The sequence below is a fragment of the Salvelinus namaycush genome, chromosome 17, assembly GCF_016432855.1.
Source record: "Salvelinus namaycush isolate Seneca chromosome 17, SaNama_1.0, whole genome shotgun sequence".
NCBI lineage: Eukaryota > Metazoa > Chordata > Actinopteri > Salmoniformes > Salmonidae > Salvelinus > Salvelinus namaycush.
Window position 1 is genome coordinate 10,371,546 of NC_052323.1, and position 143,549 is coordinate 10,515,094.

General features: G+C 42.7%; 8 protein-coding genes across 8 annotated transcripts; 2 read left to right on the forward strand and 6 right to left on the reverse strand.

Moving 5' to 3' along the window:
* Positions 1 to 1,343: 1,343 nt before the first annotated feature.
* LOC120062280 lies at positions 1,344 to 7,534 on the reverse strand. The gene is made up of 11 exons (XM_039012117.1): positions 7,266 to 7,534; positions 6,706 to 6,938; positions 6,372 to 6,475; positions 6,150 to 6,270; positions 5,918 to 5,989; positions 5,596 to 5,775; positions 5,107 to 5,297; positions 4,548 to 4,743; positions 2,216 to 2,287; positions 1,856 to 1,982; positions 1,344 to 1,586 (listed from the first exon to the last, which is right to left on the reverse strand). Exons 2-10 carry the CDS (start codon positions 6,886 to 6,888, stop codon positions 1,875 to 1,877), a joined length of 1,227 nt encoding a protein of 408 aa, XP_038868045.1. The 5' UTR covers positions 6,889 to 6,938; positions 7,266 to 7,534; the 3' UTR covers positions 1,344 to 1,586; positions 1,856 to 1,874.
* Positions 7,535 to 7,602: 68 nt separating this feature from the next.
* On the reverse strand, positions 7,603 to 30,634 carry LOC120062281 (beta-1,4-galactosyltransferase 1-like). Its single transcript, XM_039012118.1, has 6 exons — positions 29,778 to 30,634; positions 25,220 to 25,455; positions 19,374 to 19,561; positions 16,182 to 16,304; positions 13,901 to 14,005; positions 7,603 to 10,453 (listed from the first exon to the last, which is right to left on the reverse strand). Exons 1-6 carry the CDS (start codon positions 30,034 to 30,036, stop codon positions 10,306 to 10,308), a joined length of 1,059 nt encoding a protein of 352 aa, XP_038868046.1. The 5' UTR covers positions 30,037 to 30,634; the 3' UTR covers positions 7,603 to 10,305.
* A 16,887-nt stretch (positions 30,635 to 47,521) lies between these two features.
* Positions 47,522 to 55,956, forward strand: LOC120062282 (RE1-silencing transcription factor-like). The gene is made up of 4 exons (XM_039012120.1): positions 47,522 to 47,631; positions 49,173 to 50,080; positions 50,181 to 50,264; positions 50,618 to 55,956. The coding sequence occupies exons 2-4, from the start codon at positions 49,189 to 49,191 to the stop codon at positions 52,756 to 52,758; spliced, it is 3,117 nt and encodes a 1,038-aa protein (XP_038868048.1). The 5' UTR covers positions 47,522 to 47,631; positions 49,173 to 49,188; the 3' UTR covers positions 52,759 to 55,956.
* noa1 (nitric oxide associated 1) lies at positions 54,680 to 61,077 on the reverse strand. The gene is made up of 7 exons (XM_039012121.1): positions 59,708 to 61,077; positions 58,378 to 58,542; positions 57,968 to 58,182; positions 57,217 to 57,348; positions 56,884 to 57,000; positions 56,651 to 56,768; positions 54,680 to 56,531 (listed from the first exon to the last, which is right to left on the reverse strand). Exons 1-7 carry the CDS (start codon positions 61,008 to 61,010, stop codon positions 56,299 to 56,301), a joined length of 2,283 nt encoding a protein of 760 aa, XP_038868049.1. The 5' UTR covers positions 61,011 to 61,077; the 3' UTR covers positions 54,680 to 56,298.
* A 252-nt stretch (positions 61,078 to 61,329) lies between these two features.
* On the forward strand, positions 61,330 to 77,124 carry LOC120062284 (DNA-directed RNA polymerase II subunit RPB2). The gene is made up of 24 exons (XM_039012122.1): positions 61,330 to 61,448; positions 61,906 to 61,978; positions 62,090 to 62,240; positions 62,347 to 62,459; positions 62,571 to 62,790; positions 65,320 to 65,478; positions 65,577 to 65,741; positions 65,856 to 66,052; positions 71,193 to 71,312; positions 71,466 to 71,652; positions 71,779 to 71,922; positions 72,107 to 72,246; positions 72,394 to 72,505; positions 72,647 to 73,000; positions 73,181 to 73,349; positions 73,468 to 73,564; positions 73,647 to 73,741; positions 73,909 to 74,159; positions 74,849 to 74,938; positions 75,270 to 75,377; positions 75,644 to 75,757; positions 75,866 to 76,026; positions 76,265 to 76,460; positions 76,762 to 77,124. Exons 1-24 carry the CDS (start codon positions 61,430 to 61,432, stop codon positions 76,849 to 76,851), a joined length of 3,525 nt encoding a protein of 1,174 aa, XP_038868050.1. The 5' UTR covers positions 61,330 to 61,429; the 3' UTR covers positions 76,852 to 77,124.
* Positions 77,125 to 77,257: 133 nt separating this feature from the next.
* igfbp7 (insulin-like growth factor binding protein 7) lies at positions 77,258 to 91,885 on the reverse strand. Its single transcript, XM_039012123.1, has 5 exons — positions 91,422 to 91,885; positions 87,673 to 87,782; positions 85,003 to 85,110; positions 80,158 to 80,284; positions 77,258 to 79,418 (listed from the first exon to the last, which is right to left on the reverse strand). The coding sequence occupies exons 1-5, from the start codon at positions 91,837 to 91,839 to the stop codon at positions 79,396 to 79,398; spliced, it is 786 nt and encodes a 261-aa protein (XP_038868051.1). The 5' UTR covers positions 91,840 to 91,885; the 3' UTR covers positions 77,258 to 79,395.
* A 130-nt stretch (positions 91,886 to 92,015) lies between these two features.
* Positions 92,016 to 102,128, reverse strand: LOC120061999 (cytochrome c oxidase assembly protein COX18, mitochondrial-like). The gene is made up of 7 exons (XM_039011789.1): positions 102,025 to 102,128; positions 96,760 to 97,185; positions 95,536 to 95,636; positions 95,004 to 95,170; positions 94,759 to 94,874; positions 93,785 to 93,892; positions 92,016 to 92,821 (listed from the first exon to the last, which is right to left on the reverse strand). Exons 2-7 carry the CDS (start codon positions 97,171 to 97,173, stop codon positions 92,654 to 92,656), a joined length of 1,074 nt encoding a protein of 357 aa, XP_038867717.1. The 5' UTR covers positions 97,174 to 97,185; positions 102,025 to 102,128; the 3' UTR covers positions 92,016 to 92,653.
* A 2,985-nt stretch (positions 102,129 to 105,113) lies between these two features.
* Positions 105,114 to 117,234, reverse strand: LOC120062286 (probable carboxypeptidase X1). Its single transcript, XM_039012124.1, has 13 exons — positions 116,786 to 117,234; positions 113,904 to 114,013; positions 113,594 to 113,733; positions 113,380 to 113,464; positions 112,461 to 112,614; positions 112,246 to 112,337; positions 111,186 to 111,309; positions 107,831 to 108,027; positions 107,491 to 107,679; positions 106,776 to 107,070; positions 106,491 to 106,630; positions 106,305 to 106,407; positions 105,114 to 106,122 (listed from the first exon to the last, which is right to left on the reverse strand). Exons 1-13 carry the CDS (start codon positions 117,219 to 117,221, stop codon positions 105,818 to 105,820), a joined length of 2,370 nt encoding a protein of 789 aa, XP_038868052.1. The 5' UTR covers positions 117,222 to 117,234; the 3' UTR covers positions 105,114 to 105,817.
* Between the last annotated feature and the right edge of the window lie 26,315 nt (positions 117,235 to 143,549).

Consider the following 143,549-nt stretch of genomic DNA (forward strand, 5'->3'; position numbering starts at 1 on the left):
AATTTATTTTTAATGGCCAGAATTAACAGTTAATGCCTGCTCCATTATGTACTAACCTATGTTACACGGTTCTACTCAAGTTGTAGATTCACTGCTTATTTTCTCTCCCAGTATGTTCCAGCGAAGGGGGAAAGAGTGTGTTTGGCATCGTAACTGCCAAGTCAGGCGACATCGTCAAGGTGGATTTAGGGGGGAGTGAGCTAGCGTCACTCTCCTACCTGCCCTTCGAGGGGCCTACCAAGAGGAATAGACCTAATGTGCAGGTCAGTATTGTCACAAACGCCTCTTTATACTTCCAGGTGGCATGACCTTTTACCTTGAACAACAGGTCATTCAATTTAAAAGTTTGAGGTCACTAGTCTTCCTCAATTTTGTAATGTTGCTCCGCTCAACACGACCCCTGGTTCTAAATAGTAATGGTCCTCTCTCCATTCAGGCTGCTGGCGCCCCAGAGTGAGATAGCCAAGGACCTGGGGGGAAAAAATGTCCCCTTTGAGATGGTGATGGGGATGAACTGGCGCGTGTCGGTCAAGTCCTTTGATCTTAGCAGTTGAAGGAGATTTTGTCCCCAGTGTGAACAATCACAGCAGTCAACACCTACGCTGATAATTTTTGACATATTTTGTACCCATGAGTAAGGACAACGTCCTTGGTTGATAATATCTACTCTATTCTTATTGTATGTGAAATAAATAAGTAATCTAACTGTATTGATTAAGAAGTCGCATTGATTAATAAAAAAATAGTAACTGGTCCACAAAAGGGCACACCGCCATCATTTACATTTGCTAGCTGTCATGTACTGGCAAGTCAGACTCGGAGATGAATGTATGCAGAAAATCACCTCCTGTACTGTGGGGGAGGGGTATCAAACCACACACTATGCAATGACCATTAGGTCTAACATTGAGCAAGACCCATTCAAGGAAGTGACTAATTCCTCCACACACCCAGCCACAGTAAATATTTGTTCGCTGTTTAGACAAAATGTGCATGCAGGCCAACTGTAAATTGTGTAATCTTTGGAATATGTTTTGACAGGTTAGCCTATACAATGGAGCCTGAAAAATACCTGCCTTTTCCCAACTAAGCTTGTGTACATGCATAACACAAGTAAAAGATATGAGGGAGTGAGATCCTTGAGGTGTATTTTTCTGTCCAACTGGTATACCCATAAAGGCCTAGGGATAGCGGAGTTGTATTTGAGCCAGTCCAATATTTATTTTAAACTGACAAACCAAATGCTGTACACAGTCCACAATGCGGGTGATGTCAGGTAAACATTAAAGGAGTTCTTGAGTACGTACTTGAGCTCCCAATTTAATACGCAGGGCCTCAGCGGATCGCTTCCTGCCGTCTTGATTCAGACATCCTTTATTGCATATGCAAACAGACGTGTTTTTGTAAAAGAAAGCGTCGATGATTGTGGAGAATATGGAAATGTGGGCCTACATAGTCAAGGATCAATGTGAATGTGGTGGGTTACTTCTTGCCAATGATCCTGGAGGTACCACCCGAAGATCTCCACAGTCTCTCTTCAGGAAAGCCAGCCCCTCCCTATCCTTCTCCATCTCTCCCACACAGTACTATACAGAGAAGAGAAAAAAAAGACTTTCAAACAAAATAATGCGTCTTGGCAATATCACTGGAACCACTGGTATAGTAGCATATTGGCCATGCCAACTGTAGAAGCATAAACAATGGTATTACCACACAGAAATCTGTCCGTTCTTTTAATTCATTCAATACATAATTGATTCAATTGAGTTATTAGAAAAATAGCTTAACCGCTTGTTGAGAGAATACGCCTTTTGGAGACTGAGTCAAATCAGGAGTGTTGGGTTGGCAGTCCTACCTTGAGCAGAGCAGCTCTTTTACAGCCACTCTCTGGCCCTCTGGTCCTTGGGGGAGACCAGTAGTGTTGATGAGGTCTCTTCACAGGCCGTTCTCAGCTGCTGCAGCTCTATGACCAGCGCCGTCATCTGCAGAAAGGAACAAGTTAATCTACTCGTAACCCCTCGTTCAGCTGTTATACAATGAAAATAGGGTCTCACTACATCAAAGTGCACAGTTACCAGTAATAACATGCAATTATATTCACTGACAGAATTAAGTCAGTTTTGTGTCAATACCTTTCCAAGTAACTACATGATATAATGGCTACTTGGTGTGAGGTGATGCCAAGAATTGGATTATGACGATGCCATGAACTCACTTGATTGGCTTCTATTGGCTCGTGCTGCCATGGATTCCAGCGATCGACCAATCCCAGCCCCTTCTCTCCATCCTGTGACGACCAGTGGACACATCATTGACAGCAAAAGAATAAGACTCGCAGACGGGTAAGGAAGGTAATAAAGTAAAGCTTCATGACAAACACTGGTCCTAAGGCCACCAAGTATGACATCTGTGGCTACCTCACTGCCAGGATGTTCTCTGCCAGCGAAACTGAAGTACATTATTATTCAGTAGCCGATGAAATGTCCTCTGCATTCCATTCTATGTGGAACAGAAAGGTGTCTCTTCAACCACCACGCGTAAACTTTTGTTATGTGCTTCAGTGCCCACTAACTACTTCTTTAGCACTACTCATTGCTGCAGAATGGGTCTGACTTATCAATCTCACCTGCTGGTGTAACTCTTGGGTTATCAAAATGAGGATTGGTACTATGGCTCCTGCAGGTTCTGTACGTGGAATGGTTGAGTTGCATTAACATGGTATAGTATGAACTGTAGTTATTTTGGATTACAGTCAACTCCTGATGAATGCAACTTTAACACACTAAAACGGAGTTTGCACTTATCTGAAGTGTACTAATCAGAAGTCGATTGCGGGCCAATGTTAACATGAGACATAGACAGTCTGACTATGTGAGGACTTGCTAAAGTCTGCAGTTTGTATCTTTGTTGAATTCAGCAGACACGGGGCCTGTAAAACGCAACACGAACAAGCAGACACAGAACACAGGGAAATCTGGGACTCTGATGACAGCAACGGAAAACCTCATGACAGGGTCATTATCTCATTTCCTCATAATTTGAGTGAGAGTGTAACAGAGAGAGAGAAAGAAGGAGTGAGAGTCTGAGTAAGTGAGCAGGAAGTTTCCAGCTCCGCTCAATCAAGAAGGATTGTCTATGGGGTCTGTGCCAGTGTGGAGTCACGCAAGGTGGCATCAGCCAGACTCGGGCAGAAGTACATGGTTTTGGGAATATACCGCTCAGTTGCAACCAAAAAAATGAGGGCACGCACAGCCAAACTGGAGGGGGAAATGAGTCCAGGATGCTCCAAGAATAAGCATTTGAAGGGCTGGTATAGCTCGGTATGAATGTAATAACATTATGTAACACCTATTCCTGAGTAAGCATTGTGTACTTGGAAGTGAAACGGTCAATGCAAACTTAGTTTGCTATTGTAACCCTTCTCTTCAACTGGTCCTTTATAACGACATTGTCAAAACCCTGCTCTCTGATTGGTCCCTTCATAATAACATCATTATAACCCTGCTGTCTATATTTCCCCCTTCATAAGGACATTATCCTGCTCTATGATTGGTCCCTTCATAAAGATATCATCACCCCGTTTTCTTGATTGGTCCCTTCACAATGACATTGTCATATCAGTGAGAGAAAGTGTCTAAACCTGCAGTATTCCAACAATGTCTTCCCAGTCTGCATATCCCATGAAACCATGTTTATGCGTCCGCAGGGACCAGGGCAGTAAAAGGCAGTGCACCGTGGGCCACAAGCTCAGGGTCAGAGAAAAATAGTCTGGGATAGGGATTAGTGTAAGCCAGAAGTCAAAACTCCTCACCGGCTTCAACAATAAAACAAGAACATGTCAGAGTCCTCAGACGACAACAATGAGTGTTACATGAACAAATGGAAGTTGTTCATGGGCTCTGTGGCTGTAACAAGTTCGCTGTTGCGAAAGGTTATTACAGTGTATACATTGTCAGATTTGAGCACAGCTGCTAGAGAAGAGGCTCTCCAGATTCCCCTGTCTCCCCTCACAGACCAGAAGCAGAGACTGTCCAGCATTATCCTTTATCTGTAGTATCCTAAGACAGTGAGTCCTCAGAAATCCACGGTCTATATAAAACTCATTGGCATGTCTATAGCTTGTCTATACAGCATGTGTTAGTGTGATACTGTATAGTGACGCATGTAGCACAGTAAACTGTAAAAAATGATTAGCATCCTAGCTTAAAAAAGGTTCTCGGATTGCATGAAGGGGAAATTTGTACTTTTTCAGCTTTAATAAAGTGATATTTTAACATAAAGTACTTTAATAAGCCAATGTGCTGGGAGTATAATAAAAGCCATGGCTTAATAATTTCCAAGGTAAAAAAAAAACGACGCTAGTTCAATTATATAGCATTTTTATATGTTCTAATGAATTCAACGGAGTATGTTGGGAAATAGAAAAGTTTGGGAACTGTTGAAGTGGGATTTGGAAGAGAGCTATGTTTGAAAGAACATCACTACCATATGTTAGGTTGTCTCCATGTGATATGGTTCTGTAGGAAAGGACTCAAATAGGCAGTTACCTGGTTCTCTTCCTTTATCTGTAGGCCAGGCTTAGAGAGCGGCACCTCATGGATCTTAAGTCTTAAGTCCACAGACACATCCTTCCCTTGTACCATCTCATCTTCCTCATCCACTTCCCGCATCTCATATGCGGCACTCTCCTCCCTCAACCCCTCCGACTTTTCGGAATCTTCCACATCCGTTTCCCAAGCGCTCCTAAAACACAAACAGATGTGTTTCGCAAAAATTGGACGGACAAACCCCTGCTTCTTGTTAGTCTGTTATAAGGCTGACTGTTTCTCTGTTCTGGAGCTCTCAGCACTCTGACGCTGCCAAGAGTGAAAACACTGAGACGGGAAACTTCCCCTTGAGCTCAAGATAAAAAAGTCAAGATACTAATTCAATCCCAAATCCACCCCTACCCCCTTTACCCTTATGAAGACCATAAGGGTTGTATAAGTGCAAGGCAGCAATATGGAGAAAATTACACCTAGGCTATCACAGAGCAAAGTGGAACCATATCTTTTATATCCATCTGATCCTTTCAGAGCTACAAGTGAGGCTGGGGGGGTTCCTTACCCAAAGGCTGAGGGGCGTCGTCTCCCTGTGGCAAGGTCTCCTTGTTGAAGTAGCTCCTCCCGCTCAGTCTCCAGTGCTGCTATGCGAGCCCTGAGCAGGCGTCCGTCACTCTCCATCAGGGAGGCCCGCTCCTCCGCAGCCCCGGGCCTCCGTCTGAGAGACGCCACCTCCTGTAGCAGGGACTCATTTATCTGCAGAGCATCAGCCAACCGAGTGGTGTTATGGAAAATATTGAATAGCCTTATTGTGGCATTCTTATGATAGAGGAAACTGTTACTATATGATTGGTAAAACAGGGACTATTATCTACTGGTTCACAAAACCCTTCAGTTTTCAATTAGTCATGTGTTATCAGATAATGCCTGTGTTAGATACTATTGAGATACACGTCCGGCTCTGCAAGATTACATGTACAAAGGAACAGCCTGCATCCATTTTGGGTCTAAATCCCTGTACCAGTTTAGTTGGTCTGGTCTTCCATGACTCTACCTGCTTGCTGCCATGTAGCTCTGCCTGTGTGGCCAGTGTCTCTCTGTGGGTCTCCTGGAGGCTGGAGCGTGCCAGGTACAGCTGGGAGTGAAGGGCTGCTATCTGGGCCTCCCTCTTCTGCTCTATCAGCTGCTGCTGGGCCCTGGACTCCTCCAGCAGACACTCAAGGTTGTCTCGCTCCTGAAAACACCAGTTTCTTGGGTGATGGCCAAGCACAGCCGAGTCAGCCTTCCAGAACTTTTTTCCTCAACTCAAGGCGTTTACAATGCGTGTCAGTTTTGTCATGTTATTAGTTAAAAGGATTAAATACGGAGTGCTTTACTTTCAGAAGTTGTCCTTTGTCCACTGCTTGAGCAATAAGCTGAGATGTCATACTATGGTCCTCCCTCTGACACTGTGGGTGAACGGTACAGAATCATTTCTCCTGATTGACAGACAGAGGTCAAACTGATAGATTGAAAGACAACTCATTTCAGTGGACATGTGTCTTTCATACTGGGCAACTTTCATTTTGCCACTGGGGGACTAGTTTCCTATGATTATCAAGGGCTTACAGGAGTCAAGCTGTCCTGTTGGGGTGAGGGTACAGTCCTGTAGAGACACTTTCCCCCAGAACAGAGAACCTGGTCCAGTTGGGCGCTAATGATCTCTGAGTCAATCTCTAGCCTGCCCACTCTGAGGACACGAGACAGAAAAGTCTTGAGCAAAACACAAAAAGAAACAACCAAAACATTATCCACTGCATTGACCAACAAGAACCATAGTTCTTAAATTACCTTGTGTAAAGGTCACCATATGGTGGGATGAAGATGTTCTCTGATAACAGACTGGGATGGAGGTTTACTGGTCGATTGATCTGCCCAAGATTCAAAACAAGTATCTGTGGGGGAGGCAATTAACAAATATGGGTCAAACCATGGCACAGGTTAGCACAGTGACCTTGTGAGAAAGGAAAGCCACTCAGCTAGGTCTTTACTTAGATGTCATTAGCCTAAATTCCCTTCCTTTAGAATCCCTTTGAAAAAAAATGATAGAAAGTGGCATCAGTCGTCTTGAGGGACAGAGGCTACATTAACTACAGCACAGGTGGCAGTAGCAGCTGTCTATTACCTGGGGTAGTTTATGTCGGCGCCCTGGGCCCATTCTCTGGAGCATTCTGACCCTCTGTTCCTGCAGGGCATTTTGGACCTGAGCCAGACTGACATCCAGATCTCTCCTCCGCTGCTCAGAGTCCAGGAAGGCCTGAAGGTCAACCATCCCAGGTTGGGGGAGTCGATGCCAGCCAGGTATCATATCGTCCACGGGGTCCGTTAGTGGAAAAGACTTCTGCCACTGTTGCCAACCTGCGTCAAAACCGCCATTTCACTGCCAGTGACTCAATTATACAAATACATTGTAAAATAGGGCTTTCATTCACACCCATACCTAACCACAAACCATTAGCTCACAATGGAGCACTGAAAGTGCCAACAAGAATTAGTAGCACAGTAACGGATAGTATTTGTACATGGCCTCATTGTTTGAACAGTAACAGGAACAATGTTTACAAGCCCCATGAAATGGCTGACATGTTCGTGACAACATACAGTTAATAGCTTCAAGTTGGTTGTCACAACTCATAACTGTATGAGTGAAACTATTGCAAAGATTAAGTAGTAGTAACCTCTCACCTGGACAGAGGTGGTTTCTTTCTTCATTAAGTAAATGTAGACCAGCAGTTGGCTTGTCTTTCCTTTAAAAAGGTCTAGAGGGTTACTCTGCTTGCTCCTGCACCCTTGTCCCGTCCGGTAACCCATGGATACGCTCCACCCATTGCACTGTGCAGATGAGACTACTGGCCACTGGCCAGTGGCCACACTGAACATTAACCGAGAGGACACTTAAGAGTTTAGCTGGCTGACCTAATGCTTGTACAAAAAGAATACTCTTAAATCCAGGAATAGGTTTAATCTGTGTCCGGGAAACCACTGCTTAGTGTTCTGACCCAAGTTAATGAATGAGAAGACATTTACATAAATCAAAGATTTTAATGACCTAAACATGAGTTGTTTCATCTTCACCAACATTCCCACAAACCAGGAAATGTATTTTTGAATGAAATTGTTAAACCAGAAAAAGACATACAAAGACACATGCATTTGTAGAAATCACAAGCATACATGCACACATTGAATCATAATGGAAAACATGAAAAGTAAAAAGATAGAAGCCTTACAGATTAGCCAGCTAACTATTGTAAAACAAACTGAATTCACACTTGGCATACATAATGCTGGCTTTCTCAACAAAGGCCATTGTCTTTGGGAGAAACAAACCTGGCTTCAGCCAACCTATAAAAGACACTGGTTTTCAACCTTGAAAATTAATCTTTAGGTGGATTGAGAGAAGTATATAATGCTATGCATTGCACATAATGCAGCCCTGCATGCCAGGCTTAAATAGCAAGACTGCACATCATGGGACTACTCCCATGTCTTCGAGTGTCTGTACGTAGCTACCAGACAGAGTGAAGAGGTATGTGGTGACCAGGCCTTTCCTTAGGCTTATTCAATGTGGCAAACACTCCCCATTTTGAGTATAGAACTGTGTTGCATAGAGCTGACACAAACCTCTATTTGCTATGTACATTGTGCTCATTCTATATGAAGGATTTCGATTTGCAACGTTTCACCATAGTTGAATAAGCCTGTGATGTGGCTTTCTTGACCGGGCCCAAAGACCCTATAGTTCAGCATCTTGGGAAACGGCTAACTATAGTTCAGCATCTTGGGAAACGGCTAACTATAGTACAGCATCTTGGGAAACGGCTAACTATAGTTCAGCATCTTGGGAAACGGCTAACTATAGTTCAGCATCTTGGGAAACGGCTAACTATAGTTCAGCATCTTGGGAAACGGCTAACTATAGTACAGCATCTTGGGAAACGGCTAACTATAGTTCAGCATCTTGGGAAACACTTTTGGGGAACAGCTAGGGAATTACTGACTTAGCTTTAGCGGTTAATGTACACCCATATCTCCTAATGTTTCAAAGTTGACCAATTAATTTATATTTTCAAGTTTATTTGGTTAAGGCAAAAAAGACTGTCATTTTACAGATTCTTCAAGGGCTGATTGCTTCTTAATTCTGTCAGAAGAGGAATGGCAAACATGGAAGCCTAAGTATGGACAGACAATCACACTTATATCTATTCTCCAGTCAGAAATCGCAATGGCTATTTTCCTCAATAAGATTGGAGTTACTAACTGTACGTGTGCAACGCCATGCCTCATAGCGCACAATCTTGTGTAGTTTTCAATGTATATGAGGAACGATAAGGACCCGTGGTGGCATGTGGTGCGGAGGGGAGTACGGCTCATAATAATAACCATAACGGAACAAAGGGAATGGCATCAAACACATGGAATGGCATCAAACATATGGAATGGCATCAAACACATGGAAATCAAGTGTTTGATACCATTCCCCCCCCCATTCCGCTCCAGCAATTACAACGAGCCTGTCCTCCCTCATTAAGGTGCCACCAACCTCCTGTGGTTTGGTTACTACATCGAGGCCCCCAAAAAATAAAGTTTTCTAACCCTCACACTTCCTTAAAGACATACAATGAATACAAGAGGATTATTTTTAGCCCCCCCCCCAACCCCCATCTCAGACTAAAAAAAAAACATCACAACACCAGACTCTCGTGATAGACAACAGCGCAGTATCATTTTACCTCAGGGCACACAATCACAACACCACCAGGCAATACATTCAGGTGCCTCTTTTTCCAACTAGGGAGAGGCCTCCTTACAGGCGACCTTGAATGGTGGTCTTCACAGGGAAGGGAGCTTCAGCAGAGACACTTTCAAGAGAGCTTTTCACATAGTTCAAAATACTCCTAAAAACTATATGATGCAAAATGCATCATACTGGCTGTATTTCGAAAGTTATACATCTTGAAAACTTGATTGCTGACATGCAAAACATTTTAGGACTATATCAACAATAGACTAACGAAACAAATACCCAAATATTTTCCTTTAAGGACCCTTAGCAGTGAGAATTAGAATGCCTAACGTAAATATCATGGGATTTGGCCTTTTCAACTATTTGTTTTTGGAATTCTAGGCCCTTTGGGGTAAGTTCAAAATCTTGATGGAACATCAAAGTACAAAAATCCTTTAAGATTGATTGTCTTAACAAAACCTAAGTGATTTCGTTTGTTATTGACCTCCGAATTGCAGAGTTCCATCTTTGGCCCGACAACATCCACAGTATTGCAAAGAGATGCATATGACAAAACGCATTATTTGAGAGTCCCCGATGCATAGGACAATCAATTAGACATTTCACAACCTCCCCCTCAAGACAAAATGGCTCACAAAGGACTTGGTCTCAGCAGCCGTCTCCAGGTAGAGAGTGGGGGCCATATCAGCCTGATAGGACCCCGACAGTGTGTCAATGTACGGAATGTCAACTCTCATTCCTGGTGTCAACGATTTAAGGATCCTATGATGGAAACGCTGGAATCCCAGTTCAATTCACCATCGGATGTGCAAAGGCCGAAAATAAAGGGAATATTGGGGAACATGTTTGTTTGCTGATTAGATCAGTCATTCTCTATGGTCCAAAGAGTCCAAGGCATATGATTATTTATAGTGTCAAGGCACATTTGGTTACAGCATCCACCACAGTGGCAAATTGGTTGTCAAGGCTGTTCAGGTTTTAATTGGTTTGCCGAGTCATTTTTTCCCCCACGTCCACAGTGATTTTGGTGTATAATTGATCCTTCTCCACTTTCACCACTTTGTACGACAGGGTTTTGATGCCGTCTTTGTTCATGGTCTCCTTGGTGTGGGCGATGCGGTCGAACCTGGAACGAAAAAACACAGCTCAACCACAATTCAATGACGTGGTTGAAGAACCATGTCTTTTTTTTATTTGGTTAAGGTGCAGCCAATGGCAAACATCTCCTCTGGATTTCACAAAAATCGTTGCTTGTTATACACTACTTGATTAAACGCTACTCAAGAAATCTAACCACGACAATCAAACAAATCAAAGTGCTACTGAAAAGTAATCCGCTATACAGTCTAGCTAACTGCCGCCGCTGATCAATAGATAATCAATAGCCCTGATGGAGCACTGAGGCCCAGTGTGGCCCATAATGACCACATTTGTTATGGATGTTGAGGCTTCTACTGCACGTCAATGTTTGCCAAGGCTTCTACTGCACGTCAATGTTTGCCAAGGCTTCTATTGCACGTCAATGTTTGCCAAGGCTTCTATTGCACGTCAATGCCTTCTGAGGTTTTTATTGCAGTGTTAAGTTTGCTTCTGTACAGAGAAGAATGGCCGAGCTGACCAAGTCATCCAGTGTTCGTGAGAAATGACGTCAAGGGAAACAGTAGTGAGTGACTGGATCCTTGTGTGACGAGGGCAAGGAGAGCCTGGGGAGTGTTCAACTGTGCACACCTTTTGTTCCCTCTCTTCTGCTCTCCTTTACAGATCTGATAGAGCTGGATAAGTGAAACCAATATAGCTGAAACTAGGTGGACCTAGAGATGTGCAACTTTCTCTTTCAAGGCGATTCGATGTGATACAGGAACGATATGTTTTAGTTTGAAACGATTCGATTAGAGAATTATTCGATGCACTCATTTGTCGCATAAACACATTCCTTTTCCATTCTAAATTAAAATCTGCTGCTAATGGAGCTCATGAGCTGGGCCTCTCTGAGTGGACTTCTGTGTGTGTGTGTGTGTGTGTGTGTGTGTGTGTGTAAATGAAATATGTCTATGGTGTACGTACTATGTAGGCACCTGAGCTGAGCCATGAGGGAGACTAGTAGGGATTAAAAAGTTTAAGATCGAAGTGATCCCCAACCCGATCCAAATGTAGGCTACTGATATTGCCTGGGGTTGTCCGGCATGCAAAATGACTTGTCGACCTCTAGTTGACAGTCATTGATCTACCGATTAATTAGGGCCGATTTCAAGTTTTCATAACAATCGGTAATCTGCATTTTTGGATGCCGATTATATTGCATTCCTCGAGGAATCTGCGTGGCAGGCTGACCACCTGTTACGCGAGTGCAACAAGGAGCCAAGGTAAGTTGCTAGCTAGCATTAAACGTATCTTATAAAAAACTATCAATCTTCACATAATCAATAGTTAACTACACATGGTTGATGATATTACTAGGTCAACTAGCTTGTCCTGCGTTGCATATAATCAATGTGGTGCCTGTTAATTTATCATCGAATCACAGCCTACTTCGCCAAACGGGTGATGATTTAACAAAAGCTCATTCACAAAAAAAAGCACAATCGTTGCACGAATGTACCCAACCATAAACATCAATGCCTTTCTTAAAATCAATACACAGAAGTATATATTTTTTAAAGCTGCATATTTAGTTAAAAGAAATTCATGTTAGCAGGCAATATTAACTAGGGAAATTATGTCACTTCTCTTGCGTTCATTGCACGCAGAGTCAGGGTATATGCAACAGTTTGGGCCGCCTGGCTCGTTGCGAACTAATTTGCCAGAATTTTACATAATTATGACATACCATTGAAGGTTGTGCAATGTAAACAGCAATATTTAGACTTAGGGTTGCCACCCTTTCGATAAAATACAGAACGGTTCTGTATTTCACTGAAAGAATAAACGTTTTGTTTTCAAAATGATAGTTTCCGGATTTTACCATATTAATGACCTAAGGCTCGTATTTCTGTGTTTATTATATTATAATTAAGTTTATGATTTGATATTTGATAGAGCAGTCTGACTGAGCGGTGGTAGGCAGCAGCAGGCTCGTAAGCATTCATTCAAACTTTACTGCGTTTGCCAGCAGCTATTAGCAATGGTTGATTCACAGCACTGTTTATGACTTCAAGCCTATAAACTGGCAATACTAAAATGCCTATTAGAACATCCAATAGTCAAAGGTATATGAAATACAAAAATGGTAGAGAGAGAAATAGTCGACGCGTCATAATTCCTATAATAACTACAACCTAAAACTTCTTAATTGTAAATATTGAAGAACTGGGAATATTGAACCACCAGCTTTCATATGTTCTGAGCAAGGAACTTAAACGTTAGCTTTTTTACATGGCACATACTGCACTTTTACTTTCTTCTCCAACACTGTGTTTCTGCATTATTTAAACCAAATTGAACATGTTTCATTATTTATTTGAGACTAAATTGATTTTATGTATTATATTAAGCTAAAAAAAATATAAAAAAATAAAAAAAAAAAGTGTTAATTGTTGATTCAGTATTGTTGTGATTCTCATTATTACAAATATATATATAAAAAAAGAATAATAAAATCGGCCGATTAATTGGTTTCGGCTTTTTTTGGTCCTCCAATAAACCGGTATCGGTGTTGAAAAATCATAGTTGGTCGACCTCTACTGTCAAAACAGTAACATGCAGTTCGACACTGAAGGAGAGGACGTATCAGTTGTCCCAAAAGAAGGTGATTTTGGAAGAGAGACAGAATGTAGGCCTAACATGAACTAAACATTTTAGTGACCCGTAAACGCTTGAATCTTTTATTTTATTTATTATTATTTATTTATTTTATTTTTTATAAATTTTATCCCATTTTCTCCCCAATTGCTATTAATTACTATCTTGTCTCATCGCTACAACTCCCGTACGGGCTCGGGAGAGACGAAGGTCGAAAGCCATGCGTCCTCCGAAGCACAACCCAACCAAGCCGCACTGCTTCTTTAACACAGCGCGCCTCCAACCCGGAAGCCAGCCGCACCAATGTGTCGGAGGAAACACCGTGTACCTGGCCCCCTTGGTTAGCGCGCACTGCGCCCGGCCCGCCACAGGAGTCGCTGGAGCGCGATGAGACAAGGATATCCCTACCGGCCAAACCCTCCCTAACCCGGACGACGCTATGCCAATTGTGCGTCGCCCCACGGACCTCCCGGTCGCGGCCGGCTGCGACAGAGCCTGGGCGCGAACCCAGAGACTCTGGTGGCGCAGCTAGCACTGCGATGCAGTGCCCTAGACCACTGCGCCACCCGGGAGGCCCTTGAATCTATTTTTTTGACCGATGCATGCTACATTTGGATCAGTTTGGAGTCCACGGACCGATGCACTTGTACCTTAAACGTTTGAAAAATCAGGGACCGGTGCGTATCGTTGAATCATTACATCCCCTGGTGGACCTATTGCTTACTCCTATTAAATCCAATTTGGCTAGATTCATGCGAAAGGGAGTGAACAAACCCAGAGAGGGTACCATTATACATGGAAATAGAGCCCCTGAGAGCAGGAGTCGGAACCTCACCTCTGTGGGTTGTCTTCGTTCCCACCGTCCCGGTTGTGGCGGATCATCCTGCATTTCCCCACGGCTCCGCTGGGCCGTGAGATGGTCATCCCCTTGGAGTTCAGCCTGTTAAAACACAGCAGCAGCATGAGTCAGACCACCAGTCTAACTAAAACACTGTGGGACGCAGTTACAACAGCTTTTACACCTGGGAGAAAATCTGCACGTTTTTCTTACACTAGTGAAATAAACCTAAAAAAGTCAAAGAAAACGTAGGATAGATATGAAAGGAAGTAAAACAGGTTATTTGGTTTTCATTCAGTAGCCTCTGTGCAAGAGATGCAAATAGTGCACTATTGCCTAACTCAATAGGTGTAACCAGAGAGGAAGAGGCAAAACGAGAGGGTTTACTCTGCCCAAAATCTGTCCACGTTAAGCAGATCATTCATTATTAAGCAAGTGAGGAGTTTTTGTATTGGGGGTGCAATGAGTGTCAAATTATATTAAAAGATAAAACTGAATTGCTATTTTGATACATAAGGCTTATTTCATCTAATAGAAGTTTTGTAATGCTTAGGTTGATATGAGTGCACTTCTATAAATGTGATGCACGCGACATCCCGGCAACTTTGAGGGGAAAAAAACATAGGCTTCTCATCATTATATCCAGAATCTCTGGTGTAACGACACTGGAAATTGCTTGTTTGTGTAGCATGGTTCAGGGTCACAGCTGATAAAAGCTTCCAGACCACAGTGAATAACTGAGTATGTCTGGACACATCCTGTCTGCCATTGTTTACTGTATCCCTATCAAAATGGATACGGTGACTTATCAAGCAAACACGCCAAAGAGCTCAAAAAGCAGCAGAGACAAAAAAACAACAACATCTTAACACCTTGTGCTGTTGGGCATTCAGCAGTATGTGTGGAGTTCATCTATAATTCAGTTCTGGAGACAGTGTTCAGTTTGGCTGGTCTATAGTGAAGCTATTGGGTTACCCATGTCTCAAATGCAGAAGTTAACGAGGCACAGTATATGTTATGTAGAGAGAACTTAATCCCAAACCCGTCCCTTTAATATTTTAAACACATACATACATATATTTAAATAAATATATAAATAAAAACATGCTTAAGTGCCAAAATTCAGCATCATTTGACATGTTCCTCATTTTCAGTCCCTAGTTAGTGTTGCTTTGACATTATTTTAAGGCCTGTTATAAACGGAACTCGTTTTAATATTGTGAAACAAATTTTTAAAAACATTTTATTCTAAAGAAACATTGAACATCTAATAGTCAAATTATAGTATGGAGGAAAAAAAAAAGTTTGCTCTACCGTTTACTGGACCCCACTTCCTCCTCCATAGTCAGAAAACAAAGCAGCAAATAGTCCAACGCTCACAGCTTTGCTACCTAAGGCTAAACTGAAAAGCATTTAAGCCATTCTGACAGCCGACCTTTGAAGCCAGTGCTGCTCATGTCAGCACGTTGATAGTCTAGAGGCAGGCTATTCGAAACACATGACTCAAGACAAATAAGGTACACAAGTTACATTCAAATGACATGTCAAACTCCTTCCAATCTTCACAACACTGCTTTCTGCATTAGCGATTTAAAATGCTTGTTTGTCTAACTGATAGAGATAAGGAGAAACAAGCCTTTGTGCATTTAATAAGAAGAAACTAAATAATACAGCATTCATTTGGCAAGTGACACTTTACATATAACCTCCTCTTTTTTGCCTGATTCTTGACTACTCCTTTATAGAGCCTGGTTTTGATCAGTCACGTGAAAAATAAGGGAAAAAAGCCTCAGTAACAACTGTGTGCTGTTGGCATCATTCAGAAACTGGAGAAACAGAGATAGCTGGAGGGGGGTGTGTTCCGGGAGTGTCTCAGAGACAGGACACATACTCCTCCTCACAAATGAGAAGTTTGTTTGGGTGTCCCATCTGCTTGTGACAGCGCCTCAGCTGAAATGGATGCTACTCACTGATACATCATTTCCTTCAAGAGCAAATGGTAGTAGTGGCATACAATGGCACCCTTGGGGGCAAGTTGGAACAATGCAAAAAGTAGGGCTAAAAACACAACGCCGCACACTGACGAATGACAAGAACTAGGTCCGTGTAACAGGGTTTCAACATGTGATAGAGTTTCAACATTGCTCACTCAAGAAAATATGTTAATGTGAAACCTTGGCTATCACTTTACCCAATAAATATGAATGATCTGCTTTTTACATGAAGTCCTCCTATGAGCCACAGACATTTGTCTGAGAGTGGCTGTGCGGACTCTGACCTGTTGAAAATGTCGTCGTCCTCCCCTCCCCAGCCCCAGTAGTTGTTGGGGAAGCCGTTGATCTTGAGGAATTGCTCCTTGCTCATTGACGACACGCCTCCAAAGTACTGGTTGTACGGCAATCTGAGAGCAAGAGATACAGAGCGAGAGAGAGAGAGCAGAAAGAGAAAAATTAAATGTAGAAGCTTGAATTTGTTTATTAGAGTTTAAACAAGACTTGGGCAGTATACCGTATACTGGGATATTTGAAAATAGCCACAGGATGGTTTTTCAGTGAAAGTCATTGTTTTTTGATTCAATAGTGATCAGGGACGTGCAACTATAATTTTTCCATTCACAGAAAAATACATTAGAGCAACACATTCGGCAGATAATGGCTTCATTTTTATCAGATGACAACAGAAGTGCAACTCTATTTGGTTGGCAGCCACACCAGTAAATGAAAAAGCAAGGTCTTTTTGTTGTTGTTGATGCACAGCCATCATATTTCTAATGTTTAAGCCTATCATAAAAAGAATGCAGCCAGCTACATTTCCTAATGTTTTGCTTAAAGTTAATCTTGCATTTTACCAGAAAAAAAAATAGGCTGGCTACACCAAGAAAAGTACCGGGGAGAAAAAGAAGCGCTGTCTGCTGATAGAATGCCGTTTGTGAATTCTCATTTGAGTTTAGAAGTGCAACTGAAGCACAAACTTTGTCTGATGGGGAGCAGAAATTACAATAAGTATTTTAGATCTGCGTTTATAAAACCCCTTGGTTAGCGCGCACTGCGCCCGGCCCGCCACAGGAGTCGCTGGAGCGCGATGAGACAAGGATATCCCTACCGGCCAAACCCACCCTAACCCGGACGACGCTAGCCCAATTGTGCGTCGCCCCACGGACCTCCCGGTCGCGGCCGGCTGCGACAGAGCCTGGGCGCGAACCCAGAGACTCTGGTGGCGCAGTTAGCACTGCGATGCAGTGCCCTAGACCACTGCGCCACCCGGGAGGCCCCAGCAAGAAATTATTTTATGCGTTTAATCTTTTTTTCCTGCGTGAAAAAAAAAAAGAGGGGTAAATGACTAACAGAAACCGCAGACAGTGGCTTACGTTCAAGGTTAGAGGAAGTATCTGCCTAGCAGATGAGGTGCTGCAGAAAAACCCTCTTCCTCGGTTTGCATCACTGCCTTCTGCAAGTTACATGCTGGCTCTCTGTACTCTAGGGAAACATGGAGCCAAGAGACTGAAGCACCCTTGTTTAGCCTTGCCTCACTTTCCTGTTTATTTTGGACACCGAATTAGCCTGGGCTATAATGACATTCTTTGAATCCTATGGCTAACATTAGAAAGGTCAGCACAATTAAGAAAATCAACAAAAATAAAATAAAATGCATTAATCCATTGTGGGACTTAATCACCGAACAAATTACCCAACAAGGGGAGCTTGGCGTCTTTCCTGGAGCCGGATTTCCCTGCCAAAATCCTGTTGGATATTGAATCCAGATGCTTGGTGAGCTGCATGCCCTTCAAGGAACATGACACACAGTATACAAGCTGTTGTGTGTGCAACAAAGGGAAGGGTTTGGTGAGAGGATGCCCATAAAAACCCAGTTACAAGCTGAGAGACCTGTACTATGACCTGTACACAGGCGGAACTCAGCACTATGAAGTCACATCTGGGGTCAGCTTACCTTACCAATCTAAATCTTACATCAGAAGCAGGCAACAGAGCCAAACTGACTGTAGATCAGCGCCTAGCCAAACATAAGGTCTACAGCTGTGTCGGCCCAGAGCTGTGTATCACAACAGAGGAGAAGCTCCCAAATCCTTTATCAAAGATAAAGATACAGTCTCTAGCATCAGAGAGCTCCTCCCTGTCTGACATGTAACGGTGTTACACATGTAGAGCAACAGTTAAACCAACTGGAGTTTGCTCTACTGGTCACTGGACCCCACTTCCTCCTCCACAGTCAGAAAACAGAGCAGCAAACGGAACACTATGTGACACAAGGCTAAACTGATTAGTATTTAAGCCTTTCTGACGGCAGACCTCTGAAGCCAGTGAGCACATTGTAAGTGATGAAGCAGGCTATTCAAAACACATGACTCAAGGCAAATAAAGTCCCAATGAGGGACAGTTTACTACTAAATAAAATTATATGCTAAGCGCTTTCCAATCTTTCCAACACCGCCTTAGCTCATTGCATTCTGCCAGACACCTGGTTCAAACAGCTCTTATTCGCTCCCCCTTCACAGTAGAAGCCTGAAACAAGGTTCTAAAGACTGTTGACATCTAGTGGAAGCCTTAGGAATTGCAATCGGACCAAATTTACACTATCTTGGATAGGCAAAGACTTGAAAACCTACAAACCTCAGATTTCCCACTTCCTGGTTGGATTTTTTCTGAGGTTTTTGCCTGCCATATGAGTTCTGTTATACTCACAGACATCATTCAAACAGTTTTAGAAACTTCAGAGTGTTTTCTATCTAAATCTACTAATAATATGCATCTCTTAGCTTCTGTGCCTGAGTAGCAGGCAGTTTACTCTGGGCACGCTTTTCATCCGAACATGAAAATAGCGCCCCCAGCCAATAAGAAGTTAATAAGAATACATTAAATAAAACAGCATTCCTTTGGCAAGTGACACTTTATATGTGGCCTGCTGTTTTACAGAACCTGGTTTTGATCAGTCACGTGAACAATAAGGAAGAAGGAAATCCTTAGTAACAACTGTCACCTGTGCTGCTGGCATCATTCAACATTTCACCCCCCCGTGGCAGTACTGACTCCATCACTATAGCCCAGTGAATGGCTTGGTTTGCACTGCTTACTGCAAAAGTCTCTACACAGCTACGGAGGTAAAGACAGCCAGAACCAGAAACTCAACAACAAAAGATGACAAAGTCCATTTTCGATAAGCAGCATCAAGCAAAGTCAACAGTTAGCTCTACAAGTGCAGTGGTAATTCAGCAGTTAATGGGTTCAAGTGAGTGACACGGACAGAGCGTCATAAAAGCTTAAAGAGCACCTGTGGGTTCTATGTGGACACTCCCGTGTGTGTGTGTGTGTGTGTGTGTGTGTGTGTGTGTGTGTGTGTGTGTGTGTGTGTGTGTGTGTGTGTGTGTGTGAACGCTCATTCGTGTCGGTACTATGTCTGGGCAGTGAACTAGAGACAGACAATTCCAGGGCTATCCGTGGGAGCGTTGGCTTACCTGAAGCCAAACTTGTCCATGGAAACAGACAGGTGCCTGGGCTGGCTGAAGCACCTGTAGGTGTTGCGGTCATCCATGGGGATGAGGTCCACGTCACTGAACACAAAGCAGCCGTACTCGTACTCCTTCAGGGCCTCCGAGAAGCCAACGTTGAGGAGCTTGGCACGGTTAAAGACCTCATCACCGTCCTAGAGTGTGTGAATGGAGGAAATATGGGGTTAGAATTGGAAGGTGAATCATGTAGAAAGAAAATACTTATTTTTGAGTGTCTAGACAAAGGTAGGAAACTCTGGTCCTCATTAGTTGGTTGGCCACCCATGTCTCATGGGACTAAAGCGCAAACCAGAACTAAGGCTAAACTGAAGCATCCAGGCGGCTATCTATTATAATGCGATTGACAATGCAAACGTGTCAGAAACAGTAGCAGACTTGTTTAAATGGAAGGTTTGGACAACTGGAAAACATTGGCGATTACAATACAGGAGATTCGTTTGTCTTTGACGTTGTGTAGGCATCTTGTTGTTTGCTGGAAAACATGCATTTACCTTGAAATCAGCAGTGTGTGTACTTACAAACTTTCATTGAAATTCATGTTCTGTGTTGCTGATGCAGTGTCATCAAAACTTTGCACGCCCAGCTATTTAATGTGACTCGATGTAGCTGTAAGAGGATTGCTCAAGAACATGGATAGGTTGCCCACATGAACAAAGACTATAGTACACTATGGTATAAATACTACAGTGAATACGGTAGTATTTACAGTTAACTACTGTATAAATATTGTAGTACATTTTTTTGTATATACACACCTCAATAAATAATGTAGTGTTTTTGCAGATAGTAGTATACTGTAGTATTTACTGTAGTGTTTTTGCAGACATTACTGTAATATTTAGTGTTTTGGTTTTAGTATCTTTGATATTGAAGTGGATGCTTTCTCCTTAAGGAAAGAGCTTCTGCTCTTTTCTATAACCTACTGGGAACACAAATGGTCTATACTTGGTGGCACAAATTGCGATATGGAGCGTGCAATAAGCAGGGTATATGCAAATTAAAAACTGTAGTATTACTATAGTTTTAAAAGTATTTTTTGCGGACTGTGGTGTTTTTGCAGGCATTACTGAAGTATTTACTACAGTACTTATCTGTAGTATTTACTATTGTATTCTACAACATTCTATAGTAAGTATTACCGGTACACATGATAGAGGGATACTACAGTGTATACTAGAGTTTACTATACAATTCAATAGTAAGTACCATAGTATTTGTTCATGCTGGTGGGATTGTCTTTTTTTCTCTTTTTGTCTTCTCAGGCTGAAAAAAAGGGCAGGGTTACCAGGGCTGATGTAGTTCTACTGGGATGATTCTCTGTGCGGCGTCCTTTGGCAAAAGAACGGGAGCATCGTGTTGTGTGTCAGTGTGCCTTCAATGTGGGCGAAGTGCCTCTCAATGGACACGTCTCATATGTCAATGGCTTGATCTGATGGTCCTCCAGAAAAGGTCTGCTTGAATACCCATAGAACCAAAACTGTCTAAAATATATATTTTTTTTTTAAATGGGGCAGATGAAACCTAATAACATGACCTCAGTCCTTGTTTCGATTGCATCAAATAAAAGCGTGGCTAGTGTTCTTCTTCTTCTTAAAAAAAAACAGACAATTCACATAAACAGAGCAGGAAAACCAGAACGAGGGTGTGTGATGCCAAGAAGCAGCACAGTTAATGTAATCTGTACAGGAGTCCCGACAATTGAATGAATGTTCAGTAAGTAGTGTTCTCCGCTGAAGCACTTTGTTGTCAGTCACATGTCATGTTACACATTGTGGCGATAAAAGAGACCGTCATATGATTCCTGATTTAAAATAAACTTTGAGACATCTGCTACGGTCTGAAATAAACATCCGCTAAGGAGGTCTATGAGTGTGTTTGTTCTTGGGAGTGTGTTGTTTCCCCTCCACCAAGTGATGCATCCCCCTCTCCTATAGTGCATGACAGCATCATCTGCATACAGGGTATGGATCATTTGCAGAGACAGAAAGAAGCAAGTGTAGAAGATTTCAGAAGTGCATGTGACCAAAATAGATTTATCTCAGTCAATAATGAGAAAGAGAAAAAGAAGCACACATTACCAGTAGAACCCCTCAGCCCATGGGGTCACGCAATTGGCCAGAGCAAGCAGGGGACAATTTTCTCCTCTTCCAGCGACCACAGCCATTGGCCAGATACGCCTGACATGCAAAAGGGGAGGCGTTTTGAGCAAGGGGGCAGGGAAACGAGGAAGACATTTTTTTTTTAAAGAGAGGAAAGGATAGGAAAGGAGAAACAGAAGAGAGAAACAGAAAGATTGAGTAGAATTCCAACAAAGACCCAATAATTGTGTTTAACAGCATTGAAGGGCCCTTTAGCAATAGCTAGGTGACTCGACTACGGGAAAAGTCAGATTGACTCATTAGTATAATAGCAGGCATTAAAGCTACTTTTCTTTGCAGTGGACACCACCATGTCAAGCCTGACATCTTGAACCAATTTGCTACTTGTGTTGGAGACCAGAGTAGAGTATACTCTAAAAAATATATATAAGTATTATATATTCAAATAGAACCATGTATTTGCTGCGTATGACGTTCTAGGTGGGGCGTTCAGTCTACACTACAACATGTTGGTGGGTGGGAGGCAACAAGTCCTGGCATGAGATGTGAACAAAGAGTCAATTAGGCCTTTAAGCTGAAAAACAGTACCGGCCTCCCAAGAGCCAAGAATACCTACATCTACAAAGAACCATGTCATTAAATGGATCATTAAACTACACCTAACTGATACGTTTTTTTAACAAATAGGAACAGATTTAATCTACAATATGGTCCTGTATGACCGTATTAATTTAGGCTTGTCAAGAAATGTTCAAAAGTGATTTCGGTTTATCCCAGACGGTGTTGATGACTTGAAGGATATTGAGAAGGATAGACATCGTTATCCTACGTTCAGGTCAGCCTTTGTGTGAATTGAGATTAGATAACCCAATAACTAATACATTTTCAACTCTGGGCTGTGCAGTGGTATTCATATTCCAGTTTGTCCTTTTGCCAGATTGATTTCCAAATACCCTTGAGGCCAACTCCAGTATTCACGTAGTAAATCCCCATACCTGTGAGAATATAGTCTTAACACTTTCAATGAGAACACACACTCCCACACTGAAATAGTGAAAAAACACGTTTCTGCCCATCTGTGGCCTCATGTTTCTACTGAGGCATAGCCTTCGGAAGTAGGGGTGCTGCAGCACCCCCTGATAAATCTAAACAATATATCTCAACAACCAAAAAAGTACTCCTGTATGAGCGGAGAAAAATACTGATGTGGTTTAAGCATTTTTGTAGACTTACAACATCCAATTTAGTTGTTTTTCTATAAAACATTGTTGTTTTTTTACAAAAAGTCTAAATACATTTTACCAGGAAAATCTAAAAACTGAGAAAGCGAAAAATTAAAATAAAAAACTAAATATATCACGCAAAAAAAGTTATTGATTTTAGAGGGCCCTATAGTGGCACCACTCAGGCTAATGATTGCCACTGATAACAACCAACAAACCAGACCAGTTTGTAGCTATTATAGTAGTCAAAACTGAGGAGCCAACTTGTGGCACTAAGTGCTTATCATGATCACTACTCTATGGTCAACTTGTCAGTCTTTGATCAAAAGCGTTGGCTAGTAGCCATCTAGATACTTCTCTGTGGAGACAAACTGATTAGAAGCAACATGATATTCACCATGTTGCACCAAGAGCCTGTCAAACTAGTGTAGAACTGTGCTTTGTTGATGAAAAAATATATATTAAAAAACAGACTTGATGGGCCTCCCGGGTGTCGCAGTGGTCTAGGGCACTGCATCGCAGCGCTAGCTGCGCTACCAGAGACTCTGGGTTCGCGCCCAGGCTCTGTCGCAGCCGGCCGCGACCGGGAGGTCCGTGGGGCGACGCACAATTGGCCTAGCGTCGTCCGGGTTAGGGAGGGTTTGGCCGGTAGGGATATCCTTGTCTCATCGCGCAACAGCGACTCCTGTGGCGGGCCGGGCGCAGTGCGCGCTAATCAAGGGAGCCAGGTGCACGGTGTTTCCTCCGACACATTGGTGCGGCTGGCTTCCGGGTTGGAGACGCGCTGTGTTAAGAAGCAGTGCGGCTTGGTTGGGTTGTGTTTCGGAGGACGCATGGCTTTCGGCCTTCGTCTCTCCCGAGCCCGTACGGGAGTTGTAGCGATGAGACAAGATAGTAATTACTAACAATTGGATATCACGAAATTGGGGAGAAAAGGGGGTAAAATAAAAATATTAAAAAAAAAAAAAAAACAGACTTGATATCACCCGAGCAGGTAACTACATATGTTAAACAATAATGCTAAATGTAAAACATTAAAATTGATTGTTACATATCAGAATATTATTTTTGCGCTAGTTGGCTGTACCTGCACCAAAATGACACTTTTTATCCCCTAATAGCTTGTTCTCAAATAGGGATCCAATTTGTTTTCAGCTCTTTCATTACCATGATTGATCAAAACTCGTTTTTCTCGTGGCTCTCTGGTCTCTCTGCAGCAGACAGCAGACAGAGCAATAGCATCGAATCACAATAGAAATCACAGTATCTAATCGTGATACGCACAGAATCGCAATACATATCGTATGAGCGCCTAAGTCTCATGATATCGTATGAGGTCCCTGGCAATTCCCAGCCCTACTAAACTAGGCCTATATGATCACAATAAAATGGCCCAAATTAGGCCTACTGACTGTTCTTCGATCTAGAAAAGACAGGAAGTGTGTCTAGGCCAGGTTCCCCAAATGTTTTGCATGAAAGTTGAAGAACAACCCTTGTTGAATTCTTCCTTTAGTGGTCTGTAACCAACTCTATACCTTGTTGTACATCAAAGAAAGAGTGTTCCATTATTCCAATAAAGGATCTTGATGAAAAGAAACAGATGAACGTGAAAGGATAAAAAGAGGCTTCCAGGCAGGGCTATTCTCGCAGGTCTTTCAAGTGACAGAGATAGACAGTGTGGCTTTCAGCGTTTTCTGCGCCAAGTCCATTTGTGTTCAGTGATAGTCTCTTGGTTGTGCAAACACCATGAATAAATAAAGGAAATTGCTCATGGACAAAGAACAAATGCAGAGACAAATGCTGGCACTACGTTTTAAGATCTGATTTCTTCCCATATATACGGGAACACAAAGGGCTACTGCAAATTGTAGGAGTTCTTAAAAAGAAGGGAGGCATCAGTTACTTGGATGCTAGCCTACTCTTTCTCTTGACTGGAAAGCAAGAAATTCCTTTATTGAAAATGAAAGACACGTCAAACCTTTGACAAAAAAAAGGGCCTAAAAAGCTTTTCTGACAAGCAACACAAGGTTGAATCTGACTGAAGTTCGCTGTCCCAGAAGAGTTAGGCTACTCAATAAGCACACAAATCTACCAGCATGTCTCAACGAGCCAAGTGTCTTGGCAGCTACTATTACAGCCTGTAATTTGGGGGCTTGATGCCCTTTTGTTTTTACACAGCCTAACACATTCTGCTTAAAACATTCTGCTTAAAAAAAGAGTAAAACCCAAATAAAATATGGCGAAAGTACTTGTAATTGTGATTTATGGTACCAGTAAACTCCAGCTAGCCTATATTTGAAATATACAGACCACCTTTGTTTATTTCTTGCATTATGCCAGCCTAATTAAAAAAGGGCACTGCCTGCACAGACTTGCTCACTGGTTAAAACCTTTTAACCTGCGTTTCCCACTACTCCATCCTGCTGTATGCAGACAGAGAGCAGACGGGGGCCGGCTGGGAGGGACCCACCTGGTTGATGACATAGACGCCATAGTCCAACTGCTGTCGCTGAAGGATGGGGTGGAGGTAGTAGAGCCAGAACTTGAGGTGCTCGTCGCGGTTGCGGAAAGGGATGATGATGGCCACCTTCTGGAGGGCCACGCAGTCTTTGGGCTTGAAGCGCCCCCCATTCTTAAGATTGGGGTTTTCCTTCCTTACCACATCCAGGCTGACTGGGTTGGAGAACTCAATTCGCAGTGGGCCAACTGGACGAGAACGAGAGAGGAGAGGTCATTCATTTTTGTCAGGGCTCCATATCTACAATAGCCCAGGTAATTGATGATTCGGTAGAGCCAATGGAAATAGCAAGTCAAATCTAAAACTCCATTGGTCCCAGGCCTCCCACAGTGAACTTCACTACTTTCATTAAATCAGCTTTCTCTGCCCTCAGATTTAGCCTCATATTGAAGTGTTTCACCATTTTCTTTTCAGGACAACATGGGCTACAAGTAGAACACAAAGTAATTTGATAAACAGTTGCATGAGTTTTATTGACAATTGTCAAAAGACAAATAAGGTCCAACAAACAAACCCTGATTTTTTTTAAAACTAATTTATAAGAATACTATAAGTACAGAAATTGTTGGTGGGAAATGAATATCCACCTAGTCAGTGACAACTGTGTGGAGGTTGGCGTTTGTGACAGCAACTAAGTAATTTTGTTATAGTATTATAGACACTATGTCCTGGGATTCCTATGACCTTCCATGTAAGAGAACCGCTTACCTTCTAACGACTCGTGCGGTTTGTGAACGCCACACAGCAAAACTGGTTACATGTGGTAGTTCGTGAGAGTTTCAGCTTTTCATAGATGGGTCCAAATAGATTGGATTTGTCTATCTCTTCTGCATCCGCTGATACCAACCATACATCTGTGTGATTCACGGGGGCTGAGCTAGAGCGGTGTTTGTGAGACCAGGTTGTTTTTGGGAGCCGCCCGTGTCTCAAAGTCTGCTCTTGCTCAGCCACCGTTAAGCAGTCTGTAGCTCAAACAAACAATGTTTAAAATCATATCGTAGGACTAATATAGACTGGGCAGGTTTATACCATAGGAAGGAAATCTAGCCTAGTTATCCAATCTCCTGTTTTCAGCAATTGATGTTTCTCCTGACAATGTCTTCTGAAAGGTTTTATTAAAAAGCTGCAATATGTAACTTTTTGGGCGACCTGACCAAATTCACATGGAAAAGGGTGTTATAGATCTATCACTCATTGAAAGCAAGTCTAAGAAGCTGTATATCTGTTCTATGTGCGCCATTTCTATGCGACCCGTTCTTAAGTTTTGTTTTTGCGGCTTTTACTTCCTGTTTTATGCCCCAGCTTCACACAGCTGAAAATACAATATCTTTGGTCATGCAAAATATATTTCACAGCAGTTTAGATGGTACAATGATTCTCTACACTAGTGGTTCCCAAATGTTTTATAGTCCCGTACCCCTTCAAACATTCAACCTCCAGCTGCATACCCCCTCTAGCACCAGGGTCAGCGCACTCTCAAATGTTGTTTTTTGCCATCATTGTAAGCCTGCCTCACGATACATTTATTAAACATAAGAATGAGTGTGAGTTGCTGTCACAACCCGGCTCGTGGGATTTGACAAAGAGCTCTTATAGGACCAGGGGTAAAATAATAATATAACAATGATGCTCTTTATTTAGCCATCTTACATATTCACAATTTCTGATGAACAAATGTTTTATAACTCACCACAGGTTACTGAGAAGGGTTCGCTTGAAATGCACATAACTCTGCAATGTTGGATTGTATTGGAGAGAGTCTCAGTCTTAAATTCTTTCCCACACAGTCTGTAGTTAGTTTTCATGCTAGTGAAGGCAGACAATCGACTCTCACATAGGTACGTGGTTGCAAGGGGCATCAGTGTCTTAAAAGCGCGATATGCTCTATACGGTAGCCATATACGGAAATCTGGCAGTGGCTTCTAATTCAATTAAATTTTCACAGAACCAGTTGTTGCAATTTTGATGAGGCTCTCTTGTTCAGATATCGGTAAGTGGACTGGAGGCAGGGCATGAAAGGGACAATGAATCCAGTTGTTTGTGTCATCCATTTCGGGAAAGTATCTGCGTAATTGTGCACCCAGCTCACTCAGGTGCTTCGCTATATCACATTTGACATTGTCCGTAAGCTTGAGATCATTTGCACACAAAGAAATCATACAAAAATGGAAAGACCTGTGTGTTGTCCTTGTTAATGCAGACAGAAAAGAGCTCCAACTTCTTAAATCATAGCCACAATTTTGTCCCGCACATTGAATATAGTTGCGGAGTCCCTGTAACCCTAGATACAGATCATTCAGGCAAGAAAAAACGTCACCCAGATAGCCCAGTCATCACACAAGCAGTCAGACATGTGGAAATGGTCAGTAAAGAACTTTAAGCTCGTCTCTCAATTTTTAAACGTTTTTAAACGTGTCAATACTTTGCCACTTGATAACCAGTGGACTTCTGTATGTTGTAAAAGCGTTACATGGTCGCTGGCCATATCATTGTATAATGCAGAAATTACACAAGAGTTCAGGGGCCTTTGCTTTAACAAAGTTAACCATTTTCACTGTAGTGTCCAAAACGTCTTTCAAGCATTCCCTTGGCAGCAAGAGCCTCTCAGTGGATGCTGCAGTGTACCCAAGTGGTGTCAGGAGCAACTGCTTGCATTCGCGTTACCACTCCACTACGTCTCCCTGTCATGGCTTTTGCGCTATCAGTACAGATACCAACACATCTTCACCACCAAAGTCCATTTGATGTCACAAAGCTGTCCAGTACTTTAAAAATATCCTCTCATGTTATCCTGGTTTCCAGTGGTTTGCAGAAGAGGATGTCTTCCTTAATTTACCCCCCATAAACGTAACAGACATACGAGGAGCTGTGCCAGGCCCACCACGTCTGTTGACTCATCCAGCTTTAACGCATATAATTCACTGGTTTGTATGCAAAGCAACAATTGTTTCAAAACATCTCCTGCCATGTCACTGATGCATCGTGAAACAGTGTTGTTTGACCAAGGCATTGTTTGTATAGTTTTTTTGGCCTTTCCCCCCAGCATTGTTCCAGCCATATCCACAGCAGCAGGAAGAATTAAGTCCTCCACAATAGTATGGGGCTTGCCTGTCCCAGCCACTCTGTAGTTAACCATATAAGACGCTTCTAGCCCCTTCATATTAATGTTATCTGTTGCTTTTATACATGTCTTACTTCTCGAAAGTTGTCTTTATTCACACTCAAAAAACTCCTGTGGCATATTTTTAAAATTGTCATGTTTCGTTTCTAAATGTCTGCGTAAGAGTGAAGGTTTCCCACGAGAGAGTAACGGTTAATGTGATTGGATGTTAATTATTTGACATTGCGTTGATATTTCGCTCTACACTAGATGGTTTAATTTTATTTATTTTCGGCAGTGAAACGAGGCTACTCAGGCAAGAAAAAAAACTCACCCAAATGTATGGCCCAAAATGTACTGTTTGAAAATGTGAAGAATTAAAAAATGTGTTATTATTATTATTATTTGGCGTACCACCGTTGGCATTGTATACCCCAGTTTGGGAATACCTGCTCTACACTATACTTGCTTGTTGTCATATAAACTGAAAATAGGACATAAACTGAAAATAGGTGAACTATTAGAATGTTAGCAACCAGGAAATGGCAGAGTGACTTATGCATAGTGTAACTTTAAAAAACACAATAGTATGGCTCCTACAAACCAGTGACTTACACAAGTAGCAAAAGTAGGTCAAATTACAAAAGCCATACAAAAAAAGAAGGTCATACTACATATATGACATAGTTTACTTATTGTATTGTTTTCTGTAATGTGACCTTGAGGTTGACGTTCCTAAACCCCAAGACCGCATTGCTTTTCAATTAAATCTCCAAGACTGCTGAGGGCAGAACGAGTACACCACTGTTATCCACTGACTCCCACCTCTGGAGCAGTCAGGGTTTTGTGGCAGAAGGATAGATCAGCTAGGGCCACAGCTGCATAAACATCTCTTTTTTATTATTTTTTATCTGAGCTAAAGGAGAAGGCCACTGAACAACAACAACAAACCTGTGTGGAAATAAGCTAACGCAAACAATGAATTCAAGAGCACTAGCAGTAGACCTATGCTATGCATTAATAATGCATGAGTGGGGCTATAGATAGATAGGCCTATTGTATAAATAAGTAAAATGCCAAACCCTACAGGGTAAGCAGTCATAAAATAACTGGTGGCTGTGCACTCATCTATACTTTGAACTTGTAGTTTACATTAGGTTAGAGAATTAAGGGACATGTAATCCAAGCTCTTTATTCATTCCTTATCAGAGCATATGAATGATTGTGCCTGACAGACATGGCTAACAACTTTTATAATTGTTTGTTGATTAGAGACTTTGGCAAGACTACCAACCAATCATACAATGCACCAGTGAGTCTACAGTTTACGCCATACGCATTGATTAAGCTATGTTGGTTAAATATGTATGTTGTTCGTTTTGGCAACATATCAGCTAACGTTATACTTACCAAGCAGTGGCGATGTGTCAGGACATTTTCCAAGTTCTTTGGTGATTGTAGTCACGTTGTCTACAGAAAAGTGGTTCGTTTCAAACGCGTCAGGTACTGTGTCCTTTGATGCAGTTTGGTCGTGCTTCGCAAATGCAAAACGAAAATCTAACGACCTCACGTAAAAAATGAAAGTGACCGAAATATGGAAAAAACATAGAAGGACGACCAACTTGCATGTTCTATGGAGAACACTGAAATTCCCTGTTGAATCCCGCATCGTTAACTTGGTATGTTAAATTATATGGTTAAACAAATCGAAAGTAGGTAACGTTAGCAAGTTATTTCACACCATACCCAATTTCCACGGATATCCCTGTCAACTAGATGCTAGCTGATGGTTTAAAAAAAAATCATTTTCGCTCGAAACAACTTTAATTTAACGTTATTTATATTCTTGTACTTTCGTCGTATTCCGTCCAATAAAGAAGTTATCTTGTAAAAGCCTCCCTCAAGTTACTATCACAACGGTCCCAAATTTCTTAAACGATTTAGCTAACTAACTATCAGGCGTTATCACTAGCTAACGTTAGTAGCTAACAGTACAGCAGCGAATAATTACATAGAGCAGCAAGTCCACGAGAAGGCAAGATTCTCTGAATAATCCGTTTCCCATTAGCCAAATTGACTTCTACTAAACTCAATTACACACATATATCCGATGGTATTAAAGCTAGTGTATTTAAAATATGACCTTTCAGGATTAACGAAATAACTTCAGAGTTGTACAATTTCGAAAAAACAAAGTAATCCCTCTGACAGACATTTCCTTGTGGATAGCTAACAAAAATTGTCGTCTAGTTCAAGTGGCATCTTCTTCATCTTCTTTAAAGTTTTATGGCAGACTACACCTATTGGTGTATTGCCGCCACCTACTGTACCGGGTGTAACAAAAAAAATCCACTGCGAGAAGGAGGGGGCCCCAGGATAATACTAAATAAATCAAACAACCATCCCACTCCTTCAGTCACATTCAAATTACATCCCTACACAGGCTCTAGTGCCTGTGAGAAGGGAGCATTAATCGACTGGATTCCTTGTATGCCTCTGCAAAATAACTCCCAAAAAACGTTCAGCCACATACACAATGCCTATTTTCTTAGATTTCCTCTCTGTTAATATACAAAGTAATAAACGCTACAAAGGCCACCTTGTTAACATGCAACATGTCAGGATCCCTCTGTTGACAAGGAATATTATCTTGTGTCTCTAGTCCTATTACCATTACTTCTTCAACTTCACTCCTTTCTTCCGCTCTTCTCAACGCCTCCGGATAGGAGACATTCTGGACAGCCCTTATTCTTGCCACCTCCGTCTCCTTCACCTTAACTTCAGAAATTTGGGTGCATGTTCACCACCCCAATTGCAGCATTTAGGCTCAGCTGGCATATAATATTTCTCCCGTCTACATACACTTGACACATGACCAAATAATTTACATTTATCAAACCGCATGGCTTTGGGCATGAAGGCTCTCACAGGGAATCTCATATACAACCCAAATACACGTAAGACGGGAGAGACACTCCATCTACCATACGGCTCTGTCGTTGTGCACCAACCACTTGATCAGAATTCTTCACGTACATACAGTGCATTCAACACTTTTTCACATTTTGTTACATGTTCTAAAATGGATTCAATAGTTTTTTTTCCCACTCATTAATCTACACACAATACCTCATAATGACAAAGGAAAAACAGGATTTTATATTTTTTTTGCTCATTTATTAGAAATAAACTGAAATATCACATTTACATAAGCATTCAGACACTTTACTCAGCACTTTGTTGAAGCACCTTCGGCAGCTATTACAGCCTCAAGTATTTTTGGTATGACGCTACAAGCTTGGCACACCTTTATTTGGGGAGTTTCTCCCATTCTTCTCTGCAGATCCTCTCAAGCTCTGTCAGGTTGGATGGGGAGTGTCGCTGCACAGCTATTTTCAGGTCTCTCCAGAGATGTTCGATCAGGGTTCAAGTCTGGGCTCTGGCAGTGCCAGTCAAAGACATTCAGAGACTTGTCCCAAAGCCACTCCTGCGTTGTCTTGGCTGTGTGCTTACGGTCGTTGTCCTATTGGAAGGTGAACCTTCGCCCCAGTCTGAGGTCCTGAGCGTTCTGGAGCAGGTTATCATCAAGGATCTCTCAGTACATTGCTCCGTTCATCTTTCCCTCGATTCTGACAAGTCTTCCAGTCCCTGCCGCTGACAAACATCCCCACAACAGGTTGCTGCCACCACCATGCTTCACCGTAGGGATGGTGCCAGGTTTAATCCAGACGTGACGCTTGGCATTCAATCTTGGTTTCATCAAACCAGAGAATCTTGTTTCTCATGGTCTGAGAGTCCTTTAGGTGCCTTTTGGCAAACTCCAAGCGGGCCGTCATGTGCCTTTTACTGAGGAGTGGCTTCCGTCTGGCCACTCTACCATAAAGACCTGATTGGTGGAGTGTTGTGCTTCCACAGAGGAACTCTGGAGCTCTGTCAGTGAACATTGGGTTCTTGGTCACCTCCCTGACCAAGGCCCTTCTCCCCCAATTGCTCAGTTCGTCCGGGTGGCCAGCTCTAGGAAGAGTCTTGGAGGTTCCAAAACTTCTTCCATTTAAGAGTGATGGAAGCCACTGTGTTCTCGATGACCTTCAATGTTGCAGAAATGTTTTGGTACCCTTCCGCAGATCTGTGCCTCGATACAATCCTGTCTCTAAGGACGATTCTTCTTCGGTATCATTGCGTTTGCACATTGTGTTTGTGCAGTGCTGCCACCTACTGTGCGGTAGTATGTGTTCAATTACTTTACCTTTTGTGAAACTTTTTTTTTTTTAATTGCACTACCAACTAACATCTATATACCCCTATTACATACCACCAACTAACACCTATATACCACTATTACATACCACCAACTAATCCTCTACCTATATACCACTATTACATATAGATATAATAATGGCGCAGGAGGGGTTGGCTGCCATTTTACGAGTTCCTAACCAATTGTGCTATTTTGTGTGTTTTTTCACATTGTTTGTAACTTATTTTGACCATGATATTGCTAATACCATCTCTTATGACCGAGAAGAGCTTCTGGATATCAGAACAGAGATTACTCAGCTCGAACTGGACAAAGTTTGCGTCAGACTATTTAATGAGTCTGACGCAAAGGATATACTGTTTCTCCAAAACCAGGCCCAAATCCTTGTCATTCGCATGAAGAAAAGACGGAGATACGGGGGGCGCAGATCTGGGTGCCTTGTGAGAATGTGTCATCGAGTGTGTAACCTGCCTCTACCATCCATTCTATTGGCCAACCTGCAATCACTGGAAAATAAACTGGAGAAGTGTCACGACTTCCGCCGAAGTTGGTCCCTCTCCTTGTTCGGGCGGCGTTCGGCGGTCGACGTCACCGGCTTTCTAGTCGCCATCGATCCATATTTCATTTTCGTTTGGTTTTGTCTTCATTATTACACACCTGATTTCTATTACATTAATTATGTTCCTTATTTAACCCCCTGGCTTCCCTCTCTGTTTTGTGCGTTATTGTTTGTCATGTGGGTTCGTGTTATTTGTGCTTTGGATTTTGTGTACCGTGTTGGAATATTATTCTTTCATTTTTGAGTAAACTGTCGGACTATACTCATCTCTGTGTCCTGCGCCTGACTCCACCTTTCTCAATTTCACCAACACCCTCACAGAATAACGCACCAGCCAAATGGAGTCAGCAGGTACAGCCAGCCCTCCTCTCCCAATGGAGGAGCGTGTTCAGCAGCGTGCTACAAACCATGGAACGATGGGAGAGAGGGGGTTTTCCAGGCAAACCCATCAGCACCTCTCCAGCTCCCACAACAACCGACCCAGATGTCCACACCTCCTTCATCAGGATCAAGTGGGATTCGGCTCTCGCTCCCGGGAGCGTATGATGGAACGGCTGCCGGGTGCCAGGGGTTCCTACTCCAGCTGGAACTCTACCTGGCAGCTGTTCAGCCGGCCCCCTCAGGACGCGAGAGAGTGAGCGCCCTCATCTCTTGTCTAACTGGAAAAGCACTGGTCTGGGCCAACGCCATCTGGGGAAGAGAAGGCCCGACGTTGGACAACTACGAAGATTTCACCCGCCGCTTCCGAGCGGTTTTCGATCATCCACCTGAAGGGAGAGCGGCGGGGGAACGATTGTTCCATTTAAGACAGGGGATGAGGAGCGCTCAAGAATTCGCTCTGGACTTTAGAACTCTTGCCGCCGGCGCGGGATGGAATGAGCGGGCCCTGATCGACCACTACAGGTGTAGTTTACGAGAGGACGTTCGTAGGGAGCTAGCCTGCAGGGACACCACCCTTAACCTGGACCAGCTGGTGGACCTATCCATCCGGTTGGATAACCTGTTGGCCTCCCGCGGACGTCCGGATCGGGGTCCGTCAGTTCCATCCCCCAGCACCTCTGATCCTACTCCGATGGAGCTGGGAGGTGCTGCTATGAGGGGGACCGGAGGGGGACCATTCCCTGCACCACCTGTGGCCGCAGAGGACACATTGCTGGTCGGTGCTGGGGAGGTTCTCCAGGGAGTAGAAGTGGCAGGCGGAGCACTGGTGGATCATCTCAGGTGAGTAGGCACACACCTCACCCAGAGCTCCCTGTTGCACACATGTGGTTGTATATAGCATTTCCTGAGTTTTCCCAGCAGTCCCAGCATAAGGCGCTAGTAGATTCAGACGCAGCTGGGAACTTTATTGACCGTACCGATTGTGCGATAAATCTCCTGGTAGACGCTGCACTTCCCAAGAGTCACGTGTATCCTCTGTCACAGGAGGAGACAGCGGCTATGGAAACATATGTCACCGAATCTCTGGGACAGGGATACATTCGGCCTTCCATTTCACTTGTCTCCTCGAGTTTATTTTTTGTGAAGAAGAAGGATGGAGGTTTGCGCCCGTGTATAGACTATCAAGGTTTGAATAAAATCACGGTAAAATACAGTTACCCTCTACCTCTCATAGCCAATTCTTCACAAAATTGGACCTCAGGAGCGCGTGCAACCTGGTACGTATTAAGGCGGGGGATGAGTGGAAGATGGCATTTAGCACCACATCTGGGCACTATGAATATCTCGTCATGCCGTACGGGTTAATGAATGCTCCATCACTCTTCCAATCCTTTGTAGATGAGATTTTCAGGGATCTGCACGGACAGGGTGTAGTGGTGTATATAGATGATATTCTAATATACTCCGCTACACGCGCCGAGCATGTGTCTCTGGTGCGCAAGGTGCTTGGTCGACTGTTGGAGCATGACCTGTACGCCAAGGCTGAGAAATGTCTGTTCTTCCAACAGTCCATCTCTCTCCTAGGGTACCGCTTTTCCGCGTCAGGGGTAGAGATGGAGAATGACCGCATTTCAGCCGTGTGTAATTGGCCGACTCCAACCACGGTAAAGGAGGTGCAGCGGTTCTTAGGGTTTGCCAACTACTACCGGAGGTTAATCCGGGGTTTCGGTCAGGTAGCGGCTCCCATTACCTCCTTGCTGAAGGGGGACCGGTGCGGCTGCAGTGGTCAGCTGAGGCGGACAGGGCATTTAGTCAGCTGAAGGCTCTGTTTACCTCGGCTCCCATGCTGGCTCATCCTGATCCCTCCTTAGCGTTCATAGTTGAGGTGGATGCGTCCGAGGCTGGGATAGGGGCTGTGCTGTCTCAGCGCTCGGGTACGCCACCTAAACTCCGCCCCTGCGCTTTCTTTTCGAAGAGGCTCAGCCCGGCAGAGCGAAACTATGATGTGGGGGACCGGGAGCTGTTGGCTGTTGTCAGGGGTCTGAAGGCGTGGAGACATTGGCTTGAGGGGGCTAGACACCCTTTCCTCATTTGGACTGACCACCGCAATCTGGAGTACATTCGGGCAGCTAGGAGACTGAATCCTCGCCAGGCGAGGTGGGCCATGTTTTTCACCCGCTTTGTTTTCACTCTATCCTACAGACCAGGTTCCCAGAACGTTAAGGCAGACGCACTGTCCCGGATGTATGACACGGAGGAGAGGTCCGCGGATCCCACTCCCATAATTCCAGTTTCTTGCCTGGTGGCACCGGTGGTATGGGACGTGGACGCGGACATCGAGCGAGCGTCACGTACGGATCCCCCTCCCCCACAGTGTCCAGTTGGGCGGCTGTATTTTCCGTTTGATGTCCGCGATCGTTTGATCTGTTGGGCCCATACGTCACCCTCCTCTGATCATCCTGGCATCGGTCGGACAGTGCGCTGTCTTGCTGGAAAGTACTGGTGGCCCACTTTAGCTAAGGACGTGAGGGTTTATGTTTCCTCCTGCTCGGTGTGCGCACAGTGCAAGGCACCTAGACACCTGCCCAGAGGGAAATTACAGCCTCTTCCCATTCCACAACGACCGTGGTCACACCTATCGGTGGATTTCGTGACGGATCTTCCCCCCTCACGGGGTAATACCACGATCCTGGTCGTTGTGGATCGGTTTTCTAAGTCCTGCCGTCTTCTTCCTTTGCCCGGTCTACCTACGGCTCTACAGACTGCGGAGGCCCTGTTCACCCACGTATTCCGGCACTACGGGGTGCCTAAGGATATAGTCTCTGATCGGGGACTACAATTCACGTCTAAAGTCTGGAGGGCGTTTATAGAACGCCTGGGGGTCTCGGTCAGCCTTTTCACCCCGAGAGTAACAGGCAGGTGGAGAGAGTCAACCAGGATGTGGGTAGGTTTCTGCGGTCCTATTGCCAGGACCGGCCGGGGGAGTGGTCGGTTTTCATCCCCTGGGCAGAGATGGCCCAAAACTCCCTTCGCCACTCTTCCACTAACCTATCTCCTTTCCAGTGTGTGTTAGGTTATCAGCCGGTCCTGGCACCGTGGCATCAGAGCCAGATCGAGGCTCCTGCAGTGGATGAATGGTTTCGGCACTCGGAGGCGACATGGGACGCTGCTCATGTGCGTCTACAACGGGCCATCAGGCGGCAGAAGGCGAGTGCCGACCGCCACCGCAGTGAGGTGGACCGGGTCTGGCTCTCGACCCGAAACCTGCCCCTTCGCCTGCCCTGCCGGAAGCTGGGTCCACGGTTTGTGGGGCCATTTAAAGTCCTGAGGAGATTGAACGAGGTTTGTTATAGGTTACAACTCCCCCCTGATTACCGTATTAACCCCTCGTTCCATGTGTCTCTCCTCAGGCCGGTGGTGGCTGGTCCGCTCCAGCAGTCTGAGGTGCGGGAGGTTCCTCCGCCCCCTCTGGACACCGAGGGGGCCCCGGCGTATACTGTGCGAGCCATCATGGAGACCTTCAGTACCTCATGGAGTGGGAGGGGTACGGTCCGGAGGAGAGATGCTGGGTGCCAGTGGAGGACATCCTAGATCCATCTATCCTGCAGGAATTTCACCGCCTCCAACCGGATTGCCCTGCGCCTCGTCCTCCGGGTCGTCCCCGGGGCCGGTGTCGGCGCGCTGCTGGAGCCGCACGTCAAGGGGGGGTACTGTCACGACTTCCGCCGAAGTTGGTCCCTCTCCTTGTTCGGGCGGCGTTCGGCGGTCGACGTCACCGGCTTTCTAGTCGCCATCGATCCATGTTTCATTTTCGTTTGGTTTTGTCTTCATTATTACACACCTGATTTCTATTCCATTAATTATGTTCCTTATTTAACCCCCTGGCTTCCCTCTCTGTTTTGTGCGTTATTGTTTGTCATGTGGGTTCGTGTTATTTGTGCTTTGGATTTTGTGTTCCGTGTTGGAATATTATTCTTTCATTTGAGTAAACTGTCGGACTATACTCATCTCTGTGTCCTGCGCCTGACTCCACCTTTCTCAATTTCACCAACACCCTCACAATAAGCTCCGTTGGAGACTATCCTACCAATGGGACAGTAAAAACTGTAATATCTTATGTTTCACCGAGTTATGGCTGAACGACAACACGGTTAATATACAGTTGGCTGGGTTTTCTGTGCATCGGCAGGACAGAACAGCTACGTCTGGTAAGACGAGGCGTGGTAGAGTGTGTCTATTTGTCAACAACAGCTGGTGCCTGATGTCTAATATTAAGGAAGTGTTGGGCTATTGCTCGCCTGAGGTAGAGTACGTAATGATAAGCTGTAGACCACACTATCTACCAAGAGAGTTTTCATCTATATTTTTCGTAGCCATATATTTACCACCACAAACCGATGCTGGCACTAACATCGCACTGAACAGGCTGTATAAGCAAACAAGAAAATGCTCATCCAGAAGTGGCGCTCCTTGTGGCTGGGTACTTTATTGCAGGCAAACTTAAATCCATTTTACCTAATTTCTACCAGCATGTCCCATGTGCAACCAGAGGGAAAAAACTACACCACCTTTACTCCACACACAGAGACGCATACAAAGCTCTCCCTCGCCCTCCATTTGGCAAATCTGACCATAATTATATCCTCCTGATTCCTGCTTACAAGCAAAAACTAAAGCAAGAAGTACCAGTGACTCGCTCAATACGGAAGTAGTCAGATGACGCTGATGCTACGCTACAGGACTGTGTTGCTAACACAGACTAGAAAATGTTCCGACATTCATCCAATGGCATTGAAGAGTATACCACCTCAGTCACCGGCTTCATCAATAAGTGCATCGACGACGTCGTCCCCACATTGACCGTACGTACATATCCCAACCAGAAGCCATGGATTACCGGCAACATCCGTACTGAACTAAAGGCTAGAGCTGCCTCTTTCAAGGAGCGGAACACTAATCTGTACGCATTTAAGAAATCCCGCTATGCCCTCAGATGAACCATCAAACAGGCAAAGCGTCAATACAGGACTAAGATTGAATCCTACTACACCGGCTCTGACGCACGTCGGATGTGGCAGGGCTTGCAAACTATTAGACTACAAAGTGAAACCCAGCCGCAAGCTGCCCAGTGACGCGAACCTACCAGACGGGCTAAAATCCTTTTATGCTCGCTTCGAGGCAAGCAACACTGAAGCATGCATGAGAGCACCAGCTGTTCCAGACAACTGTGTGATCACGCTCTCCGTAGCCGATGTGAGCAAGACATTTAAAAAGGTCAACATTCACAAGGACGCGGGGCCAGACGGATTACCAGGACGTGAACTCCGAGCATGTGCGGACCAACTGGCAAGTGTCTTCACTGACATTTTCAACCTCTCCCTGACTGAGTCCGTAAAACCTACATGTTTCAAGCAGACCACCATAGTCCCTGTGCCCAAGAAAGCGAAGGTAACCTGCCTAAATGACTACCGCCCCGTAGCACTCACGTCCGTAGCCATGAAGTGCTTTGAAAGGCTGGTCATGTCTCACATAAACATCATCATCCCGGAAACCCTTGACCCACTCCAATTCGCATAGCGCCCCAACAGATCCACAGATGATGCAATCTCAATTGTACTCCACTCTGCCTTTTCCCACCTGGACAAAAGGAACACCTATGTGAGAATGCTATTCATTGACTACAGCTCAGCGTGCAACACCATAGTGCCCTCAAATCTCATCAATAAGCTAAGGACCCTGGGACTAAACACCTCCCTCTGCAACTGGATCCTGGACTTCCTGACGGGCCGCCCCCAGGTGGAAAGGGTAGGTAACAACACATCCGCCACTCTAATCCTCAACATGTGGGCCCCTCAGGGGTGCGTGCTCAGCCTCCTCCTGTAGTCCCCGTTCACCCACGACTGCATGGCTGAGCACGACTCCAACACCATCATTAAGTTTGCTGATGACACAACAGTGGTAGGCCTGATCACTGACAACGATGAGACAGCCTATAGGGAGGAGGTCAGAGACCTAGCAGTGTGGTGCCATGACAACAACCTCTCCCTAAACGTGAGCAAGACAAAGGAGTTGATCATGGACTACAGGAAAAGGAGGGCCGAACACGCACCCATTCATATCGACAATGGCATAACAATGCCTTTTCCCCCTCAGGAGACTGAAAAGATTTGGCATGGGTCCCCAGAACCTCAAAAAAATTATACAGCTGCACCATCGAGAGCATCATGACCAGTTGCATCACCGCCTGCTATGTCAACTGCTCGGCATCCGACCATAAGCCGCTACAGAGGGTAGTGCATACAGCCCAGTACATTGCTGGGGCAAAGCTTCCTGCCATCCAGGACCTATATACTAGGCGGTGTCAGAGGAAGGCCCAAAAATGTTTCAAAGACTCCAGTCACCCAAGTCATAGACTGTTCTCTCTGCTACCACATGGCAAGCGGTATCGGAGCACCAAGTCTAGGTCCAAAAGGCTCCATAACAGCTTCTACCCCCAAGCCATAAGACTGCTGAACCATGAATCAAATGGCCACTCACCCCCTTTGTTTTTACACTGCTGCTACTTGCTGTTTATTATCTATGCAGTCACTTTACCCCTACCTACAATACATGTACAAATTACCTTGACTAACCTAAAGCCCCGCACATTGACTCGGTACCGGTTCCCCCTGTATATAGCCTCATTACTGTTATTTTATTGTGTTACTTTTGTGTTACTTTAAATATATATGTAACGGCTTTCTTCTGTGGACGAAGGATCGGACCAAAGCGCAGCGTGGTTAGTGTTCATCATGTTTAATGAAAGACAATAAACGTGAACACTACAAAATACAAAACAACAAATGTGAAAAACCGAAACAGTTCTGTCTGGTGTAGACACACGAAGACAGAAGACAACCACCCACAAAACCCAACACAAAACAGGCTACCTAAATATGGTTCCCAATCAGAGACAATGACTAACACCTGCCTCTGATTGAGAACCATATCAGGCCAAACATAGAAACGGGAAAACTAGACACACAACATAGAATGCCCACTCAGCTCACGTCCTGACCAACACTAAAACAAAGAAAACACAAAAGAACTATGGTCAGAACGTGACAATATATATATAGTTTCTTTAGTTTATTCAGTAAATATTTTCTTAACTCTATTTTCTTAAAACTGCATTGTTGGTTAAGGGCTTGTAAGTATTCATTTCACGGTTCACCTGTTCTATTCGGCGCATGCGACAAATACAATTTGATTTGATTTGATGTAATTTGATATACCACCAGCTAGCGTCTATATACCACTATTAAATACCACCAACTAACCCTCCACCTATATACCACTATTACATACCACCAACTAAACCTACATCTATATACCACTATTACATACCACCAACTAACCCTTTATCTATATACCACTATTTCATAAAAATAAAAATCACCACACCATTCCACTACTTCTACCCTAACTGATCCTACACCAGGCCGATGGCCTGGGAGGACGGGACACTTTTGTTCAACACACCTTGTAACCCTTCTGCAGTAAAACTTAGTACACACAAGTACATCTCTGCAGCTGCCACCACAATATCTATTTTCTGTGATTCACTTTCAATTCCTGAGGTACAGCTGATAACCATGGCAATTAATGCTAAGAAGCTAACCTTACTGAAGCACAAATTTGTATCACTCTGTATTGGCCTAGGCCTACTATTCCCCCTTGACCCATCATACTCTACTCTCTTCACTGCCTCATCATACGACACCTCCTGTTCTACTCTGACCCTGTCAATCTCAACCTGTCTCTCTTGCACGGGACACTTCTGATCCCCAGCAACATGGGCACTCCGACAATTGACATTCACAGTTTTTTCCACCGATACTACTCATTCCTTGGTCCCATGCCTTCCTGCACACTTCTCACATTTCAGAATCTCCCTCCTACACACTGCTGCAACATGACCATAAGCTTGACATCTGAGATGATGGCGCCGACAGAGATGGGCTCTTCGTGTCACGCGACTAGGGACCAGACCTGTGACTTGCTATGCTCTCCGGAGCAGGGCGCCTCTGAAGGGAATGATTACTCGGGTGGCACTCATCGTTGAGGTTGAAAATCTGAAATGGAAAATTCCCTGTGTCTGTGACGGCTGCTGTTTGTTGCGACGCAGACCCTGTGGTGAGCATGGTAAAACTGAGAAGACATTGTCTGTCCTTTTGAGTTTTGAAACAGATTATTTAATTGATATAGTCATATTAGGATATGTCAGCGATCCAGTGAGAGCTTTTATGCTGAACCCACTAAGGTGTATCAAAACAAATCAAATTTTATTGGTCACATACACATGGTTAGCAGATGTCAATGCGAGTGTAGCGAAATGCTTGTGCTTCTAGTTGCGACTATGCAGTAATATCAACAAGTAATCTAACAAATTCACAACAACTACCTTATACATACAAATACACACAAATGTAAAGGGATGAATTGTCACGTTCTGACCATAGTTCTTTTGTATTTTCTTTGTTTTAGTGTGGTCAGGGCGTGAGTTGGGTGGGTAATCTATGTTTTCTATTTCTGTGTTGGTTTTCTGTGTTTGGCCTGATATGGTTCTCAATCAGAGGCAGCTGTCAATCGTTGTCCCTGATTGGGAACCATATTTAGGTTGCCTGTTTTCTGTTGGGTTTTGTGGGTGGTTGTTTTCAGTCTTTGTGTGTCTGCACCAGATAGAACTGTTTCGGTTTTCACTTTGTTTTTGTATTTTGAGTTGTTCACTTCCATTAAATAAGATGAACAATTACCACGCTGCGCATTGGTCCTCTGATCCTTCAAACTTCTCCTCCTCGGACGAGGAGGAAGACGACAGCCGTTACATGAATAGAATATGTACATACAGTTGAAGTCGAAAGTTTACATACACCTTAGTCAAATACATTTAAACTCAGTTTTTCACAATTCCTGATTTTTAATCCTAGTAAAAATTTCCTGTCTTAGGTCAGTTAGGATCACCACTTTATTTTAAGAATGTGAAATGTCAGAATAATAGTAGAGTGATTTATTTCAGCTTTTATTTCTTTCATCACGTTCCCAGTGGGTCAGAAATTTACAAACACTCAATTAGTGTTTGGTAGCATTGCCTTTAAATTGTTTAACTTGGGTCAAATGTTTTGGGTACCTTCCACAAGCTTCCCACAGTAAGTAGGATACATTTTGTCCCATTCCTCCTGACAGAGCTGGTGTAACTGAGTCTGATTTGTAGGCCTCCTTGCTCACACACGCTTTTTCAGTTCTGCCCACAAATGTTCTATAGGACTGAGGTCAGGGCTTTGTGATGGCCACTCCAATACCTTGACTTTGTTGTCCTTAAGCCATTTTGCCACAACTTTGTAAATATGCTTTGGGTCATTGTCCATTTGGAAGACCCATTTGCGACTTCCTGACCGATGTCTTGAGATGTTGCTTCAATATATCGACATAATTTTCTTTCCTCATGATGCCATCTATTTTGTGAAGTGCACCAGTCCCTCCTGCAGCAAAGCACCCCCACAACATGATGCTGCAACCCCTGTGCTTCACGGTCCGAATGGTGTTCTTCGGCATGCAAGCCTCCCCATTTTTCCTCCAAACATAACAATGGTCATTATGGCCAAACAGTTCTATTTTTGTTTCATCAGACCAGAGGACGTTTCTGCAAAAAATACGATCTTTGTCCCCATGTGCAGTTGCAAACTGTAGTCTGGCTTTTTATGGCGGTTTTAGAGCAGTGGCTTCTTCCTTGCTGAGCGGCCTTTCAGGTTATGTCGATATAGGACTCGTTTTACTGTGGCTATAGATACTTTTGTACCTGTTTCCTCCAGCATCTTCACAAGGTCCTTTGCTGATGTTCTGGGATTGATTTGCACTTTTCGCACCAAAGTACGTTCATCTCTAGGAGACAGAACGCGCCTCCTTCCTGAGCAGTATGACGGCTGCGTGGTCCCATGGTGTTTATACTTGCGTAGTATTGTTTGTACAGATGAACGTGGTACCTTCAGGCATTTGGAAATTGCTCCCAAGGATGAACCAGACTAGTGAAAGTGTACCATTTTTTTTCTGAGGTCTTGGCTGGTTTCTTTTGATTTTCCCATGATGTCAGGCAAAGAGGCACTGAGTTTGAAGGTAGGCCTTGAAATACATCCACAGGTACACCTCCAATTGACTCGAATGATGTCAATTATCCTATCAGAAGCTTCTAAAGCCATGACATCATTTTCTGGAATTTTCCGAGCTGTTTAAAGGCACAGTCAACTTAGTGTATGTAAACTTCTGACCCACTGGAATTGTTATACAGTGGATTATAAGTGAAATAATCTGTCTATAAACGAGGCAAGTGACACTGAAACATGCATGAGAGCATCAGCTGTTCCGGACGACTGTGTGATCACGCTCTCTGCAGCCGATGTGAGTAACACCTTTAAACAGGTCAACAGTCACAAGGCTGCAGGGCCAGATGGATTACCAGGATGTGTACTCCGAGCATGCACTGACCAAAACACTTGTCTTCACTGACATTTTCAACCTCTCCCTTTCAAAGACTCCAGACTCTAGTCATAGACTGTTCTCTCTGCTACCGCACTGCAAGAGGTACCGGAACGCAAGTCTATGTCCAAGAGGCTTCTAAACTGCTTCTACCCCCAAACCATAAGACCCCTAAACATCTAATCAAATAATCAAATGGAGACCCAGACTATTTGCATTGCCCCCCCTCTTTTACGCTGCTGCTACTCTCTGTTATTATCTATGCATAGTCACTATAATAACTGTACCTACATGTACATATTACCTCAATTACCTCGACTAACCGGTGCCCCCACACATTGACTTTGTACCGGTACCCCCTGTATATAGCCTCGCTATTGTTATTTTACTGCTGCTCTTTAATTATTTGTTACTTTTATTTCGTATTTCTGTAGGTATTTTTCTTAAAACTGCATTGTTGGTTAAGGGCTTGTAAGTAAGCATTTCACTGTAAGGTCTACACCTGTTGTATTCGGCGCATGTGATAAATACAATTTGATTTGAACACGTCATTTATTTTCACTCTTGTCTTGTTCTGAGCCATCAGAGACAGCAGAATATGATTTGCGCCTTCTTCCTCATCACACATCTTCCCACTCCACTCGGCTCTTCTTCTTCCTCGCTGTCCATTACCATGTCTATCCGTTCACCTCACTCTTTCCCTGCCTTCATCAGCTCTATTCCTTGCAGAGCACGCACTGATGGTGTTTCTCCAAAACCCAACTTCTGTTCCTTAGCCCAATTTACATGTCTGGCTATCTCTGGCCACTCCATTCTTCCCTTACTGCTAATCAAGTTGGCATCTTCCAGGTGAGCAACAGGGAGGAGTATTCTTGCTGTGTTCAAAACAATTGGGAACTGGGAACACGGAAATCTCCAGCTTCCGACTTCAGTGTGTTCAAGACAACTGGGAACTCTGAAAAACGAGCTCTGACTAGGAAAAATATTTTTAACAGTCATCCAACTCAGAACTCTGGCCTCTTTCTAGAGCTGCCACTTTCTGACCTGAATATAGATCACTGACGTTATGATTTGACTTCTTATTTTTCAGAGTTCCCAGAAGTCTTGAAAGCACCATTAGCCCTCTGAAGAAGAGTGTGTGCATGTAGTTAGATGACAGGTAAAAAAAAGTCTGCTTGTAATTGCTACTGGTTGGGTTGGTATCCCTTGACCCTTGGACTGACTGAAGTGGTCTATCTTTACATTATCTTTTCTCTTTGACAGAAGGAAATAATATACAACTATGATATTCAATTGTCAGTGTAAAAAAATAACAAAATATGGTAGGACATATTAAAAGGCCAGTGCAGTCAAAATACAATTGAGGCAGTGTCCCCATGTCAAATATAACGCACAACCGCCACCGGGTGGCAGACGGCAATAAAACTATAAAATCCATTGACTTTAAAAAAAATATATATTTTAACTTTTGTATCGAACACAATACAAAAAAAGGAAATAAACTTAACATAGACAGGGGTAATACAAGAACATTTACATTTGTCATAAAGTATTTTGGTGCTTAATGCTTTTTTGTTTTTACATTTACTAATGATTTCAACATAATGTTTCAGTTCCATCTTCAATAAATGTGAGGGTTTTGTTCTCTGCCAACTTCATCTTATGAATAAAGAATCTTTCAAGAAAATAAACAAATGAACTATGAACATTTTATCGGGGTTCATATCAGCTGGGTCAAAATATAACAAAATATCAGAATCTTCCAAATAAACATTAAAAGTGATTTCTCCTAAAGTCTTCGACTCAATCCAAAATCTGTCCATTGGTTTGTGATAAATTTTGTCCATGATAATTACATTTCTCTTGAATGTTGTGTTAGCAAAAACATGTGCTTTTTATCTGATGACTGAAAAATTCAATCATGACCAGAGGAGGCCTTGTGTTGCATCTGGTGTGATTCATGACCTGGAGGCCTTGTGTTGCATCTGGTGTGATTCATGACCTGGAGGCCTTGTGTTGCATCTGGTGTGATTCATGACCTGGAGGCCTTGTGTTGCATCTGGTGTGATTCATGACCTGGAGGCCTTGTGTTGCATCTGGTGTGATTCATGACCTGGAGGCCTTGTGTTGCATCTGGTGTGATTCATGACCTGGAGGCCTTGTGTTGCATCTGGTGTGATTCATGACCAGAGGAGGCCTTGTGTTGCATCTGGTGTGATTCATGACCTGGAGGCCTTGTGTTGCATCTGGTGTGATTCATGACCTGGAGGCCTTGTGTTGCTAATAACACTTTCATCAAGAGGAAAAGCTCTTACTTTTCAACAGACCCATGACTACACATTTGCAAAGACACAATTTCAAAAGTGAAGGCATGTGTATGCCCAGACTAGAGCCTGCTTCCTGGCATGGTCCACAAGGATTTGGCCCCAACAGACCAAAGTGAGTTTTTGTGCAGCATTACACTGTGGACTAGAGAATGCAGTCTGTGTGAGTTGTTCTCATGTTATACTTTTTCTTTTGCATTTTGGCCTGGTAGATCCTCTGATATAAGTTAACTGCCTTGGTCAGGAGCAGAACGACAGATTTTTACCTTGTCAGCTCGGGGATTCAATCCAGCAACCTTTCGGTTACTGGCCCAACGCTCTAATTATATCATATTGGTATGGAAAGAATTCAATCAAACTATGTTCAGTGTGGCCTATCCCCAGTATACCTGGTAATGAAACACTGAAACATGTAAATTAAGATCTTTACTTTTTTATTGGCAAGACACTGATCTACTAACTACACATTCTGAATGTATATATTACACATAACGTAAACAATGTTTCAGGACAGTTTTGAGGAAATTACCTGTCCAGCCAATATTAAAAACACTAATGATTTATTCATAAATCGTTGTACTTTGACTTGTTAAATGTTCTTTATATTTAATTATAATGTTACATGTTTGTATTATTGAGATGTATATAGCAGTAGACACTTTGTAACTAGTTTTTCTCCCCAGTGTAATTGTATTTTTTTCATAAGAGGAATAAAACATTTTGCCAAAAACTTTTCAAAATGAAAATAACTCACATAATAATGCACGTATTTATTAGAAAAACGTACAACAAGATTGCTTTGTTTGACCAATTGGACATTGTTATTTGGAACGAAGACGCCCCGGGTGGATGCCGCGTTCAAAACAACTGCGAACTCGGAAATCTCCGAATTCCGACTTCAGTGCGTTCAAGACAAAAAATAGTTTTGACGGTCATCCAACTCGGAATTCCAAGTCCGGGACTCCGGCCTTTTTCTAGACCTCCGACTTGCCGACCTGATGATCATCGAAGTCATGATTTTACATAGTTTTTCCCAGAAGTTCCCAGATGTCTTGAAAGCACCAAGAAACGCCACACTAGCTCGCGCTGACGTCAGCCAGCCTTCCCTGCGAACAGACGGAGCCAGGGTGATGTGTAGGAATGTACAGAAACTTTTTCCTTGAACAGTTTGTGTACTAGTACTTCGATAATATTGACCGAATACCGACAGGGAGTGGACACATATATACGGTAAGGTGTATGTAACCAATTAACATATTAATTGTCTGTTGTTTTGAATTTGTTTAACAAACTAACTTTGACGAACAGTTTTGAAAATGGAGGCAGTGTGGGGGTTGCTCATTGGGGTTGCTGAAAGGGAGAGGCGCTGTCCAGGGCTGATTTCAGCACGGAGATCAGGACCATGGCTAACAGACGCTGTTCTAAACTTTCGAAGTGTTTACACGCCTAACTTTATTTATGATATGATTAGTTTTTTTAAATAAAACTAATAACATAAACATTATTTCTAAATTGTTCAAGATTATACAATTTGATTTTGTATTGTTCGGAGTTTGCGCTTCCGCAAAACTAGTTTTCCGAGTTAAGTTTTGAGGGCCTTGCTGGACAGCGACATTCTCTACCTCTGTCGTAGCAAGCTTACATAGCGATATGTGGAATACTATTGTTGATAAAAAGTTTGTTTTTAGCAAAAATTGATTCATTTGTTAACGATATGAAATACTGAAACTTTCCACTTGTATTGTTGAGGTCTAGTGGATAGGCTATAACTCAGAAATTGTATTTTTAGTCATCGTGTTCTGTTTAGATTATTTTGATACCAGCATGTTACAAAGTATGTCTACTCTACACAGTTTTGTGCTTATAAAGTAAATATATGTAAAATGTGTTTAAGTATTTAGTAAATATGACCATTTAGGCCTATATATTTTGTTTGGCATGGAGATCAAACAACCCAGTGCACAATTGTATTTTTTGTATTTCCAGTTCTTATTTTCTCTTCATACTAGTTAGAATGTAGGACATGCTACTGTAGTTGTTGGGCGCTGTCGACGAAGTTGGTGGTGCTGTTTCAAAATGGCCGAACACAAATTTCTGTGCATGCAAACACAGGCCTAGGAGACTGGATTTTACCAAAGCACTGTGTCAAAGTAAAAGTATGCCCACAATGAAGTTATGAAGTGGTGGTATATTCTTGGTCGTTTTGTGTTACATTTTTATATAGATGATTTTTATTTTTTCTTTATTTCATTTAATAAAGATAAATATAATTTCTTACAAATGAAGAATACATACAACATTGTAATCGGTTATATAGTCACATACCGGTACATCGCATCGATATGCACAGCATGAAGACAAGGAATCAATGTGATGAAGGTGTACTGTAATTGTGTTGGTTTAGCATACTTTCTTTATCTATTCTGACACTTGTATTGATGACATTTGTGATTTCTTTCTTGGATGCACCATTCCTGGATTATCATAAAAACATCCTGCTCTATAAATTCCAAATAACTGATTCAGAGAAGGTACGGTGACATGGTTGGTAGTTGCTTGGACAACTTGCAAGCCATATCATTTTAATGAGTTGGGACCAAGTGTATGTAACTTGAGTTGTCTGGTCTTTTGAAGGCCTGTTAAAACTCAAACTCTCTTTGACTACTACTACTACTACTACTACTACTAGCATTTTAGTTCTGAAAATGAAAACATATCTTAATTGAAGTTTTTTGATCCATGACCTCTGGTTCTGCTCTCATCACCCACAGCAACAGCCCTGTCAGCATGGCTTCTCAGACGGTGTATCCAATGGGATTGGTCATGTTCTCCACCTCAGTTGGCATGCCCATGGTGGAGGATGCCCAGGGGTTGGCTGAGCTTCCACACAACGAGCTGCCGGCCCCGCAGCTGGTCATGCTCGCCAACGTAGCATGTGAAAACCCAGCAGAAGGGAAGGAGATGATGGAGCTTCAAACCGTCGGCAGCTACTCCGATAGTGAAGACGAGAACATCATCCGATACAGTTACGATAGCCATGAGAGAGAGATGTGTATCGTAGAATACCCAGAGTCTCCACGGGCTGCCCTTTCCCAGGTTGAGGCGATAGATGAGGAGGAAGAAGGGATTGACCTGTCCAAACCCTCTGACCAGCGCCCTTTTAGCCCTTCCACCCCTACCACCCCTTCTACACCTCTGGGCATGATCATGGAGTCAGCTAAGAAGAAGAAACCTTTCTTCTGTAAACCCTGCAACTACCAGGCCCAGTGTGAGGAGGAGTTTGTAGCCCACATCCAAATTCACAGCGCCAATAGGATGATCGCAGTGAAACGCATGGTGGGGGACAAGGCACGGGAGAAAGAGACGTCGGCGGGACCAGATCAAGAGGCGCAGAGCGGTGATGGTGGGGCCAACAACAAAGGGCTGATCCGCTGTGAGCGCTGCGGCTACAACACCAACCGCTACGACCATTACATGGCTCACCTCAAGCACCACGAGAAGGAGGGCGATGACCAGAGGGTCTACAAATGCACCATCTGCACGTATACGACCGTCAGCCAGTACCACTGGAAAAAGCACCTCAGGAACCATTTCCCCAGTAAGCTCTTCACCTGCAACCAGTGCAGCTATTTCTCGGACCGTAAGAACAACTACGTGCAGCATATCCGCACTCACACAGGTATGTCAAATATAACCTTTTCACTCCAAGTATGCACTTAATGGTCAAAGTATAATTTTATTTTTTAACAGTATAGCTAACTCTGTTTTTTCTACTTTAGGGGAGCGTCCTTTTCGATGTCCGTACTGTGAGTACTCAAGCTCCCAGAAGACCCATCTTACCAGGCATATGAGAACACACTCGGGTGAGTGTCTAACACAGGTTACATGACAAAGAGGCCTGACTGTACATATTTCTATTATGTGACACAAATATGATTGATTGTGCATAGATATAGGTCTCTGTTTTGGTTTCCTCTCATAGTCAACTTTTTCTCCTTATGTTGCATTCGCTGGAGCAGATGGTTTTGGATAAGAACGGTAAAGTGGTTTGCGATACGTGCTGTGAGATGCTTCGTGTTCGACTTGTAATTGTTGCTTGTCTCTCTGTATTGTGGTCCATCTTCCCTGCATGAAATGTGTGCCAGTGTTCCCATTGATGTTAACAGCAGTTAAAATGTCTCTTATCTGACCATTTTACACATGCTTTTCTTGGCAGGTGAAAGGCCTTTCAAATGTGACCGCTGCAACTATCTGGCTGCCAATCAGCATGAGGTGACACGCCATTCCAGACAGGTTCACAATGGACCCAAGCCCCTATGCTGCCCCCACTGCCAATACAAGACGGCTGACCGCAGCAACTACAAAAAGCATGTGGAGCTCCACCTCAACCCGCGTCAGTTCCTTTGCCCTGTCTGCAAGTATGCCGCTTCCAAGAAGTGTAACCTACAATATCACATCAAGTCTCGACACCCTGGCTGCCCACAGATCGCAATGGATGTGTCAAAGGTCAAGCTGCGTGTCAAGAAACCTGATTCTGATGAATTCACAGATGAGTACAACATGGTGAATGGAACAGCAAAGTTTGAGCTGTCAGCAATTGATGGTGATGAGGAGGAGGGACCAGAGATCTCTGGAGCTGATAAACAATCAAGCCCTATCAATCTCTCGACCAAGAGCAGCAAACCTAGCCCTGTTCAAGCACTAGAAAGCATGGAAACGGACAAGACCCCCAAGAAATGTGACAACTCTCCTGTCAAAGAGACCAAGAAGAGCAGCAAAACTAGCCCTGTTCAAGCAGTAGAAAGCATGGCAATGGACAAGACCCCCAAGAAATGTGACATCTCCTCTGTCAAAGAGATACCTAAAAAGGCAAAGGACAAGGCAGAGAAAAAGGTAACACTGAAACGCAAGAGTACAGAGATGAACAGTGAGAATACAAAGCAGAATGTTACCCTGAAGGAGAGTGGGAAGGAGACAGCAGTTGTGGTTGTAATAGCAGGCAATAAAGTTAAGAGAAGTCCCAAAAAACAGATGACTGGGAAAACAAGTGTTCAGGATAAGACCGAAATAAAGGAAAAAGTTCAAAAGGCGGGTTTGGAAGAGGACAGTATTGAGAAAGACAAATCAGTCAAGGAGAGGTTAGAGAAAGACATGCTAGAGAGGGAGAATATGGAGAAAGCGAAGGAGGAAAACAAGACGCTGGAGGAGGAGAAAAAAGAGCAGCTGAAGACACTGAAGAATGAGAAAGAAGGAAAAGAGAACAAAAACGCAATAAAATCTCAGAAGAGTACTTCCAAAAAAATTGAGAAAGTGGTTGAAAAGACTGTTGAAAACGCTCCCCAAAGTCTGGAAGCACCAGTGAAAAAACAAAAAGAGAAGAGCAAGACGAAGCCAGTGAAGAGAAAAACTACAGAGGCCTTGGACTTATCAATGAAGGAATCTCCTGATGAGTCCTGCACCAACATTAAGGCCAAACGGTTGAAAATCAAGACTGCTGACAAGTCACAAACAAAAGCCAGTACCCCCCGAAGCAAAACTACTGAGCCTTGCACAGCGTCCGAGCAGAAGGACCCAGTAGACCAGATGATGTACTCGCCTGTAGTGAAAAAGCTGAAAAGGAGCAACAAGAAAAAAGCAAGCCCTGGAGAGACCGAGGCTTCCAGTGAGAACAAGGTGTGTTCCATCATTGAGAACCCCTTTAGCCCCCCTGAAAGCAAAACATGTCCTGCCACAGAGCTTCAGCCAACAGTTGTACAGGAAGAGCAGCATGCATCTGACCAGGAGACTGTCCCTGCTCTGGATACATCTACTGGGCAGAACCCGGCAGAAGAACGGCCCAGTAATGGGGAAAACAACCTTGCACGGCAAAATGTATCCCCAACCAAGGACACAACCCCACGGGCTGAGCAGGCTGAGGTCGCCGACAAAGCAGAGGAAACTCCTACTCCTGAAGGCTTCAGCAGCGCCGACGAGTCCCCATCTCCCATAGAAAGTGACGTCTCTCGCGATTTCAGACGGGCACAGGGAGAACCATCAACACCAACAACACCCTCCCTGGAGCTCCCTAGGCCAAGAGGAAAGCCTACTGAAACCGAGGAGGATGAGGGCATCCACAGCCATGACGGAGGAAGCGAGATCAGTGACAGCGCCTCGGAGGGCAGTGACGATTCAGGGCTCAACGGGCTGGCGGCAGCCGCCGGTAAACTGGCCAATGACCCTGAAACTCCCACAGAAGAGATTCCGACTCCAACTGAACTCAAGAGTCACATGTGCGTCTTCTGTGACCGTAGCTTCCCCTTGGAGGCGGAGTTCCGTCGGCACCTGAATCGGCACCTGGTGAATGTGTATTATCTTTGACAATGCTTCCAAGCCGGACAAGTGAGTGCCTGCAGAGCAGGGAGCTTTGATTCCAGCGGTGTATTTTGCTTGACCCTTTCCCCCTGTTATAAAACATATGTATAGTTGTCTGTGTCAACATATTAACAGTAGATATTCAGTTACCTTGCATTAGTGCTCACGGTTACTGCTGTATAAAATATGAATATTCTATGGTATGCCTAAAACTATCTGACCGTCTTTGTAATACCAGCTTTAGGCAGACTAGTTCATTTGATAATTGGTGTCTGGGCTTTCACGTATTGGTTCCCAGACCGTTTGACTATAAATTCTACAGTTCTTGTTTTCAAACAGAAATCATAGAGGATATGTGAGTTTACACCATGTGAGGTCGAAAACCTAATGTTCATGGTTTGGCATTTGGCTGAGAAATTATGAAAATATGGGATACAATTTTTTTTTGCTTGTTATTCTCGTATGGTTATGCAACTAACTAAAAGCGAACCATTCTGTAATAGCGTTGTATATACAAGTAACTGCCAAAATAAAGGTGTTGGGCTACCACAAGCTGCCATAACAGCTTCAATGCGTTTTGGCATAGATTCTACAACTGCCTGGAACTCTATTGGAGGGATGCGACGCCATTCTTCCACGAGAAATTCCATCATTTGGTGTTTTCTTGATGGTGGTGAAAAATGCTCTCTCAGATACCATTCCACAATCTCCCATAAGTGTTTAATTGGGTTGAGATCTGGTGACTGAGACAAAAACACTTTAAACCCCCTATGCTGCTTTGATACCCCTCTTTAAAATCACTGAGATCTCTTCTTCTAGCCATGGTAGCCAAAATAAGGGGCAACTGGGCATTTTTATACATGACCCTGACCCTAAACATGATGGCATGTGGATTGCTTAATTAACTCAGGAATCACACTTGTGTGGAAGCACCTGCTTTCAATATACTTTGTATCTCATTTACTCGAGTGTTTCCTTTATTTTGGCAGTTACCTGGATTTTGCATAGTGGTTGATATTCAAGAAATCGCTACACCTTTCTTTTAGTTCACAAACTGGTTGAGTTTTCTACAGAAGAACCCACCAAGAGATGAGTTGTACCCGTTGTTTTAATCCATCAGCCCGTTGAAGAACAACCGTAAATCAATTATGAAAGGAAGTGTTACACTTTTTCAATGAAGAACCAAAGAAACCCTAGGGAGACAAGATTAGAAGGACCCAGGTGGTCCATGCCAAATAACCCAGAGAATAATGGCGCTCTCACTCCTATTGTGCGAGTCCACTCCAGTGAAGCGACCTGTCTCCGAAATGGGGACAAGGACTGCATGTTCAAAGTCCACCATTTAGGGAGCACTTGACAACTACTTTGATTTCTTTATTTTATTGATAACATCAATAGATAATAAAAACAACAACATTGTATACATCTTATCAATCTGTACAATGGACTAACTAATCTCTTCATCACAAAAACTTTATAGGTGTTAATTGCCATGACTCATGACTCTTAGTCGAATTTATGAAATGGGGCGAGGTTTCTTTGGGTTCATCTGGCACAAGTGTGTATAGAATTGTTTCTTGCGTTAATGTTTGAATTATGTTGTCACTTTTTGTATATCCAAGTACATTTAGTCATACAAAAAGAAAACTCGTACTACTCATTAACAAATGCACAACTAATATGGGAGGTAGGGTGTTACTGGCCCTTGAAATTTATAGGCCTATAGAACTTAAGATCAGGATGAACAGGATACTATGTTGCTATCACTGATAGAGAATGGACCGCTAACATTGAAAACAAGTTGTGAAATGGATGTTTGTGCACACATCTGAAACTTTGCCATTATCAGTTTTGTGTTTGATTTCAGAAAATGTCCAAAGATGTTTTTTTTTACAGTTGAGCCTGTGAAGATACCGGTAGTTCTACATTTTTTTTTTTGCCTTCGACAATCATTATTTTCTGATTTTGTTTTGATGTTTTTGCATATTAACAGTGTAGCTTTGTTAATTGAGTCACATTTTCCTACAGTAAGAGGTCTGATTTCAATGATATTGTTATACTGTCTAACTTTATAACCATTCCTTGGAAGTTTAGTTGTAACTGTTTGATTACTCTGCAGATCGAACCCATCAACTTGATTTCTGCAGTTATCACCCCACTCATGTTTTACAGAATTGTGCCTCCAAAGCTTAGCCTGTTTGTGCCATCAGTGATATGCTTCTTTCATCTGCATCTAGTTGTGTTCTATTGAGGTGATTGGTAGACTTAGCTAATAAAAATGCCATGTGTACTCTTAGTAAATTCAGTGCAATATTGTGTTTTGGGTATGATGCCAAAGTGAGAAGGTATAGAAATTTAAAGACTTATGTTTTGAGTTTGACTATTGGAAGGCATAGAATAGTACCAGGGTTCCCTGGAAAACTGGTCGAATTTAGCCCGATGCACTCTTATCTAGACGGTTAGATTCCGTGTCACTGTAAATTATCTATTTTTTTTTGTTCACTTCCTGTATTGTGCTTTTTAGTTGATAGGAAAAGTTAATTCTTTGTAACCATTTTTCATTCACATATTGTGTAATCATATGTACCGTAAAACTTCCAATTAAATGCAGTCTCAAATAGCTGCCTGTCCCTTTTAATATTTACGAGGTCAGCATGGACACAGCTCTGATATTCCCAGTCATGTGCATTTAAACATTTTAGAAATGTCATTGTTAGCCATGATGCCACCAAAAATAAAACACGATACAAAATTCATGGTGCTGAAGCACGAAATCAGGGGTGTATGATAGGCAGCCTTCGCAAGTCTGATCTGCGATGGATTTGTTATGTTTATACTGGTCGCAAACAGTGTGGATGTCTTTTCAACATTTTATTGAGCAAAAGCTGTGTGTATTAGGGAAATAGAAGCCCGGCTTTAATAAGCGGCGGTTGTGTTCAGTGAATTTAAAAAAATTAACGCCCGGGATATTGAAGTTTTAGCCTATACCCGTCATTTACTGTTTTCAGTTAGTGAAGAAATGTACTATTTTTCAATTCAATAAATGCCAACAAACTTTAACACCTTCACCAAAGTGGGGAGTTATTGGACATTGTCCCCAAGACTTTGAAAACAATTGGCTGTTTAAAACCTTTTTGTGTATTTAAAACAAACATCCTGTACCATTTCTGCTCTACATTTCTAAATTAAAAGTTGTTGGTGCGTGATTCCTTTCCATTTCTTACATTTTCTGCAGTTACTAATACGTTTAAAAAGTATATTACGTTTCAAAATACTTTGAAAAAAGTTATTCACTAAAAGGTTCCCTACCTACTGTCTAAATGGAAAGAAAGCAATGTAAATTGAAGCACAAGTCTACACATCGATAAACAAATACAACTGTTTATATGTAGGTTATTTATAATCGTTACATTTACAGCCAATTTTACAAAACACAGATGGAAAAAAATCCATAACTGAAAGTGCTGTATCACGAATAAATATCCAGTACAAAAAGCCTCTTGACATGAAGACCCTTGTTGCCCCATAGAGAGGTTGTTACGCACTTCATTTTTTCTTCTTCACCTTGAGCCTCTCTGCTCCTTTGTAGGACAGGCTGGTGTCCACCAGGGCCTGGGGTTTCCTGGTCTTATAAGCAACAGACTTCTTGATGCGCTCTCCCTTCAGGTTAACGATGTTGGGGAGTAGAGGTGGACTCCTCAGGGAGAGCCCTGCACCCACTGGAGCATGGGCACGCAGCAGGAGACTGTTCCCCTCCACTCCTGTCACTGCCACCCATCCTAAGAATAGAATACATTATTATTATTTTTTAATTCGGTAGCACTACGCTTTTGAAAAATACCAACCCTGAAACGTCTGGGTCGGCTGGTTGATCAATTTGTAATTATGTGTGTATTACCTGCAGAGGAAAACTTGATATCAGCACTGGCTTTCGGATAACCCTGCCCCTTCAGCTCAAAATCTTGGGAGACAAGAGGGGGGAATTCCTTCATGCGTTCTTCTCCACCCATTGGTACCTATCCACACAGAGTTCTTCATGTTGATAACATTATTTGTAAACTTGTTTTGTTGTACCATTTCAGAAAGAGCTTTTATGTCCTTAACTGAGTTAAGTAAGCAGCATCAACTTACTCCCAGCAGGATTTGACCAGCATGCTTCTGGTAAATGCTGTCAGCCTTGTCCAGACCGGTGATGTGGATCGGGACCCGGTTGGAAGCAATGACTGAGAACCAGCAAGACTTCTCACCCTGGGAAATTAATATTACGTCTCAAAGTCAAAGACAGAAGTGTGCACCACTGTTTCGATGTCACAGTTGAGCATGGTTATTTGTTATTAGGATCCCCATTAGCTGTTGCAGCAGCTACTCTTCCTGAGGTCCACACAAAACATGAAAGTGACATGATACAGAACATGAATAGACCAGAACAGCTCAAGGACATAAGCAACAATGAAAGGCATTCACCTGAAGGTAATCAATTCGGCCTAGAGCTCCCAGGAATAGCGACATTCCAGGTTTCAACACAAACGTCCTGGGCACGATGGCTTGTGTGGGCACCACCAACTTCACCTCCTGCTCTGTCAACAGATCGAGGACCTAACAAACATGGGAGAGGGGGTGTGAGATGAATGGATGGCATTGTTCTGTTCAACACTAGTTAGGGCTTGTCTTATAAGAAAACTTTTATGAGAGTGGTACAATGGAATAATTAACTAAACATAAATCTACTGCAGTGACACACAAGATGGTTGATCCATAAATCTGTTCCACTGCACATCCATAAATCTGTTCCATTGTAAATGTATCCTGGCATCCCACTTGTGTAAATGATACTTCCAAACGTGATGTAGTAATAGGAGAGGAATAACAAGGGACTCCTTCTCCCCCAGGGGATAAGCTAAGGAACTACTTTCATCTGCCAACTCACTAGCATCAGAAGGGAAACATAGTCAAAGGGTATTAATTAGTCCCAAGTGTTCTCTCCTAGTGCTGGTAAACAGTTACATCATGCATACATGCCGTTTCAAGTGGATGCAGGGGTGTGTCTGAAATGGCACCCTAGTCCCTATATAGTGCACAACTTTTGACCAATAGGTTGCTATTTTGGACAGATTCCAGGATTGTAATGAGTTGCATTGCAATCTATGAAATAATATGGGCAAAGTTTTAGCCTGGCAGTAACAGTGGAGCCAAGAGCGAATAGGAAGTAGCTCACGTCATGCTCTTTCATGATGCCAGGGGTGTCATAGAGCCAGTGCGCGTCTTTCAGTTCGTTGAGCGTCAAGTGCACTTCCGTAGAAGGGTTGGAAAGAGTACGGTCTCTCTCCTCCTTGTCAATCACATCCTCTCCGTAGGCCAGACTATCAGGATCAAACTCTATCAGGCCTCTGTTGGATTCTACGTTGGTACGGAACGTCCTCCCAATGCGACCTAAACCAACATAGGATTTTTTACAATTACCCTGCATTAAGAGTACAAATCTATAAGCAACAATGCAAGCCATTGAAAACACAGAAGGCCAAGGGTTAAGCTGTATGGGTTGTCCAATTCCACCCCTTGGTATTTAGGCTACCCTGTTAGGGTTACCATCAGTCATGTTCCCAACAGCCAACACCAATCTCTTACCCACTAGGTAGCCCTGCTTGCTGAACTGCTCTAGTCTCTTGAGCTCCTGTGGAGAGAGATCACTCTCGGTCTGCTTGGAGGCGCTCTGGAGCCTCTCGGACCTCCTGAACATGCGATACGGGGTGGGGTTGATGATGGGGAACTTCAGGAGGTTCAGGGTTGTACCTGTGGATCATATTCAATTTCAAATACAATTTAAGAATTTGTTTTCAACATTTTAGAGAGACTTGAGCCTATACACAAACGGACATACTCTGAGTGTACAAAACATTAGGAACTTCCCATTACATAGACTGACCATGTGAATCCAGGTGAAAGCTATGATCCATTATTGAGGTCAGTTGTTAAATCCACTTCAGTGAGTGTAGATGAAGGAGCGGATGCAGGTTAAAGAAGGATTTTGAACCCTCGAACAATTGAGACATGGATTGTGTGTGTGTGTGTGTGTGTGTGTGTGTGTGTGTGTGTGTGTGTGTGTGTGTGTGTCATTCAGAGGGTGAACAGGCAAGACAAAATATTTAAGTGCCTTTGAATGGGGTATAGTAGTAGGTGCCAGGCGCACCTGTTTGTGTCAAGAACTGCAACGCTGAGGGGCCTCCCGAGTGGCACAGCGGTCTAAGGCACTGGATTGAAGTGCTAGAGGCGTCACTACAGACCCGGGTTCGATCCCGGGCTGTATAACACCCGGCCGTGATCGCCGGGTGCCATAGGGCGGCACACAATTGGTCCAGCATCGTCTGGGTTAGGGGAGGGTTTGGCCGGCGGGGCTCATCGCACTCTAGCGACTCCTTGTGCCTGACCTCGGTCGTCAGTTGAACAGTGTTTCCTCCTACACATTGGTGCGGCTGGCTTTCGGGTTAAGCGGGCGGGAGTTAAGAAGTGCGGTTTGGTCATGTTTCGGAGGATGCATGACTCGAGCCCGTTGGGGAGTTTCAGCGTTTAGACAAGATCGAAATTGGGGTGAAAAAGGAGGTAAAATACAACAAAATACTTGTAAAATTAACTGCAACGCTGCTGGGTTTTTCCACACTCAACAGTTTGCCGTGTGTATCAAGAATGGTTCCCCACCCAAAGGACATCCAGACAACTTGACACAACTGTGGGAAGCATTGGAGTCAACATGGGCCAGCAATCCTTGTGGAATGCTTGACACCTTGTAGTCCATGCCGCGACGAATTGAGGCTGTTCTGGGGTGCAACTCAATATTAGGAAGGTGATCCTGATGTTTGGTATACTCAACAAGAAGCTTTTTGTTCACGGCCTTGTTTGAGTGTTTGTAATGCATTTTATAGTGGAACTTTGGGTTACAGGCTGGGCAGCTCTATCTTACCAGGCCATGGAGATATGGTAGCTTTGTGGATCACATCTGAGGCCCTGGATTTGCAGTAGTCGGACTCTAGTAGACTGTTGAACAGTGTGGATTTCCCAGCGTTGGCTGTTCCTACCAGATACACGTCTCCCATGTACTTCCACGATCTCTGAAGACTTGAGATGAGATTTTCTATTCCGTATCCTGTTTTGGCACTGATGAGGTGGGTATCTTTGATATTATCACTGGAAATGCCTACATCAGCACAGTACATGGAAAGCTGACGTTTAATCCTTTGCAAGTAGTTTTCAGAGTCTCCAGGGAGCAAGTCCACTTTATTACCCAGAACCACTATGTGTTTGTTTTCGCCAACAAGCTCTAGCAAGTCTGGTACTATGGAGTCTGGGATGTCCAGAAGATCCACAATCAACAGTACCAATGCTTTCTCTGATTTGACCCTGCGGACTATATCCCGATATTCCTCCTTGGACATCTTGACAGTCAATGCCTTTTGGTGGTGTGTGAGCAAGTAGCAACGTTGACAAATTGCCTTTTTCAATTCGTCTTCCTCTAGCAAAAGTTTATACTTCTCACTTGGAAGATAGCCTGCCACATCAGGTGCAATGCAGTGCATGACTGCGCCACATCCGTTGCAGCAGGTGTCACTGACAGGTTCCTCCATATCTGGTGTACCATAGATTCTCTGCTGTCCTTTAAGTTTCTTTTTCTTACTTGTTTCCTTGAGAGGGAACCCTACATCATGAAACTCTATGAGAGAATCAGGGCTCACCGTCTCCAGTTTAGTGACGGTCCCATCTTTCAATGACCGCAGCTGTTGCTCCAGAGTTCTCTGCTGCTTCTCGGAGCCTGACCTCGGCGGCAACCTCTCGTCTTCTTTGGAAATCATGGGGACAGCATTCACATGGAGCTGACCACGAAGTTGGTCAACGTGACTATCTTCTGGCTCAATGTAGTCCATGAAAACAAATTCCTCCTCTTTTTCTGGCTCTATAGAGGCGTGTGTCCCCTGATTTTTTACATTTTTACCCAACTCTTGAGTTTCACCGCTTGCTCCTCTTGCAGTGCTGTAAAACCTGGTCATCCATGTGCCATTCAATACAAAAGGAAGTGCCTGATGGAAAACGCTTCCTCCTAACACAGAAGTATACTGCCTTGGTAGAGCAGGTGATGATATCCATTTGGTCCTATGCTTTACAGATAGACATGGAACTGAAAGATGTCGAGAACATTTACAAGTAACAAGTTCACGTATCGGGACTTGCAACAATTTATACATCTTTACAAACGAATACAATTGAAACATACATTAGAAATCACAGTGAGAAAACATAACCTTGAATAAAAACGCATGTGAGTCGCTGGTGCAAGAAACCATTAATATCCTGACAGGAACTTACGTATCCGGAAAGGCCGTTTATTTACGTTTACAACTATTAAGATTCGACATATAATATAATAAAACATATTGTTTGTTAGAAAAACATTGATCATAATAGCTAATATTAGATCAGAGTAGTAAACATATTTAGTTAAGACTAATTTCTTGCACATCAAAATAATAACGTTGGTATAGGAAGTGACGTTCAGGCTTGACCATCGATATTTTTTGTGTTCATTTAGCAAAGTGTGTAACGTTAGACAGCGTTGAATCAGACACTGTTGATTATTTAAAAGTCGGTTTCTGCTTATTTATGCGAACACGAGAGGGAATCAGCAGTAACCATGTATGACCAAGATGAAGGTTTGTTGGTATTTCAGCCATTTGAGTCGAATGCGTTATTTTTTACATAATGTAGTTAGCTAGCTTGTTGCTAGCTAGCATACAGGCTAATATGCACATCACCAAGAATAGATAGCTACAGTAGCTAGCAAGCATACTAGCGCTATGTAGCTTGCGAAGTTAACTAATTGCCTAGTTAATTAGGTGTCTGGTTTCACCAGACTAAACACCTAGCTATAATCACACTTTCAACTAGGCCTACTTATATGAAAATCACACCATGCCATGTTGAAAAAACAAAGTTAGCAAGTCTTTGAGGTCTGCAGATTTAAAATACCTTTCTTTGTGTCTATCAGTTGTTGTGCTGTAGAAAACTCCATTAACTAGTTAGGACCTTGGCTAATGTTATGTCACTGCGTTTATATTCACTTCTTTGATGTATTTTCTGTGATCTATTATCCAAATTCTGTGATCTCAGACATCCAATACGATGAGGATGAGGATGAAATCACCCCCGATTTATGGCAGGAAGCTTGCTGGATTGTTATCAGGTAAAATTATGCTCTTACCTATCTCCCCTATTTTTTTGTATCCTCATGTAGCATACACTATGCAGTTTGCTTTTGTTCAAATAACACTATCCTCTCTGCTGCGCCTTACAGTTCCTATTTTGATGAGAAGGGCCTGGTGCGACAGCAGCTGGACTCCTTTGACGAGTTCATCCAGATGTCTGTGCAGAGGATCGTGGAGGATGCCCCGCCCATTGACCTGCAGGCTGAGGCCCAGCACACCTCTGGAGAGGTGGAGGATCCGGTGAGTGACAGACAGGCGCTTTCAGATATTCTGCTCTATGTATTGCCTCTCTCTACGAGGGCACTTACTAATGCCCTGTTAACGCTCCCTTTTTGTTGCTCTACAGCCACGCTACTTGCTGAAGTTTGAGCAGATCTACCTTTCAAAACCCACTCACTGGGAAAGAGATGGAGCCCCGTCGCCTATGATGCCCAACGAGGCTAGACTCAGGAACCTTACGTAAGTTTGCTCATTTGGGGCCATACTTTTATCACGATACATCTCCCTTGCACATCATTTGCAACCTTCAGTGCTGCCAGTGTCGACTAGGGCCACATCTGTATTATACAGGTACTCTGCTCCACTGTACGTGGACATCACCAAGACCATCATCAAGGAGGGTGAGGACCAGCTGCAGACCCAGCACCAGAAGACCTTCATCGGCAAGATCCCGATCATGCTGCGCTCCACCTACTGCCTGCTCAGCGGCCTGACAGACCGTGATCTGTGTGAGCTCAACGAGTGCCCACTGGACCCCGGGGGATACTTCATCATCAATGGGTCAGAGAAGGTAAAAGTAGAGAGAAAGTAGAGGGTGGACTTCAGGGCAGATTTCTGGTCTTTATTCTATGTTTCAATCAGGGTTGGGGAGTAACATATTATGAAAAAACTGTAATCTGTTATGTTACCAGAAAAAATATTGTAATCAGATGACAGATACTTTAAAAAAACTAGATAGCTTTTAGTAATTCGGAAAAGATGTTTGTGTAAAAAATCTTTGACACCTTCCTGTTTTATCAATGATATTCAAATCAGCATTGAAAAAAGGTGCAAGTTTAGGTTTGTTCCGCCTGAGTGAGTCTGCCCACAAGTCAAAGACCACTATGATGACACACTAAATGCATTTGAAGGATCGCAGGAAAAAAGCAAGAATAGGCTTTTGTAAGCTACAGTATTCAAAGTATTCATACCCCGTGACATTTTTCCACATTTTGTTGTGTTATAGCCTGAATTTAAAATGGATTCAATTGAGATTTTGTGTCACTGGCCTACACACAATACCCCATAATGTCAATTTGTAATTATGCTTTTAGAAATGTTTACAAATGAATTAAAAATCAAAAGCTGAAATTAGTCTTAAGTATTCAACCCCTTTGTTTTGGCAAGCCTAAATAAGTTCAGGACAAAACGTGTGCTTAAGTTGCATGGACTATGTTTGCCATAGTAGTGTTTATCATGATTTACTTAATCTCTGTACCACACACATACAATTATCTGTAAGTCAAGCAGGGAATTTCAAACACTGATTCAACCACAGAGACCAGGGAGGTTTTCCAGTGCCTCACTAAGACGGGCACCTATTGGTAGATTAAAATAAAAAGCAGACATTCAATTTCCCTTTGAGCATGGTGACGTTATTTATTATGCTTTGGATCAATACACCCAGTCACTACAAAGATACAGGCGTCCTTCCTAACTCCGTTGCCCGAGAGGAAGGAAACCACACAGGGATTTCAGCATCAGGCCAATGGTGACTTTAAAACAGTTGCAGAGTGTAATGGCTGTAATAGGAGAACTGAGGATGGATCAACAACATTGTTACTCTACAATACTCACCTAATTGACAGAGTGAAAAGAAGGAAGCCTGTACAGAATACAAATATTCCAAAATATGCATCCTGTTTGCAATAAGGCACTAAAGTAAATCTGCGAAAAATGTGGCTAAGAAATTAACCTTGTGTCCTGTTTGGAGCAAATCCAACACATCATGGAGTACCATTCTTCAAATTTTCAAGTATTGTGGTGGCTGCATCATGTTGCTTGTCATTGGCAAGGGTATGCTTGTCATGGGGTATGCTTGTCATCGGCAAGGACTAGGGTATGCTTGTCACCGGTATGGATGGGTATGCTTGTCTTCAGCAAGGACTAGGGAGTTTTTTTGGGGGGGGGGGTAAAAATAAACTGAATAGAGCTAAGCACAGGCAAATTCTGGTTGTCTGCTTGCCAACAGACACTGGGAGACAAATTCACCCTTCAGCAGGACAATAACCTAAAATGCAAGGCCAAATATACTCTGGAATTTCTTACCAAGATAACATTGAATGTTCCTGGGTGGCCTAGTTACAGTTTAGACTCAAATAGGCATGAAAATCTATGGCAAGACTTGAAACAATGATCGACAATCAACTTGACAGAGCTTGAAGAATTTTAAAAAGAATAATGTGCAAATCTTGTACAATCCAGGTGTGAAAAGCTTTTAGAGACTTACCCAGAAAGACTCACAGCTGTAATAGCTGCCAAAGGTGTTTCTAACATGTAATGATCAGGGGTGTGAATACTTGTGTAAATGAGATTTCTGTATTTATTTTTCAATAAATTTGCTAAGATTTCTAAAAACAACTTTTTATTTTTTAAATTTCAGGCTGTAACACAACAAAATGTGGAGTAAGTCGAGGGCTATGAATACTTTCTGAAGGCTTTAAATGGTCCTACTGCTGTCGGAAATTCAAAGATTATCCAATTTGAATAAATGCTTGGAGGTAAGGACGACAGCAGTGGTGTAGCCTACAAAATCATAAACCGAGTAGGTTAATAAGTCCTTCGTTTTTGGTTATGCTCAGGTAAAACAGTTTGGCTAATCTGTATTTCTGTATTTACAAGTCCTATTCTTGAAGACCAAGGTGTATTAAATTAATTGGAATGACTAGAAATCTGAAAGACTTTGGTTTTTAATGTAAAGATATAGCCTAATCGTATTATCTGTAGTAGCAAGCAATGGGTTAGAAGAAGCCTACATAACCAACCCATAAAGTAAAATGAAACATCCATATATGGCCAGTTATGTAAACTCTAACACTGATTTATCCTGCAATAGGTGTCGTTCAATTGGTAATATTCATTTTTGTCTTCTAATGCCTCTTAAGGGGAAAGTAATCTGAAAGTAATCAGATTGTTACTGAGTTTAGGTAATCCAAAAGTTATGTTACCGATTACAATTTTGGACAGGTAACTAGTAAACTGTAACAGATTACATTAAGAAAGGAACCTAGCCAACCCTAGTATTGAGCTATTGATAGCAATTGCCTTGTTTGGTTTGCAGGTCCTGATTGCCCAGGAGAAGATGGCCACGAACACAGTGTACGTCTTCGCCAAGAAGGACTCAAAGTACGCGTACACAGGGGAGTGCCGCTCCTGCCTGGAAAACTCCTCGCGCCCCACCAGCTCCATCTGGGTCAGCATGATGGCCAGGGGAGGACAGGTGAGAAACAAATATACCTCGTCCTAAATTTACTGGCAAATTTTCTACCATCCCAGATATTTACATGTCAACATTTTTTTTGTTACTTTTTCTCCCAGGGGGTGAAGAAAAGTGCCATTGGTCAGAGGATCGTGTCCACTCTGCCCTACATCAGACAGGAGGTGCCCATCATCATAGTGTTCCGAGCCCTGGGCTTTGTGTCCGACAGAGACATCCTGGAGCACATAATCTACGACTTTGACGACCCTGAGATGATGGAGATGGTAAATCTCTTGTCTAGGATGTTCTAGATACAGGAAACACGACACATACACACATACACACACACACACACACACACACACACACTTCTTATCTGACGTGCTGTGCTCCACCAGGTCAAGCCATCCCTGGACGAGGCCTTTGTGATCCAGGAGCAGAACGTGGCGCTGAACTTCATCGGCTCTCGTGGTGCCAAGCCCGGTGTCACCAAGGAGCGGAGGATCAAGTACGCCAAGGAGGTGCTGCAGAAAGAGGTGCTCCCCCACGTCGGAGTCAGTGACTTCTGTGAGACCAAGAAGGCCTATTTCTTAGGGTGAGTATTTATTATGTTATATTAATGTAATGACCATGGAGCAGGAGTTCTCAATCTTTTCCATTCCGGGGACCACCAAATCACTTCAATAAGCTCTTGAGGACAAAATATCTTAGGGCCAGATTGCAATTTACTGGGGGGAGGGGTGGTCCAAAATAGGGGGAAGGTTGGTCAAACTTTTTCTCTCCTGGTTAACTTTTGCTCTTTTACAGGTTTTACTGTCTTCCATTCTAGCCAAATGTCCTCATCCGCTTGCATGCACCCCTATATCAAGGTGTTATGGTACTTCCTTTATGGACTACGCTTTTCCATGCGCTAACTTTTACTGTTCCACAGGTCAATATAGTCTAACGGTCTATCCTGCCCTCTATCCACCGTTTATAGTGACATTAGTGGTAGGTGGATCGTTTGTCCAGATCTGCAACAGGCTAACTAGCAATTATACCACATATAAAAGCATTCAAAGCTGCGTCAATGTTTAAATATGAATCCACAAGAATAGATTGTAATAGCTGCTAGGCAGTGGACAGGCCAGGTGCATCATTCAGTGGTGGAAAAAGTACCCAATTTTCATACTGGAGTAAAAATACCTTAATAGAAAATGACTCGAGTGAAATTCACCCAGTAAAATACTACTTGAGTAAAAGTCTAAAAGTATTTCGTTTTAAATATACTTCAGTATCAAAAGTAAAAGTATAAATCATTTCAGATTCCTTATATTAAGCAAACCAGATGGCACATTGCCAGGGGCGCACTCAAATAATCAGATATATACAAACCAAGCATTTGTGTTTTAGTGAGTCCTCCAGACCAGAGGCAGTAGGGATGACCAAGGATGTTTTCTGTGTGTGAATTGGACAATTTTTCTGTCCTGCTAACTAAACGTTCAAAATGTGATGAGTACTTTTGGGTGACAGGGGAAATGTATGGAGTAAAACATTATTTTCTTTAGGAATGTAGTGAAGTAAAAGTTGTCAAATATAAGTAGTAAAGTACAGATACCCTCAAAAACGACTGAAGTAAAGTAGTACTACTTAAGTACCGTAGTACTTTATTTTTACTTAAGTACTTTACACCACTGGCATCTTTGCATGAAAGAAAAGTGAAGACATGAAACACACAACTAAGAAAGTTGCCGTGTTGATCTTGTTTAGGGACAATACAATTATCTTACCTAGACTAGCCTACAACACCACAATGCAATGAATAATTGCATTATTGTTCTCAAGTGAGTAAAAATTCTACTCTAGGCTGAGGTGAAAATGTCATTTGAATAACAAAAGCCGTGTGTTTCAAATGTTTAATCACATTTGGATCAGTTGTTGGTTTCCTTTCAACAGTTTATAAGGTCTAGAAAGGCTCAGTAGCAGGACAGTCTGGCTGTATTTTTACTTCTGATGCTGAATGTGCTGTCTGTAGATCATCCTTTTCCCAAGTCAACCTATAATAATGTGGCCACATACAGTTGAAGTCGGGAGTTTACATACACTTATGTTGGAGTCATTAAATTGTTTTTCAACCACTCCACACATTTCTTGTTAAACTATAGTTTTGGCAAGTCGGTTAGGATGTCTACTTTGTGCATGACGCAAGTAATTTTTCAAGCAATTGTTTACAGACAGATTATTTCACTTATAATTCACTGTATCACATTTCCAGTGGGTCAGAAGTTCACATACACTAAGTTGACTGTGCCTTTAAACAACTTGGAAAATTCCAGAAAATGATGTCATGGCTTTAGAGGTTTCTGATAGGCTAATTGACATCATTTGAGTCAATTGGAGGTGTACCTGTGGATGTATTTCAAGGCCTACCTTCAAACTCAGTGCCTCTTTGCTTGATATCATGGGAAAATCAAAATAAGTCAGCCAAGACCTCAGAAAAGGAATTGTAGACCTCCACAAGTCTGTTTCATCCTTGGGAGCAATTTCCAAATGCCTGAAGGTACCACGTTCATCTGTCTGTATAAACAATAGTACGCAAGTATAAACACCATGGGACCACGCAGCTGTCATACTGCTCAGGTAAGGAGACGCGTTCTGTCTCCTAGAGATGAACGTACTTTGGTGCGAAAAGTGCAAATCAATCCCAGAACAACAGCAAAGGACCTTGTGAAGATGCTGGAGGAAACAGGTACAAAATATCTATATCCACAGTAAATCGTGTTCTATATCGACATAACCTGAAAGGCCGCTCAGCAAGGAAGAAGCCACTGCTCCAAAACCGCCATAAAAAGCCAGACTACGGTTTGCAACTGCACATCGTTATATTTGGAGGAAAAAGGGGGAGGCTTGCAAGCCGAAGAACACCATCCCAACCGTGAAGCACGGCATCCAAAGGTTCAGCAGCATCATGTTGTGGGGGTGCTTTGCTGCAGGAGGGACTGGTGTACTTCACAAAATCGATGGCATCATGAGGAAAGAAAATTATGTGGATATATTGAAGCAACATCTCAAGACATCAGTCAGGAAGTTGAAGCTTGGTCGCAAATGGGTCTTCCAAATAGACAATGACCCCAAGCATACTTCCAAAGTTGTGGCAAAATGGCTTAAGGACAACAATGTCAAGGTATTGGAGTGGCCATCACAAAGCCCTGACCTCAATTCTCTAGAAAATTTGTGGGCAGAACTGAAAAAGAGTGTGCGAGCAAGGAGGCCTACAAACCTGACTCAGTTACACCAGCTCTGTCAGGAGGAATGGGCCAAAATTCACCCAACTTATAGTTGGAAGGCTACCTGAAACGTTTGACCCAAGTTAAACAATTTAAAGGCAATGCTACCAAACACTAATTGAGTGTATGTAAACTTCTGACCCACTGGGAATGTGATGAAAGAAATCACTCTCTACTATTATTCTACTATTATTCTGACATTTCACATTCTTAAAATAAAGTGGTGATCCTAACTGACCTAAGACAGGGAATGTTTACTAGGATTAAATGTCAGGAATTGTGAAAAGCTGAGTTTAAATGTATTTGGCTAAGGTGTATGTAAACTTCAGACTTCAACTGTATGCCCCCAGCAGGCCTAGTTATTCAGGAAATCTAAACGCACGTTCTGCCTCCTCTCCAATCCTAGTGGCTATTCCTTGCGCACCTAGAACCGAAAGCTTCTCTATGGTGGAAATATTTATCATTTCACTTTTAAAATGTGTTACCTTTTTTGTATGTGGCATTAACACAACCAGTCACAATGTTTTAATCTGATTAGGCTACTTCAAAAGTCTCCTGTAGGAATGCGCAGATTCATCCAAAATATAATTCCAGCATCTGCAAAATGGCTTGACATTAACCAGGTTTCCATCCAACCTTTTTATGCAGTAAAGTAGCCTACGTGTTGGATAAAAAATGCATGACAGATTAAATAAATGATGATGAACTTCACAGGGTGGAACTTCACAGTGATGAGGTTGATGCTCCTTTCAATAAATATGGAGGGTCTTATTCTGGTGGCTTGATAATAAAAATATTTTACCTTTATTTAACTAGGCAAGTCAGTTAAGAACAAATTCTTATTTTCAATGATGGCCTAGGAACAGTGGGTTAACTGCCTTGTTCAGGGGCAGAATGACAGATTTGTACCTTGTCAGCTCTGGGATTTGAACTTGCAACCTTTCGGTTTCTAGCCCAACGCTCTAACCACTAGGCTACCCTGCCGCCCCAATGATGATGATCGATGCTTGGCTGCCATTTGACAAATAGAAATAATCTTGCATTTATGTCTATAATAATCTCATGTAGTAGGATATACCTGCACTGTATCTGCAACCTGTTGGCTAGCGTGCATGTACCAATACCAGAGTGGGCGCACACACCTACTCAACATTTTTTGTAACAAAAAGTAGAGTTGAAAATGCCATGGAAACCCATTTAACTTGTAGTTTTTTATTCAGTACATGGGGATTTTAATCTCAAAGTAATTTTTATGTGCACTACGTATTTAGGCACATACTTTTATCTGCAATAAGTCAATTTGATGGAAACGCAACTCTGATGGGGAAATGTACAAGGGTTTTCCCTCCAGACGCTCAAGACCTCAGACTGGGGTGAAGGTTCACCTTCCATCAGGACAATGACCCTAAGCACACAGCCAACAAGACAACGCAGGAGTGGCTTCGGGACAAGTCTCTGAATGTCCTTGAGTGGCCCAGCCAGAGCCTGGACTTGAAACAGATCTAACATCTCTGGAGAGACCTGAAAATAGCTCTGCAGCGATGCTCCCCATCCAACCTGACAGAGCTTGAGAGGATCTGCAGAGAAGAATGGGACATGGATGTGTTTTCTGTTTGTTGAGATAGTCTATTTATTGTGGTGTTGAAAACGCAAACCATGATATTGAAGTGCCCGTAGTCGGTATGTTTTGTTTATTGGTTGTGTGGTGCATTGGCACAGATACCTGTTGGTGGAACAAATGTTGTATATATTTTATATAATTATAAATATGGTGTAAAAATGTTGAAAATCTGATTCCACCCTAGCTGATCATTGTCTGCAACCAGCTCTGATCGTGAAGTAATGAAACAGGCAGGGAGAGTGAGATCATCTGTGGTGGTCGGCGAATCTTCTGGCCAGCAGCCCTGCATGGCATCGAACTGTGCCACAAAAGCATGCTGAAGTGGTGAAGTCAATATCCACATTTATTAACGCAGTTATTGTTATTTGTGGTCTAAAACATTATTTTTATTTAATTATATGAGGGGGGGATGGTGTTCAATTTATTTGACAGTACAAGGGGAGGGTCACCTGAAAATATTTGGGGAGACACCTTGAGTTTGATTCCCCTTCCACCTCCCTTAGTGGTCACATTTAGAGTCAATTTTATCAGTGAATGTAATATATTAAATGCCTATTATTACAGATGGATGTCTGTTAAACAGTTTGCCTTGTGAAAAGTAATGTAAAATTGTATATAACATAATTTAACTCTGCCATTTTCAACTTTTAACATTTTTATTACAAACTTTGTTGACCACAGGTTGAAACCACTGCCATAGAGATTGTGTAACTCACCAGGTCTCTGTTGGACATTCTTTATGTAATTCTATGGTTATGACGGCGTCACGTTTCTGCATGCAATGGTCTTTATGCAATATGTTGTTGTTTTGACGTATTGATGTAACTCAGTTGTGTGTCTGTTTGCAGGTACATGGTCCACAGACTCCTATTAGCGGCCCTGGGCAGAAGAGAGCTGGACGACCGGGATCACTATGGCAACAAGAGACTAGACTTGGCTGGGCCGCTGTTGGCTTTCCTGTTCCGTGGGTAAGTCCTAAAGAGACGCACCTATAAAATGTCTAGAAAGCTTTCGTTCAGATGTAGTGCAACTTTGTGTAAACCGCACTCCTATTCAAACTGAGCATTTGGAGAATATGCATGGAAGCTTTTTTTCCCTTTTTTTGTTGTTGACCCATTTAGAATGTTCAAGAACCTGCTGAAAGAGATCCGCATCTACGCCCAAAAGTTTATTGACCGAGGGAAAGACTTCAACCTGGAGTTGGCCATCAAGACACGAATCATCTCCGACGGCCTGAAGTACTCTCTGGCCACGGGGAACTGGGGTGACGTCAAGAAGGCCCATCAGGCCAGAGCTGGAGTGTCCCAGGTAACACAGGGCAGAACACATCTGGCACACATCCCTATATAGTTACAGCTTAGTTTGCCATTATGCTGCTCTAAGAGGATTTGTTTATCGTCATTAAAAACTACAACATTCCTCGTCTGTTTTTAGGTGTTGAACCGCTTGACCTTCGCCTCCACCCTCTCTCACCTTCGTCGTGTGAACTCCCCCATCGGTAGGGACGGCAAGCTAGCCAAGCCCCGGCAGCTTCACAACACGCTGTGGGGCATGGTGTGCCCTGCTGAGACCCCGGAGGTATGCCCAATACCACTCCAAATCACATTTACGTTCATTATCAAGGGGGTCAGTTGTTGTATGATGCCAAATTGTAATGTTACCCACAAGGAGCTAAGCTCTCACTTACAATTGACATTGAAAGTGTTGTCCCTGCTTATTTTGTCCCCCATTTGTATGTCCCCCTCCCTGTCTTATTTCCCAGGGTCATGCTGTAGGCCTAGTGAAGAACCTGGCCCTCATGGCCTACATCTCTGTGGGCTCCCAGCCCTCTCCCATCCTGGAGTTCTTGGAGGAGTGGAGCATGGAGAACCTGGAGGAGATCTCACCGGCAGCCATAGCGGAGTGAGTCCAGCAGATGGCAGCACACTGCTCTTTATTTTATCCAGAAAGAATCAAAAACATTCTGTCATGTCTCTGAAAAGCTTTTCAACCCGTTTTATCTGCATTTATCTGCACAACTGATGTTTTCCATTAATTCTACCCTAACAGTGCCACAAAGATCTTTGTCAATGGCTGTTGGGTGGGCATACACAAGGACCCAGAGCAGCTGATGAACACACTGAGGAAACTGAGGAGGCAGATGGACATCATTGTGTCTGAGGTAAGAGATATAATTGTTCCAGATTTTCAGGACTTTTCTGACATTTTCATTATTTTATTATTAAATGAACCTACACATAAAAACCTAATATCCCCTTTTTCAGATTTTCTATGTTCTCAAACACCATTACCCGTTTTCTAGGTGTCCATGATCAGAGACATCCGAGAGAGGGAGATCCGCATCTACACGGACGCCGGGAGGATCTGTCGTCCTCTGCTGATCGTAGAGAAACAGAAGCTGCTGCTGAAGAGGAGACACATTGACCAGCTGAAGGAGAGGGAGTACAACAACTACAGTTGGCAGGACCTGGTGGCCAGCGGCGTGGTGGAGTACATCGACACCCTGGAGGAGGAGACTGTAATGCTGGCCATGACCCCTGACGACCTCCAGGAGAAGGGCGTGGCCTACTGTTCGACATACAGCCACTGTGAGATCCACCCCTCTATGATCCTGGGAGTCTGTGCTTCCATCATCCCCTTCCCCGATCACAACCAGGTACGGCGAAGAATATGACGCTCCTAAAGTAGGTTTTCTTATTGGGCTGATTGAATAGATGCAATGGCAAGAGACTGTTAATATCTATGCTAAGACGTGGCTATGAAACATCCTAAATTTAAGATTTTTATCCATCCATTTTAACTGTAAATCAATGAATACAATACTTTTCCGGTGTAGTCTCCCAGAAACACGTACCAGTCTGCTATGGGTAAACAAGCCATGGGTGTGTACATCACCAACTTCCACGTGCGGATGGACACCCTGGCCCACGTGCTCTACTACCCTCAAAAACCCTTAGTCACCACCCGCTCTATGGAGTACCTGCGTTTCAGAGAGCTCCCTGCAGGTGAGAACTGGAGCGCTGCAGAATTGGCAGCCAATTACACTCTTTAACTCTGACCTAAAAATGTCTGCCGTTTTTTTAGTTCTGGCTCGTTGAAATCCTCCATTTGTGCCTGGTTTAGGTATCAACTCGATTGTGGCTATTGCGGCGTACACTGGCTACAACCAGGAGGACTCTGTCATCATGAACCGCTCTGCAGTGGACCGTGGATTCTTCAGGTTTGTGCTGTGATTTGAAGACCTGCAATTTGATGTGAAAATTACTTTAGACGAAATGTGTAAATAAGTGTTTTTATTTCAGGTCTGTGTTCTACCGCTCCTACAAAGAACAGGAGTCAAAGAAAGGTTTCGATCAGGAGGAAATCTTTGAGAAACCCACACGCGAAACCTGTTCGGGTACGTCCTAGATATCTTGGCATCTTAAAAATGTAAAGGAGTCAGCCATAAAACCAGAGCCTACTATTTCCATCTCATACATTTTCCATCAGCAACTTCTGTTAAATTGGCATTCATACAAAGAGAATTTCTCATTGAATAACCCAATGGTCCTCCCCTTCCCTCAGGCATGAGGCACGCCATTTACGACAAGCTGGATGACGACGGCTTGATAGCTCCCGGCGTGCGTGTCTCCGGCGAGGACGTTATCATCGGCAAGACGGTGACCCTGCCGGAGATCGACGACGAGCTGGACAGCACCAACCGGCGCTACACCAAGAGGGACTGCAGCACCTTCCTCCGCACCAGCGAGACGGGCATCGTGGACCAAGTCATGGTCACCCTCAACCAGGAGGGCTACAAGTTCTGCAAGATTAGGGTGTGTCATGAGTCCTCTAGATTTCCCCAGTAGTGACATTTTGTGACATTTTGACAACGCTATAGGCTATAAAAATGTAAAAACAAAGATGGTAACAAATTACTCCTGTTGACAGCTCTACTTCTCATTTGTCAAGTACAGGGTAGGCAGGAATTACATCCACAGTAGGGGCAGGTTTGAATGAACCATGACTTGAGTTTTACAAGCAGCATTGTGTGTGTGACCTTTATTTAACTAGGCAAGTCAGTTAAGAACAAATTCTTATTTACAATGACGGCCTACCGGGGAACAGTGGGTTAAATGCCTTGTTCAAGGGCAGAACAACATATTTTTACCTTGTAAGCTTGGGGATTCGATCCAGCAATTATTATTGGCCCAACGTTCTAACCACTAGCTGCCGTTCTAACCACTACCTGCCACCCCCATTTCTTCCATAGAAGCAACAAGACCAAGAAGCCAAATCTGAGTTGTTGACAGATTGACTAAATGAAACATGACAGAATATTGCACCCTCTAACCTTACTGCTCAGCTAGAAACACAAGCATTTTGCTACACCTGCAATAACATCTGCTGTATGTGACAAATAAAGTTAGATTTGAAGGTTATGAGGCCTCCTTACACTTGACACTCATCTGCCTACTTGTGGCATGATTTAACTCTTCCATTTCCTTTCTTTTTTTCTTGCCAGGTTCGCTCCGTTCGTATCCCCCAGATCGGTGACAAGTTTGCCAGTCGACACGGGCAGAAGGGTACCTGTGGTATTCAGTACAGACAGGAGGTGAAGTATTAGACATGTTCTTCATGCCATGTCTACCTACTCTTCGCTAGACTACACAGTATGTCATTGAGCCAGGCTGTCTGGTCAATTGTCTAGAGACATATTGTGTTTAGACTGAACATAAATACAAACAAAGGTCTCTTCACAGGAAATGCTAAACAACATCCAAGAAGGAGTATGTACTATAAAACTGATTTTAAATATAACATGGAAGAATGTGCCACGTTCCTGTAAGAGGATATCCCTTAGAAGAACTGGTTCCGAAAATTGGAACCCTAATGCAGAAGTCTTTGTAAGTCAACTATGTCCATTGTTCCGATGCTTTCCGCAGGACATGCCCTTCACTTGCGAGGGAATTACCCCAGACATCATCATCAATCCCCACGCCATCCCCTCTCGTATGACAGTCGGCCATTTGATTGAGTGCCTGCAGGGCAAGGTACTGTCGCCTGTCTAATGACTCCTCCACCCACTTCAACTTTTACTCCTTTTACGACCGTAAACTGATAATAAGTAAACCAATAGGGTTGTCTGTCGTCTAGATTATATCTTTTACAAATTACAAAGGTCAGCGAGAATTTGTTAAATAAAATAAAAAAACAAGTAGGACATTTTATTTTTTAGACGTCATGTAAATCAAGTGTTGCGGATGGCAGTTTTCTTGTAGCAACGTTTCCACCTTCCCGCCCTCCTTTCACCTTGTAGGTTTCAGCCAACAAAGGGGAGATTGGTGACGCCACGCCTTTCAACGATGCGGTCAACGTGCAGAAAGTCTCCAACCTGCTGTCTGAATACGGATATCACCTGAGGGGCAACGAGGTCAGGACATCAGCCCCCTTCACCATTCACATCCTACTTTCTATAGTAACTATTTCACACTAGTCTGTCTAGAGAGTACAATTGACTGGCTTCATCTTTCCCCTCTAGGTGTTGTACAACGGTTTCACCGGCCGTAAGATTACCTCTCAGATCTTCCTCGGGCCCACATACTACCAACGCCTGAAGCACATGGTGGACGACAAGATCCACTCTCGGGCTCGAGGCCCAGTCCAGATCCTCAACAGACAGCCCATGGAGGGCAGATCACGGTAAGAACACTAATAATTATTTAACATATGACTTTTTTCCCTTTATGGCACTATGGGAATGCACTGGGTATGCATTTCTGAGCTCGTATTCATAAAGCGACTTAAGTATGAGCTTATCTATGATCAGTTCTGTCTTTTTAGATGTTAATAAAAGTACTAGATCCTAGATCAGATGCTTTGTTCATACAGGCCCTGATTTGGCCCGCTTTACTAACCATGTTGTCATCTGTCCACCCAGTGACGGAGGTCTTCGTTTTGGGGAGATGGAGCGCGATTGTCAGATAGCCCACGGCGCGGCTCAGTTCCTGCGTGAGAGGCTGTTCGAGGCGTCCGACCCCTACCAGGTCCACGTCTGCAACCTCTGTGGCCTCATGGCCATCGCCAACACCCGCACGCACACCTACGAGTGCAGGGGCTGTCGCAACAAAACACAGGTACGTGTCAACACCACCACCAGTGTCCCTGTTTTTGATTTTATTTGTTTTTTATGTCACCTTTATTTAACATGGTTTATGCTTAGGTCGGCCTATTCATTTGTTGTTTATATCATTATACCTTTATTACTGTAACTGTCAATTCTGATTCTAACTACAATACAGTATAGTGAAATGTGTCCTATAGATTAGTGTTCAAAAATGACTAGTCTATAAAAAATCTTGACTCTGGGCCTCTATAGCCTTAGTTTTGTTGCTGAAGATTTATCGATTAAGATAATGTACAATGTAACCTTTTCAGATCTCCCTGGTCAGAATGCCGTACGCCTGCAAGCTGCTCTTCCAGGAGCTCATGTCCATGAGTATCGCCCCTCGTATGATGACCAGTTAGGAGCACTACCAAACCCCTTCGAGTCGACAGGAATTCAATTATGTGTGGCAGGAATGTCGAGGACATCACTTATCTCTACAGTGGGAGAGCTGGAGAATCAGGAGACTGATTTAAAACTAAATGCAACAGTCAACTTGTTTTGATGCTAATGGTCAGGCTTGCGTTTTTGTCTGCAAAAGTATTTTTGTTGTGATATCACTGTTTTGGAAAAGAAGGAAGATTGTCTGTTATTTTTGTAAAACTACAATAAATATGTTTATTAATGTGCTGTCACACTATTCATTCAGTGTTTTGTAGCTAGCTTGCTCTGGATTTGAAAAACTGATGTTATATTTCTTTCATAGTGTCACACATGAAAATGTTCTGTGCAGAAGTCTTGATCATGTAATATCAAAATAACCACAAGTAAATTTTTGTATTTTATTAGTGATGTACAGCACCTGTCACATAGTAATAACATCTAGTGTTAGTAAACCATACACCAACGTGAATACAGCAAATTCATACATACAGCTTAAGTCTGGAAAAACTAGAAACATTTGGGAAAAGCAATGTCCGCTGGCCTCTTCATTGGAGTTGCAGACTTTTAGCACCGAAAGTGGATCTCTACATTCCATCATAAATCCTCCTTTTTCTACGCCATTTCATGCTTGTCGGTTGCTCAATATGCCCTACAGTACATCCCCAGACATCTGCCACTGTTTGGATTGGTAGCTAAACCCGTAGTATGCGAGTACTGGGATTATATGAATGCAAGAGTGTTCTGAGTTTGGTTTTCCTTCCTCTTATTCCTGATCACTCACTCCACACAATGGCTTTTGCAAAGGCATGTCTTTATGGCTTGTCAAGCACCATGTCAAGGGAAATAATGATTTGTGTACTTTTCAGGAGGTCCAAAAAATAACCTTGGTACATTAGAAAAATAATATATATATTTTTTTTAATGTAAGATTTATTCAAATTCATATGTTTTTTCACATTACAATTTTAGTAAGGGTAATTATTTTAATGCCGGGTGTCTATGTTTCTGCCTTGCCCACAGGGCCGAACTACTGCATTTGTGGCCACCGGCCTCCATTTTTGGGGGGTAATCCGTTAACTTCCTGCATTTCAAATTTTGCCATTGTGCAGATTTTTTGTTGTTGTAGTTTTCGAGTGCTATTCTGCACATTTTGTCATGAAGCTAAGAGAACATGTTGCGGTTTTAAAGCTAAATTCCTGCAATTCTACACTTTTTGCCAAGGGGAAGGTATTTTCTTTGCTGTTTTATAGCTCATCTCATGCTTTTATTCACATGTTGCCATGAGGCTGAGAAATGTTGCAGTTTTAAAGCTAATTTCATGCAATTCTACACATTTTGCTATCATATGCTAATAAAAAACAATAGGTCAGGGGGCACACACCTGTTAATCTGTCCCTGCTTGGCCAACTAGTGATGGTCTTGCAATGTATTCTTTTTGCTAGAATTAAATGGAATAATTCACAAAAACAGTAAACTACATCAAAAAAAGATGGTGTAAGAGTGAAGCATGCACATGCAATTGTGTGTGTGTGCACATACACAGTGTACAAAACAGTAGGAACACCTGCTCGTCCTATGACACACTGACCAGGTGAAAGCTATGATCACTTGTTAAATCCACATCAATCAGTGTTAATGAAGGGGAGGAGACCAGTTAAAGAAGGATTTTTAAGCCTTGAGACTTGGATTGTGTATGTGTGCCATTCAGAAGGTGAATGGGCAAGACAAAAGATTTAAGTGCCTTTGAACGGGGTATGGTAGTAGGTGCCAGGCGCACTAGTTTGAGTGCGTCAAGAACAGCAATGCCGCTGGGTTTGTCACGCTCAACAGTTTCCCGTGTGTATCAAGAATGGTCCATCACCCAAAGGACATGCAGCAAATTTGACACAACTGTGGGAAGCGTTGGAGTCAATGTGGGCCAGCATCCCTGTGGAAGGCTTTTGACACCTCGTAGAGGCCATGCCCCAACAAATTGAATCTGTTCTGAGGGCAAAAGGGGATACAACTCAACATTAGGAAGGTGTTCTTAATGTTTTGTACACTGTGTACTTATTGATGAATGACTTGTGTGTGATGTCAGTGACAATAAATGTGTGTGAGAGGCCTAGATGACTCTTGTGGATGACTGTCTACAATACAGTGTACTGAATATCACTGAAAACTGTGACTTGTTACAGGTCCTGTGTGGCTCAGTTGATAGAGCATGGTGCTTGTAATTCCATGGTTGTGGGTTTGATTCCGATGGGGGACCGGTATGATTATTATTTTTTTTTAAATGTATGCGCTCACTACTGAAAGTTGCTCTGGATAAGAGTGTCTGCTAAATGACAAAAATATTTAACAAATATTTAACAAACGGCAACGTTCTCAAATATAAATGTGATGGATCTCTGGGATGCTAATGGTTGCTGTTGGTCCTCTTTCTTAGTCATTGTACAGGTCTACTGGTGGGATGGTCGGGGCTTCTCCCTCTCCTGATCCTTCCAGGAGTCGCCACTGAGGCTCTACTGTGCTGAGACGCCTTACAGCTCATCATCCTTGGCCACTGGGAGGGAGACACACAGACAAGAGCACAATGACACATTGGGTAAGTGGATTTCTAGGGTAATGGTCCTTAGCTGGTCCTATTTATGACCAATGATAGGGGAGACCTATGTCTTATATGTGAATCTGGGGGAGACCTGAATACTTTGATCGGTTTCCATCAGATTTGTATCACATATCTAGCCCCGGTTCCTTTTTTAGATCACTGGTAATGAAGAGGTGCTTAGATCTTGCAGGACGGAGAGCGTCCCTTGTTTTGAATAGTGTCCATCATCACAGATCACCAGGGTTGGAAGAACACCTAAAAGTAGAGCTTTCCTTTTGATATGAACGCCGTTCTCACTCAAACATCCAAGTTCTTTCCCCTGGAGTGCAGATGTATAGGCAGTGCAGTGAGTGCATCTGTCAACGCTCGCACCAAGTTACACACCCAGTAACACGCGCTGCCTTGTCGAAGGCAACCATCAAGCCCTGTCAAGAGAGCAGCCAGGTGATGTGGATCAAGCTAAGTATGCACTCCTAAACATGTCAGGACAGAATGGGAACCACGGGCTAGCGGGCTTGAATTCCAAACAAGTCACACATACTGTACATACACACCCTTTGATTTTCCCTTTGAATACCTACATTTTCCCTTTGTATGTGGTAAATATCCCCCTTTGCCATATTGTGTGGGTCTATAGATTTAACATGAAACAGAGTAGAAATAGCAGTGAAATAGAAAAGGATGCGCTGGGTACCTTTCTTGACAGGGATGTCATCGATGGACTCCACCACGTGAATGGTGCCCACCGCTGAGGCCTCTCCCTTGGCGTTGACAGCGTGGCACTCATACGAGCCCGCCTCTTCCTTGGTGAGCGGCGAGATCTGAAAAGCATGGTGGTGGCGGTTATCGCCTTATCTGATTTTATCAGAACACGCAAGGCGACACAAACACAGCCTCAACTCTTCCTCCCAGCCAAGCTCGGCTCATTTCGACAGAGCAAGGGTGCCATTTCAATTGGAAAAAAGCGTTCTGGATTGTTTTACGGCTGTCTGACTGCTGTCCAGTGCTGGCTTGCACCTGTGTAGGTCTTTAGATACTTCTCACAAGTACAAACATATCATGGAAGATGGCCAATGAGTAGAAATTTTGAAATTCTATGAAGAAATTGAACGAATGTGATGTTTGACAGCAGGGGAGCAGAATACTGAGAGAGAAAGAGGGAGGGAGAGGGATAGATAGATCTAACCACTGAACAGGGCCCACCAATGTTTTTTGTTGATTTACTCAGACATGGAGGAAGGAGTTGCATGTGTATTAAACTCTCTGTTATGTAGAGGATCTGAACAAAACCAGTCAATGATTAGCATTCATGGATAACTTTGGAATGTGCCTCAAGTAATATTATTCATAAATAAAGTAATAGAATGTCAGGTATCTAATACATAACTCTTCCATCCTATGCTGAATTTATACCTTTACTACCTCTGTGTGTGGGCCTTGAGGTATTTGACTGATTTGTTTCTGTGGGACAACCCACAAGTCTGTATGATAGCTAAAATCCTTTGTACTAACAGTGTTTCAAGTCAAGGTCTGATTTCACTATTACTGAAACAGGACCCAGGTGGTAAATACAAAGAACCAGTCCATCTAAAAAACTGGAGACCCCTTACACTGCAGTGTTGTGATGCCAAAATCTTAGCAAAATGCATAGAATTTAAACGGTATTTTGTCAGATATTATTCATCCTAATCAGACAGTTTTTTTTTTACATGGATGATACATTGGAGATAATATAAGACATGTACTGGAAAGACTATAGAACACTATGAAAAATCTGGTAAACCAGGCCTGGTATTCATAGCTGGCCTTGAAAAGGCCTTTGATAAAGTACGACTGAAATGTATATATACATGCCTGGACTATTTTAATTTTGGAGAATCTCTTATACAATGGCTTAAAGTTATGTTTACTAACCCCAGGTGTAAAATGGTAAATAATGGCTACTTCTCAAAAAGTATTAAATTGTCAAGAGGAGTAAAACAAGGTTGTCCACTATCGGCATATCTATTTATTATGGCCATCGAAATGTTAGCTATTAAAATCAGATCCAACAATAATATCAACGGGCTAGAAATCCAGGGCTTAAAAATAAATGTGTCACTGTATGCTGACATTTCCTGTTTTCTTTTAACCCTCCTGTTTTGTTTGTTTCATGTTAATTAATTTTGTTTTCCCGGTCCAAAATTACCGCCCCATTATAGCTGTTTATAAATCCATAATATTACATATAATCACCTAATGTTGTGTTAGATCTTTTTATCAACTTCAGTTTTGAACTTCTATTTGCTATTTATGGCCTGTTATTTATGGCCTTTTTGAGTAAAAAAAGCATAATGTATGGATTATTTTTACTATAACAAATACTCAGATGAAACATATTGTGTATTTATCACAGACTACTTTGTGTCAAAGTTTAACAAGGACATTTGTTTTGAAACCATTTCAAATGTTTAAATTGTGGCAGGATTTTATGTCATCAACCTGGTGTATCTCGTATCCGATAACATTTTCATTTGACAGCCGACCCCTCCTCTCAGTTGGGGATGAAGATCAGGATAAATTCCCATTCTTTGACAGGAATGTAACTACAACCTCAGCAGGGCCCTCTTCCTCATCACTGGATTGTTCCACATCGGTTGTCTCTTGGTCTGGATCATATTCTGTGTTGTCTTCAACTTCTGACACTTCCTCCTCTAATGCATCTTCACTGTCAGTTTCCTGGCCTCTCTCCTCCTCATGATTAAGAGCCTCACATTCAGTATATCATTTAGTCATTGCGCTGCCACAGAATGAATTGTGAGCAAGGCCTCAAAAAAGCTTTATATACCAGAGCTGCGAGAAAAGTTCTATATATTATTGAAACAATGTTGCGATTGTTTGTGAGAATGCCAACAGGTGTGGTTCCTGTGGGGGAAAAATTATATTGGGGAAAAGTTCCTGTGGGTGTTGTCATGGAAGCCAAGTAGGGGAGTGAGGTGTGTGTGCTCAAACACACATGCATCTGGGGGTCTGGGAGAGGAAGTGTCCATCTGATGAATGGGTATGTGGCTTAACTCAATTTTATACACTAGTTGTAGTCTCACCCATTAATTTCTAATGACCGGTCATTTTTGACCGGGAACACAAGTGTACAAGAGTTAAATAAAACACCCAAAATTTTAAGAAAATCATCAAAATGTATTTTGTGTGTTCAGATGCCCTGTGTGTGACAATCAGATTGAATGAACTACAGTCGTGGCCAAACGTTTTGAGAATGACACAAATATTAATTTTCACAAAGTCTTGCATATACTCCAGAATGTTATGAAGAGTGATCAGATGAATTGCAATTAATTGCAAAGTCCCTCTTTGCCATGCAAATGAACTGAATCCCCCAAAAACATTTCCACTGCATTTCAGCCCTGCCACAAAAGGACCAGCTGGCATCATGTCAGTGATTCTCTCGTTAACACAGGTGTGAGTGTGGCTGGAGATCACTCTGTCATGCTGATTGAGTTCGAATAACAGACTGGAAGCTTCAAAATGAGGGTGGTGCTTGGAATCATTGTTCTTCCTCTGTCAACCATGGTTACCTGCAAGGAAACACGTGCCGTCATCATTGCTTTGCACAAAAAGGGCTTCACAGGCAAGGATATTGCTGCCAGTAAGATTGCACCTAAATAAACCATTTATTGGATCATCAAGAACTTCAAGGAAAGCGGTTCAATTGTTGTGAAGAAGGCTTCAGGGCGCCCAAGAAAGTTAAAGTTGATTCAGCTGCAGGATCGGAGCACCACCAGTACAGAGCTTGCTCAGGTATGGCAGCAGGTAGGTGTGAGTGCATCTGCACGCACAGTGAGGCGAAGACTTTTAGAGGATGGCCTGGTGTCAAGAAGGGCAGCAAAGAAGACACTTCTCTCCAGGAAAAACATCAGGGACAGACTGATATTCTGCAAAAGGTACAGGGATTGGACTGCTGAGGACTTTGGTCAAGTCATTTTCTCTGATGAATCCCCTTTCTGATTGTTTAGGGCATCCGTAAAAAAAGCTTGTCCGGAGAAGACAAGGTGAGCGCTACCATCAGTCCTGTGTCATGCCAACAGTAAAGCATCCCGAGACCATTCATGTGTGGGGTTGCTTCTCAGCCAAGGGAGTGGGCTCACTCACAATTTTGCCTAAGAACACAGCCATGAATAAAGAATGGTACCAACACATCCTCCGAGAGCAACTTCTCAAAACCATCCAGGAACAGTTAGAACAGTCTATTTCTGGAAAGATCACCTTGATTAATTATTTAGTCATATCCCAGTTTACCTATATAGTTATGACCCTACCTACACCCAACGACTTGTTTTTAAAAATGATATGAGCAATAAATATTCCACTTTATTTGGAACCGCAAGCCAGACAAAATTAAATGGGAAAATGAAATAATCTCCAAAATATCACTATTTTTAAAACAAACAATAGACATCTGGTTGCAATTTCAGTTTAATCCACCAGGAAAGTCAGAACAAATATTATGGTTAAACTCAAATATACTAACTGATTATTTTTTTAATTTTTTTTAACAGTACGATCTTTGTAAATTATATCATAAATATGACTGGTTGAGTTATGTCACACATGCAGTTAACAAAAAGAGCAGACATTTACTATATATCTAAAATTGCAGCATTACCGTAAAAATGGAGGAGGCAAGTGGAAAGGGGAGAAGGTAAGGAACTTGTCTGTTGGCCCTTTATTAAAGACCAAAATTGGCTAAAGAAAATTGTGATAAATGAAGTATACCATTGTAATTTAAGGACCAACACATTTACAGCTGCGCCATACAGGTTGCAAAATAGTTGGAAGGATATTTTTGATGTATGGCACATGGTTTTTGAACTGATATACAAAACGACACCAGATTCAGAATAAATTAGAGTTTTTCAATTTAAATTATTATACAAAATTCTTGCAACCAATAGAATATATATATATGGGGGATACAACCATCCCAGCTCTGCAGATTTTGCTGCGAAGAGACAGAATCATTAGATCATAGCTCGTTTTTGGTCGCAGGTTCAGAAATGGCTGAAAGATTGCAACATTTACTTGGAAATAGCACTGCTGGGTGATTTTGAAAAGTCAATTGATCAATATAATAATACTCTTAGCAAAGGTGTTTATCTTTCATTTACAATCTGTAGAAACTATGAGAGGGGTTGAGGGTAGCTGAAGGCTGGGACTAATGTAAAATATACTGTCTGTGAAATGTATTTAGTATGGATAAGCTGGCTGGCAGTGGAAGCCTTGTATTGTTTTCCATTAGTTTACTCCAATTAGGGGAGGCGTGGCAGGGTTACAAAAAAAAAATATATATATATATATATATATACTTTTTTTGTATATATACAGTATATATGGGGGATTGGAAATTATGCAGATAATTACTCTGATAGAAACCACTATCTAACTGCAATGTTAAAGCTGATCTACCCCCTAAAAAATACAATAAAAACATTACAAAAAGTAGTGTGTGTGTTAATGTGTGTGTGGGGGGGCTGGTTGGACTCACCAAGACCCAGCCGGTGACCTCATGTTTCTCAGGTCCTCCACGGGTCTGAATGGCCAGGTTGTCTCTGTCTCCTGGAAGCAGCTCCATTCTCTGTTTTCCGCTGGTGACCTGGGAAAACAACCATTAACTTAATAACTAACTAATCGAATCAACCCATTAAAAGCATGCTGTGTGTGTGCAGCTGTGAAACTGAAAACATTCTACGCTTCAGCACAAGAGACAACTGGCTAAATCAAATGTTATTTCATGTAATCTAGGATCACATTCTCTTTATATGACCTAAGCTCAGACACCGACATCTACAGCTATAAAAACACATGATATAAGCAAAGAAAATAAAGGCTCACCTGGGAAATCAGTGGGACATAAAGAAAGAGACAACAGAGACATAAGAAAGTATTGAAACAGAAAGATGGATGTAACACATATAGAGTTGCAAAGGGAGGGTATATTAATTGAAACTTTCAAAGTTTACCAGTAAACTACCAGAATTTAGGTATCTTTCAAGGATTTTATGTAATCTATCACAAGACATCTAGTGGCCCTTTTGGATACTTCAGATTATCACAGGTGTCTGTAATTATCTCTGGCCCTCGGTGTGGCCTAATCACATGTCAAATATCTGAAATAATTAAATAAGATTTTAAAATAAAAGAATACAGTGACAGCTGTAAAACATGATCCTAAATATAAACCATCAAGTTAGTGAATACCATTGGTGTTTTAATGAGGGTTTCAGCATGAAATATCCTTTATATTTATTTGTAATGGCGGCGGATGAATGGCACGACAATGGGTCTCAGGATCTTGTCACGTTATATCTGTGCATTCAAATTGCCATCGATAAAATGTAATTGTGTTCATTGTCCATAGCTTATGCCTGCCCATACCATAACCCCACTGCCACCATGGGGCACTCTGTTCACAATGTTGACATCAGCAAATCACTCGCCCACACAAGGCCATACATGCCATCTGCCCGGTACATTTGAAACCGGGAATTGTTCGTGAAGAACACATTTCTCCAGCGTGCCAGTGGCCATCGAAGGTGAGCATTTGCCCACTGAAGTTGGTTACGACGCCGAACTGTAGACAGGTCAAGACCCTGGTGAGGACCACAAGCACACAGATGAGCTTCCCTGAGATGGTTTCTGACATTTTGTGCAGAAATTCATAGATTGTGCAAACCCACAGTTTCATCAGCTGTCTGGGTGACTGGTCTCAGAAGATCCCGCAGGTGAAGAAGCCGGATTGTGGAGGTCCTGGGCTGGCGTGGGTACACTTGGTCTGCGGTTGTGAGGCCAGTTGGACGTACTGCAAAATTCTCTAAAACGACGTTGGAGGTGGCTTATGGTAGAGAAATTAACATTACATTTTCTGGCAACAGCTCTGGTGGACATTCCTGCAGTCACCATGTCAATTGCACGCTCCCTCCAAATTTGAGACATCTGTGGCATTGTGTTGTGTAACAAAACTGCACATTTAAGAGAGGCCTTTTATTGTCCACAGCACAAGGTGCACCTGTGTAATGATCATGCCGTTAAATCAGCTTCTTGATATGCCACACCTGTCAGGTGGTTGGATTATCTTGGCAAAGGAGAAATGCTTGCTAACAGGGCTGTATACAAATTTGTGCACAACATTTGAGAGAAATAAGCTTTTTGTGCATATAGGACATGTACGGGATATTTTATTTCAGTTTCTGAAACATGAGACTAATACTTTACATGTTGCGTTTTATATTTTTTGTTCAGTGTAAATGGGTCAGATTTAACAGGTCAAGGCAAATTTCAGATCTAAGGGCACAGTTCGAACAAAGCAACATTCTGTTTAGCTGAGAGAGTGGTAGTTTGGGCTAATCGACTCAATAAAACAATGCTTACAACATCAAAACTTATATAAATGTAATCTCTTTCTCTCTCAGTGCAGGGATACCTGTTTTGGCCCATCTTGATTAAATATGTGGTCTCTTGCTCTATTTTGAGAGTAAGCAAACAGTAGGTTAACTTCCTTGTCTGTCCAGGAATGATGAGTTGTGTTCTCCACATTGACTTCTTGCATCCTGGCTTTCCGTGGCCCTGTTTGTCTCCCCTCCCTTACCCTTTTCTTACATATTTTCTCAACCTCATTCTGAATTATCCTCATTAACTTTAGTATTTTTAGTGTCTCTTTAGTCTCTGTGAAACCAATGGGAATTTCATGCTTCTTTACTTTGTTTCCCATGAAGAATGTTAAGAATGTTAGCCGCTGACCGTGGGTATGAGTAAAGCCTTGACTGTAAAGATCAGATAATATTTAAGGATTTCCCCTCAAACCTCTCATGTCCTGTGCTATTGTGTCAGTGTGTGGTTAACAATAGCATGCTTCATATCCTCTATTTTCACATCTCTTTCATCCATTGTGTCCTCAAATGCAGAGCCCAAATCAACAATCAGTGGAAGGGGACGTATGAATAACTTGACATAGGAAAATACATTAACGACCTACCGTATGTACAGTTCTTTGGACCATCATACGAAACTACATATGGGAGTGTTTCTAAAACAAAAGATACCCATATAGAAAGACTTTTCTCAAAGCATGGAGCGATTTTTGAATTTTTTTCTACCACACCTGAGAAAAGTGTGGATTCAAAAGTACTAGAGACCTCACAATTGAACCTTCTGGTACCTTCTTCCAGGTGATCACGGGGGTGGGGATTCCAATGGCCTCACAGCTCAGATACACCTGGGAGCCTGTGACATTGTAGACCTCACCAGGGGCCGTCACAATGACAGGTGCTGTGGAGGAGAAGAAAAAATAGAAAAAAGTGAGACGATTGAGTGGATTTATCATCTCCTTCAAATCAACCTGTAATGCTTATCTTTTAACTTGGGCGGAATCAGAGATAGCTTTGCTGTAATCCACTGGGACTAGCTGGTACAGGTCGTAAATTGTCAAAGCAGCAATATCCGAACTGAGAGATGTTCTGATTGATATGTGATACATGTATTATATAAATGAACAGATAGCATCTCCAGTCCCTTTAGCCATCCAGAAAGGAATGAATGTGCCTTTTTTTAGGTTAGTACAGTAAGTGAAGGAGTTGATGTAACATGGACCACATAAAGGAGTTAGAATGAATTCTGTTTACTTAGGAATTTAGTGAAATATTAAGCATACTTTCTCCCTTTAGTTTTCTCATGCCAGTCAGAATTAGTTAAAAAGTAACTCTGGTTTTGCAATACGAACACTGAACATTACTGTCCTTGCCTTTCAAACATTGGGACAGGTTTTATGCGGATTTGCACAAATATTATTTAATCTGATAAACAAAACTTCTAGAAATGTGCTTGGCTCAAACAGAATTTTCTGTTTTTATGGATCAAGAAAATGTGTGCATTTACAGTTGAAGTTGGAAGTTTATATACACCTTAGCCAAATACATTTAAACTCAGTTTTTCACAATTCCTGACATTTAATCCTAGTAAAGATTCCCTGTTTTAGGTCAGTTAGGATCACTACTTTATTTTAAGAATGTGAAATGTCAGAATAATAGTAGAGAGAATGATTTATTTCAGCTTTTATTTCTTTCATCACATTCCCAGTGGGTCAGAATTTACATACACTCAATTAGTATTTGGTAGCATTGCCTTTAAAATGGTTTAACTTGGGTCAAACGTTTCAGGTAGCCTTCCACAAGCTTCCCACAATACAAGGGTGAATTTTGGCACATTCCTCCTGACAGAGCTGGTATAACTGAGTCAGGTTTGTAGGCCTCCTTGCTCGCACACACTTTTTCAGTTCTGCCCACACATTTTCTATGGGATTGAGGTCAGGGCTTTGTGATGGCCACTCCAATACCATAAGCCATTTTGCCACAACTTTGGAAGTATGCTTGGGGTCATTGTCCATTTGGAAGACCCATTTGCGACCAAGCTTTAACTTCCTGACTGATGTCTTGAGATGTTGCTTCAATATATCCACATAATTTTCTTTCCTCATGATGCCATCTATTTTGTGAAGTGCACCAGTCCCTCCTGCAGCAAAGCACCACCACAACATGATGCTGCAACCCCCGTGCTTCACGGTTGGGATGGTGTTCTTTGGCTTGCAAGCCTCCCCCTTTTTCCTCCAAACATAACGATAGTCATTATGGCCAAACAGTTCTATTTTTGTTTCATCAGACCAGAGGACATTTATCCAAAATGTCATTTCTCCAACATTTCTCCAAAAAGTACGATCTTTGTCCCCATGTGCAGTTGCAAACCGTAGTCTGGCTTTTTTATGGCGGCTTTAGAGCAGTGGCTTCTTCCTTGCTGAGCGGCCTTTCAGGTTATGTCAATATAGGACTTGTTTTACTGTGGATATAGATATTTTTGTACCTGTTTCCTCCAGCATCTTCACAAGGTCCTTTGCTGTGGTTCTGGGATTGATTTGCACTTTTCGCACCAAAGTACGTTCATCTCTAGGAGACAGAACGCATCTCCTTCCTGAGCGGTATGACGGCTGCGTGGTCCCATGGTGTTTATACTTTCGTACTATTGTTTGTACAGATGAACGTGGTACCTTCAGGCGTTTGGAAATTGCTCCCAAGGATGAACCAGACTTGTGGAGGTTTACACATTTTTTCAGTGATTTATTTTCATTTTCCCATGATGTCAAGCAAAGAGGCACTGAGTTTGAAGGTAGGCCTTGAAATATATCCACAGGTACACCTCCAATTGACTCAAATGATGTCACTTAGCCTATCAGAAGCTTCTAAAGCCATGACATCATTTTCTGGAATTTTCCAAGTTGTTTAAAGGCACAGTCAACTTAGTGTATGTGAACTTCTGACCCACTGGAATTGTGATACAGTGAAATAATCTGTCTGCAAACAATTGTTGGAAAAATGTATTTGTGTCATGCACAAAGTAGATGTCCTAACCGACTTGCCAAAACTATAGTTTGTAAACAAGAAATTTGTGGAGTGGTTGAAAAACTAGTTTTAATGACTCCAACATAAGTGTATGTAAACTTCGACTTCAACTGTACATAACTTCACACTTCTGGCACATAATACTTTGTATGTGTGGCACAAGTGTGGACAGAAATGTAGCTTTACTGAAATCTTATTTTAGTTATGAAGACTAGGCTTTGGATGACAGGGGTTGCAAAGTGAAGGCCTCCTTAGAATAATGTTATGATGACACATGCCTATGGAAGATTGAATATTGTTGTCTTCTCAATACTCCAACCCAAGGAATGGATATGATCATGACTATAATAAATAAGCAGGGTCTCATATACTGTAGGTAGAGGCCCCTGTTATTTTGAGTTCCGGTGAAATTTACTGCTACCAGTTAAGTATGGTCAACAAAATCCTGAAATAGGCCTAGCTAATAGACCCTGAGAAAACAAGAACAACATGGAGTGGAGAGAGGAATGGTGGCCTTGAACTTGCACCTAACGTAGTGCTATCTTTGACCTCTCTGCGAGCCTTAAGGGCTGTTGGATATGGGCAAATTAGTCTGGGGCTTTCCGCGTGTGGTATGACTTTTTTTCTGCCAGGCAGCGTTTTTTTTTTCACGTCCCGAACCCTTTCGCCTGCCTAATCCAGAACCAGCATGCAGTTATAATTAATCATGTAAAGGTTCACTGAACTAAACACTGAAGCCAACGGGCTTTGCTGTAAACCAACAGCGCCTGTCTGTGTGTATGTAGGCGAGGCGCTGCTGTTTGATTGACGGCCATTCTCCTTTACAAAATGTAAAATCCCTCCCTAGGAGGGTGGAATTTCAGACATGTCTGTTCAGGGCTGTGGAGGGTGCCACCCCAGAGTTCAGACAATGGCTTTCAGCCTATTCAGTGGCTGTCTTTAGTTAACTCTGGTTATTTTGCAAGGGTTATAGAGGTAGAGGATGATGTTAACCTTGTCCACACCCAGTGGACAGTGCCACAGATTTTCCATATTTCTCAGCCAGTTCTTCTATCCAGTAACTAGAGACCACTCATGTCTCTGCATGGGTCCCAAGACAAATCAGTGCATTGTGGCAGTGATGTACAATAACAATGTAAGTTGATGGTGCATCGGACAATAGTCAAATCAATATAATTCAGAATCAGTTCATGCAAGGCAAACATTGACAAATGAGATACCAGCAGTGATTAATACATTAACATAATTTACAGTAAGTTAATGGTTAATTAGCCTACTCAAGAAATCTTAACGTTTTTTATTATAACTAAATTACTGAGAAAGGAGAAACATGAGTCAATATGAAAGTGAACCATCACACCAAAATGTAATATTTTAGGCACCTTGGTGAACTATTGGCTATCAGGCTAGAATGTATTTGAGCGAGATTCGAATTATTTTAGTGCAATACACAAAATATTAGTGTTTCCAAATAGACAGAATTCAATTTCCACTATAATAGAAGTCTCCCCATTCTCACCTGTTGCACATTTTCCTTTATTCATGACTTTTATTTCAGGCTTCTCCTCGCTCACCGCTTTCAGGCTGGCAACTTTCAAGTCGCAGCCAGTTTTATAGGTCACTCCATCGGAGCCACACACTTCGTATTTGGTCTTGCAGGCGCAAACTCCGAGCTTTGTCTTCTTGTCGCTCTTAACGCACTCCAGTCCAGAGGCGCAACGCTTGGCTGTGGTTCCGCGCCCCCTGCATGGCTCCCCCTCTCCAGCCGCGCAAAGTGAACAACAACCGCAGGAGTCGAAAATCGTGCCAGACTTGCAGCCCACCTCTGGAAGAGGGTCGCACAGACTGGGTTCACAAGCGCCACAACTGCGCGGCACTCGGTCCGCAAATGCGGACGCAAGTGACAACGATAAAACCACAGCGAAAAACACTAACATGTTGCTTGCTGAGTTTACAGTTGCGTTTCTGTATGTGTTGAGACTCCTACAGTGATCAGCGATTTTGTTGTAGATCAACCACGCCCCTAAACTCCATTTTTGATTTCCATGTCTCCATCGAAGTTAAGGTCTAAGTCCCCATTATACATTTACTTACTTTGCAATTAACCAAATGCCACAGTTAATACAAAATGTTTTATTTTACTGATGTAACTTAACTCAATTACTTCCAACTTTGAGCACATCTGATGTCATCAATTTCTGGATCACAATACAATTCACAAAATAACAAACCTTTCATGCAATTTACACTGAAAGTTCAAAGTACAAATGTAGTATCCATTGATCATCCATGACTGTGGTCGTTATCTTAAATACATTTCTTGCATGTCATTTGCCAGTTACAGAGTTACATTGCAGTTAGTCTTCAATCACAACACCAAGTTATCCTGGGTAGAACAGGGAGTGGTTACCTTTCAAAGTAAACCTGCATGTACATGCTACAGTATATACCAGTCACAAACAGTTCTTGACACTGACTTGGTTTGTCAGATATGGACGTGTTGGATACTCCATGTCCACAAGGTCTGATTCTCTCTGATGGACCGTGGTCCACTCTAGATCTTAGTTTAGTGGTCACGAACCCTGGTCCTGGAGAGATACATGGTGTACAGTGCAGGTGTTTGTTCCAGCCCAGCGCTAACACACATAATTCTTCAATTCATCATGAAGATTGACTGAATCAGGGGAAGGGGCTATGGCATTGACATGATTGGGGGCTACAGTCTCTCTACTATCAGATGGAAAACCTCTTTCACTTGATGTATTTGGAGACAAAGGAAGAAGCGATGTCCCTGTAAGGCGTGTCTGAGTCGGAGCGCGTGGGGGGGATGCGGCACAGCCTCCGGAAGCAAGGCGAGCGCAGGAGCAGGTTGTGGCCCAGTCCCACACAACTGGAGCTTAGCCAGTACAGAGCCATGGACTGGGGAAGAAAGAGGAAGGGAGAAGGAGAGCATTCAGCATAGACAAATAAGCAAAGTTGAATTCCACGCATAGCCGTAAAATGTTATTCAACCGAAAGCTTTAGAAAATGAGGTGCATACGGTTAGCCCTTCATAATTATGTCTGAAAAAGCATGACCAAACATCACCTTGCTAAAATATATCTAACTAAACCAAAGATTGTGAAGAGCTTCTGATTTTTTTCAGACTCCCTTGCAGCATTTCACAAGGCCTACTCTCACGTGGACCCGTGCGTTTTGGGTTCCTCTTCGGCAGTTTCTTATGCAACTACAATGGTGCTCCGAGGGAGACACAACAAAAATTACGCTCCAGATTATCGAATCAGATTGAGGGGGGGCTAGATTGGGAGGCTGCATCAGTGTACCTGGGAAAGATAGGAACGAGAGAGGGCTTTCAAAGCCAGATGGGGGTCTTCAGGGACAAACAGGGTTTGTCTGTGGTAACATCTGCCCAACTGTAGAGTGTACAGTGTGTATGTGTCTTTCACACAGTGTCCCAGATAAGCGGGACGTCCTGTGCATGGGTCTGTGGACTTGGTGGAACTATCACCAAAGTCGGGGAGAAAACATCCTCAGTGTTTTTTCTGCTATCACCATTTAAGTGGGCTTCTAAACAAAGTGTTAGTCTCATCCATCCCTTACGTAATGTGATGGGTGGATAGGCGCACGGGGCAATGGAGGTTATGCCTGTCTGGGCAAGAGGGAGACAGAGGTGTGGCTGAAGTCTTTTGTTTCAGGGAGGGTGTTGCCATAGGGATGGCTAGTGAAATGTGCTAGCTGTCTTAATTTACAGGGGGAAAGTGATGGGGCATGTTTAACAGCTTTCTTGAGGACATGTTGTTGAAGGACAAATGGTTTGTGGTTGCGTGTGCTGACACATACAAGCATGCAGACAAACACACACACACACACACACACACTTACGGAGGGCACGGTGGCAGCTATGGGTATCATCAACAGAGAGATCCCTCTGATAAAGTTGGTCACATACTTCTGGAACTTGGATGCTTCTATCCTCCGCAGAGCAAATACCTGACAGCACAAATAAACTAGACTGAAGGGAAACGTTTGCGGTGAAGATCTCGACATTCTCATTGCTACTGGGAAATTAATTCTGGTTTTTAATATCTAGTCACGGGTCAGCGCGGGATGCAGAATGACCAATCTCAAATGTTATTTGTCACATGCTGTGTAGACTAACAGTGAAACGCTTAAAGGGATACTTCGGGATTTTACCAATGGACAGCTCTACTTCCCCATAGTCAGATTAACTCATGGGGACCATTTTTATGTTTCTGCATCCAGTATGAAGGAAGTTAGGTAGTTTCGCAAGCCAATGCTAACTAGTGGTAGCGCAATGACTAGATGTCTATGGGATCTACTAGCTTGCTAGCAGTTACCATAGACTTCATCATTGCGCTAATGCTAGTCCGCAACTTCCTTCAAACTGCACACCGAGACATAAAAATGGTATCCACGAGTTCATCTGACTCTGGGTAAGTAAATAAAGGGCTTCATTGCCAAAATCCTGAAGTATCCCTTTAAATCAAAAACAGATGTGACTATCACAAAACTAGTCCGAACCAAGCGAGCAACTCACATCACTATCTTTTTCGCATCCCAGTAGATAATCTACGATAGTATGTTCTGTCCTAGCCTACATTTGAGTATTTCATTACACCAAAACCTGACACTCCACTCCATCCCCTGAAATCTATTGTGAGTTGAACACAGGTCTATCTGAAAGCATGTTAGGTGAGGAGTGTCCTCTTGTAAAAACAACTGCCACAGGGTCTGAATACTAGGTGGATCAAAGCTTTCATCTAAAAGGTTTCCCTGTTGTGTGTCTAATGGAGGTGTTGCTCAAGCCGGGTGTGTTAGTTCGACCAGGGCCTCACCTCTGTGATGAGCAAGTTGATGAGGCCCAGAGAGACAGGCATGATCCAGGTAGAGTCAGGCAAAGTCAGGTCAGAGAACCATAGAGTTCCCCCTACTGCCAGCTCTGTCTGCAACGCTGAAAACAAAAATCATATTTGAAATATTACATTCCAAACTTAAAGCAAAACAAATGTGATTATGTAGCTTGTAGAAGATACAACAGACTTGATTGTGATTCAAGTCCGTGGTGAGTGTGGAGGTTTACCGGTGGCAGCATCAGACACCCCCAGGCTCAGGTTGCGCAGGGCCAGGGAGAGGCATACCCACATGGGCAGCTGCACCCATACCAGCAGACTGGCTTTGAAGGGGTGGCAGTTATCCCTCACGTACAGCTCAGACACGATCCTCTTCAGGTTCTTCTTGAATTTGTATCTAATGGGACACAAAGGAACCCAAATGCCAGGCCATTAAGGAAGTTCCATTTTTAAAGGCACTACTTTTAAAACCTCATAGCTGACTTTGGAAACCTGATATAGTGTAATATATCAGTTGAACAACATGGAACCTTCCATAGAAGTTCCATTGTATTCCATAACTAACCAGATCTAAAAAGTTAACTGTCATACACCATTACATTGACAGATAGGAGCAAGAGAGCACTTTTCTTTGAAGAAAATTTCAAACTGCATGGAAGTGTGTTGTGTTTTGGTTAATATTTATAGGCTGTGGTTTCGGAGTTGGTGCCAAGCTCCCAGAGGCAGCCCTCCAGGAGCCCAGGTCAAAGGTCATTTATTCACCGGCAGTGTTTTTCCGTCCAGCCCTTATCTTTGGCCCGCACCGAGATCTCGTAGCGCAGCCTCTTAGCCAGCTCCGCTATCTCCACTTGCAGGGCTTCAACCTAGCTGGAGGCAAAGAGGAGCATGGGGGTTAACTTTGATTCAACATGGACTCCCCCTGAAATGCAGCCAAAAGTTCTAAATTACACAGCCCACATTAGTAACCCAAAACTGGACATGGGTCGTAGAGGGAATCAGGCTGGCCAGGGAGCCTGGTCATAAAGGACCACTCTCTGAGTTATGACAACAAAACATTCAACCCGACTGCTCCTTTTTTAAAATCAAGTTCTCAAAGTCCTCCAACAGTCCGGGACCTTGATGTACTACAGCCAAATATCAAAGTCAAAAAGCTGTTTTTCTCATGATGACTCATCATGGAGGACATTCATAGGCTTGAGCAGAATGCTGCTGCGTGTGTGTGTGAGGCCTGTGGGAGCGATATGCTGACCCTTACTCTCACACAGTGGGAGAGAGAGCAGCACTGGGGAGGGGAAGGAAGGTAGGAGGACACGGGGGAAAAAACTGGAAAAAGAAACAACCGACAGCTGAGGAGGACGGAGGAGTGGGAAAGAATGCTTAATAAAGGCCAAGTGCTCAGCAATGTTTGCACAGTCACAGGGAAACATTGGCTGACTTTAAATTGCCTGTCATAGTCCCCCAGAATGTGTGTAAACATCTTCCTGGGATGCTTCAGTAATGGACAAGGATGGGAGACGAGGGAGTATCAAGTGCAATAGTGAATAAGCAGCAGAGAAAACCTTCCCATTGTGACTATATCATGTTCCACAGCCCACTTGTTTCACACAACAATATGGATGAGAACTTCAAATCCTGTTTCTGTACATTTACATATCAAATTGTTAAGCAAATTATACATTACACCAGCGGTGCATCTCAACAGTCTAACGTAGCTTCCACATCTCTTTTCCTTGACCTGCACCCATATGTATTTGCAAAATAGGTGAAACCAATGGTCGACGCTTCCTGGATATTTGCTTTCAACTTGCCTGTTCTTGCACATCTGTGCAGATGAAGGAAATAAGACGAGGAAGAATGCCACTTGACTTTAGACTATAGAGATGCACCCAAGGGCTTCTCAATCTCAACTCTGCCCGTTAGGACTAGTGTGGGCTGAAAGAAAAAAAACACTACAATATAATGCTTGGTACTTGATGCAACACAGACCTTTGCTATGATGACGGCCTGATAGGCTCCAAGTGGCAGTGTGACAACTGTTCTCAGGGCCACAGTGGTGCATACGATACTGGCCCACCATGGTAGACCTGTGGTCTGATGGACAGAGATCAGTAGCTGCTCAGTCAGATGGACAGGAGTAGAGTCTGCTAGGCTCTCATACCAGCCTGTACCGCTGGTTGTAGATGCTGGTCTACATGGCTGAAAGCATAAAGTTGATTTGAGAGGCAGACTAGGACGGAGGCGTGTTAATGTGGCCACCCGAAGGGGGACGTGGCTGCGGTATGTTTTGTGGTGGTCACAGGCAAAGGGAGCGTGGGAGATGCTTCGAATGGGAGGTCTGGGTGACAGGTGGCTGATTTGATGTAATATCCACAGTGAGCCAGGTCTCACGTTCACGGTCATCTTCAGACAAATCTGTAGAGAGGACAATTTTTAAGAAGTAGGCATGGGCAAAAGAAGTTGCACAGTAGTATGTAAATCAATCACCATTGGCACATTTTTATTTAGCCTAGCTAGCAGCAATGACTGGCCCTTCTGTAATGGAGACATACACGCCACCTAGCTAGCTACACAGGCAACAAGGTCAATGGACATTGGAACTTTTTAGCTTTGCAGCAAGTTTTCCATTACTTTAGGGCAGGTATTCCCAAACTGGGGTACGCAATGCCGTCTATACATTTGGGTGAGGTTTTTTTCTCGCCCGAGTAGCCTCGTTCCACCGCCAAAAATAAAATTAAACCATCTAGTGTTCAGCGAAATAACAACACAATGTCAAATACAGGTAGCCTAGTCAAATAATTAACATCCAATCACACTAACCGTTACTATCTCGCGGGAATTCCACTAACGGTCCGTATGTAGCTGCTGCTCATTCCATTTGCCTGAAAATGGATTTTAAAAAGTAAGGCCCGCGTCCATAGAGACATACCAGCTCTACTGGTAGTACTGCTACTACCAGCAGTACTACACCTGCACCTGTCGACGACAAGTTGTTCTGCTTCCACGAGCACATCCAATACTAGCATCAGTAATTCTACATTTGTTGTTAGCCCAGCTAGCATGGACACTGACAGTTGTGAATCTGATGCAGCCGAAGAGCTACTTCCCCCTTACCCGTGAAAGCACCGAACAGACGGGGATGTTGGACCATCGAAGAGGCGCAAATATGATGAGAACTACATTGATTTTGGGAGTAGTGCCTTTCCTCAGCCACAGTGTGTTATATGTGCAAAAGTACTATTTCACAACTCGATGAAACCTTCACTCTTGCGCAGACATTTAAAAACAAAACATTCCAATTTGGAAAATAAGCCACAGGAGTTTTTTGAGTGAGAATAAAGACGACCTTTGAGTAGTAAGACATGTATAAAAGCAACAGATAACATTAATATGAAGGGGCTAGAAGCATCTTATATGGTGAGCTACCGAGTGGCTAGGACAGGCAAGCCCCATACTATTGTGGAGGACTTAATTCTTCCTGCTGCCGCGGATATGGTTGGGACAATGCTGGGGGAAAAGGCTAAAAAACTATACAGATAATGCCTTCATCAAACAACACTGTTTCAAGACATGGCAGGAGATGTTTTGAAACAATTCGCATACAAGCCAGTGAATGATATGCGTTACAGCTGGATGAGTCAGACGTGGCAGGCCTGGCACAGCTTCTTGTATATGTCCATTATGTTTATGCGGGGTCAATTAAGGAAGACATCCTCTTCTGCAAACCACTGGAAAACAGGAGAGGATATTTTTTAAGTACTAGACAGCTTTGTGACATCAAATGGAATTTGGTGATCAAGATGTGTTGGTATCTGTACTGATGTCGCAAAAGCCATGACAGGGAGACATAGTGGAGTGATAACATGCCTGCAAGCAGTTGCTCCCGACGCCACTTGGGTACACTGCAGCATCCTCCGAGAGGCTCTTGCTGCCAAGGGAATGCTTGGCAGTTTGAAAGACGATTTGGATACTACAGTAAAAATGGTTAACTTTGTTAAAGCAAGGCCCCTGAACTCTCGTGTATTTTCTGCACTATGCAATGATATGGTCAGCGACCATGTAATGCTTTTACAGCATACAGAAGTGCGCTGGTTATCATGGGGCAAAGTATTGACATGTTTATTAAAATTGAGAGACCGGCATAAAGTTCTTTCCTGACCATGATTTTCACTTGTCTGACCGCTTGCATGATGAGGAGTTTCTCGTCAGGACCGGAGTTGGGTGCGCAATTACGCAGGTACTTTCCCGAAACAGAAAATACAAACAACTGGATTCGTTATCCACCTACCGATATCTGAACAAGAGAGCCTCATTGAAATTGCAACAAGTGGTTCGGTGAAATTTGAATTTAATTAGAAGCCACTGACAGATTTCTTGATTGGGCTGCGCTCAGAGTATCCTGCCTTGGCAAATCGCACGGTTAAGATACTGATGCCCTTTGCAACCACGTACCTATGTGAGAGTGGATTCTCGGCCCTCACTAGCAAACTAAATACAGGCACAGACTGTGTGTGGAAAATTATTTAAGACAGACTCTCTCCAATACAACCCAACATTGCAGAGTTATGTGCATCCTTTCAAGCACACCTGTCTCATTAACCTGTGGTGAGTTATTCACAATTTTCGATGAACAAATAAGGTTTTATATGTAAGATGGTTAAATAATGAGCAAAATGATTGATTATTATATTATTATTTATGCCCTGGTCCTATAAGAGCTCTTTGTCACTTCCCACGAGCCGGGTTGTAACAAAAACTCACACTCATTCTTGTTTAATAAATGTATAGTGTGTGTGGCAGGCATACGATGACGTCAAAACAACATTTGAGAGTGTGCTGACCCTGGTGCTAGAGGGGGTATGCAGCTGGAGGCTGAATGTTTGAAGGGGTACGGGGCTATAAAAAGTTTGGGAACCACTGCTTTAGGGGAATAGGAACGACTCAAGAAAGCTGTTGTAAGCGAGCAGCAAGGTTATCTTACAACTAAAACCTCTTTGTAGCTAGTACATCATGTACTGTACTAGCCCTTGATATTGACTCTCAGTTCCATTACACATAAGAGTCATTGGACAAAGGCGTCTTCTGTACGGGGGAGTTTTGTCTAGAGCCCGCCGCTCGGTCTGAACATTAACGCGCATCACTTCCCTTACGGTTTCGGAAGCATAAGGACCTTCTCTGTCTTATCTGATAATAATAATCAATAAAAAAGGTTACATTGATACCTTTATAGCAGGGGTGTCAAACTCATTCCACGGAGGGCCTAGTGTCTGCAGGTTTTTGGTTTTTCCTTTCAATAAAGCCCTAGACAACCAGGTGTGGGGAGTTCCTAACTAATTAGTGATGTTAATTCATCAATCAAGTACAAGGGAGGAGCGAAAACCCGCAGACACTCGGCCCCCGTGGAATGAGTTTGACACCTGTGCTTTATAGGGTTAGTTAATTCCCACACGGCCATATCTCTATGTTACAGTGTTCATGGAAAACCTCCCTTAGCGGAGTTGCCAACAACCGGGAGCATCCGGTTTTCAGGGATACAGCTAATTCAACATAGCTTCCTTTTCCGCTGAAAAATGGAAGTGGGAACTCTGCTCAGGCATATTTTAAAGCCTGCTACGTTAGGTTAACCAGAGAGGAAGAAGCGAGAGGGACAACTGGGGCCAAAATCTGTTCTCCAGCAGGTGGTGTTTTTTTCATTTTTTCACTCACCAAGCAAGGAGTTTTAGTATAGAGCTCAATAAGTGTGTTGAATTTGGTTAACAAAAAATGTTATGTTTTTTTTTGCTACGTGTGGCATATTTGATCGAGTATTAGTTTCGTAGGTTGTTACGAGTGTAGTGATATGTTACAAAAAAAAGAAAAAAAAAAAGAGTACCCACTTTATATCAGTTGTACCTGGTTGTCACTAGTTCCCACAGCCACAAAGTCATAAACCCTGCCAATTTCTACAATTTTAAACCTAACCACACTGCTAGCCTTAATGAATGTTTACGATAGCCAATTTTGAATGCGTGTTTGTGGGAACTAGCGGAAAAAGTTGTGCCTTTTGTTCACACGCATATCTGCACTCTCATCGGCTAGAATGGTACCACCTGATCTTGCCCCCTACCGACTGCCTTTCATTTTTGAAGACGTTTCTTTTCATTGTTAGAGCGGCCACTAGAGTATCTGGTCAATATAATGGATAATCTGTGGGTTAACGAAATTATAAACTAGGTGGTTCGAGCCCTGCATGCTGATTGGCTGACAGTCGTGTTAAATCAGACCTCACCTTGATGTATCTTGCATAAGAACAGTCCTTAGCCGTGGTACATTGGCCATATACCACACCCCTCGTGCATTCTTGCTTAAATATACACTACCTGTGCTAATTACCCATCTGCGTCTCCTAACACCTGCGTGTAAACCTTAAGAGCGACGCCAAAAAACGTGTTGTCACTGAAAAATACCTTTGGCTGCAACTGTTAACGGTGTACAATATGTTTATTTTGCATTTGTGAAATTATTTTGATGTGATATGAACGTAAAGGGATTTATGTTTCCAGAACACTACCGCAATTGAGAATCGATTCATGTTTAGATGGAGTATTTGGCTGTTTTGGTTTCCAGAGCCAATTCACCTTTAAACATGATGTAAGGTCATTGGACCATAAGGAGTAACGTTACGCTCCTTTAGTCGATTATGGGGCTATTCGTATTGCTAGCTAATGTGAATCGAGTCTCAATTGCGACATAGTTCTAGAAACAAAGCGTTTTACTTTTATATCACATCAATCATATACACTAATCAAAATACACTTACTGGACACTTAACGGGCTTTATCACAGTTGACACTTTCAGTGACAATACTTTCTGGCGGCCTTCAGTTACACACAGGTGTTTGGAGCATGTTAGATAGCTAATTAATGAACACAGGTGGTCCATCTGTCTTCCATAAACCCGGGCTGCAACATGGAGATATAGCCATGTAGGAAACATAACCTTATAAAAGGTGTGTATCAATTTAACGTTTTGTTTTTTGAAAATTGTTTCTAGCTGATATGGAAGATAAGGTCCTCATGCTTCCAAAACACCAACGCAAGCGATGCGTGTTAAATGTTCGGACCGAGAGACCGGGCTCTTGACAAAACATCCCGTACAGAAGACACCTTCGTCCAATGACTCTTGTGTAATGGAACTACGAGTCATGAGGCTAGTCAGTGACATGCAATTAGCTAGTTATAGCATGTAGTAAGGACAAAATAATACATTCTCACCTTCGTTCCACTTGCAGAAACTAATATTTAAAAGTATGTCCCAAATCTATACATTACAATGCCGCACGCTAAACCTAGTATTCATTTATGATTTCACCTCCGGCTGCCAAACGTGTCGAGGAAATATGACGTCTGGAAAATAGTTAATACGCCTGTGAGAGGCTAGAGCATTAGCAGCATCTTGTGGAGAAAAGTATGTATGCCCTGAAACCAGCAATTGATCATGAAGGAATGCGTATTTAAAATGTTATTTGTACCTTTATTTAACTAGGCAAGTCAGTTAAGAACAAATTCTTATTTACAATGACGGCCTACCGGGGAACAGTGGGTTAACTGCCTTGTTTAGAGGCTGAACGATCCAGCAACCTTTAGATTACTGGCCCAACGCTCTAACCACTAGTCTGTCTACATGCCGCGTATGAGTGATATGAGTGAATCTTCCACCATTTAATCATATGTGTGCTTCCAATAGTTATGTCACACCCAAATGTATTTAACTTCTTTATCATTTCCGTGATATCTCTCTGCAAAGAAAAGGTCAGCCATTCTAAATGGGTCTAGAAACGTTATTTTCATTGGTTCATGGTTGAGCTAACACATCTAGATAACGTTGCCCGTTAATGTATTAGGGTACTTAGGCTATTTTGTATTTATTATGGATCCCCATTAGCTACTCTTCCTGGGGTCCAGCAAAATTTAAGGCAGTTTATACAATTTTTTAAATATTACAATACATTCAGTCATGGCTCTATGTAGTACTGTGCACCTTCCATAATCTGTTCTAGACTTTCTAGACTCCATAATCTGTTCTAGACTGTGAAGAGACCTCTTGTGGCATGTCTTGTGGGGTATGCATGGGTGTCCGAGCTGTGCGCCAGTAGTTCAAACAGACAGCTTGGTGCATTCAACATGTCAATACCTCTCATAAATACAATTAGTGATGAAGTCAATCTCTCATCCACTTGGTGCCAGGACAGATTGACATGCATATTATTAATATTAGCTCTCTGTGTACATCCAAGGGCCAGCCATGCTACCATGTTCTGAACCAATTGCAATTTTCCTAAGTCCTTTTTTGTGGCACCTGATCACATGACTGAACAGTAGTCCAGGTGCGACAAAACTAGGGCCTTTAGGGCCTGCCTTGTTGATAGTGCTATTAAGAAGGTAGAGCAGTGCTTTATTATGGACATACTTCTCCCCATCTTAGCTATTGTTGTTTTGACAATGACCATTTACAATCCAGGGTAACTTCAAGCAGTTTAGTCACCTCAACTTGCTCAAGTTCCACATTATTGATTTAGTTGAGGTTTAGGGTTTAGGGAATGATTTTTCCCAAATACAATGCTTTTAGTTTTTGAAATATTTAGGAGTAACTTATTCCTAGCCACCCACTCTGAAACTAACTGCAACTCTTTGTTAAGTGTTGCAGTCATTTCAGTCGCTGTAGTAGCTGACGTATTGTGTTGAGTCATCCACATACATAGACACTCTGGCTTTACTCAAAGCCAGTGGCAATTCATTAGTAAAGATTGAAAAAAGTAAGGGCAGCTAAAAAAAAGAAGTAAGGGCAGCCAAGACAGCTGCCTTGGGGAATTCCTGATTCTTCCTGGATTATGTTGGAGAGGCTTACATTTGTGTAAGTGTCGTGCTTGTTGAATATCCTTCTCTATAAGCATGCTGAAAGTTTGTCGTCAATTGGTTTACTGTAAAATAGCATTGTATCTGGTCAAACACAATTTTTGCCAGAAGTTTACTAAGGGTTGGTAACAGGCGGATTGGTTGGCTACTTGAGCCAGTAAAGGGGGCTTTACTATTCTTAGGTAGCGGAATGACTTTTGCTTCCCACCAACACTGGGGGCACACACATTCTAGTAGGCTTAAATAGAAAATATGGCAAATAGGAGTGGCAATATCGTTCGCTATTATCCTCAGTAATTGTCCACCCAAGTTGTCAGACCCCGGTGGCTTGTCATCGTTGATTGACAACAATCATATTTTCACCTCTTCCACACTAACTTTACGGAATTCAAAATTACAATGCTTGTCTTTCATAATTTGGTCAGATATACTTGGATGTGTAGTGTCAGCATTTGTTGCTGACATGTCATGCCTAAGTTTGCTATTCTTGCTAATCAGGGTGAGCTTCACACAGTGGACTTCCTCCTGGGGCACACTGGCTTAGTGCTAACAGTATAAATCTGGTTCATAGGCACAGGATTACTGCATACAATAGCTGTAGGATCAGTAGAGGCATTCAGGGCAGTTAAAGGGACATAAATGAGGTTACTTGCATTGTGTCTACTGACACCCCTGGTGTAATGTGCATTTGCTGAAGCATTATGACAACTCTGCGTCACAATGGTAGGGATTAAATGAGCTGGGCTTAGGTCCTTGATAAGTAATTGTCTCAACACAGCCTTATAGTGCTGTGAAAGGATCCAGGATCCCACATGATTTGGGTGGATCCCGTCCTCCTTATAAAACGTGTTTTATTTCCAAAATGTATTGAAATCTAGTAAGTGGGACCGTGGGTGCAATCCTTGGCCATACGATTGAACACACTTGGCACAGATGTCAATTCAATGTCTATTCCACGTTGGTTCAACGTCATTTCCTGTGAATGACGTGGAAACAACGTTGATTCAACCAGTGTGTGCCCACTGGGTCTTTTTCTCATGCAAGGGTCTGGACACTGTGTACTGTAGAAGGGTATTGAGATAAACTTGGCTCATGTTTTTACTTTTACTTAAAAATGAATTGTGACCAACACGAAACACAGCCTGGACAGGTAAAGGTTTGCTTTTGAAGTATTACACAAAGAATTTAGAAAAGTACATTTTTTCCAATATTTTTTGAACATTTTGAATGCATTTTCCCCACTGCTGCACATGATTCCTCGTTGGCAGAGAAGCGGGCAGCTGTCGGTGGTGATGTGGGTGGGCGCTTCCGTGGCACTGGCCTGTGTCGTCCTATCCCTGATCACTACCCTGTGGTGTCGCTTTGTCAGCCGCAAACGCCATGGAGGACGACAACGGCAACAGGATATGCGACTCCATAGAAATTAAGACATGGGTTTGACTTTGAACTATTGGTGTTTATAAGTAAAGCTTTATTTGGGATCCATTCATAACATTGTCTCTTGGCTTGCAAGGACATCCAAATGCCAGCATTTAATTTTGGTAGTACAAAAATGAACCAAAGAAAGACAAACATTAGAAATCATATAATTTCATTTGAATAGATTTAAAATATCTCATGTAGAACTCTTATCAGTTCCAGACTGTAACAGCAGAGCTCTCGTCTCTATGGCATGATGCACGAGTCATTTTAGTCTCAGTTTGAGTTTGGTCTGTAATTTGTGGCATGAATTTGACTTGAATAGTGGTATATCTACCCAACGGTGGATTTGAACAGCATCATGCAACTTGGTTTGTTGTTGTAACTAACCGGAGTTCTTCAAAAGAAAATAATATTTTTTCCTGTTATACACGTTTGAAAGGGTATTTTAATCCAAAATCACCTTGCATTTATTTGCTCTAATTTGATTCAAATATCTAAATACAATCTGTCCCTTTCTTCAGAAATAAATCACTAAACCATACCGGAAGTACAATCCATTTTAAATTTACATTTTTTTTGTATCTCAGTAGGCTAGCCTTACAGAACTGCCCACATGGTGTAAAGACTTCCAAACTTACTTAAACCAGGAACTTCCCTCACGAGCCAATTAAATACAACAACCCTCCAGACAAAGTGTGTTGTGATTGGTTCACCAAAGGCCGGGTCAAGATCACGACCCCCGTGCCTTCCTGCTAGCAGCCGCACGCCTACTGTTGATGGCCTTGGTGCTGGCCCTCAGTTTTCTCAGACGCAGCTGTCGTAGCCTCAGCTGCAGGTCTTTGGGGAGCTTGCCCCCCTTGGCCAGGATCTCCTTCAGCCTCTGTTTGGGGGTCTTGGTGAGGCGGAAGTCACATATGGTGGGGTAATGCTCGTACATCACACGGCACATACGTGTGGATGGGTTGTAGCCCTCGGCGCTCACCGTGACCTCGTACTCGCCCGGGTTTAGCAGGCGCCAGTAGTCCCCGTCAGCAACTGCAGTGGAGGCAGGACACAAAATGGCTACTGGTTAGTGGTAGGCTTCTCTGGCCTACACCTTTCATAACATATTCCTGCAGTGCCCTCTAGGTGCAATTTTACGACATCATTTTGAGGTTTTCTTCTTGAATCATTTACTGATGTGAAAAAATTTGCATGTGAGGAGGTAGACAGCCCACCTGATCTAATATGGTGGTCGATGTCATCCACTTTGATTATGGCATCTGCAATGCCAGCCTCTGTGTCTTTGTCTCTGATCACACCCTTGAGTCCTCTGTGGACCTTCAATACAAAGCAAAAATCTAGAGATCAACAACACCATCATGGTGTGTTTAAACTGTATTCGACACTATTGATGGACGGACCTGCTCCATGTAGATCAGTAAAGACTCTTTGTTGTTCTCCCACTCGATGGGCAGCTCACTGGCATGGGGGAACTTATCACAGGACAACTCCACTGTCACATCGAAGCAGTTGGTGTGTAGATAGCTGAAATCATTCATGCCTGGAATAGATTTCAGGCAAATAATCAAGAATGTAAATCTTAAAATGGTACTTGAAATGACAGTACAGTACCCTGCTTTTCAAAGACAATGATGAGATGAACAAGATCACAAAATGCATGACCATAAAAGCGGTGGAATTCTCACTTCCTTGGACCGTGTGCCAGTTGGCTCCGTTGATGATGTTGTTGTAGCGTTGGAAGTTTTCATTGTGACAAGGCCGGCGGTCTGGATTTGACATGACCTGGTTGGTGCTGGCATAGACCGTGGCCAGCCAGCGGAAGAAACTATTGTCCGGTGTAGGGGTGTCATCGTGAGGTGCCCAGTCTTCAGTCCTGTCGAAGGGGTAGGTGACCACCAGTTCACCCCCGTGGAGGTTGGCACTTAATACGAACGGGATGTTCTGCATCCAGTTAATGACAGCACGCGTCTCTAAGGCCACCTATTGGATATAGGTCAATGCCACAGGAATAATGCATTAAAACAATATAGTGAAGTACAACAATTTTGACATATTCTCAAGGATATTGCTACATGACAAATTAAGAGCTTGGTTCTATAAGGTTATACAGTATCTGCATTTTTGTCAAAATTGAATTATTGACATAGCCTTGTTCTGTTCAATGTTCTTTACCTATATAGTACTCTAAATACGCCAACTCATGTTTAGTTCAAAAGAATACCATTCAAACCAATGAGGGTTCAGAACTTTAAAGCCAATTATCGCAGAATAATATTTTTGCAGATAGATTTAAGAAAATGTTCACATTCTTGATTTTCCCCAATTCTCTAACACAATATCATAGAGTGGATACTATTTGGTGATTTGATGTATGCATGTGAATTCTGAATGTCAACTTACAAAGGCGTCCTCTGAGGTATAGTACTCTGGTATGGGGATGTAGTGGTTGATGAGTTTGGACTTATCGTTATTTTGGAAGTCAAATTCAATAGCATCCCACATGACTTTATTCAGGTCAGCAAAGTTGTGGTTCATGTCGATGCCCTGGTAGCTATAGCGACCGAGCGCCCACCCCGCCAACTCGGAACCCTGGGATGAGAGAAGGGTCAGAGGTCAACATGGGCCTCTTTGAACAGTTAAAGGATATTTGACCAGTAATGTTGATGAAACGATACTCTCAGTAATAACACTATAATATATTATATTACAACAAAACATGTTATAACATGTTTTCTGAGACCTTCTTGAAGGCCATTTCATAACCATCGGGGTTCATGGATGGCAGCAAGTGGATGCGTGTCTCCTTGACCAGCCGGACGATGCGCTGGTTTCCCAGTTTGTACTCCTGACAGATATACTGCATCAGGTTGAGCAGCAGCTCCCGACCCAGGGCTTCATTCCCATGCATGCCAGCCACATAGCGGAACTCTGGCTCGCCTGCAGAGAGAGACAAAGCACATATGTAAACACAGCATAGCAGTGGCTACAAAAGTTGTTGTGACCAATGATTTATATATGCACTAGATGACTGATAGGTGGCGCTGTGTTGAAGCCACCTAGCCTCCATCTTGGCACTCCCCCAATGTTGTAATATATCTCCTACGGGGTAGTGCCAATATGGCCGACCAGTGGCTTCAAAGTCTCTCAATGGCCAAAACATAGCATCTGCAATCCAGGGTTAATATACAGTACATCATTGGTTGTGACCATTAGGTTAGAAGCTATTCTTCCATGCCGCTCTAGTTTACCCTTATATAATCCACTGGCAGACAGTTCTGAAATCCAGCACATCCTCCCTAGATAGCTTTGTGGTTTTTGACCACTTCCTTTGAGCCACTTCCCATGAGTCAAGTAACAACGTTTCCGGGGCGGGCCCAAAGAGATATGGCTGGGTGTAAATTCAATCAACAGCATTTCAAACTGTGGCTTTTACTTGGCAAACATAACAATACACTGGTGTGATTGGACTGAATCTAACTTAACGACCTGGTGCAGACTTAATAATTTATTAACAAAATTATGATTTGGTTGGGAGATTACTCTCGGCTTTAGAGGAGCACAAGCCACGTCTGTTCCTATGCTCAAGGGGCTTCTGTAGGTTCCGAGTGCAATGTTCCTGGAACGTTTTTTTAACCTCCCCTTTCTAATTCACACCACACAAACCACCCATTCAAATCATAGTTAGATAGATCTAAATAAGAAAAGAAAAATCTCAAATCTCATGACAACGATTAGAATTTTGTCCCTAGATTACCTATGAAGTCCACATTACTAACTGGATCTCTGAGATACTGTAAGACTAAAAAATATGCTTCCACTGGGCACAGACGTCAATTCAAAGTCTATTCCACATTGGTTTAAAACTGTGTTCTCATAACACAGCAAGAATGGATATGGAATCATGGTTACTGTTCCGGTTGAAATAAGGCCCCAAGTCTTAACCACAGAATGAATGCATTGTTGATAGAAAACACCTGTACAGAGAGTCTGAATGGCACAGGTCCTGACTGTGTCAAAGCATGTAAATCACAGACAGTGCATTCTTTGGACAACAAGAACCTCAGACACCCTGACATAAACTATTTACATTTCTGTCCTCTCCTTTCTGTTGATCTTGCCTGTATTTTTTTTCACAGCCATGAAATTAATTGTACGGTCAGTTTTTACAGTAACAGTGCATCATACCTAAAGCCTTGTGTCACAGCAAAACATTTGGGGTTTGATAAAATAGGGAAAAAATCCCCCCCCAAAAGAAACAAAGCACATTGATCACCATGAACCTACTGACTGAGTTCACATTGTACATACTGGCACATGGGATGAAAAGGCAAAGGACTTTGCCAGTGGAACATTTAAACTAGTCTGGCTTATCCTCTGCCAATGGAATTGGAGGTTAACAACAAAATTAGGTCAAGTTGACAGACAAAAAACATTCAACGCTTTTTATTCTCTTAAAAAAACAAGCCAATATTCTAAATTGCCATTTTAAGACTAGTCACCCCGTTTGAAACGGCTTCTCCTTATATTCCAGTGCACAGGCTAACCAGTTCTCTGTCTATGGCATTCCTGACTCCCTCTCCCATTATGAGTTCTGGCGGCGAGGGGTATTAGTGGTTGCCAGAGCTGGTAGACCGGCTCAATGGGCGCCAAGCGTGGTCAATGAGTCCAAAGCAAACACTTTAGACATGTCAGAGTGAACAAGGATTGACTCCAGTCTCTGAGAGCATACTGTACAAAGTACTATAGCAGTGGCATTGCAGATAAGTTCCAACCTGGACTTTACATAGTAAACGTAAGTCCAGGACACTCCAATTAGTATGATATGTTACATTTGGTATGATATGTATTAATTTGTGGATGTCTGTCATCCTTTTCCTATGATATGTTACGAATTACAATTTGTATGATACACTATATATACAAAAGTATGTGGACACACCTTCAAATTAGTGGATTCCGCTATTTCATCCACACCCGTTGCTGACAGGAGTATAAAATCGAGCACACATCCATGCAATCTTCATAGAGTGGTGTAAAGCTCGCCGCCATTGGACTCTTGAGCAGTGGAAACACGTTCCCTAGAGTGATGAATCACGCTTCACCATCTGGCAGACGAATCTGGGTTTGGCGGGTGCCAGTAGAGCGCTACCTACCCCAATGCATAGTGCCAACTAAAGTTTGATGGAGGAGGAATAATGGTCTGGTGCTGTTCTTCATGTTTCGGGCTAGGCAACAGTTTGGGGAAGGCCCTTTCCTGTTTCAGCATGATAATGCCCCCGTGCACAAAGCGAGGCCCATACAGAAATGGTTTGTCGAGATCAGTGTGGAAGAACTTGACTGGCCTGCACAAAGCCCTGACCTCAACCCCATCGAACACCTTTGGGATGAATTGGAACGCTGATTGATAGCCAGGCCTAATCGCCCAACATCAGCACCCGACCTCGCTAATGCTCTTGTGGCTGAAAGGAAGCAAGTCCCTGCAGCAATGTTCCAACATCTAGTGGAAAGCCTTCCCAGAAGAGTGGAGGCTGTTTAGGCAGCAAAGGGGGGGACCAACTCCATATTAATGCCCATGATTTTTGGAATGAGATGTTCGACGAGCAGGTGTCCATATACATTTGGTCATGTAGTGTATGTTGTGAATTGCAATTCGTACAATATTTTATGAATTAGCAAAACGTATGACAGGTTACGAATTACAATTTGTTGTCACTAACGTTAGCTAGGTGGCTAGTTGGCTAACGCTAATGCTACGGGTTAAGTTTTAGGGTTAGGGGAAGGGTTAGCTAACATACATAAGTAGTTGCAAAGATGCTACAATGCAAAAGTTGTCCGTGATGAAATTTGAACATGCAACCTTTGGCTTGCTATTCGCGTTACACACCCACCCAGCCATTCACCCTACTTTATTATTTTTTAAGTAACCTTCTGTCTTATGTAACCATACCATACCAAACATAACATATCATTCTAATTTGAGTGTCCCTGATTTACATTTAATTTGTTACGTCTAGTCTATGAGGCCAGGCTGTAAGCTATGTAGCATTTCCTTATGCTAAAACTTCATAAGGTGAAATAGGCCTATATCTACTCACCCAGCTCATGCTTTCCAGGGTGGTCGGAGATCTCCATGACGTACATCTTGAGACCCATGTGACTCTTCCCGATGCTGTAGATATGTGTGATGTCAGGGCAGGCCTCGGTCACTGATTTCATGAGCTGAGGAGGGACAGAGTTATGGTGTTGTCTGGTGGGCATAAGACTTCCATTCCTGTGGGACCCCCATTGTATGCACATTTTGGGGGGAAATATATATTTTTGCATCTGGGGGGTCCACCAGGAATGGATTGAGTTGCACTGCCTTATGATGGTTAAGTGTGACTGAGAAGGATGCATCAGTATGTACAGTACAGTTTGTCTACCGTACAAATGGATACATAGTCTTGGTTTAGTTTGCTGAGCACATGGGGGGAGTGCGGTATGTGTAGGGCGGTATGTGTGTATGTGTGGACACGAGCCTAATGTTACATCCTACCGGTCAGACTCACCTCAAGCTCTTTACTGAGCGGTAGTGGCAGTGTAGTGAGAAGAAGAAAAAAACACGAATAATATTTGTTTTTCGGTGAGACTGGGGGAGGGAGCTCCAACCAGAAACCCTCTGCTTCCAGGACAGATTCAGTCAAGCGCCAGAGAGTAGATTGAAGTGAAGGGAGGAAGTTTCTTGCTAACTGTTGCATGCCATGTCCCTGCTTCTATGTTTATAATGCACAACATCACAAAATCTGAGCCAGCGTAGGATTTTTTTTCATGAGAAATTGTATTATTTTCTAAGTCACTGTTGTGTAGTTCTAAAATATGGTGAATCAGTTATAATGATATTTCTCTCAGACACACGCAACCCATTCGAAACCTCTCGCGACCCAAATTTGAGTTATAACTCCCCCCCCCCACGACACCAGTTGAGAGTTGCTGCTATATTCTTATTGGTCAGATATTTGTTAATTGTTGGGAGAGAACAGGACGTAGTTGAGTTGATGTATGGCTGTGAAGGTGGTCAGTTCATTATCAAATCTGTTTTACCATAATTCTAAAGAACCCTAAAACTACACCAGTAGCCTATGGGTGAGTGCTGAAGGTCTCCACTTCAGGCCTTACTTTCCTCATCTCCTTGTAGTTGTGGTGTCTGAAGTCCAGCTTGTCTTGGGTGCCTTGCTCTGTCTGCTGCCAAGCGTAGATATTGTTAGGATCTACAGGAGGGGAGAGACGCAACATAATGGAAATGCAATAACATTTGAATGTCGTTAGAGGTTATGATTCCTGTGTCTTAATCTAGTGTTGGGAGGATGTTGTGATGATGGTGGTGGACAAACCTGGTAGGGTACAGCCCAGAACCTCAGCTCTCAGACAGATAGTTCCGTTCTCGTACCAGCTCTGTGGATTGATGCGGATGTAGCGCGCCACTGTAGCCGACTCGTTAAATAGGGCCAACACTGGAGTTTCAGTATCCTGGTTCCCCTCAAATACCTACAGTACAGGAAAAAGCCAATAGTGGAGATAGGTCATGCTCTATGAAGAGATGACTTCATATTCAATGAAGTATTTATTTATTGTTTCTCGAATTGCAGACTGCATCTTTAATAGATTATACAATAACTTCCCATTTTGCAGTTTCCGTCTTTCTGCCAGTCACATTTTCACTCTAGCCCTTTGCCAAACCAGTGCCACAGACTGGTAACTAGATGGTGCAATCTGCCACAGTGTGCCCATAGAGAGTAAGGCTTGTGGGTTGGCAAGGTTGGCAAGGTTGGCACAGTTGGCAAGGTTGGCACAGTGGAGTCAGCTTTGGCCAGGGCAAACTGTCAGTGCCATGGTCAGCTTGCCAACAGGCAGTGGAATGTCATTGGTCAATGATGTCAGAGCACGGTAGATATGAATACCTCACTGGACCACATAATGATATATTTTATTTTTTAATTATTTATTTTTTAATTGAACCTTTATTTAACTAGGCAAGTCAGTTAAGAACAAATTCTTATTTACAATGACGGCCTACCCCGGCCAAATCCGGACGACGCTGGGCCAATTGTGTGCCGCCCAATGGCATTCCCAATCACGGCCGGATGTGATACAGCAACTTGACAATTGGGTAATGAGGAATAAAATAGTAAGCTATTCAAAATATAAAAATGGGTGGAATATCTGAATGTTGCAGTGAAAGTAATGGGAAGAAGGCAATAGATTATGGTTACTACATATCATATTTTAATGTATTGTACTGAATCAACTCACTGCCTCTTTAGTCCCATTCATAGCTGGCTGCCAGACCAGGGTGTCATTACTGAACTGGACCTTGTAGGTGAGTATGAAGTCCCAACTGTTAGGAAAGACAGGTGCAACTATTTAGCAATGTCCATACGACATTTACAATACATACAATTCATTGCTATGGCTACATCACTGCACAATGGGAGCTTGGTGAACATGTGCCGTGACCTCCACTGACCTCCAGATTGAGCTGCGTCCCTGCAGGATGACCCCGGTGAAGCGCGTGGGTCGCCGGGCATCCACCTCCAGCCACTGTTTCTTATCCTCATACTGGGCGCACCACGCCCCGTCATAGATGTCCCCGTCCTCAATACCAGACTACCGAGACAGACAGATTTGATTTACAAAGTGCATTTTACAAATCTAAACACAAGCTGTAGAGGTGGTTACCACAGAATAATGCATGGATAAAATGGTAAGAATGGCAGTAACATTTGTTGTGTTTGCTAACAGGGGTGAGAGACCTGTAGACTAGTTCTTGGTCTCACCTGGATGTTGAGTCGACCGCGGTGAGGTCCAAGTCCCCGGCGCTTGTAGGACGAGGCCCGCAGCTGTGTGTCCTTCACCCTCAGAGACTCCAGCCCCAGCGGAGGGCACTCTGACAGTCACGCAAGGAGAACAAGGTCACAGAGGAGAACAAGGTCACACACACACACAAGTCAAATATTGACTTGCAGAGAAGAATCTAACGTGTAAGAAAGCTGTACATGAACATGACATGACCATGGGAATTACAAGTTGAATTTAATGCCTTGACAGGAGCCGTAGTAGAAGGGAGATTGAGAGACTGCCCACTGGGCACAGATGTCAATTCAACATCTATTCCAAGTTGGTGGAAACAACGTTGATTCAACCAGTGAGTGTCCAGTGGGTGCATACATGCACAATTCTCTAAGGTATTTGAGCATGAAAGAGAGTGAGAGGGAATGATGAAGAGATGCAGAAGCGTGCAGGAAAGAGAGACTTCCTGCGTTTCCATGTGAGGAGCAGACAGGCGCTCATTGTCTGAGGAGCTAAGCCTGGTCGACTGGTCCTATAAACACTAGTTCCTGTGTTAGGGCTGTGAGTGGTCTCTCTTAAAACCCTAAAACCCTTTTGCCTTAGAGGCCTGCAGGATCTCTCCACGGGGGTCATTGTGACAGAGAGCATTGCTCTGCTCCAAGAGCTAATTGTTTAAAACAACTCAAGCTTTGTTGACAGTAGTCTGCCAAGTAAAGTAGCCAACTGATCTACTGAACTAGTGAAGTGATGCCAAAGACATTAACCTCATGTCAATAATGGTTTAGTCGTTTTTATGAAAATTGTGTTTTTACTCCTATACTATTTGTGTTAGGAGAATTGGCAAACACAAGGACTCAATGATTTCTTAGAGCTATCCTGTTTAGAGCATAGGAAACATTGTATAATCTTTATGCATTAAATCATGTCCAACCTCAACAATTTGTATAGTTTCTTCAGTGGCATCAGTTGAAGAGAGACAATTTTCAGAATCCAGTTTAGATATTACAGCAAACTATCCAGTGGCCTTTGGGGTTACTCGTCATCATTTTACCAGTACATTAGTCATGATGAAAAACAGCTTGGCAGATCAGCCAATCTCCAACATGAATATTTAAAACATTAGACTTCCTTTTTCTGAGGAAAAACTGGGGAAACTCATAACTTGCCCCTGCTTTGGGGCCTTACGGTCCCTCTGCCTCATTACACACAAACGTCCTACTCGGCTCGGCTCCTTATTCAAGGTATATCTCTCCATCTGGCCCCTGTAATTCCAGTTCTCTTTCCGCCACATTTCCGACCAGATCGGGGGCACCAGCCCCCCCTCCCCCACAGGGAGGGGCTTCCATGCAGCACTGAGCAGTAATGAGAGAGAGGGAGAGCGCGAGAAAGAGAGGGAGAGAGAGAAGATGGGCAGGAAATACTACAGAAGACTAGGGTCAGTTGCTGGAGAACAAATGCAAAAGCAAAACAACTATTTAAGCGAGGGAATGTTTTGTTTTGCTCGACTACTGCCAGTACTGTAGCTACTCTGTCATCAAGCAATGCCGTCAATGTCAGTTGTCTGTCATTTATGCATTTCAAAGTTGAAATGAAAATGTGCCATGCGTTGTACACGGTAAGGAGAAAGAGCGCTGCACAGTATACAGTATGTTGTCTATTAGGCATCTACCCATTCTCATACTGTACATGTCACTCAGGGAAGTTCCCCATACATACGTCCCACTGGCTTCACTGGCAGCGAAGGGCGCCCAATGATTTTGGGTTTGCTTTTTTTAACAACCTTGGGCTTGCTCTTCTTAGGTAGGACTTTGACTTTCTTGACCTTCTTCCATATCTGTTTAGGCTTCTTTACTGCCTTTACCCTCCTGGTGGACCACTTGGCTACAAAAGGCAAACCATCTCATCAACAAAGACGCACATTGTCAAATGTGAAAGTATGATGTGCGTCATAAGGACTATACAACACATTCTCGGGCTATGCAGATATGGTATCTTGGTACTGAATGTAGATAGCTGACTCAACCAGTTTAACTCAGGCTTTTCTGATGGTCTGTGTCTACAAGACAGCTGGTTCCCATCACAACCTGATAACCCCCAAGCTAAACACTTGTAGAACCAACCCCCTGGACTTGGTTTCCGAGACCACAGAAATGCAGCATAGATATAACAACCCACTGTGAAGCGTGTTTTCCCTGCCTTGCGCGCCACAGTTGTTATTTATCCCATTCGTTTGCAATGTGTGTTTTCAGAGTTGTTTGTTGATGGACATGTTCTAAATGATTTCAATGTAAGAAATTAAAGATAAAAATGTAGATGCTTTTTAACCAATAGGCTGTGCCCAAGGCCGAAATACCGCATTTGGGGCCCTGGGGAAAACCTTTTTTTGGGGGGGGGGGGGATGGCTAATTTCCCACATTTCAACACATTCTGACATGGGACAGAGAGACATGTGTTGTTTTTAAAGCTCATCTCATACTATTCTTCATATTTTGCTATGAGGGTGAGAGAAAATGTTGCAATTTTAAAGCAAACTTCCTGCAATTTTACACACTTTGGCATTGCTTATGACCCCAACCCCCCTGAAGGTTGGGGCCTTGGGGCGCGTGCCCGTGAGCCCGTTCTGTAATCTGGCCCTGGCTGTGTCTTTTTCCAGACATTTCACACATTTACTTGATGCAGAAGTGATATGTCAGATATCTGCCAAAGAATGACACTTGAAAGACACATGAGATCATTTAAAAATGTCTGTAATATCTACAACAATGTCTAGCCTACGTCTATAATAACACATCACATAATATTGTTTCAAAATTGAACTTAGCAGTTGACCTGCATTTTACATCCGCAAATACATTTCAATGCTGCTCACCAAATTCGAGTGGTTCATCCTCAGGTTCTTTGTTCCATACTCTTTTTTCCACTTTCTTGTCGATACCCTCATTTAAGTCTTCTGTGTTGAAACTATAGTTAGCGGTGGTGGTCGTTTTCGGTGGTCTAGTAGTAGTTGTCAGTACCTTTGAAGTCGTTGTAGATGTCAACTTTACCGCTGGTGCGTTGGTGCTTTTATTGCTCTGGGTTGTATTTAGTTTAGTTGTAGAATCTCGTCTCTCAGTCGGAGTAACAGCTCTAGTTGTATTATAATCCACAGACCTCACTGTAGTTGTGCCATTGCCAGATGAAACGAGACCATATGATCCACATATCAAACACGACAAAACAAAGGTAAAGTACAGTGCTTGTGCCATAACTGTCCCTTCAGACATTCCGGGTGAATATTGACAATTTAAACGTCCCCCACTCCACATGAAGGTCCACCCATAGACTTACATAATACGGATCCCGTGCACAATCCGTTGCGCATGCAGAAGTAACGGGACCGCTGCCCATAAATGTTCTGTGTCCAGAACATTTATAAAAGCTTCACAATAAGAGCCCACATTTGACAGTTTAAAAAGGTACACATGTAAAAGATATCATCACAAGGCTGTAGTTATTATTAACGGAGGGAACTGTAAGCTATGTCTATGTCAGTCCTACTGAATAATTTGTCTGTCTAACAGTCTACTTTCTGAACCATAGCTCCACAATTATTTTCATATTATTAAACCAATTCTAATAATTTGCAATATCATAATGTTACGATAAGGAGGCTAATGAGCTTTTAGTTTGATAGAAAAAAGCAGAAGCTGCTTCAGCTTTTGCTTGACGTGCTTCTGATTACTAAACAGAACAGAGTAACGCTAAAATCCGAAATATTGATGGGGATGTGCTTCCATCTAGTGGTCAAAGTTGAGTATTACAACCACCAAATTCAAGAATAACTTTCAGTTTGAATGTAGATGAACTTGCTCAGACTGAGCATGCAGGGACTGGCATGGCAATGATTGCTAAAACCTATTAAATTAATAAAATTATAAAGTGTGCATTTATTGTCTATGTTTTGGTTGGTATATCTAAAGAGAGCTGGGACAAATGTCAGATGTATCAAAGGCAATGTTGCATTGCTCAGCAAGTATAGGACATTTGTCACACACTGGTGATATAGCTCCTAGAAATGCTAAATTAAAGGCTTACTGTCTTACTTGTCATTTAACTGTAAAATTGTACATGGAATACATATGGATTGTTTATTGTGATCATCCGAATCATTAACATTGTAGGGCTTTGATTTAAAATGACGTTCTGTAAATGGGATAAAATGTGTTAGGGAAGATACGCTCACTAGATGGCGCCAGTGACCAGATTTTGAGCTGAACATTTGGAGTGCCAAAGTAGAGACCCAAATAATATTTTTTTGCTATTATTGACATTTTAAATTGCCTTGTCTACTTAATGTATTATATTCATAATAAGTAACAAAGCTTTTGGTAGCTGTCTTCTCTAATTTATTTACATTTTGTGGAATGATGAAATGTAATTGTACATAATTGTCATCAGTGATTGATGACCGTTTTGATAAATGATTGGGGTAGGAAATAATTATTCGATTTTTAAATCAAATTGTTATTATTTTTTTAAACATGGTGGGCATATATGATGCCACCTATGCTATTTCTTGTTGGATAACAACATTTTACACCTGCCTTACTATTGTACTGCAGTAGCTTACTTTACTTAATGGAACATTCTTTCACAGCTCTCCTTTTATTTATTTTTCTCTCTGTCAACCTGTAAGGAATTATAAATTAATGTTTCTGCATTATGCATTGACGTTTTGTTAGGACAATGTTCATTTGCCCAAACACTTGAGGAGACTTTCCAGTCCTCCCTAAGTTATGCATGCTATATTCAAATGAGTCACGTTGCAGGTTTTCCAGTGTACATTCAGGTTCCGCCCCACTTACTCTCTTCTGGGAAAATTAATTCTCACATGCAGGTATTTGGACCTCTGTTAGTTGGATCTCGTCCCCAACATCCTGCTGTGTACTTTTAGACCTAGTGTAGTAGTGTTTTGGCCTTTTACTTTGGAACACTGGACCCAAGCAATGACATGAGAGCATGCCCAGAGACATCACATAACAGAAATTGGGAATGCTGCTGACTTTTTGTGACTTGACCAAATATACTGTATGTTTCATTGTAATGTGCAACTTTAACACATTTTCATATTTATCTTATACAAACGCATACAAAAATGTACATGCACACTTAATTCAGCACATGCATGTGCCAAAGAAGAGTGAGCAACTAGTTGGAGACAGCAGAGAAAATGTATTCCAGCTCTAAAGCTAGTCAAGAAAAATAGGCCTGGTGTCAATAAAATCCCCATGATGTAATAATGTGACCAATATATGTCTAGCGTCTTATCCCTGACTTCATTGGTATTTAAACACGGCAGAACATTGTGTGTTATTGTTGGGATAGGCAGGCCAGTTCGTGAGATCGCAAGGTTTTGTGCATGTGTAGCAGAAAAGGCAGGAAGCACCCAGTTGTATTGGTCCCAGTGGACTGATTTGAACATAATAGTTGTTTTGAATGTAGCACCATAATTTAAATTGCTAATTATAATCAGATTTAACAAATAAATAAAATATGACCTTCCCACCTTTCATTTTTTACTGCAGAAAAGTTTTGCTGTTGTAAATCTAAGCAGTGGTAGAATATTTGATAATGCTCGCTCAGTCTTAGGGTTCCTATAGATGTTGTTTGGATTTTGTTTAGTGGCCTTCGTCTCAGACTCTTCATCTATACCGTTGAAGACATTTGGCTCTAACATGTATGAGTCTGTTATAGAACAATTAGTATGTTATAAAACAACCCACTGGTGACACACTGGTTGAATCAACGTTGTCTCCAAGTCAATTCAAGGAAATTACAGTGCCATCAGAAAATATTCAGACCCCTTGACTTTTACCACATTTTGTTACGTTACAGCCTTATTCTAAAATGGATTAAAACAACAACAAAAAATCCTCAGCAATCCATACACAATACCCCATAATGACAAAGCGAAAAAAGTTTTTAAGAAATTTTGCAAATGTATTAAAATTAAAGAACAGAAATACCTTATTTACATAAGTATTCAGACCCTTTGCTATGAGACTCGAAATTGATCTCAGGTGCATCCCGTTTCCATTGATCATCCTTGAGATGTTTATACAACTTGATTGGAGTCCACCTCTGGGAAATTCAATTGATTGGACATGATTTGGAAAGGCACACAATTGTCTATAGAAGGTCCCACAATTGACAGTGCATGTCAGAGCAAATACCAAGCCATGAGGTCAAAGGAATTGTCCGTAGAGCTCAGAGACAGGATTGTGTCGAGGCACAGATCTGGGAAAGGGTACCAACAATGTTCTGCAGCATTGAAGGTCTCAGAGAACACAGTGGCCTCTATCATTCTTAAATGGAAGAAGTTTGGAACCACCAAGACTCTTCCTAGAGCTGGCTGCCCGGCCAAACTGAGCAATTGGGGAGAAGGGCCTTGGTCAGGGAGGTGACCAAGAACCCCATGGTCACTCTGACAGAGCTCTAGAGTTCCTCTGTGGGTATGGAAGAACCTTCCAGAAGGACAACCATCTCTGCAGGCACCTAAAGACTCTCAGACCATGAGAAAATATTATCTGGTCTGATGAAACCAAGATTAAACTCTTTGGCCTGAATGCCAAGCTTCACATCTGGAGGAAACCTGGCACCATCCCTACGGTGAAGGATGGTGGTGGCAGCATCATGCTGTGGGGATGTTTTTCAGCGGCAGGGTCTGGGAGACTAGTCAGGATTGAGGGGAAAGATCTACGGAGCAAAGTACAGAGAGATCCTTGATGAAAACCTGCTCCGGATCGCTCAGGACCTCAGGCTGGGGTGAAGGTTCACCTTCCAACAGGACAACGACGCTAAGCACACAGCCAAGACAATGCAGGAGTGGATTCGTGACAAGTCTTTGAATGTCCTTTACTGGCCCAGCCAGAGCCCGGATTTGAACCCGATCGAACATCTCTGGAGAGACCTGAAAATAGCTCCCCATCCAACCTGACAGAGCTTAAGAGGATCTACAGAAAATAATGGGAGAAACTCCCCAAATACAGGTGTGTCAAGCTTGTAGCGTCATACCCAAGAAGACTATGCTGTAGTCGCTGCCAAAGGTGCTTCAACAAAGTACTGAGTAAAGGGTCTGAATACTTACAGTTGAAGTCGGAAGTTTACATACACTTATGTTGGAGTCATTAAAACTCGTTTTTCAACCAATCCACAAATTTCTTGTAAACAAACTATAGTTTTGGCAAGTCGGTTAGGACATCTACTTTGTGCATGACGCAAGTCATTTTTCCAACAATTGTTTACAGACAGATTATTTCACTTACAATTCACTGTATCACAATTCCAGTGGGTCAGAAGTTTACATACACTAAGTTGACTGTGCCTTTAAACAGCTTGGAAAATTCCAGAAAATGATGTCATGGCTTAGAAGCTTCTGATAGGCTAATTGACATAATTTGAGTCAATTGGAGGTGTACTTGTGGATGTATTTCAAGGCCTACCTTCAAACTCAGTGGCTCTTTGCTTGACATTCTGGGAAAAACAAAATAAATCAGCCAAGACCTCAGAAAAGGAATTGTCGACCGCCACAAGTCTGCTTCATCCTTAGGAGCAATTTCCAAACGCCTGAAGGTACCACATTCATCTGTACAAACAATAGTACGCAAGTTTAAAGACCATGGGACCATGCAGCCGTCATACCGCTCAGGAAGGAGACGCGTTCTGTCTCCTAGAAATGAACACACTTTGGTGCGAAAAGTGCGAATCAATCCCAGAACAACAGCAAAGGACCTTGTGAAGATGCTGGAGGAAACAGCTACAGAAGTATCTATATCCACAGTAAAACAAGTCCTATATCGACATAACCTGAAAGGCCGCTCAGCAAGGAAGAAGCCACTGCTCCAAATCCGCCATAAAAAAGCCAGACTACGGTTTGCAACTGCACATGGGGACAAAGATCGTACTTTTTGGAGAAATGTCCTCTGGTCTGATGAAACAAAAATAGAACTGTTTGGCCATAATGACCATTGTTATGTTTGGAGGAAAAAGGGGGAGGCTTGCAAGCCGAAGAACATCATCCCAACCGTGAAGCACGGGGGTGGCAGCATCATGTTGTGGGGGTGCTTTGCTGCAGGAGGGACTGGTGCACTTCACAAAATAGATGGCATCATGAGGTAAGAAAATGATGTGGATATATTGAAGCAACATCTCAAGACATCAATCAGGAATTTAAAGCTTGGTCACAAATGGGTCTTACAAATGGACAATGACCCCAAGCATACTTCCAAAGTTGGAGTGGCCATCACAAAACCCTGACCTCAGTCCTATAGAAAATCTGTGGGCATAACTTAAAAAGTGTGTGCGAGCAAGGAGGTCTACAAACCTGACTCAGTTACACCAGCTCTGTCAGGAGGAATGGGCCAAAATTCACCCAACTTATTGTGGAAAGCTTGTGGAAGGCTAGCCAAAACGTTTGACCCAAATTAAACAATTTAAAGGCAATGCTACCAAATACTAACTGAGTGTATTTAGACTTCTGATCCACTGGGAATGTGATGAAAGAAATGAAAGCTGAAATAAATCATTCTCTCTACTATTATTCTGACATTTCACATTCTTAAAATTAAGTGGTGATCCTATACTTTAAAGATTTTGAGTTTTGATCACTTAATAATTCACAACCAAAATTGATATCAGTAAAACACTAACTAATTCATAGGTCTACCTTTAATTGTTACTTCTGTGAACTTTTATTATCCTCCCTCCTCATGAGGGTGAGACATTACAAAATATCTTCAATGTTTCTTAAACTTACAGAAGGCAGAACATTTTCTCCTGAACTAAATATAAGTATTGCTTTTAGTTGGCAGAGGTCTTTAATTCAATATTATTGTGTTTTGATGTATTTCTAATACCTTTTTTAAACTTTTTCTGGTAGAGACACTAAGACACGTTTTGCATCTGTTTGATCAGAAATCAAAGCCTTTGCTTATTCCTAATATGTAGGATGGCAAATGGTGGGGAAAAATGATATACAGTGCCTTCAGAAAGTATTTACACCCCTTTACTTTTTCCAAATGTTGTTGTGTTAAGCCAGAATTTAACATTTTTATTGTGTCATTGATCTACCCCATAATGTCAAAGTGCAATTTTGTTTGTAGAACATTTTAGAAATTAATAAAAAATTTCAATCTGAAATGTTTTGAGTCGGTAAGTATTCAACCCCTTTGTTATGGCAAGTCTAAATAAGTTCAGTTGTAAAAATGTGCTTAATAAAACACAAGTTGTTTGGACTCATTCTGTGTTCAATAATAATGATTAATATGATTTTTGAATCACTACCCCATCTCTGTACCCCTCATATACAATTATCTGCAAGGTCCCTCAATTGAGTAGTGAATTTGAAGCACAGATTCAACAACAAAGTTTTCAAATGCCTCGCAAAGAAGGGCACCGATTGGTAGATTTATAAAAAGAATAGCAGACATTGAATATCCCTTTGAGCATGGTGAAGTTATAAATTAGGCTTTGGATGGTGTATCAGAGGGGAAGGAAACTGCTCAGGGATTTCACCATGAGGTCAATGGTGACTTTAAAACAGTTAGAGTTTAACGGCTGTGACAGGAGAAAACTGAGGATAGATCAACAACATTGTAGTTACTCCACAATACTAACCTAAATGACAGAGTGAAAAGAAGGAAGACTGTACAGAATAAAAACATTCCAAAACATGCATCTTGTTTGGAGTAAGGCACTAAAGTAATACTGCAAATAAATGTGGCAAAGCAATTAACTTCTTGTCCTGAATACAAAGTGTTATGTTTGGGGCAAATCCAATGCAACACATTACTGAATACCACTCTCCATATTTTCAAGCATAGTGGTGGCTGCATCATGTTATGGGTATACTTGTTATTGTTAAGGACTGGGGAGTTTTTCAGGATAAAAAAAGAAACGGAATAGAGCTAAGCACATGCAAAATACTAGAGTAAAACCTGGTTCAGTCTTCTTTCCAACAGGCACTGCGAAACAAATTCACCTTTCAGCAGGACAATAACTTAAAACACAAGGCCAAATATACACTGGAGTTGCTTACAGTTTTGACTTAAATCAACCTGAAAATATATGGCAAGACTTGAAAATGGCTTTCTAGAAATGAACAACAACCAACTTGACAGAGCTTGAAGAATTTTCTAAAGAACAATGTGTAAATGTTGTACAATTCAATTAGAGACTTGCCCAGAAAGACTCACAGCTGTAATCGCTGCCAAAGGTGATTCTGGGGATGAATGCTTATCTAATCAAGATATATTAGTGTTTTATTTTTCATATTTTTCAAAATACATTTTAACAGTTTTCTTCCACTTTGGCATTACCAAGTATCTTGTGTAGATCATTGCCGAAAAATTACAATTAAATACATTTTAACACAACAAAATGTGGTATGCCTTCATTTCTCAAAAAATATAGACTCTTAACTTTCATTTGACACCCATTTGACATGCTCCTAAGAACTTTTCATGTTGGAGCTCATGGGTCCTTTTACATGGAAATGCCTAAGACAAAAACACATGTGTGACCACTAACCAACCAATTTCAACAATGCAAATTCATTACTTTGTATTGACTTCCCATTAAATCACTTTTCTGGGAAAAAAATTGATTTTGGAAATTAATTGTAATTATGTCTGATACAGTATCTGTTGGTTATAATTAACTATTCAAGAATTCCCTGATTCAATGTCAGGCAGGTCACCCGTGATACAAGTCAGTATTCGACGTCAATCCATGTCTGAGGGGCAACAGTGAGCGCTGAGCACGGTGGATGGGGGTAAGCATCTGCCTCTAGTTCGCAGGGTTGCATGTTCAAATCAAGCGCTAGAAAGTTGTTATTGATAGTTTTGTGTTAAAACCTCTCTGGGATAGGGTCTAGTTTCCTGAATTTCCGCCTGACTGACGTGCCCAAAGTAAACTGCCTGTTACTCAGGCCCAGAAGCCAAGATATGCATATAATTGGCAGCATTGGATAGAAAACACCTTGAAGTTTCGAAAACCATTAAAAGAATGTCTGAGACTATAACAGAATTGATATGGCAGGCAAAAATCCAAAGAAAATCCAACCTGACATTCTTTTGACTTTTTTTTGTTGAGCTCCCAGGCTCTTATGATGGGATCCTTTTATTTATATGTAAATCCGTCTCCCAGATTGCAATTCCTATGGCTTCCACTAGATGTCAACAGTCTTTATTCAAGGTTTCAGGCTTGTTTTTTGAAAAACGAACAAGTATTTGGAGTTTTTGTGAGGAGCGCCGAAACAATATCAGTCTTTTGGCGCGCACTTACTAATTTTCCTTTCCTGTTGAACATACTACTTTCTGTATGAAATATTATAGTTTATTTACATTTTAGAGTACCTGAGGATTACATAGAAATGTCGTTTGACTTGTTTGGACGAAGTTTAGCGGTAGCTTTTTGGACTCCTTTGTCTGCATGTTGAACAAGTGGATTACTGAAATCGATGGCGCCAACTAAACGGAACTTTTGGGATATAAAGAAGGATTTTATCTAACAAAACAGCCGTTCATGTTGTAGCTGGGACCCTTGGGATTGCAAACAGAGGAAGATCTTCAAAAGTAAGGGATTTATTTAATCGCTATTTGTGATTTTATAAAGCCTGTGCTGGTTGAAAAATATGTTGATGTGGGGCGCCGTCCTCAGACAATCGCATGGTATGCTTTCGCCGTAAAGCCTTTTCGAAATCAGATGACGCAGTTAGATTAACAAGAATGTAAGCTTTTAAATGATATAAGACACTTATATGTTCATGAATTATTATTTCATTATTTCATTATTTGAATTATTATTCCATTATTTCAATTATTTATTTGAATTGCGCGCCCTCCAATTTCACCGGATGTTGTCGACAGGTGTCCCGATAGCGGGACGCCTATCCCAAACATGAATCCTTACCTTAACCATTCGGAGTTAATGCCTAACCTTAAGAATTCAGAGTTAATGCCTAAACTTAACCTTGGAACGATACAGAGAAGTAACCAACAGCTAAAAAATGTGACGTTTGAGAAACATGGATGAACGTCTAATTCTGACTCGAGACTATGAGAGCTTGTTGTTCAATGTCTCAGGCTTACAGTAAACAGTGGAGTGGAGATGGGCTACCGCTCGACTGCTGTCAGTACAATAATGACCAGAGAGTTGTGTGTTTCTGTCTCTGTCTGTCAGGTCTGCGAGCATGGGTGGACATTTATGAGTGTGTGAGCGGGAGTGAACGTGTGAGTGAGTGAGTGCTGATTTAAGCCACATGCGGCCCTGTAAAGACCATATTACCACAGGGTTCCGGTTTCACTGCACCTTGTGTGAGACAAGTGTATCTTTCACAATCATCGAAGGGAAGGATTTAGTGTAAATGCTCTCCATTTGGCAGCGCTCTCTGATTTCTCAGTGCAGAGGAACTCAAACTCCAATTACCCAGAAGGACCAGGTGAACGGTTTAAATAGAGCGTCTTTCAATTCCTTTCAGGACAGTTTAAGTCACAGAACATGACAGGGAATTGACTGCAATATGACACCCATAACTGAAACAGGTAAAAGTTGTATTCCTTTACAGCCCAGCATAAAGCGTATGCATACAATTGTTACGCTGAAGCCTAGAGTATGAAAAAGAGAAGACAGAGAAAAAAATGACTGAGTATCACACCTTTTCCATTATAATAATTGAAGAGTACTTGGACTATAGGACAACTGTATGATGATACACAGGGACAAATAATAATGGTTAAATTGATTCATAGAGAGGGAAGTATAATTTAACTGTTCGCACAAATTAGTTTGGTAAAAAGATTTGTTACTGAATAAGAAAATATCCAAATGCAGGAACCGTCGGAAAGATAAACATGCAAATAGCTCTAATAATCTTTCCAAAGGCTATTGCATTTGGATTTTAATCTTACTTAAATCTATGTGCCTCATTTGTTAGTGCAGTGATTTGTTACTTTTCTTTGCAGTAGCTCAAGGCACTGTGCATATTACTGATATACTTTATAATGCATTAAATGTACAAAAGTCATATTTACGATAAAAAAAAACATCTTTATCATTTATCAACATGTTTTTCAATATTTAATTGTGTTTTTAGTTACTGTACCAATGACTATTACAAAGACCCTTAAAGGCATACAATATTAAGATATGAAAACCAGTCTTGCAGTGTAATCTTCTATTCATAGCTTAATGCACAGTGGGGCTGTATAACCCCCTTGAGAATAAACCTACTATGTTTTTGCAACCAGTCTCGTATCTAACTACAGTACTACATTACTCTGTCTGAATAGAGAATAGTTCAAAACAATGGAACACAGCGCATGGAAGATACCGTCTACCGTACCATGACTGTTTATGTGTCGGGGGTGTCGTGCGAATAATGGTCTGGATCAGTGTAAATATTTTTCCCTCTTATTGGGGCCTTGATTTGTTTTAGTGGGAACCCTCATAATTCAAATCCTCCCTGACAATACCGTACAACTACTGCTTTGAATAGTGTTGGAGTTGAGAAGTTTGGAGATGACCACCAAAAGAGGAAAACAAGGACTTCAAACTTTTTTCCAACTTCCCGAAATTTGGACGAAAAAGAAGAGGACGCAAAGTCCCTGGATGGTCCACCTATGAACAATACATGTGGAAGTCTGATACAATATTGATGGCCTTCGCTCTCTCCTGGCGACCTCCGTTAGGTCCCTCGCATGTTTTATCAACTATTCATGAAGCGTGTCCCCTGTCCCTCGGCCACCTCCCTGAGATCCCATAATGCATGTTTAATGTTCTGCAGAGGGAGGTCGGAGACCAGACTGAGACAGATCAGCAGGAAGAGTGAAGGATGATGGGAGAAATGGGCTGTATAGTCACTCCTGGGGAAAGACCTGCTTAGAATACGCTATTTAGCGCACATTTCTAATCATATGCCATTTTTTTCTGATTTAGTTTGAGCACTTTCCCTTACCGCAAACCACATGCTCCCTGAATCTTCATATTCCCTTATATTGCACCCTGAGGAACCCACGTTTGGTGCTCCACCACTTTCCGCTCACACTTTCCCTCTCCTGTTGTTTGTTATTTATCACTGTTGCTACGGTCACCTCCTTTCTTCTTCTCTCTTCCCCTCCCACCTCTTCAGCTCTCTCTTTCACCTGTGCTTCACCTAACTCGGTCGTTTGTCAATGTTGGTGATGTGCGCCACCTCCCTTCCTCCCTCCCTCCCTCCCCTGTATCGTTCTCTTTTTCCTCCCCCTCCCTGGGTTCTCTCCCTTCCCCTCTCTCATTAACACCCTGCCCTGATAGATGTAGAGGGGAGCCCGTCGCTCGCCAGGTCTCCCACCTCTCGCCCCTGCCGGCTCCACCCAGGAACCCCTCACCTCACAGAGGTGCCCTGTCCGAATTCCCCCCAGGCCAATGCCATCTGCCAACTCTTCCCTCCACCGCTGGGGCCTGGTGACTGATGACTCTCACCACAGCTGGGGAGAGGAGGTGACGAGAGGTGATGCTGCTGAGGTATAGCTGAAAGACTGGAGCAGGGAGTTATTGCTCAACTTGGATGTAGTGGTTAAAGAGTAGTGGTTAAAGAGTGACAGGGCATTGCCTGTGAAAATCTGTATTTTTCCTGTACGTTGGCCTACGCGATTTTATAACTACATTACAACTACTAATATTACCACTACTTGTACTACTACTAATGATAATATTGGTAATAATGATAAGCCAAAATATGTTATATTCACCGCCATATCACAATTCTCTGTTCCAACTCTAATTACTGCATGATTGTATGCTTGGCATGGAAATTATAATTAACAAACCATGTTGGTGCCAACCTAAGCAGGCAATATGCTGTTTACTTAAACCCCTATCTGCACGGAAAAACAACACACACAAGTAGATATTTCTGGTTCAGAGAGGAATTTGAGTGTCCCTGGAGAGGCTGACAGCGAGCCGGCTTGTTTTATCACAATAGCAGTGCACCCCTCTCTTTTCAGATGTGTTGGCGGCTGTAGCGTCCCGGGGAGACGGGCCACTTTGTGGTGTGGACAAGAGGAAATATGGGTGAGCGAGCCAAGAGAGGATACCCATTGGGGGGTGACGTGAGAGTGCAACGCGGAGGCACTGTCGTAAATGGGAACATATATACACACACACAGACAGACAGACAGACTACACACACACACACAGAAAGACAGACTAGACTACACACACACAGACAGACAGACAGACTACACACACACACACACAGACAGACAGACTACACACACACACACACACACAGACAGACAGACTACACACACACACACACACACACAGACAGACAGACTACACATACATACACACGCCCCTATGTATGTGTTTTTTAATGATGTCAAGTTTGTTGTGACCCATGTAAAATGCACATTAAATAAAGTCTAACTTGATGCACACACACAAGTATAGACATGTACACACACACACACACACACACACACACACACACACACACACACACACACACACACACACACACACACACACACACTGATGCGATATAAGAATGCATTCCAAAATGCACCCACATTTGTGGAACATCCTGGAGAGCTTCGCGCCAACCACAATTGTCTCACAAAACCGTTGTTTCTTGCTCAGTATAATTCAGGATCTTGTTGAAGTGACCTTAAAAAATGCAGATTGTGTGTGATTGTGTGTGATTGTGTGTGATTCTTTCCCTTTTGTTATTTATTGGGTGGGCAGTGAGTCGCTACCTGCTTATTTACACCAGATTGCTTCTCCAGATGTTTTTTGGGAGAAGAAATCCCCAGCCCCTCCTCGGTAGCCCCCGCCCTCTCCATCTTCCTTTGTCCAGATGGGAGTCATTTTTTATAAGGCTCCATAATCCTTTTCTTTCCAGGCCTATTTTCCATCACATTGTGATAGGAAACTTATGATATGAAGAGGAATAAAGTTTGAGCTTACGTTCTGGTTCTGTCAATGGGAAGCTATCGCTTCCTGTTGTCGTTACTCGATGCCTCTGTCTTGTTGTCAGGTTAACAGTGAGAATTTTTGACATTTATGCTGACACTGAAGTAGTGACCTGGGGTCTTCTACGTGAGAATGCGATTAGAATTGTATTAGAATGTATCCTTAAGTTTCGAATGACTGTAGCCCCACCTCTGACCCTAACTCTATCCTCAATGGGACCAAGGGAGAATGATGTTTGGAACATTTTAGCAAATTATGTTTCACATCAATTCTCTTTTTACAATATTGTGACCTATTTTGACATCATATACATTATATGAATTGCTTATCATGGTAGAAAAATGTGTGTCCGTGATTCGTGAAAACATCCCAAAAACTATCCGAAAAACAATTGGCTCTGGACCGGGTTACTGCCAACTGAACAAATTCTTACTTTGATACAACATTTGAGCTAAGAGCATACATAAGAATAACTTGAAAAATATTTGTATAACAATCACAAAGCTTTCATAATACAGCGCGATGAAAAAACTTTCTCCTCTGTCTAGTGGGATTTCCTCATGAGACGAGAACTGAAAACGGGAAAAAGTCAAATGTGTTTTGTTGTGTTACTTCGTACATCTCCATTCACTGAGGGTGGGGGGTGTGGGGGAAACGGCAGATTGATGAAAAGCCAAAATGGTCCCATGATGACACATTCTCCACTCCACAATATTAAAAACTCCCACACGTTTTTAGGAGGCAAAATTGTCCTTGCTGGGATGTACTGTATGCTCGTTAATGAGCCGCATATGTTTCATTTTGATATATGGGCCTCTCGACAGAAGTCATATCATCCCAGAACTAGAGATGGGTTGCACTTGTGCCTACAAGTCCCATTGATGGCTGGTGAAGGACGTCTTGATGATTACTGTGGGGAGGCTTTCAACTAAGAACTTCAAAGTGAATTGTATTGCTTCCAAATAAAAGTTGGCTTTCTAGTACTGCATGGGGCAGAAAAAAATACAGAAAATACTGTTACAATACTTTTCCTTACAACCTGTTACTCCTAACACCCCCCCCCCCCCCCCCCCCACGCTGGCATGCCATCATATCCTCTTCCTATCACTTTGAAGCGCCTTTCTCACATTGTTAAACACAACGTTGTTCCCCTGGAAAGGCAGGTGCTTATGAATATTCAGCCGTAGAGATATCTCTTGGATGTCTAGTTTAATGCTATTCATCATCACTGTATTGGAGCCATCTCGTTTATGATTGGTCAGAGAGACTCAATTATCTTGTCTGTATGGTTTGGTTCTCGGTACAGGAACTATTCTCAGACAAGTAGTGTAATCCAAGGCAGTCTCTTGCCATAACATATTCTCCAAAATAATGTGAAACGTTACAGTTAGACATTGATGATCTGGTGGTAGTTTTGTATTCAGAGGTTTAGTGTGAACGAAACAATAAACATTGCGTAAAGTCGTAAAAGGTAAGTAACCACACTGGAGCAGACCCACATGACAAAACTCATTTTCTGAAACACTTCAAACCGCCTCCCACGGCTAGAGGGGAGTAGAACCGCATGTCCAAATGAATTTAGCCATATAACTTCTTCTGTTCATATTGCATCCATTAGAATCCTCCTAGGGGTTGGCATGGTCTGCAGTGATTCTCAACGCTTCCCACGTTCGCTGCATTAATCTAGAATCTATTAAACTAGAGCAGCTCAGCTGTTCCATATCAGGGACTACCGGCGAGGTGGCAGAGGCGTTGGGGTTCGGACCCGTGGCCAGCAGCAAAACGCTTCCTAGGCCATATTGGTGCCATATGTAGCAGAGCTGCTGGAAAAGCGAGGCAGCTTGTGTCATTTCCTACACTTAACCCAGGCTGGGAAACCAGTTTTCTCAGGGCACCTCTTTAAGACCCACTTCCCACTTCCCCCATCTGTAAACGCACATTCGACCGCAGCAGCACCCCTCCCCGAAGGTCTGGGAGTCGACCGCAAACCTTCCCTCCCCACACACAATTTATATAGCACACCCACGTTGAAATCACATTACCATACGCGGTTTGCTCTCAACATGCTCTACTTTGCAAGGGGGACGTGGGTAATTAGAACTGACTAGTTTACAGAGAAGGCGACAATGCAGGGATTTGGAAACATCAATTTGAACATGTGGGGAGCACACGACTGATACTTAAACTTATTGTCATGGGCAAACCACTTACTTGGTAGTCTCTGCAGATAACTTTTTCTTGTGAGAGTGCAACCTCTTATTTCTGTCTTGTGGAGATTCCTTTTATTTCAAACTTGAGAAATGAAAATACCCAGACACTAATGCTCGTTGTAGCACCTTTAATAAGTGGGAATGATTTGATCTGAGGTGCATCTTTTTCAGGTCATGTACTTATACCCATACACGTAGTATACACGTAGTATACATGTACAAGCGACACCCTTCAAGTAAAGTATTGAGAATTACGACAGGGCTCTCTGATGAACATAAGAGCGTGTTAATAAATTATTAAAGTGGAGGAGAGATTGACTTCGTCACTACTTGTATTTATGAGAGGTATTGACATGTTGAATGCACCGAGCTGTCTGTTTGATCTACGGGCACACAGCTCGGACACCCGTGCATACCCCACAAGACATGCCACAAGAGGTCTCTTCACAGTCCCCAAGTCCAGAACAGACTATGGGAGGTGCACAGTACTACATAAAGCCATGGCTACATGGAACTTTATTCCATATCAAGTAACTCATGCAAGCAGTATAATTAGATTAAAAAAACAGATACATAAACACCTTATGGAACAGCGGGTACTGTGAAGCAACACAAACATGCATACATGTCACAGACACATGCATGCATACACACATACATACACACGATAGCAAACGAACAATATACACACATACACATGGATTTTGTACTGTAGATATGTGGCAGTGGGGGAGTAGGGGCCTGAGGGCACACAGTGTGTTGGAAAATCTGTGAATGTATTGTAATGTTTTTAAAATTGTATGAACTAACTTAATTTTGCTGGACCCCAGGAAGAGTAGCTGCTGCCTTACAAATAATATGCTAACAATAACAGTATCTTAAAGACTCACATCACAAGGGGGTCTCCAAGACTGAGTGAAAGAGGGTCTGAGAATCTGGCGTTAGGTCACCGAACAAGTCTTCGTCATGCTCTTCAATCCTCATCTACTTTTAGGTGCCAATTAGAAACTGGAATTGTCGTAGAAATGGAAAATAATCAATTATTGTATTGCCTTGAGGAGCATTTAGGACTCATCTTCCACAAGTGGGAAAATGGCACCGTTTTGTAGATCTTGCAGGTAAGAGTACATGTTGTTCAGAACCTTGGAGAGCTCTGAAAATAGCAGCTGTTGGTAGTGATAAGATTGCCTTTGATATACCCTATTACCCTTGATAATCTTGTTAAATAAGGACGACTGCTTGGATATTTAACGTGGTGATTGTGAAGCCGCTAAAAAAGGAAGGACATTCCAAGTGTAGTGACATTCATATGATAATACGAATTATATTTCAACATACTGTATCTGTCAAATATAATACTATACATCACCATACTATATATGAATGTAATCCAGATATTCAATTGATTCATAAATAAGCCTATGGAATTCTCATGGAGGTGGAATACCAGGAAAACTCCTCGTAGATCATTAGGGATTAAATGACAATAAAAGAATATCTGATGCTGACCTCCCCGCAAGCTGTTTTCCACATTACCCCACACTGCTGAGAGTACGTGGTTATTGATATATGAATTCTCTGTTGTCTGTAACTGAACCCATCCTCCAGCTGCGGCCACTTACGATGTCATTTACTCGGGACTCTATCTGTTTCTTGATCACAGATCAGCCTGACACGCTTTTCTGCTTACCTCGACTGAAGTATGCTTCCTTCCACAGCCAGAGAGCTCCTATCTGCAAGCCGCTGTGACAGGCCCGTGGGTGGACTATGGTCAACGTACAGTACAGGACCTAAAGGGTTGCAAAAGTTTTGTGGTGAGTTTTGAGCCGTGGATAGAAAATGTGGTAGTCATTCACTTTTATGTAAAGTACAAGACACATATTTATTTTCCCGCTGAGAATTATGGAAGTATTGATGATGTACACTGAGTGGACAAAACATTAGGAACACCTGCTCTTTCCATGACGTTCACTGACTTGCAGAATCCAGGTGAAAGCTATGCTCCCTTATTGATGTCACTTGTTAAATCCACATCAATCAGTGTAGATGAAGGGGATGGGACAGGTTAAAGAAGGATTTTAAGGCCTTGAGACAATTGAGACATGGATTGTGTATGTGTGCCATTCAGAGGGTGAATGGGCAAGACGAAATAATGAAGTGCCTTTGAACAAGGTATGGTAGTATGAGCCGGCATCCCTGCGGAACACTTTCGACACCATGTAGTCAATGCCCCAACGAATTGAGATTGTTCTGAGGGCAAAAGGGGTGCAACACAATATTAGTAATATGTTCTTAATGTTTTATACACTCAGTGTATAATGGTGTCAATGCAACGAATGCTACAGTACCACCAGTATGACTACTATTACTACATCTATCAACACAAATAATACTGACACTGATGCCAATAGTATTGTCTAATATGAATAGGCCTCTTACTACTAGTCCTAATGCTAATATTGTCACATAGTAATAGAACAAGCAACAATTCCACCCATGAAAAGCATGTCACAGTGCATGCAAGGCATGCCCAGAGGCCCTGTAGACAATATTCCCGAAAAAGATTGGGTCGGAATCGTAAATAACTCCAAAGTGAGGGAAAGCTTTGTGAATTTGCTAGAGCGCAAGTCTTACATTATCATTTGGAGTGAATTCAGCAAACCTGTCCCGTGTTACTGCCTTTGTCTAAGTCCTCCTGGATCACAATGCTAGCTGGTACTTGGCACTCATTGTCGTACAGAGGTTTGGCTTCCCTGTTAGCGCCAGTGGACGGTTGAGCACATCCTCTCGATACAGATTGAATGACGCAGTGCAACTTGGCTTTACCTGTCAGATGTCATTAACAGACACAGTTGACATCATACCACTTCAACGGATTGAATTCACACCCAGTTTGAGGCGCAGGCTGCCAAAGAGCTGCCATATCGAACACATTCTTCAAGCAGATTGATAAGGACAATGCTCATGCTCCAAGTTCGTCACTGTTGTTGCTTGTATTTAAAAGTGCAAGTAGTCACAGACGTAATGTGACATACCAACCCAAGCGTTTATGAATGTTTATGGGGTCCGTAACGTGTCATGCATGATCATTTTGTTTTCCGGACCACCCTTTTGTTAGGAACTCTTCTAGGACTTCCTGTGGAGACCACAACAACAAGGGGAGAGAGGAGAGAGGAGATTCTTCCGCCCACCTTAACACAGGAACAAGGCTTGGCCAGGATCCCCATGTACTCCCTCGCTGCATCCTGGAGTAAAGGAGCAGGGGGCCTCCTGCTTCCTGTGGCCAGTTGTGTTCGCCCCGTTCCCCTCCAGTGCACATTGGATGTAACAAATCCAGAGGACAAAATAAGTCCATTACTTTTTAAAAGCTGGTCTTAAGTGAGACAGTGATGCACGCTGACAGGGCCTGCTAATTGGAGTAAATTAATTTACCTCGGGCGCCGTGTTCGCACAAAGTACCGCGCTCCGCGTGAATAAGTGATGATAGGCAGGGCCCGTATAAGCCCCGACTTTTTAAATCATTTAACAGCGCAATCTGCTAATTAGCAGAGAGAAAGCCAGCTTTCAGCTACAATTAAGACAGGCCTCTGTCAGTCAGGGGAGTGGAGCCGGAGAGGCTCTCATTTATTCATTCTCCAAGCAGATGCTGAGTGCAATGGGGGTTTGGATGGAGGGATCGAGGGAGGGAGAAAGCAGAGGGATTTGAGGGATGGAAGGGAGAGGAGGAAGAGAGGGATCTGGTGGTTGGTAGGTGGTGGGCGGTTGAAGAAGCCCCCCCCCACCCCACCCCGCCCCCACATTTTCCTCTTTTTTTCCTTGGGCCCCTGAGGCGGGGGGGCAACCAGGGGCCCAACAAAACATAAGCAAAACAAAAGGCTTGTAATAATAACAGGATGAGGAGGAGAAGGCGTCGCTAGATGTAGGAGTAGGCTACTTGTGAGCTGGATTTAGTGCTGAATTCCATGTAACACACTTAGTTAGTTCTAAACACTTGTATGGCCCCAGGACAACACTCCCCCCAGCTGGTCCTAACATGGCTCCCACATGAGCCTCCTCCAGCTTCTCACCAGCTGACTGTGAAAAGTGGATCAACCTTTAAACTTGATATTGTTTGACCACTCAACTGACTGATCCTGTATTGTAAGCGAGCTTTTTCTAGCACGTGTGGCTCACGACTATAAACCTTACTACCATTCTAAACATTCCATTCTCTATGGTATTGGCTCTCAGCTAAAATGGACATGAACTTGGATAACACTCCGATGTTTGAATTGGATCTGGGCGTAGGCCTTTTGGCTTTCTGTTTCTCCCATGGACAAATAAAACCCCCATCTGTTACAGTCTGCTGATGTCATTAATTACATATAATTATGTGAATTCTACTGCTGTCTGTTACAGAGGGGATTACCGTTCATGTGAATGGACGATGGTTCCCAGCTACAGGAACGAAGCACTACACTCTTAGAAAAAACGGTTCCAAAAGGGTTCTTCGGCTGTCCCCGTGGGAGAACTCTTTTTTGTTGTTGTTTCAGGTAGAACCCTTTTTGGTTCAAGGTAGTACCCTCTGTGGAAACATTTCTACATGGAACCAAAAAGGGTTCTTCAAAGGGTTCTCCTATGTGTTTTTAGTTACAGGTTTGAAATGAGAAGACACAGAGACGATATTCCCAATTTGATAACAAATTGCTGTCCCTCAGACTCAGAAAAGACAGATAAAACACCAAAGTTAAACTATTACTCTCTGGTGTAAAATTCTAACAATAATTATCTGGAATAATAGTTAACTTTTGACATTCACATAACCTGTCTGGCAAAGCTCACTTTGATGCACTTACAGTGTGTCTGGCACTTAGTTCCTTACACTTAATCAGAAAGTGCTTTGCATAGCTTTCACAACATAGTCATACGTTCAAACTAGCCAGATTTATTAAACTATGAAAGAATTTACAAGGAGTTAGAATGATATTAAACCATCTAGGCTAAGGAAGTGTTACCCAGGTTTTTTTTATGGCATACAGAGAGCTGTGGCTGTGTAGTTACTGGGAAAATAGTTCCAAACCTGTACAAATTAATTATTTTCTAATAATCCTACTAATAAAGCACTTTGTGTTTCTCTAAGTTTCAATTCATTCCAGAATCAGTGATAGGCTTTAAGGCTACTGCTCAGCATTTCTCTGTGACAGATACAGCTCATTCACTCCCCACGGTAGAATGACAAAGTGACGGGCTACAGTGGAGAATAGCATAATGCCACACATGCTGCCTGATGGATCTCTGAACGGGTTCATCAGTACTCCACTAAACTAGCCCACCAGCAACCACTCATTTTCATTATGACACACAGATCTGTCGCATTGATGCTAGGAGATACACAAAGCCTTTCTCTTCCCCCGGTCAATTTATTCAAGGTCAGGCCCATGAATGCTGCTCCATACATTCAAGTCGTCACATTATGGCCTGCAAGCTCCTCAGACTTGGAAATCATTATCTACCGTCGAATAATGAATATGTTAAAACAGAGGCCTGTTGAATTTATGACCAACACAATGCTTTGAATGTATGTATGCGAGGTGTTGTTTATGCAAACTTTGTTGACCGCTGTTTATTTATCGGCTCTACCCGACTTGTGTTTCCTGGACGGTTCTCACTTGCTGTTGGCTCGCTGTGGCAGTTTTTTTCTCCCCCTCCTTGCTTCCTGCAGAGCTAAAGTATTTCACTTTGATCTAAAAGTCTTTGCAGCCTCATTGACTGTAATGAGATCTGGAGAATCCATAAAGACTGCGGGGATTTGACGGGGAGCCGAAAAACTCCAGGCTGGGAATCGGCAGCATTTCACGGGCGCAAACAAAATAGAAAAAAAGAGAGACGATCTCAGATGGCTTGGCAAGCGCTTTGCCTTACCCTCCTCCGCGCTAGATCCGAACATTAATTTCCCCAACGTCTGGAATTCCAGGGTAGAGCGGGGAATTGCGGGAGAGGGGGATTGGCACGGAGGCTTCTGGATGTTTCTGTTCGCGACGTGGCGGCCCTGAAGTAGGCGTCCCCAGATGAGAGCCAGTGTTTCTGTAATCTGGCCCCCTGACTACCACTCTGCCGTCCAGTCCATTAATCAGTCACTCAAGGTCTCCATTCCACCAAGGCCTCCTATCAAACCCAAGAGCTGAGAGTGTCTGATATGTCCAAGTACTCTCTAGGTCAAGGAGACCACCGCAATGTCACCACACTGAAGTAACCAAGGTTTTCCTCTGCTGAAACCCAGATTTCAGTATGTACATTTTGTTGTATGATTATTAAACAGACTGGAGCATGATACTGATTGAATATGTGTTTCTGTATTGAACCTAGGAAATGTAAGGTGGGTTTGCGAGTGTTTCAAGAAGCAATCTATACTGTATGTACTCTGCTTGAGTTCCTGGCAACATTTTGAGTTGCATTATGGGTATGTCCAACTGTATTAGAACGAGGGTTAGGAACGGCAATTAAAGCCATTTGCACCTCTCACTTAGTTTTAATGTAAGCAATTTTATCATACCAAATTGGTATAATCATGTTAATTTGAGAAATTACATTGAATATTCCTGACAATGGCAGTTTGTTGACTCATTTAATTTAGCTTGAATATTTTGTTGGCTTTGAGACACAGTTTCAACAAAACCCAGCGGGAAATACTGGTTGCCATGACGTCATTAGAACCAGATTTCCACTAGTTCTGTCTGCTTTGCCCCCTGGGAAGGTAGCCTACACGCTAAACACCAAAACTTTACCAAATAACATTTCTTTACAATTGAATTAATATTGCTGGCAAAATTATAGATATATCTGAAATATTGACCATTTATTTTTGTTATTTTTGTTGTTGTAGACTTGTTTAAAGTGTATAAAGAGTAATGGATGGTTGTATATTCAACCACCACTGCAGAGCTTGAAAAGCATTGCCATTGTAATCACACTGGGTTGCTTAGCCTTAGTGCAGACTTCACTCCCTAAATGTTTCTGGTTTTAACAACACAGAATTAACTCCTCAAGTGTCAGAGTGCTCTCGCAAAGCCTTTTGAATTTCATGCCAATATATCCCATTTATTATTAACGAGCATGTAAATAATCTGGGAGGCACATTCCATAGCTAATGCCGACCCTTGGTCACAGGCTCAATTATTTTGATTGTATTTGCTCTTCGGGGTCCCTGTTGAGGCTCATGACCCGACCTTGAGAGAGACGACCGGAATCCGATCAGCATAAGTTGAGACTTCGCGCCCTGCGGCCTCTTCTCTCAACCTGTGAAAGACTTTGTGACCTTGACCTTTAGTCCTCTCTCTCTCTTTCTCTCTATTTTTCCCTTGCTTTCTCCCATGTAAATGCACCTGCTGGACTCACCACCCAGATGTCTACCTGGTTGTATCATTTCTTCAGAGTGTGGCGTGAACAAGGTGACATCACCAGGCATCTGCGAGTGACACCTTTTGTTTGTGTATATGACAAATAAAGGGGTCCCTTAATTAAAGCATGGGAGGAAAGGTCATTGCAGGGGAACAGATGGGGCCTTGGCTTGCATTGAAAACCCACCGTATTGTTCCCAGCCCCACACAGTTTTTTTCCCCCAAAAAACGTTCCCAATTTTCCTTATAGGCATTGCATATTAAGTTTAATTTTCCACAGCTGTAATCTAATGGTAAACTCTCTTTGTTATCCCAATGTAAATGGCCTTTAACATCAGCAAACATGGTCATTTTGAACCTTTTTAGCTATTGGCGTCAATGGAGGCGCATGTGCTACACATATAGTCATGTGACGATATGATTAAGGAAGTGGACGGCTGGTGAATGAGTTCACAAGTATACCTCCCTGGTGGGTCTCACTGTTGTTGTGCCCTGGAGCTAGACACTTGTCCTGAATTGCCTTGGTGAAACAATGTGCTCTTGTAAAGGATGCTGCAGTGCTGCTGTGCTTATCCTGGATGCCCTAGGATAATACTACTGTATGCAGTGAATACTCAAGGCAAGATGGGAGACAAAGACTCCAGGTCCGACTGTATATCTAAGTCTTATGTACCCTCTCTCCTCTTGCTCGCCCTCAATGAGAGCGTTGTCTGTTTGTTTCTCTCCTCCCATGGACATGAGAGGGCCCCGTTCTGTCTCTCAGCATCGTGCTCACTCTTCTCCTCCTACACTCCTGCCTTCAACATCCATCTTTAATGTGAAAACCGCAGGAAGAACAATGGCCCGTCCCCCGGCGGGGGGCCTGCTCGCTAATAATTAGCCAGGGGTCATCATTTTTTTATAATGCCGAAAGAGAAAAAGAGAGAGGGAGAGATGGAGGAAAAGAGAGACGGCTCTCATTTGCATAGCGGCGCTACATGGAAATGTACCCTTCCTACAAGCGCGGGTCAGGCCGTCGCAGGGATTGTTTGGCGGTAATTAGCCCGATTTCCCCATCGCATCGTCTGAAATATTGAACATCGCAGGGGCCAAGGAAGACGAGAGAGCCTGTATGCAAATAGACGGCTCGCGTCGGAGCCGGGGGGCTGGAGCTGGCGGTAAATCCCTGCCTACCGACACCATGAAGCGCTTTATGGTGCTCACGGAGAGCCGGGGAGGCGTTTGTTTGTTTGCAGAGAGGTGAGCCTCTGTAGACAAAACACTGTGCTGTAGAGTGTGGAGGCAAGGCCCCTGGGCAGACACATCACGCCTCCGTTCTACCACTCCCCCCGTTTGGTATGATCCGAACATAATGTGAATGAGGTAGAGTTGCCAAAAAGCTTTAAGCACCACGTGCAACTCCTCTCGGTGTGAGCTGAATGCCATGAACCATGCATAGCGAAAGTAAAGAAGATAAAGAGTCTATTAATTTGAAGTTTGCTATTAATCATCGAATCAAGGTGAGATCTGGCTTGATTTGATTAGGTTGAGTAGTGGGGCCGTAAACATCCAGAGGGCTCCATTGGCAGGGAGGCAGGAATCTGACCTATCACAATGTCCCTGTGGGTCAACCCACATCTTAAATACGTCATCCTCCCAGCTTTGACTCACGGCCTGCTCAACCTACGTTTGGGTCGAAGTGTAATGGGCCTTTGCGTCATTGGCATCACACTACAGAGGGGTGTGTACACAGGTCAGTGGTATACTTTATACACATATACATACTGTTCTCCCCAATGACTTAATACCCAGTGTCTCTGTCCCCAGACTATCATCCACATCTTTAAGTCAAAGGCTGAACACTCAGGTAATAGAGAAGAGCCAGAGATCCACTACGGATCCCCAACTGAGGCCTCTTCCTCAACCTCAGTTCAAGTACGGCTAGGATATTTGGGATTGGGGCTGAATTTTTTTTATGTTGTTTTGATTTACTGTCGTTTGCAAATTCCCATGGCAGTGGCTTGATGGAAGGAATGAAATAAAATGTTAGCAGGTGTTGGGATGAAACTTGAACAGTCTGCTTCCTTTCAAAACACCTCAAAATAAAGCACACAGTCAAGTGAAGAGTTTTCTGGCAACTCTCTGTCTGGCAATTGAAGTCATGTCTTTATAAAATAAAATATGGTTGTCGTGTGGGCCTAGAACCATTGTCCACCATCTTTCCACCATTCCATCCTTAATATTGTGTCAGTATTAACTGCTTGGAATATTGTGCCGCAAATATAAATGTATGGATGGATGTGAGATATAAACGATGCAGCTGTCTGACAAAACAAATTATTTGGAGGCAGCGATTACCTCGTTGAAGTCCCAGAAGAGACTAAGATAATATTAAAGTAATCTGCTTGCTGACATAAACATGCTCCCCACTGAAGATGATCGACATCTAAATTAGTACAACTCGTGCAATGTTTTGTCTATGAGAGTGGCCTGCTTACCTGTCAAATGGTGAGCCATCACAGACATAGCATCCAGCCCTGTAGCCTACTGCTGCCTTTCCAGATGTGTTATATGAGGCACATATTCATAATGGAATCATTTGCTGATTACCATGTCAAAATCTATGGCTGTAGGTTTTCTCTTAGAGGAGTGGAGCAGAACATTCAAGTTATGCTAAAGAGTTTAACTTCTTACTTGGAAGTTGGGTAGTCCTCAAAAAAAGACAGAGAGAAGGAAGTTCATATGCCAACTCTGCTTACTGTTTGCACAGTTGTAAATTCACTTTGACACACCTGTTGTACTCACTCACTCACTCACTCACTCACTCACTCACTCACTCACTCACTCACTCACTCACTCACTCACTCACTCACTCACACACACACACACACACACACACACACACACACACACACACACACACACACACACACACACACTCACACTCCTCAATGTAAAGATTTGTAATGGCATTTCCAACGTTGGCCTATCCCTTCTGTTTCTCTAGTGCAGTGGGACAGAACTCTTGGGAGAGCGAGGGGAAGTGGAGGAGGTATTTCAGCCCTCCATCTGGGCCGACACAAACCTGACATGTGTTTCAACCCCTGACCCCCCCTGGAGAGAGCGCTGCCATGGCAACCACTAAGTCATTTCGTAGGTTTTCAAATTCAAACCATATGAAAAACGATTAATACAGCCATTTAAAGAGGAGGAGGTAAGAAGAGAGAAATTAATAGGAAACAGATGATTCGAGAACAAGAGAAGATGTGAACCATCTTTCCCAAAGCAGGTCAGTCCATTTCCATTTCTCGCTATAGTGTTGCCGACTTCTGCAGAAAACTTGGAGAAACCTACTCAACCATTGTTTAATTGATCTCTGAGTATGTTCGAGGCATCTCTCCCGTGTGAATGGGACTACCTAGAGCAAGTGGAGTGTTTTTAAATTGGAGGACGTCTGGTGAACACGATGATGTATTCCTTAAATGATTTGTCTACAGCTGTGAGCGGTATGGATTAGTATGGAACATTCCATGTGATCTACAGGGGCTGCATAAATACATGATGGTTTAAACTGAAACCCACCATTTGAGTTTAACTTGGCACTTAGCCAACGCCATACCACGTAATTAGATGTGATTTCACAATAAACCTGGACCAAATGTGTTCTCATGCCTGGAGACATAGATCTTCCAGGACAATAGGAGGATGTCTTGCTAGTAGCAGCCCTTGTCCAGAATATGTGAGAATGGTTTACAACAGAGCACAACCTTCTTCCAAAGAACAGCAATCCATTATGGAGAAACATCAATTATTTTGGCTCAGATTTTTGGCAGGTTATGGAAATATTCACTTCTCAAAATAGTCAGCGTAATATGGATAATTTGGCTTTCCTTCAAGAACCCAGCATTATGATGTATAGGAACGTCCCTTTCCGGCACGTTTTTAACAAAGGCTTCACTGTGTTCCATTATTTAACACAAACCAGAATTCTGCTGTTTATCTTTTGGAACAGGTCAGATGTCAGAATATAATATCAGACTACTAAACATCGGATAAATACATAAATACAATGTCC

What these genes read in the sequence shown, in the direction of transcription:
- LOC120062280 (XM_039012117.1), bottom strand. Translation starts at nt 6,888, where the DNA reads ATGATACCTGGCTGGCATCGACTCCCCCAACCTGGGATGGTTGACCTT. An exon ending in AACAGGACAGCTTGACTCCT is followed by an intron (nt 5,990 to 6,149) that starts GTAAGCCCTTGA and finishes GTTCACCCACAG; the next exon opens with TGTCAGAGGGAGGACCATAG. An exon ending in ACAAAGGACAACTTCTGAAA is followed by an intron (nt 5,776 to 5,917) that starts GTAAAGCACTCC and finishes TGGTGTTTTCAG; the next exon opens with GAGCGAGACAACCTTGAGTG.
- LOC120062281 (XM_039012118.1), bottom strand. Translation starts at nt 30,036, where the DNA reads ATGCGGGATTCAACAGGGAATTTCAGTGTTCTCCATAGAACATGCAAG. An exon ending in TGACACATCGCCACTGCTTG is followed by an intron (nt 25,456 to 29,777) that starts GTAAGTATAACG and finishes GTTCTCGTCCAG; the next exon opens with TTGGCCCACTGCGAATTGAG. An exon ending in AACGAAGACAACCCACAGAG is followed by an intron (nt 10,454 to 13,900) that starts GTGAGGTTCCGA and finishes TTTTCGTTCCAG; the next exon opens with GTTCGACCGCATCGCCCACA.
- LOC120062282 (XM_039012120.1), top strand. Translation starts at nt 49,189, where the DNA reads ATGGCTTCTCAGACGGTGTATCCAATGGGATTGGTCATGTTCTCCACC. An exon ending in GCATATCCGCACTCACACAG is followed by an intron (nt 50,081 to 50,180) that starts GTATGTCAAATA and finishes TTTCTACTTTAG; the next exon opens with GGGAGCGTCCTTTTCGATGT. An exon ending in GCATATGAGAACACACTCGG is followed by an intron (nt 50,265 to 50,617) that starts GTGAGTGTCTAA and finishes TTTTCTTGGCAG; the next exon opens with GTGAAAGGCCTTTCAAATGT.
- noa1 (XM_039012121.1), bottom strand. Translation starts at nt 61,010, where the DNA reads ATGTTTCAATTGTATTCGTTTGTAAAGATGTATAAATTGTTGCAAGTC. An exon ending in TACCATATCTCCATGGCCTG is followed by an intron (nt 58,543 to 59,707) that starts GTAAGATAGAGC and finishes TATGATCCACAG; the next exon opens with GTACAACCCTGAACCTCCTG. An exon ending in GCCGAATTGATTACCTTCAG is followed by an intron (nt 57,001 to 57,216) that starts GTGAATGCCTTT and finishes TTAATTTCCCAG; the next exon opens with GGTGAGAAGTCTTGCTGGTT.
- LOC120062284 (XM_039012122.1), top strand. An exon ending in CTGGAGAGGTGGAGGATCCG is followed by an intron (nt 62,241 to 62,346) that starts GTGAGTGACAGA and finishes GTTGCTCTACAG; the next exon opens with CCACGCTACTTGCTGAAGTT. An exon ending in TCACCGGCAGCCATAGCGGA is followed by an intron (nt 72,247 to 72,393) that starts GTGAGTCCAGCA and finishes CTACCCTAACAG; the next exon opens with TGCCACAAAGATCTTTGTCA.
- igfbp7 (XM_039012123.1), bottom strand. Translation starts at nt 91,839, where the DNA reads ATGTTAGTGTTTTTCGCTGTGGTTTTATCGTTGTCACTTGCGTCCGCA. An exon ending in AGGTCACCGGCTGGGTCTTG is followed by an intron (nt 80,285 to 85,002) that starts GTGAGTCCAACC and finishes CATGCTTTTCAG; the next exon opens with ATCTCGCCGCTCACCAAGGA. An exon ending in TGACATCCCTGTCAAGAAAG is followed by an intron (nt 79,419 to 80,157) that starts GTACCCAGCGCA and finishes TCTCCCTCCCAG; the next exon opens with TGGCCAAGGATGATGAGCTG.
- LOC120061999 (XM_039011789.1), bottom strand. Translation starts at nt 97,173, where the DNA reads ATGACCGTGAACGTGAGACCTGGCTCACTGTGGATATTACATCAAATC. An exon ending in TGGACGGAAAAACACTGCCG is followed by an intron (nt 95,171 to 95,535) that starts GTGAATAAATGA and finishes GTGTCCCATTAG; the next exon opens with ATACAAATTCAAGAAGAACC. An exon ending in TCAACTTGCTCATCACAGAG is followed by an intron (nt 93,893 to 94,758) that starts GTGAGGCCCTGG and finishes TTGTGCTGTCAG; the next exon opens with GTATTTGCTCTGCGGAGGAT.
- LOC120062286 (XM_039012124.1), bottom strand. Translation starts at nt 117,221, where the DNA reads ATGTGGAGTGGGGGACGTTTAAATTGTCAATATTCACCCGGAATGTCT. An exon ending in GCGGTCGACTCAACATCCAG is followed by an intron (nt 113,734 to 113,903) that starts GTGAGACCAAGA and finishes CTGTCTCGGTAG; the next exon opens with TCTGGTATTGAGGACGGGGA. An exon ending in CCCTGGAAAGCATGAGCTGG is followed by an intron (nt 108,028 to 111,185) that starts GTGAGTAGATAT and finishes CTCTCTCTGCAG; the next exon opens with GCGAGCCAGAGTTCCGCTAT.